This window comes from Haliotis rufescens, unplaced genomic scaffold, assembly GCF_023055435.1.
Source record: "Haliotis rufescens isolate VD_foot unplaced genomic scaffold, xgHalRufe1.0.p SCAF_19, whole genome shotgun sequence".
Lineage (NCBI taxonomy): Eukaryota > Metazoa > Mollusca > Gastropoda > Lepetellida > Haliotidae > Haliotis > Haliotis rufescens.
Genome location: NW_025963879.1, coordinates 5,162,356 through 5,306,534, shown reverse-complemented (window position 1 = coordinate 5,306,534; position 144,179 = coordinate 5,162,356). Strand labels below are relative to the sequence as shown.

General features: G+C 40.7%; 3 protein-coding genes across 5 annotated transcripts in view; 1 reads left to right on the top strand and 2 right to left on the bottom strand.

The window, feature by feature from the left end:
* LOC124148425 (enhancer of filamentation 1-like) overlaps positions 1-36,269 on the top strand; it is a 38,554-nt gene extending 2,285 nt beyond the window's left edge. Inside the window, exons 2-3 of the mRNA XM_046519510.2 lie at positions 4,429-4,701; positions 31,099-36,269. Of these exons, the coding sequence (XP_046375466.1) occupies positions 4,429-4,701; positions 31,099-33,546 (2,721 nt within the window). The 3' untranslated portion in view covers positions 33,547-36,269. The remainder of the gene's footprint in view (positions 1-4,428; positions 4,702-31,098) is intronic.
* A 19,397-nt stretch (positions 36,270-55,666) lies between these two features.
* On the bottom strand, positions 55,667-63,113 carry LOC124148426. The gene is made up of 4 exons (XM_046519511.2): positions 62,558-63,113; positions 57,781-57,876; positions 57,094-57,284; positions 55,667-56,175 (listed from the first exon to the last, which is right to left on the bottom strand). Exons 1-4 carry the CDS (start codon positions 62,904-62,906, stop codon positions 56,095-56,097), a joined length of 717 nt encoding a protein of 238 aa, XP_046375467.1. The 5' UTR covers positions 62,907-63,113; the 3' UTR covers positions 55,667-56,094.
* Positions 63,114-77,926: 14,813 nt separating this feature from the next.
* Positions 77,927-143,956, bottom strand: LOC124148428 (zinc finger protein 341-like). Of its 3 annotated transcripts, none has more exons than XM_046519512.2 (12): positions 143,815-143,956; positions 122,657-122,749; positions 121,183-121,397; positions 119,300-119,437; positions 118,031-118,247; positions 103,410-103,699; positions 97,848-97,967; positions 95,811-95,975; positions 95,375-95,574; positions 85,342-85,502; positions 79,716-79,916; positions 77,927-79,314 (listed from the first exon to the last, which is right to left on the bottom strand). In XM_046519512.2, exons 1-12 carry the CDS (start codon positions 143,843-143,845, stop codon positions 78,368-78,370), a joined length of 2,778 nt encoding a protein of 925 aa, XP_046375468.1. In that variant the 5' UTR covers positions 143,846-143,956; the 3' UTR covers positions 77,927-78,367. The 3 variants fall into 3 exon arrangements, with proteins under 3 accessions (XP_046375468.1, XP_046375469.1, XP_046375470.1); XM_046519513.2 differs by having other exon boundaries at positions 121,183-121,385; XM_046519514.2 differs by having other exon boundaries at positions 121,183-121,382; positions 143,815-143,955.
* Between the last annotated feature and the right edge of the window lie 223 nt (positions 143,957-144,179).

Here is a 144,179-nt window from a genome sequence, read left to right as displayed (position 1 = left end):
CAAATCCTGCAATCGACCGAAATCTGCAAGAGAGTTTACGAACCAGATTTCAATTTTGGTTGCGCGATTTTGATTGGACTATGCATAGACTTGTTAGTCCAGCCAAACTGTAACTCCATAATACCAGTCTAGTTCGGCAAGGGTGGAAACTGGACTTTTATAGTCAGTTAACACTCTTGCCGAGGGAAGATGGCTACGCAGGGTGTTCAAAAAGTTCTAAGTCTGACTTACTTTCAACTATGGGCCATAACAATGGGCGTCATCAGTTTTTGCTCGGATAAGACACACATGCTCATAAAATACAAACAAATATTAGAACAGTTATAATATGGTATGTACCTGTTCATATGGTCAATGTTATTGCATACAAATGTTTAATGTGAAAGTCTATGAAGTGAAAGTCCGTATCGATTGCTTCTGAAGTTCCGAGTGTGGTCATTATACTCTGGGATGATGTCATATGTTTTCACTGGCCTCATTGGCTTACTATTTATGTCCACTTTGCCTCACACAAGGTTGTCACATGCACAGTGGGGGAAGCCCCATCACAAAATGACGTCAATAAAGTTAACTACAGGTGAAAAAAGTGCACAAAATATTTACGCAATTGTAATGTACATCACTAAAACTCTGCATATCGTCTCACACACCTGATAGGTGTGCAATAGATCAGATGAGTCCAATGTGAATATGCAGGGTGTGTGCATTGTGCCCATTTCACAAGTATGTACATTGCTGTACTTCTTTTGGCTGCCACTTTTTGCACTTGCAGCAAAGTTCACCTCATCATTCTGTTATTCTTCCGTAACTGTCGAGTCCTCATCAAGGACTGCCACGCTACTGACACCAGAAGTACCCAGAGTTGGTGAAGTGGATGGGGTATTCCTTCAAACAGTAGAATTTGTAGACTTTATTGGCTTATATGTACAGGCTTTCTTTGTGTGCCACTAGTTTGGCCAAGATATTGTCCTCCATTATTGCTTTTTCTCCAACAACTGAACTCATGACTTTTCTTTTTGGGTTTGGGATCTGCTGTTAGAAAGTGTTCAGCGTTTCTAAAGAAACTGGTACACCTGGTGGTACTTACGACATTGTCACCTGAGGAAATTGTTGTTGTGGAAGATATAGTAGATGTCTCAGCACTTGTTGTGAAAACAGTTGATGGAAGAAATGTGCCTTGTTTAACTACATTCCGCATCGGGTGTATGCTACATTTCTTGAACGGAGACTGCAGATTCATTGGTGTGAGTGCAACACAGTAGGCTTTGCATGCAACTTCGCATACCGAATATCTGCCAATCCAAGACCTTACATGTTCCCTGATGAATTTGTGTCTGAGGCCGTTGTAAAATTCTCTTGAACATGTTGAAAGGACCAAAACATCCAACGTCCATAGGCTGGAGGAGATGCGATGTATGTGCTTTTCCCGTGCCCACTCGATAAGTGACAGAGATTCATGTGACTTGTGGCCCTCATAAAGAACCAGGATTGGATTATCTGCTGTAGCCTCAACACAGTACTTGCTGAAGTTGACCGCCTCCATGGTCTAGTGGTAGAGTGTCCGCCCAGAGAGCTGAAGGTCCAGTGATCGATCCCTGGTTGCGTCATACCAAAAGACGTTAAAAGATGGTACTTGTTGTTACCCTGTCTGGCGCTCGGCATTAAGTGGCTGAAACAAGGACTGGTAGGATTGGAGTCTGTATACTGTGTCTTAGTGGGGTATTCATTTTAGACTGCGGCTTGGTATCTCAGTGTGCTAGCACTATAACTTGCCATCTGTCCGGACTAGTAGAAGCAGTCATACACGTGCATGCACATTGCTATATAAGTGCAATAATCTTGGATGCGGCGTTAAACCCCATTTCACCTCACTTGCTGAAGTTATTTTCAAGATATTTCCGAAAGATCTTCTTGTTGGACAAACTTTTTTCACTGACCATGCTGACGCTGCCTAAGTACTGGGAGTACATCCTGTCAAAAGTTCATCCCTCATTTGCTGACCCTTAAACCCTGTAAAAACGAAGTAGGGGGATACTGTCATTCCAATTACGCTTCCACAGCCTAATACATTCATTGTGTTGGCCCTAGGCGTTGTGACAGCAACCGTTATGTTGGATTGCATGGAAACTACATTTTGTGTGTGGGGGGGCTTGTTATAAATTGACTGAGGTCTGTCTCTTCGGTTGTACTTATCCAGGATCTTCGCCAATTCATCAAATTAGGCGCTGGTCGTCTTTTCCGATGTGGCTTTTCTGTCTTGATCTCCAAAGAGCGGAGCTTCTGTACTCTCAGTTCTGAAAACTGTAAAACATCTGAAGTAAAAGAGGCTTGTCATCATGTGGTTTCTTCCCTAAGCAGACGGCAAGATTGGTAGCTAAAGCTGTAACTTCTGTCTGAGAATAACCATCATCTCTACATGAGACACAAGTCTTTGTTCTCCTCTTGGGACAATAACGCATAGGGTCCCGATTACACACATTCATCAGACACTTTTCCACAAAGTTGATCGTGAAGAGACGAAAAGGGCACGGAAGACTGTCTTGCTGCACTTTTGAGCTCTTGACTTTAAGCTTTTTCCATAATTTCTGGTGGATATTACCAATAATTGCCCTTCCCTGATGTGATGAAGTCCTAAAATCATAATAAAAACTATCATGACATTAACATAAAACATCATGAAAATATCCTCAGAAAGTATGCATGATATAAAAGATGGCCCCATTGCCTTTCCGAACATTTTATTTTTGCGAGAGTATCACTTGATTGTCATCTGATTTTCTGATAGTTGATATGAACACCAAGCAGACAATCCATCACTTAGGCTTTTGACAGAACTAAAACTTATATGATATAAGTTTTTCATAGTGGTGAGTAATGTCTTAGTGATTTTGATCAATGACTGTTTTGTAGCTGGATTCTGAGCATTTTGTCACTGGAGCAGTAGTGTGACAGTGCTTGTTGACAAACAATCTGCCGGTGACATCACATCTAAAAAAATACCAGAAAAAAACGTGATTCAAAAATAAATGTTAAGTGAAAAAGTTTTGTTTGTTATTTATTTAACGCTGCACTCGGCAATATTCCAGCTATATGAAGGTGGTCTGTGTAAATAATCAAGTCTGGACCAGGCAATCCAGTGATTAATATCATGAGCATCAATCCGCGCAATTGGTATCGATGACATGCATCAACCAAGTCAGCGAGTCTGACCATCCGATCCCGTTAGTTGCTGAAGACCTATTCTACCCCGGATCTTCAGCGAAAATGTGATGCTACGATACATTGTTTGAGAAGTTCATTGCAAGTGTATTTGGTGTGTTGAGGCCATTTGTATATTATTGACAGACAGTTGAACGTGATAGGGGTCAAAATGAACACAGAAATGGAAAAGAACGAGTACCGAGCACCTATCAAGTTTTTGACTGAAGAGAAAAGTACTCCCCAAGAAATTCATGACCCACGTGTCACAAGTGTAATGGAGATAATGCCCTAGCTATTCCACTGTCAAATATTGGGCTATTGTTAAGGCTGGCACCATTACAATTCTCCGGCACCAATGAAAATCAAGTCTTCAAGATCAGTGAAGAAAGTTATGGCCACTGATGCAAAGGGTGTGATCCTTGTTGATTACTTAGAAATCAAAAGATGATTACAGATGCCAACTATGCTGATCAAAGAAAAGCGGCAAGGAATGCTGACTGCTGGAGCTCTACTACTTCATGACATGCCTCTTCTCAACCAATTGATTTCCACCTGTTTCCCAAACTGAAAGAACACCTTCGTCAAAGGTGCTATGACGACAAGGATTACCTCAAAGCTGCCGTGAATGGGTATTTCAAGGTGGCTTTGGAAAACTTCTTCCTGACTGGAATTTAAAAGCTTCACTGTTGAAGTGTATTGAAAAGCAGGGGTATTTTGTTGAAAAATTAAATTAAAAACACTTTCACAATTGTTGGTTTTGTTTGTTAGGCTCAGAACTTTTTGACTAACCCTTGTAAGTGTGCAAGGTATGACCAGTATATTGGTAGGTTGAGGTTCATTCTTTCCACATGGTGGATAATTTTCTAATGCTCAGTGATTCAAATAGCGATTATTATCATGTGTTTAATGTTATGCACTTGCCAAATACCAGAAGCGTGCATCAGTTTGTATTTGTTGAATTAGTACCATATTTGTTTAAAAACTCTGGGAAAATGTTTATTGTCAGTTCCACAATGCAGTGTACACAGAAATGTGTTGTTAAACTTGATGTTACTTGTAGGGCTTTAGGATAGATTCAGATGTACATTTGTTTACATTCAGGAAATGGCTGATTTGCCTTTTTGTGTATCTTTGTTTTTACTTAGTGCATAGTGGCTGCATTTGGGACAAGTTTTCTCAGAAACTACTAAAGTTACACAAATAAAACTTTGCATGCATATCTTTCAGATGTTCCTGGCCAAAGCATTGTATGACAACATTGCTGAAAGTCCTGATGAGTTAGCCTTTAGGCGTGGAGATGTTCTCACCGTTACAGAATTAAACACAGGGGGATTGGATGGATGGTGCCTGTGTTCACTTAGGGGCAAACAGGGAATAGCCCCGCGCAACAGGCTGAAGATTCTGTCTGGCATGTCTGACTATTCCACTGGAGATGAAAGTCTGACTTCCAGCAGTAACAACTTAACGAGTAGCCACAGCTGGGAATCTTCACTCCAGAAGGTTTGTGATTGTCTGCTGGGTCATTCAAATAACATATTTTCTTGAGTATAGTGTGCAACAAACCAATATATGAACAGGTATAACAATAGTGTCAAGAGTGTTCAATAAAAATGTGAATGTGAGATAAAACTTCACTTGACATGGTGGGTTTACCTTATGAATTGTATTTCCTGTTCTTGTAGGCATTCTTTGATATGCAGAGATTATGATTACTATGTGTATTTTCTTGTAAACTAAGCATAAGTTAACAATCAGCCGTACACAAATTTTCTCCAAATGTACCCAGAGCTACAGATAAGCAGCGTATTTGCGTAAAAATACCCCCCCCCACCAAAAATAAAATAAAAAACATATTCCAAACCCAATTACTCTCAATTAACTTGCGTACAGAAACACATGCATTAAATAAAATGCTGAAATGTGTAAAAACAGTATGCGTAAATACCCAATGAAGTTTTTTCAGCATGTGCACAGCAGAGCTAATTTCCACAATTATGAGCTTATTTACTTTCCGAGTCAAGTCTATATATTTAGAACAGTTTTATACACCTAAGACATTATTTCATTTTTATCCCCCCGGCATATAATGCAGGGGGATATAGCGATCAGCCTGTCTGTCCTTCTGTCTGTCCGTAATCATTTCCTTTTGCGGGGCAGAACTCGAAAACAATTCAGTGAATGAAACTTATATCTATCAGTCACATACTGAAGTTGTGCCTTTTGCCTATTAAGGAATTTTAGAAATTTTTATTTTATACATTTCCATGGTAACAAGTTGGACTTAGGTTCTATAAGGGTGGTGTTCGTTTCCGGAGCGTAACTCCAAAAACGTTAAATACTTTCTTACAAAACTTTGCATGTCTTCTAGGCACATACTGAACTGGTGCCGTTTGCTATTTAGGAATGTTTTTTTTGTTTTTTTTACGTTTCCATGGCAACAAGTTGGATTTAAGTTTTCATATAGGGTGGGTTCACTTATCATGCTTATGGAGTATAACAAATAAACTGTTAAATATTTCCTTGCCAAATATTGCATGTCTATATATAAAGTACATACTGAACTGGTGCCATTTGATATTAAGGAGTTTTAGAAATGTTTATTTTAGAATTTCAATTGCAGCTATTTTGACATGTGCTAAGAGAAATGTTGGGTCAGTTACCTGGTTTGGGACCATAACGTGTTAAAATGGGCGGGGGATATAGACATGATCAACAGATGACTTTGTTGACTATACGCTTGTTTAGTTATTGTTTCTTGTAATTTGTCTTTTGTTTGCATAACAAAAACCCACAGAAACACGCATGGTTTTTTTTCCATTTCATATGGATGTGACTATGGTGGATCTTTTGTTGGTAATCAATGTATGCTTCTTAAAGAACATTTAACTCTTGACTCATTACATACAGAATTGCACATTTACTTGTAGTTACTTTACAGACAGCTGCCGGGGGGATATGTCATCTTTCTGACTTGTTTTTAAATCTTAAAATGTTCACTAATTTTGGGAAAAACCCAATAGAGTGATGAATAGATGAGTGAAAAAATATTGGTTAACCAATGAAAAATGTAATAACCCAATTGAAATAGAAACCCCAGAGTAAAAACTCAATTGCTCAAAAAGTTATCCGGAGCTCTGGTACCATTCAGTTAAAATATACCAAAAACTTCAACATGTTCAAAGAATTTGGATGCAGTGATTGGAAGAAATTGTGTCTGAAACTATTATTTTATCAGGAATAATATCTTCCAATAACTTGTTATTTGAATTGCAGCTTTTACCAGTTTACTATATAAATATATTTAAAATAGTATCAACCATAAGCTTATCACTTTGGTACAGCCGATGCTACTGCTGGATATTTTTTAATTATGTAACAGTTTGTCCAGTCACTGTTGAGGCTCCCGCAGTTTTAGATTTATGTCTTTTAACGAGTCAAAGAATGGCATTTATGATATATGTATCAATGCTGACAGCAATGTCTTTGCTTTTGGGAAAAAAACATCAAGCATCATTGTGGCATGTATTATGCGCATCCCCCTCTATACAGCTGTGGTTATTTTGAGGGGGTAAAAATGTGTACTATACTCATGAAAATATGGTATATGCAGGTCCAAATACCTATTGCATGAAAAAAACATTTAATCAGTCATGTGGGAGCTTATTACGCCGAATATGGTAAGTGTCATTAACTCTTTAGGACCAGTCCCTTTGGCATTTGTGATGATGGGCTTGAGTCTTGCACTTAATAGAACATTTTTTGCAGGGAATATGTGTATTTCAATATGTGTATTTCAATATGTGTTTAATCAACCAATTCAACGATTAGACACTTGGGTCCGAGTGGTCTAACATACCTCAACCATGTCCTACATTTATGGCACCTAAAATGCTTCAAAAACGTTGTTTTGTTAAAGGTATTTTGATAGATATTCAGGAGCTCTATGCTCAACTGTTAGAACACTGTGTGAGTCAGCCCTGCGTGAAGCACGTGAAATGTGTTCCCCGAGCCTTTCTCACGTGCACCTCGCACTTTGTCGATTTGGGCTATGAAATTCATGTCCCAGGGCAAGTATACCATTCATTTGAATGACTAACTCGAGCATATTTTTCAATCAACTCAATATTGGGCGGTCGGGTAGCCTAGTGGTTAAAACATTCGCTCGTCACGCTGAAGACCTGAGTTCGATTCCCGACATGGGTTTGTTTGTTATTTTTTTAACGCCTCACTCAGCAATATTCCAACTACATGAAGGTGGTCTGTGTAAATAATTGTGTCTGGACCAGACAGTCCAGTGATTGACAGCATGAGCATCGCTCCATGCAATTGGGATACAATGACATGCATCAACCAAGTCAGCGAGCCTGACCACACGATCCCGTTAGTCGCCTCTTACGACAAGCACAGACACCTCTTATGGCAAGCATGGGTTGCTGAAGACCTATTCTATCCCGGATCTTCACGGGTACCCGACATGGGTACAATGTGTGAAGCCCATTTCTGGTGTCCCCCGCCGTGATATTGCTGGAAGATTGCTAAAAGCGGCGTAAAACCATACTCACTCACTCAACTAAATATTACTTGCCCATGTTGATGGGCCTTTTATGAGCAATTGTAAACCTATAGAAAGTGTGTTCTGTGTTGTGATTGGCTAATTTGGGTCACATGACCAAATGTCAAAGGGTGAAAATATGATTTGCATTCCCTGAAGCAAGCGAACGAATCACTGTGTAGGAAATAGAGATTACTACATGAGTGTCTGTCAGATACCATTGATCTTACAACGAGTTGTTTCAAAACGTATCTAACGAGTGAAAGCGAGTTAGATACGCTTTGGAACAACTTTTTGTAAGATCAATGGTATCTGACAGGCACAAGTGCAGTAATCTGTTTCTTACACACCCAAAAATCGCACCTTTATAGCAACGAACCGATGAATTTGTCTATTCTCATGACTGCAGTAGCGCATTAATACATAACACCACTGTCATAAGTGAAGTCATCCTATGTGCTGCTTACTACTCATAAATAATGTGACCCTACACAACAAGGTTTCCGTTTTATATCTTGATTATCAAGGCGATGATGAAAATGCAAACTAGACAAAAACAAAGAACAGCTGGGTGCCAAGTTGAAAGTTTACACCTCAAAGAAATTACCAAATGTGTACAACAATGTTTACTTCTGTATGACATCACTACTGGTGACTGACTTTTACAAAATGGCATGTTCACTTACAACATTATGCGGGATTTCCAGAGGAGGATTTTCGTTGATTGAGGGATCGTATACACATAAATGGTTCACGTAAGTAATCAGAAGCATTCTGACAATCTGCGTACTGTTATTTGTTATCCCCCCGGCATATAATGCGGGGGGATATAGCGATCAGCCAGTCTGTCTGTCCGTCTGTCCGTCTGTCCGTCCGTAATCATTTTCTTTTCCGGGGCAGAATTCCAAAACCATTCAGTGTATTTGATCGAAACTTGGCAAATCTATCAGGCACATACTGAAGTGGTCCCTTTTGATATTTTGGGATTTTTCTAATTTTTATTTTTTACAATTTTTATGGAATGAAGTTGGACATAGACTCAATTGGGGATGGGGTTCGTTTCCGGGGCAGAATTCCAAAACCATTAAGTGTATTTGATCCAAACTTGGCAAAGCTATCAGGCACATACTGAAGCGGTGCCTTTTGATATTTTGGGATTTTTCTAATTTCTATTTTTCACAATTTTTATGGAATGAAGTTGGACATAGACTCAATTGGTGATGGGGTTCGTTTCAGGGGCAGAATTTGAAAACCATTCAGTGTATTTGATCGAAACTTGGCAAATCTATCAGGCACATACTGAAGTGGTCCCTTTTGATATTTTGGGATTTTTCTAATTTTTATTTTTTACAATTTTTATGGAATGAAGTTGGACATAGACTCAATTGGGGATGGGGTTCGTTTCCGGGGCAGAATTCCAAAACCATTAAGTGTATTTGATCCAAACTTGGCAAAGCTATCAGGCACATACTGAAGCGGTGCCTTTTGATATTTTGGGATTTTTCTAATTTCTATTTTTCACAATTTTTATGGAATGAAGTTGGACATAGACTCAATTGGTGATGGGGTTCGTTTCAGGGGCAGAATTTGAAAACCATTCAGTGTATTTGATTGAAACTTGGCAAATCTATCAGGCACATACTGAAGTGGTGCCTTTTGATATTTTGGGATTTTTCTAATTTTTATTTTTTACAATTTTTATGGAATGAAGTTGGACATAGACTCAATTGGTGATGGGGTTCGTTTCCGGGGCAGAATTCGAAAACCATTCAGTGTATTTGATCGATATTTGGCAAATCTATCAGGCACATACTGAAGTGGTGCCTTTTGATGAAATTTTATTTACGAATTTCTATTTTTTACAATTTTTATGGAAAGAAGTTAGACCTAGACTCCATTGGGGAACGGGTTCGTTTCCGGGCCAGAATTCGAAAACCATTCAGTGGGTAAACAATGTATGCTTCTTAAAGAACATTCAACTGTTGACTCATTACATAGAGAATTGCACATTTACTAGTGGTTACTTTACAGACAGCTGCCGGGGGGATATGTCAACTTTCTGATGACTCTTGTTTACCATGTTTTCCAATGTAACAAAGAGAATTAGTCAGAAATGCAGATAACTACCGTCATCGTTGTGCATGATTTAGCTTCAGTCATGGCGCCACACAGGACGGAAACTTTTGTAAATGGCTTCTGTTGAATTTACCACATCATTGTAATGTACCGTATATCGCTGTGTATAAGGCGACCCCACGTATAAGACGACCCCCCTGTACACGCTTTAAAAATCAACCCAAAATCCTATACTCCGTGTATAAGGCGACCGGGAATGAAACACATCACAAGTCTGACTGATATAGAAGATTTATATGTGTATTTCCATAATTAGTGCAACGATACTCTTTCCATGAATATTCCCAAACACGGGATCGAGCCAATGTATGCAACAGTTAGACGAAAGTACCTCTAAAAGGGTACACAATTTTGCTTTGTTTACGTTTCAGCAAGTACAGTTTTCCGAGCACAGTTTTCGTTTCCATAACTAATTTATTTCGCATGATTTCATCTAGATCATTTGCATTGGCGACAAAGACCATTTTTCCATTGTTTCGAAAATGTATGAGGAATTAAGGGATGCATGTATAGCAGCTGAGTTTGAAATGTACCTGATCGAATAGGCGTCGAACGGGCATTTTGTAAACACAATCCAATATGGCGGAACGTACACTTCGGCGTTCGTGTATGCATATTTTCCAAAACATTCTAAACGATTCTAGGCTTATCAGCGACGTTTCAGAATTATCAGTAGTGATTTGATACCCGTGATCGCTAATATGCTATTTTTCTACTTTAATTATTCGAGTAAATATCCGATATTTAGATTTCTAAACACACAGTAAATATTTATATAACGCCGTGAATTGTGATTTGGCGAGATTTACAATGAACCTAATTTCTAGAAGTCACTTTCAGTAATTTTGAATTGCCTAAAATGACAGTAAATGATAAACAGAAAGGGGAATTCAAAACTGTGAAGTGTATTAATCTGCGTGATGTATTTTGAATTTTATTCGATTACGAAGTGAGGGTTGAAGAGGAGGGACATATGTGTCGCTGTGGCATCCAGGGGGTTTACACTCTGAAAAAACAATTATATTGACATAACAACAGATAATGGAACTGATAATAATAACAAACAAACTCGCAGACGATTTTGAGTTTGTTTATTTTAATTATTAATTATACGGTCCTGTTGTTCAATACAGACGTAGGTGAACATTCGACTGAAGCACAAGCAACTTATGAATGACTTACACTCAGGAAAGTAGTCCCTCATCATCTGACTCCAGGTCATTACCAACATCAAAATCACCATAGCAACAACAGAACGTTCGATGTTGACGCCTCACAACCGAGTAAGTTCGAGGTGTTAAAGAGTGAGCATGTTTTTTTCTAAATAAACCAATAGGTTTACAATATCGATAAATACTATGTGTGTGTCTATTTCCGTGATTTTATCGAGTATTTGCATCTTGGAAATTTTCATTCGAGCCCCTCAAGCTAATGCTTTCGTGTCTCGAGATGAATTTCCAAGATGCAAATACTCGATAAAATCACGGAAATAGACACACACATAGTATTTATCTTCTAAATATAGCCCTGATCAAGATAATAGTTGATTTTTTTCTATCTGTTCGTTTCGTTGAATGAAAAGCTACAAAATCACAAGTACTGTTCAAGTACTAGTATGCATAGCATAACATACTGTATAAAAAATGCATAAAACACATTTCGCAGTTCAAAAAGGGATAAGCAATTGGTACTGATGTAAGTAAATAATTAATGGTTAATTTCGTACCCTTTCTCCCATTCGTTAGCCTTCAGTGCGGACTTCGCGGGTTCAAATCCTGCTGGCGACAAACATTTTTCATGAAATTATTCTCTCATCAAGACAAATGATAGGAGGAAAAAGAAGTTCTTCATTGCCAAGTGGTGTTTAGCTACCTATTCAGTTAGTTAGACCACGGTCAAAGACAAAGGGGCCATGGTTTAAAACCAGATAATGATTGTAATGATCCTGGGTTAGCATGGTTAGCAGTCTGTTCTCTTCAATGATAAGATTAGACAACGGGGCCTTACTGGTGTAGCTTGGTTTCAAAATATCATGGTCACATACATACATGTATAAATATATCAGCTGTACCCTGGTCAGTTTTTTTTATTATTATAGGGGTTGTCCTTTCTCCAATACATATCACTTAGGTAGTGATTTTGCAAGTTGAAATGGGGGATTGGGCTATATCTGACGTCAGACAATACGCATTATTATACCATAGGCCCCCAACAACCTATGCTGACCATTAGTGGTGACAGTTGGATCATGTGATCATTAAAATGCATTCATCGCATCCTGATGGTTAGATCTTTGCATGTGATGTGAATCACTGGGTTGTCTGATTCACGCTAGGTGATATACAGACTGCCTTCACACAGCTGGATTATGTGTCGTACATATAGAGTTAGAGCCTAAACTCTAACTCGAAGCACTAAAATATACACAAATACACAGGGTTTTATCTGGATCTAGTTTTGAATACAGTAGTAGTAGGTTATGAGAATCCAAGGCATTAACATGGGGATCCCTTAATTTTCAAAAACAAATCTGATTTCATATCTTTGCACATGTTCAGAAACCTTGAGCCTATGATAGATAGGAATATCTATATTAGACTGAAGAAAATCAATCATTGACACCCTCAACCAGAATAAAAATGTCAGTTATATCCTGTATATGTTATATGCACTTTCCATTTTATACATAAACAGACAATACTTTTGTGTCCCACAGGACTTGTAATGTAAATTATATGCATCCATTCTCAATCTATATGCATATTTTAGGACATAATATTTTGCATCCAGTAAAACCCTGAATACATTCAAATGAAGAACAAACTAGAATAAGTACCCTGATTAATTACAATTATCCGTTATGCTTTTATTCTTGGGTATTTATCAGTCATTATTTAAAACAAAATATCAACCTACTTGTAATGTGTTTGTAATGGTATCGTTGCATCCCTCATTCGTGGAAAGATCTGTTGATTGTGGTTTCCAAACCTGGTCATGGTCCTAGGTTTGTTAATAACATAGCAAAGCATGAAATGTCTAGGACTTGTGTTTCCCAACTGGGAAAGAATGTTTCGTGCTGCTCTTGACATACAAATGACTGGTTTACCCTCTTAGTCTTACCCTGGTTACTGTGATTCAGATGGTTTTTGGTCCTCGACATGGGATTTTCTAAATAACCAACGACTTTGCTACGTACCAGCACTATCAGGAAATGTTAACGAGTAGCATTGACATCAACCTAAATTAGATATATATATATTTCCTTCAACTAAATCTGTAAACACTAATAACAGTCCATCCATTATGCCTAGGATCAAGGGTCATGTATCTTGTTAATAAGTGGGGCGGTCGGGTAGCCTAGTGGTTAAAGTGTTCGCTCGTCACTTCGAAGACCCGGGTTCGATTCCCGACATGGGTACAATGTGTGAAGCCCATTTCTGGTGTCCCCCGCCGTGATATTGCTGGAATATTGCTAAAAGCGGCGTAAAACCATACTCACTCACTCACTCTTGTTAATAAGTATTGTATTAAAATGTTTACTGAATTTAAAGTAACAAAACAGGACAAACTTATCTGTACATGCTATGTATTCATGCTACCTGGATGGTGTGTTTTGAGGATGGACAACAACTTGACAATTCCTAAATTACCTCCCTTTTTGAATGCAAGGCAGGTTTCTTTCAAATTTTGACAATAATATAGATATAAATATAGCTGCAAAGCAGCAATGCCAGGCTCCAAGTAACACTGTGCACAAACTTCCATGGTCGGATCCTTAAAGGGTTTCCTTGTACCAAATCTGTAGGCACCACTTGCAGGGTATCGCCGCTACGAAATTAGCGTGTGTCGAGTGTCCAGGTCTGTTCTAAACCCATTTCCGACCTTGAACATGTTTGAATCCTCAAAGGGTTTGCTTGTACCAACTCCGTCAAAAGATAGGCACAGTCTGCAGGACATCGCCGCTACAAACTTGGCGTGTTCCAGGGGTGTCCCAAAGATTAATCAAATATCACCATCAAACGGTGTTACTTTTAGCATGCAACCAAGTACAAAAAATGAGATGCATATGGCACACTAACTTCTTGTAAACTTGCAATAGTTTCTGTCTACAACCTTGCAAGATATGATCTTCGCAGTAAAACTTTGGTGAAAAAAAAAGGTCCAAATCAAAATTCAATACAGCCGCAACTAAAAACGATATCCAAAAGCGGCTATTAGAGTTTGTTCTGTTTCATTTGGAGACCATTCTCAGAAAGTTTGAAATCATTTCATGCAGTTGACTCAGAGTTGTTTGTGTTTGAAGACAGGTACCCAAAAGACACTGTGAAAACCTTGAATCCAATATGGCTGCCAAACCATGTGACCAATGACCAAAGTCAAAGAACAAATAATGTCAAGCACCCAAAGCAGCAGACACTTGCAAAGTTTGAAAGTAATCGGACAAGTGGTTGCGGAGCAATAGTGCGAAATACATCTTAAAAAAATACTTGTTTTTCAGTTATGTTCCCTTGGCCATTGGGCCTATGGCCTTGGAATTTTTGTGGTATCTAGAACACAACTGTCTACATACACGTACAAATTAAAAAAATAAAGAGCTAGTGGTTACTTTGCTAGCTCTGGAACAAAAAACGGCGGAATAATAATGATAAATCAAATGATTACAATAGGGCTCTACGGCCTTTCAGGTTGGAATCCTAAATACAACAAAATTTATTGCCTGTCTCTGTTAAGGGTGCGTAGTATTACTGGTATATTGAGGTTCTTTCTTTCCATTTTACATATCACAATATCATGTTTAATGCTTAGTATATCGGGTGATTTCAAATAGTGATTTTTATTATGTTTAATGTACATGTACCTTCGAAATGTTTCTGTAATTCCAAAATGCTAGTTCTCACTCTGGAGTTCTTTAGTGGCAGTGGTGTAACACCAAGTCATCTGTGTCCTTGAGCGTGCATCCTTGGGTATTTATTGAATGAGTAAACATTATGCTGTTCCAGCATCTTGTTTTGTTCCATTTATGAACTTAAATTCCTGCATTCAAATTGCTTCTGAAATCAAAATTTTGAATTATACAATATATTGCAATACAGTTTTCATTCTAGCTGAAAAAGTGTAGGTCTCTCTGGACTGACTGGTTCATAAACATGGGGTCATTTTATAAATAAGGCAGGCACAACCTTGTTTACAAATTTTAATTCAGTTATAATACATCTATTTGACAGAACGTTTTCTAATGATTAAACCTTAACCGGGCATAACTAGTCCGTCTTGAAACAGATGTTCACTTCGTGTTGAACTGTCAGTTGTTGGGGGTTTAGAGTGTTGGGTTCGATGATGTGTCATTTTCGTCACTGACAACTTGTGTTGCATGAAATATGTTATGAAATGATTTAAAATACCACAGCATATGAAATATTAATATTATACATAGACACACAGATGTCATGCTCTTCTTTCAGGTTTTGGTATGTCATCTGAAGGTTATACACGCTTATCAGGGGAGATACTTTAGAAGCAAGCCCTTCGAGACATTAGTTAAACAAATATTCTCAATTGTGAGGTATCGAGGTTGTTTCTTTTTACATGATTCAAGTTTGAAAAAACAATTCACCTGAAGTATAATACGACAGGCATACTTTGCGGCATATTTCCATGTTAAACAAGATTTCTTGCCTGTACAGTTACTGCTGGTACAACCAGAGTTGTAGCATGACCTAAGGTCATGCAGCAAGCATGATTGACGCACATTATGTCATTGTTGTGAGACACTAAGTCATCTCTTCTAACCCTCGACTACAAGACCATGTTAATGATCACAAATTACAAATTGATAACAAAATATTTTTATTCGGACATGAAATATCACAAAACAAGTATTTCTAGTTAGGTCAATGATTATAATTTGTTAATAACCGACTTTCGTTGCGTGATTTTGTGTTCAATAGAAAATAAATAATTGTCAAAAACCAGGTGCCAATATGATGGTTGATGAACTAGAGTATATAAATGACACTAGCAGCACATCGGCCCACGTTTCATCTTTGATAAAGTTATGGGACCAGGGTGCAGCTAGGTTTTAAACTTAGTCTTAGTCACATACCACAATATAATGAAAGTAGGATAATTTTTTATCTTATTATGCATTACTGCCTTAATGCTTCTACTGCTGTTCTTTAATGGGGGGGGGCACAGGTGGCCCAGTCGTCTAAGCCGCAGTTCGCTGTGCAGAGTTGCATCCCTTGTGCACGCCAGAAACCTATGATTGTGGGTTCGAATCCTGGTTGGCCCAAATCTGTTTCTAGGTTTGTCAGCACCACACCCATGCTCGTGGGTTTCCCCGAAGTGGTTAACGTCCAGACCTGCATCACTTTGGGCTTTCCTCCCACCTTAAGCTCACATGCTATGATATAACTGGAATACTGATAAAAGCGGCGTTAAACATGTTAAACACAACTCACTCACCCTTTGACTAGGAGCTGGAGCTGTGGGAGGTTTTGGCAACATAAATTGTTGTACCAACCAGGAGGCTTACTTCCTCCCATAGCTACCACATGACAGGAAGTGGTGACGTCACGTATAATCACATCACTGCTAGTCATCGGCTGTACAGCTGTTTCAGAATAAAGCTCCCCAGTTTGAAGAACCAGATAGTATCCTTTTGCTATCCTTTGATAACCAATACATTCTCAATTGTATGTATTATAATCCCGTGTACTAAGTTGGTCTTTTCAGGCCTTCTTTAGCGTAATTGTTGCCTGACTTGGGCACTTTCACATGCTTACTTCCCACGTGTGTTGTACCATCCGCCATCTTGTTTTGCCACGTTGTCATGTTTACATCTCTTGTGCTTTGATAATTCAATAAGTCTATCTTAGCTCTTGTTCATGTGCTACATACTTTTCTATTCTGGGCTTTTAAGTGTATAATTATCCCCCGCCGCGCGAAAGCGCGAAGCGGGGGATATAGTATTCACGACCGTCCGTACGTCTGTCCGTACGTCCCACCTGTTTGTTGCCGCGATATCTCAAGAACTAAACACTGGATTGTCTTCATATTTGGAACTATGGTGTATATACAGACTCCGCAGACACCAGTCAGTTTTGGTGACCTTGACCCCATTTTAAAGGTCACAGCAGGCATATCTGCTTTTGGAGTTGGAAAACAGTGTTGCCGCGATATCTCAAGAACTAAACACTGGATTGTCTTCATATTTGGAACTATGGTGTATATACAGACTCCGCAGACACCAGTTGGTTTTGGTGACCTTGATCCCATTTTCAAGGTCACAGCAAACAAATCTGCTTTTAGAGTTGGAAAACGGTGTTGCCGCGATATCTCAAGAACTAAACACTGGATTGTCTTCATATTTGGAACTATAGTGTATATACAGACACCGCAGACACCAGTCGGTTTTGGTGACCTTGATCCCATTTTCAAGGTCACAGCAGGCAAATCTGCTTTTAGAGTTGGAAAACGGTGTTGCCGCGATATCTCAAGAACTAAACCTCTCGATTGTCTTCATATTTGGAACTATGGTGTATATACAGACACCAGTCGGTTTTGGTGACCTTGACCCCATTTTCAAGGTCACAGCAGGCAAATCTGCTTTTGGAGTTTGAAAACGGTGTACCGCGATATCTCAAGAACTAATCGCTGGATTGTCTTCATATTTGGTACTATGGTGTATATGGCGGGGGATATTTCGTCACTCTGTGACAAATACTTGTTATGATAGTGTATGATATCGTAATTTTCTCCCGGGAACTTTCTCAAAGTTTAAGTTATAATTACATGCCCGTCTTTCTTTGTTGACATGTGTGCCTAATAGGGCCATGAATCAGCCAGAGATCCACACCCCTGACGCACCTATTGTAAGGTTCCTTCTTCCTCATCGTTGCGGCGCAAGTTTTTAGTGCTCTCTCCCCTAGTGATGACACTGTATACCTCAGTTTTGAGAAAACAACACACCCAATGTGCTCACGGACATTCCCAGATGGCCAACCATAGGGACAGTTCTCCGACTTAGGTTGCCGATCACTTTGACACTGAAGTGTTATTATCCTCAACCACTCCGCATTCGTCACTAATAGGGCAGTGCCTAAGAGCTACATATAAGCTTTGTATTTGCGTAAAAATACCACCCAAAAATATTCAAACCCCAATTACTTTCAATTAACTTGCGTACAGAAATGCATGCATTAAATGAAAAACTCAAATGTATATTAACAGCACGCGCAAACACCTATGAAGCTTTTTCAGCATGCGTACAACAGAGCTAATTTCCAAAACACTATTACGAGCTTATTTTCTTTCCAAGTCAAGCCTATAGTTAGGACCCTTATATACATCTGAAACATTACTCTATTTTTTTTTAAATCCTAAAATGTTTACTCATTTTGCGAAAAAACCAATAGAGTGATGAATAGATGAGTGAAAAATTAATGGTTACCTAACGGAAATTTTAATAACCCAATTAAAATAGAAACCTTCGAGTAAAAACTCAATTGCTCAAAAAGTCATCCGGAGCTCTGGTGCCTCTCCTCCCCATCATCGTCTACTGTGTTCACGCCAACCGTGTCAGCACCCCTTATCACCTCTGTCATTGGCGCCAGCTCACCCATTGGTGCCGCCTCTTGTTCCCCACACAGTGACTGCAACTTCTGTTCCCGCTCCTGTGCTAATAGCCCCCCTTATGCAGCATATGAATATGCCTCTATTGCTAATAACCATGAGTACCTCACGTCAGTCCTTGGATCCTTTGAAGGAAGCAACTCCACCTCATTTTTCTTATACATGTGGCTGTATCTCTCCCCGGTCTTCCCGTCATATTTCCAGATGCCCTCATTCCAGATGTCTGTCCCATAGTCATTCCCCGCTTTGTTGACAATAAGACTATCATTCAGACTCTTCGACAAGCTCAGTTGGCTTATCTTTTGAGTTGACGGCATTGGAGTGCACCTGGGACTTAACCAAGTGCCAGATTGGATGGTGGAATGGTTGGCCTCGGTTGCTCCCTCTCCGGATCAGAATGTTGATAAGAGGGAAACAATTTGGTCTTTCCCTACTTCCATTCCACCGGATCCCGGCGTTGGATGATTTCTCCAAACTATCCCTCACTCCGGCTTTTAAGGTGCCTCATAACAGGAAGCTAGATTTTCCCGTCACTGCTTTCGAAGCTGCAGATAATGCGCATACTCTGGACAATGATTTACATCGCATGACTTCTAGGCCGACCACTCTGCATATGCCCGATACTCGGCTTGCCTTCACTGAAACTGAAATTCGGCGGTCACTCAAGCCTTTATCTGTCTTTGCCTTGTCTGCAATATCCATTGATCAGGATCTTAATGAGGACAATCCTAATTAGCTGGATCATTTACGTACTATGATGTCATTTCAACAACATTAAATCAAACGTCTATGTAATCATCTCTATGCGGCTTTTGCGGAGAATACCAGCACCAGGCGCCTTGGTTATCTCGCCTTAATGGATTGGGATTCCAAGTTCAAGAGGCAACTCCTACACCAGCCCTGGAGTGCATCCTCGTTTTTCAATGGTGCTATCTCTGAAAACCACACACGTGTCTCCAGCTTTGCCCCTGATGAAACGGCACCTAAAGCTTTGGAGCACGTCTGCAATCAATCCAAATTTTAACCAACTAAAACAGGCAGTTATCAGCCTGACTCACCTCTCCGAAAAAAAATATATTAAACAAACTTGATATGATGACACCCATGGTTGCACTCTTTCCTGAACTGTTTTGGTGTTGTGTGTTTCCAGGTGTGCTGTTGGTGCTTTCACCATGTTCACCAGGCACTTGACACAAGCGATAAACATGCAATATCCAATCCCTATAGTGTTTTTGATCACAACATTTCTTATCGTTTAGAGATGGGTTTTTTCACATGGCTCTTGTACAAAGAAAAGTATCAAAGACTAACATTTATTTGAAATTATTTTCACTTTGAATCAGATTAAACATACTTCAGAATGATGTTGTAAGTGTGACTGTATCATGAAAGTTGCGTTGGCATGCTTAGCATTTTACCATGTTTACAGTGGATGCTGACTGGACATATATGTATTTTTCTTTCATGAAGAGGTTGGTGTGTATGGCTGTCCTTTGATTTGAATGAGTTGACTCTATTATGGCCCAATAGGATACAGTCAACACATTTTCTGTTTGCCGCAAATCAGTTGAATTGAAGAAAAGGTCATGGTAGGATAAGGGCTCTTTTGGCCCACAGGATCTGCAGTTTCTGCATAAATTAAGAATTGAGCAAAACTTCCAGAAATTTGTATGAAACTTATAAGATGTGTTCATAATGAATAAGAACTGGGATTCATGACAACCCAATTGCATAGATAAGGATCAAATGTCTCCTGAAGGATGATTTAAGTAGAATTTCAGCATGTTCAGGAAGCATTTTCTTATAATTTGACATCAGCAAGTATATGTCCCAAGCGGATTTTCATAGGAGATATAGATAATAGCAGTACATGAGAATGAAATCATGTTGTATCAACTACTCATGATGCTTTGCAGAAATGACATGTTTTACCCTACCTTACGCTACACAGTGCTTTAGCTTCCCTACCTTATACAAACAGACGGTACTGGAACGAAGTAACAGTTTAAACAGACTACAGACTACAGACCTCGGCATCCATGGGTTATCCCCCTTGGCCCCTACTCCTGATATTCTTCTCTGCCCTATGGAACAGATTCAACTTACCCCGTTAATTATCTTCAAATTTTGTCTTCCGGTGGTTCTACCTCCATATGACCTTTCCATGCTTGATATATATGCTTGTTTGCGGTTTATAGCTTGTAAATTCGATTTTTATTCTCTGTGCCTTGGCCGCCATTTTAACTTTTGTGCATCGCTTGTTTACGAGGTTGCGCGTTTACATGATTAATTTACTTTTTGCTATAGTTTTCTTAAACTATTGGTGAATCTCATTTATTTTGTTGATTATGGCTTTCTATTGACATGATTCCTATTAATTTGGCATATTATTTTTTTTAATTGCTTCCAGTCAGGCCTCACACTGTGTTGTAAGGTTTGTGCGTTTGTGCGCTTAGTTCACATATTGCCCAGTAACAATGTTTTGCTTCATATGTGATTCTGCTCGTTACGCTTATTCGCTGTTTACAATTTTTTGCAGAATGTATTCTATGCGTTGTGCTTTATGTAAAAGGCCTAAGTCGGGGAAAGATCCACATCAACGTTGCCCCTACTACAAGCCTGAGTGCTCGTTTGGTCAGCGCTGCTCTTTTTGCACTCCCTTGTCAATTACTGACTTTAATCAAATATAAAAGGCTCTTCTTAGTCGCCGGAAACAACTTGTGTATAGGAGGAAGATGTCTGATACTTTGCTGCCACCAACCTCTCCCTCTCCGTTGAATCCGGCTCCTCCGCCTTCAGATCCGACTACGCCGACGACGGTTTCTTTGGGTGGTCCTCCACAATCGACGCCATCTGCGCCATCTGCGCCACTTGATTTTATAAATCCTATGGCCATTCATGCCATTTCATCGAACCGTCGCCAGAGCTCGCCAGATCGCCAGCTACCGCCAGACTGTTGCCAGCATTCGCAGGATTGTCGCCACCTTTTGCTGAACCATCGCCAGCTCCATAGGTTGCCGTACAGTCGCCAGGGTGCTTTTTGTCTCGCTGACCATCGCCTACTCAGCGTGCTTCGTCATCTCAACTCGGCCATACAGAATCCATATGAGCAAATGACCAGCCCCTTTCTGTCATGGATTGGTAACAGCATCAACTTGTCCACTTACCTACAATACTGCCTTGGATCCATCACCATCGCGAGACCTCTCTGCCCTGCTCAAACTGTCCTCCTTGGATATGTCGTTCAAAATGCAATAGATGCACCAATCTTGGTCTAGGTCAACTCTCTTCAACGGCAAGATCCCTACTGATGCCAAGGATACTAATCAACAACAGTTTTGTCTCCTTAGTAACATGGAACGTCACCTTTCTTCTCAGCTCTCCCAGTAGCGAAAATCATAAGTATGGAAGAGAGCTAGTTTGAAGCGGAAGTCCTCTTCTTTTTGGGCCTAACTACAGTCCCCCAGAAAAGAAAGAACCTTCAAAGCCCCCAACTGTGGACACTTTTCCGGCGGGGACCGGCCACGGAAGTGACTTTCTTCGGACGCCTGACAACTGGCAATTACCGTTCGTTACCTGAATCCTCCGCCACAGTTACAGCCTGCAGTTCCGTGCTGTTCGTCCTCAAACTACAACTCCATGGGAAACTCAATATCAGCCTCGCATTGTGCTAGATCTTCAGGCCAATATAGATCTTCTTTGATAGGCATATAGAAGTTGAGTACTAAGTAAGGATAAGAATTTATGGATGAACAACTTATTTATTACAATTAAGAGCGACGTTTCAGTGTAGGTTCTAACACCGTTATCAAGCAAGTGATATACAGAGTGTGGTTGGCAAGTATATATTCAAGTAGGAGGCAACGTTTATACAGTAGAGTTGATATTGTTATAATGGAGTAGATAAGCCTGTTATGTACACACAAGGGTAGTGATGACAATCATCTGTGAAGTCAGTGACATAAACAAAGGATGAAGCCAGTAATATAAACAAAGGGATTATGGCTGATTGATCTACTGATCGCCAAGAATGCAGTAGATCTCCTGGACGCTGATTCCATCTCTCCAGGGTTTTATTCTTCAGTCTTCCTGGTGCCCAAACTACGAATGATCCACAATCTGGCGGTTTTCAAGCTCCATTATCTCGCGCCTCCGCCACATTTCCAGATGATCTCCATCCAGCCACATCCTTCAACCAATTAACTACCTCATCAGTCTTGATCTCCAGGATGCCTACCTAAGCGTTCCCATTCATGCAGCACATCGTCGTTTCCTCCACTCCGTGGTTGTTCACAGGTTTAACCTGTCCCATCGTTGCATTCCTTCACCTCGATGATTGCATCCTCGGTCACAGCGTCCATCAGACCCTGACTCTTCAGTGTGATTTCACCCATGGCCTTCTCCATCAGTTGGGTTGAATGATCAACATGGAGAAATCGGATGCGACTCCTCGCCATTTCACTTTCATAGGCGGTCTCTTTCTGACAGACCTCTCCTTGATACAGGTTCCTCCGGATCAGTTTGTGGCTATCCAATCCGAGGTCAGGAGAGCCCTCTGTAGACTTCTCGATCTCAGCCAGTCGAGCACATTCTCAGGCTGTTGACCTCAGCTCAGGATCTGACGTCCCGGGGTCGTCTTCAACTGCCTACCCTTCAGAGGTTCCTCCTGCCATTTCTGCGCTCAGACCTATCAGGCCCCCTTACATCCATTCCTGGAGTGGTGGCTAGTCCCATCGAACGTCTTGAGTGGTTCTTCTATGCCAAGCTTCGATGCCACTCACCATCTCTTCGTGGATAAATCTCTACAAGGATGGGGCGCCCACCTGCACCTGGAGGGAGACGGCCTCGCTCTAACCTGGGTCGGCCTAAGCGTGTATGCTTTTCCACCCCCAGTTCTTCTCCCTCAGGTCATTCAGAAGGCAGCCCAGACCTGTCCTTTGGATCTGCTTATGGTCGCACCTTACTGGCCGTCCTGGATTTGGTTTCCCAGGCTCCTACAGCTCAAAGGGGAACCTGTCTTATGTCTTCCCCGGGATTTTCAGCTCATGGTGCGGCGTCTGTTTCCCAAGCTCATTGTATCTCCACTCGATCACTATATAATGACAAGTGTCAGTCATTCCAGGCCTTCTGCTTGTCCAGGCACATAGTTCCAGTGGAGGCCACTGTTCCACAGGTGGCTGACTTTTTGGATTTTCTTCGTCAATCCCGTCACCTGGCTGGTTCTACGATTGCAACATACCTTGCTGCGTTCAATTCTGTCCTGAAGATCGCTAGGGGTTCCCAGTTATCATCAGTCATGCTCTGAGGTTTAATCACCCACCCTACAGCGCAGACTTAGCCCTCAGTGACTATTTCCTGGTCCGGCAATTGAAATCTGCCCTACATGGAAGACGCTTCTAGGATGACGAGGACATAAGGCTGCAACAGAGGCGAGGTTTGAGGGCCAATCTGAGAATGTCTTTAAAAGTGGTATTAAAAGCTTAAAGGACAAATGGAATAAGTGTATTGAGGTGAATGGAGATGATATTGAAAAATAAAAGTGCAAGAGATATTCTGCGACTTGGTCTTATATGGAAGTTGCAAAACTTATTGAACGCCCCTCGTACTTCAGTCCCTTTTGCGGTATCCTGATCACAACTTGCTGATATGTCCAACTCTGAGAGTGAAATTAGTTTTCGAGTTATCAGGAAATGTGAATGTTTCTTAGAAGATGAACTGGTGATTTCGGGAAGAAATACACGTTCCCTCTAAACTGACAATAATGAAGAAAATAATCAGGAATATTCCCATCTTGGAAGCATGGATTACAAGTGTTTGCAAAATACAGATTGGTTCGTTTGTACAGTTTATTATCTTGAAATTGCACTACAAAGATGAAACGACATGTCTTAGACTCGGTGATGCCGTGTCACTTGCTAACGTGTTCCATTACACTATACACATGGCTGAGTGTACTGGCATACATTATGCAATAATCTACTGCAATTCAGTGTTTGAAATATAACAAATTGACTTGCTGCCAATTTGACCGATGTACTGTAGATGCTGCAGGCCTCTGCCTCGTCTAACTCCGCTTGCCTAATCGAAAGTTTGAGGTGGGCCCACATTCAAAACTAAACGCACTTGTAGAGAATATGTACTTGGTTAAAAATCTGTATCATGAACAACTATTTTGTCTATTTAAAATGAGTATAGTGACTTTTAATTGGATAAGAATATACAAATGCGTAGAAACTACAGCAGAAGTCACTTGTACAAACATCGCAAAACTAGGTCGTGGGGTTATTCCTTTTATGGAACAAGTTCCCGGAATTTTTTAAGGTCATATAGGCTTGTATCATAACCGAGTTCAACTCAAGTATAGACATAATTTTCAGGTTTATATCGGCACCGACATTTGTGATCAGATTGATGTGTTAAATGTACTGGAAAATGTGGATTGTATGGTATTGTTTCTCAAATTTAGTTTGAAGTACGTGGGGGAAGAGTGGGCCCACATTTTATACTCAACAACAAAAGTTCCTGTGACACCAATATTTTAGTGTATTTTTCAAACAAGTAAAGTTTGGTTTTCAATATTGTAGTACATCTATGGAATCAAGTCGCAAAAATGCAACTGCTACAGAAAAGCATGCATTGCATGCGAAAGTTGACTTTTATGCAAGCCCCATGCATTTTACTACCCAAGAATGGGTATAAAAACATGTGCATTAACGGGGTTCCATATGCATTGTTTATCATCGTGCTGACAAGAACCACTCAGAAAAACAACAAAATTACGCAATTATTCAACATCACGAAATGAGCGCCGAAAATGAGCGTCTGCGAGCCATTGGTATGCTTTAAGCAGGATCGAGTCAACATGATGTTGCAAAACATTTAACGTCTACAGAAACACCATTTGGTGTTTATGGCAATGTTGACAACAGACGAATGCAGTCAGAGACCATCCTCAGAGTGGCAGGCCACTCGTAAGCAATATTCAACAAGACAACTGGACAAACAACACCTACGAAATTGATTCCAGCCAGCAACAGTGACTGCAAGAAGCATCCCTGGCATACAAACGTACGTCGTCGCCTCAGATGAGCGGGGATTGGTCGCCAGAAGACCTGCCAGACATCCCATTTTACAGGGAAACCATCGTCAAGCACGTCTACAGAGGTCCAGACAGCGTCTACGATGGACGGCCATGCAGTGGGGACAAGTTCTATTCACTGACGAGTCTTGTTCCCATCTCAGAAACAGCGATGGACGGAGTTCGAGTGTACCGATGTCAAGATGAACGTTACGTCAATCATTGTGTCATGAAAGAAGATCGGTTAGGGGGCAGCAGCGTTATGGTATGCCGTGGGATTACAGCAAGATAGAGGACCCGTTTGATAGTGGTAGAGGGAAAGCTCAATAGACAGCGCTACCGTGACGAGATCATCGGCCCTGTTCTTCTACCGTTTTTGTGTCGTCATGGCCTAGGCATTACCTTTCAACATGACAACGCCCGGCCTCATATTGCTCGACTTGTTCAGGATTTTCTTGAACAAAACAACGTGATTGTCATCCCCTGGCCGGCTTGCTCCCCTGATCTCTTACCAATCGAGCACATGTGGGATGAGATGGATCGGCGCCTTCGACGTCAACCACGTGTTCCACAGACACTCCAGGAACTTCGAAACATGCTCCAGCAGATATGGACAGACCTCCCTTTCCCTTTCCAAATATGAACCCTGTTCTTCTACCGTTTTTGTGTCGTCATGGCCTAGGCATTACCTTTCAACATGACAACGCCCGGCCTCATATTGCTCGACTTGTTCAGGATTTTCTTGAACAAAACAACGTGATTGTCATCCCCTGGCCGGCTTGCTCCCCTGATCTCTTACCAATCGAGCACATGTGGGATGAGATGGATCGGCGCCTTCGACGTCAACCACGTGTTCCACAGACACTCCAGGAACTTCGAAACATGCTCCAGCAGATATGGACAGATATGGACAGACCTCCCTTTCCCTTTCCAAATATGAACCCTGTTCTTCTACCGTTTTTGTGTCGTCATGGCCTAGGCATTACCTTTCAACATGACAACGCCCAGCCTCATATTGCTCGACTTGTTCAGGATTTTCTTGAACAAAACAACGTGATTGTCATCCCCTGGCCGGCTTGCTCCCCTGATCTCTTACCAATCGAGCACATGTGGGATGAGATGGATCGGCGCCTTCGACGTCAACCACGTGTTCCACAGACACTCCAGGAACTTCGAAACATGCTCCAGCAGATATGGACAGACCTCCCTTTCCCTTTCCAAATATGAACCCTGTTCTTCTACCGTTTTTGTGTCGTCATGGCCTAGGCATTACCTTTCAACATGACAACGCCCGGCCTCATATTGCTCGACTTGTTCAGGATTTTCTTGAACAAAACAACGTGATTGTCATCCCCTGGCCGGCTTGCTCCCCTGATCTCTTACCAATCGAGCACATGTGGGATGAGATGGATCGGCGCCTTCGACGTCAACCACGTGTTCCACAGACACTCCAGGAACTTCGAAACATGCTCCAGCAGATATGGACAGATATGGACAGACCTCCCTTTCCCTTTCCAAATATGAACCCTGTTCTTCTACCGTTTTTGTGTCGTCATGGCCTAGGCATTACCTTTCAACATGACAACGGGACTGCGACGCCTGGTCCATTCCATGAGACGAAGATGTGTTGCTTGCATCGCAACCAGAGGTGGACACACATGCTATTTATTTGTAAATTGACATTTTGGCATGTTCATGTTTTTTATGAAATCACACATTTTCTGAAGTCAGTATGGCAAATTGAACCATTTGCACACTTACAGGAGTCTTTTATCTGTTGCAAACCGAAAAAGGTTTTTACTTTTGGTAAAAAATATAACTTTGCATTAAATCTTATTCAGTGTCACAGGAACATCTGTTGTTCAGTATAGCATATTGCTACCATCACTAAACCAACCAAAGGTGATGAACATTTTACACTCAACATGTGACAACTATTGACTTTCTAAAATGTGGGCCCACCTGCAGTCATCTCTAAATAAAGTGGGCCCACATTTGTTGAAAACAAATATTTACAAGTTATTAATTCACATTGCCAAAGACCGTTTTCTGTAAGTTAGGATGGGAAGAAAAATATATGTTGTCTCCAAACATTTGATTAAGAATATGGTTTACCTTTGGGATTTGATGGCCAATTAATAATTGGACCAACGCCAACGTTCAGCCTGACTATAATAAATACGAAAACAACGGAAATAGCTCCTGATTGAAATTAGAGTGACCTCCCTTTCCAAATATGAACCACTGATAATGCGGTTTCACCCCTACGGACAGGTACTTATTTCGAACACTGCTGCAGTTGCATGTTATTGTGAGGTGAGTGACAGTAGGTAAGACAAATACCGTTCTGGTGAATTAGCACAAACTGGCTACATGGAATCTATACCGGTATTACATTAACAACACAGGTCTACCAACAACTCACCAGTGAAGATCCGGGTTAGAATAGGTCTTCAGCAACCCATGCTTGCTGTAACAGCAACTGATAGGATGAGGTGGTCAGGCTCATTGACTTAGTTGATGCATGTCATCGTATCCCAATTACGTGGATCGATACTCATGACATCATCACAACATTATTTATCCGTGTTCTGTCATATAGCTGGAATATTGCTGAGTATGGCATTAAACAACAAACAAACCTACAACTGATGAAACGATCAAATATATTCTGAACCCGGCTAGTGGTAATGACCTGTCAGCTTGCAGGACTAGCCGGCCATGCTATTTAAGACAAGCCTCCCTGTTAGTGCTTTTAAGATTCATTTGGGTTGTTGTAAATACATACCTCAAAATATGTACTTTTAATTTAGCGCAACAGCGCTAAGTTTACGTTTTCCCACTTTTTTCTTGGCTATCATATTGTACATTATACTGGCTACATAATGATGTAAGAAAAATCTATTACTATTATTTGTGATCCTTGCATTTTAACCTTGAACAATTTTAGTTTACCCTAAGCTCAAGTTTTACTATTGCTCAATGTGCCAGACATGTCAACTCTTTCAATTATGAGAAAATGAAACCATTAATGATGGGCAAATGGGGATAATATAGGGTTCTGACTGTATTGTTGTATGTTTAACGTGGTCTGTAAATAATCCAGTGATTGACATCAATCTACGCAATTGGATTCAATGACATACAATAACCAAGTCAGCGAACCTGACAAGCACATCTCGTAAGTCACCTCTTACAACAAGCAGAATCGCTTTTAGGCAAGCATAGGTTGCTGAAGACCATTCTCATTGCTATACCTGCACAATTTGTAGAGGACCGCAATTCCTTTGGCTGTAAGTCTAAATAAAACAAAGTGAAAACATGAAGAGAAACATCCAAGTTATCTGCAAACACTTGATGCTGAGGATTGTTGATGATAAGAACAGATATATGGATAAAGTCATGATGTAATGATACTAATTGCCAATGAAATTCTTGTGGAATAAATAAACCAACTGAAATGTGTTTGTCGAGTTTGATATGATAATAAATTCATTCCTATTGTCATTCAGAACTAAATATATTAAATATTGATGTTCTACCAATGCACAATAACTGAGGTTTTTGTTTGCAATCTACTGACTCTATTAAATTCAACATTCTATGGTTCTCTTTAGTATCATTTGAATTATTATAAGGGTAATGCTATTTTTCAGGGCATTATCATTTGCAGAAGCCTGAGGTCTTCCATTAACTGCCTGACGAGGGAGGGCAGTTGAAAAGACCGAGGGCTTCTGCAAATGATAATGACCTGAAAAATGGTGTTACCGTTATGATAGCTAAAACATTGATGGAATTTCTTATCAAATAAAAAGAAACAACAATATTGGTTTTGAAACATTTACTGCAATCAACACGTATGTCACTGACCCACCTTTACAAAATATGGAAATGTCATAGAACAAACCAGATGACGGCATTATTGAACATGACGTCACCTATCCCTATCCCTATGACGTCGCCTAACAATGGCCTGTCGTAAAGCAATATGAGGGCATTATCAAGTTACAGTGGCCCGCTCATTTCTGATAACATGCAGGCTGTTTAATAATAATTCTTTCCATTTTAGCTATAATTCATAATAACAGAAAAAAGAATAAATTGAATATATATTTGTTGAAAATATCCTTCTGTGTGAATATACATGACATGACATCATAGATTACCTTTCAACAGAAGAAAGCTTGACAACCATTTAAGTGACATGGAAGAATGTTATTGAATTTTTTAAAATAATTAAAACAAACTTTGTGTGCTGGTGATTAGTTAGGTGCCTCAACCCCAAAAAGTACCAGAATCTGTACATTATTAAGAAAGTGTTATCCCAAATATAACATTTGTTATGAAACGAATATTTTACTACCTACCGACATACCGTCTTGGTTCTGTTACCTGAAACAACTTTTGTAGTGGGTGGCCTAACTGGAGTTAAGTTATCTGGCTCTTGAGGTCAAAAGATTTTGTATTCAGCTGAAGTTTCTTGTTTTACAGAATAAGTTCTGATTCATCTATCTGTATGTATAAACATGGTAAGAGTACCATGCTGTGTACCTCTCCTGGTTATGAAGTTCATCATTAACGGGCCTGGAGGGCTGATATAAACCCACAGACTGTCCAGTTGGTTTCCGACCAATACTGTCTGTATATAATAGGAGTATAGTATAGTGGTTTGTTGATTGTCTCTCAACAATATTACTGACATTATACTGGTCAAATTTCTTTGCCTTGATCTGACGTTTTGGTGGAGTTGAGTCAGATATTGATGTGTTTGGATAGCTGGGATATGAGAAACAGATCTTTAATTTCATTTGTATATACACTGAATTTAAGTGATTTGTTGTAAAAAATGTTATGTGCTGTATTAATATTCATTGTCAATCTTTATTCCCTGCAGTAATAACATTTGGAACCTGAATGTATATCTATTCATGGTTATAACATCATGTACATGAACCATGCTTGGCATTAACACATAAATGTAGTGACCCACTGCTTCTGAAAATGACCTATTAACATGATTAATGTGTTTTTTTACCATTACAAATGTCCTGCATGTATTACACAATATCAATGTGTTCATGATGTTATGACCTTTTGTTGTCACTGAATTGTCAATTCAGCCTACTGGTAGGATTTGCCCATATATTCTACATCTTCACTGAAACTTGACATGCAATATGAATTAACCTGACATTGAGTATGGAATACGTGGAGTAAGTTCAAATATTTTTCGTCAATATAGTTTTGAAATAGGAATATATCCCAACAATGGTGGCTGGTGATCATGACAAATTATATTGTAATATTATTTTCTAATTATTCATAAGATGATGATATTACATGATATGACATGATTTATTTTTCAGTAACACTAAGTACAGGCGATCGACAGAAACATTTGACTTTATATGGTTGAGTTTGTTTTACATGTTATATGTGTCAATACATTTCAAGCAATGGATATACTTTGATTTGGACTTCTGTTTTGTAATTTCAGCCTGTCAGCAGTATGGAAAAAACATCAACATCCTTGGATTTGTATGATGAACCTAACAGAAGTCTACAAGATTATGATGTACCACCTTCAAGACACTTCCCAAAGGAACAGCTTAAGATGTCTGAAATGCAGCTACCAAATACAAACCCATCATCATTAAAGCGGCTATCAAATGATAGTAATCAAAATATGCAGCACAACAATCTTGAATCATCATTCTATGATACTCCACAGTCAATGCATCAAGTAGCTGGCAATGAAGACAACATGTATGATGTTCCACAATTCCTTATTAAGACCAGTACTGACAATCATTCTAACCGCTCAAGCATCCTTTCAAATGCATCCAATGATTCCTCACTTACAGCAGCTAGCAGTACATCAAATGTAAGCTCACACAGATCTTCCACTGCTCCTAGCATATGTGACTCAGCCCGCTCAAGTTTGGATGTTTCTTCTCAGGAGCTGTATGACACTCCACCAAGATCCACACATAATGCAAAGCAGTTGTCTACTGATTCAGGCCTGGATGTTTATGATACACCACCAAAAGCCAAACTAGCTTCACCAGCTTCTGTTATTGAAGATTATGATTTCCCCAAAGGAAAGAAAATAGACTTTGGGGTACCCAAGGTAACTTCATTACATCAACACCATACTGAGAAAAACAAAAGCAAGGAGCATGCCATTGATGATGTTTATGATATTCCTAAAAACAATGCCCCTCGAGTTCAAATGAAAACTTGTGGTGGGAAGGTCTCGTTTATTTCATCCATGGATTCACCAGTGATGCCAAATGAACCTGTTTGTGTTTATGATATTCCTCCGCAAGTTACTAGGGATTCAGTTATTTCAGCTCGTTCTGATTCATCAGAAGAGGGTCAGAGATTGTCCACTTGTAGCATTGATTCAAGGGGATCTTTTACAGAGATTCCCACTTATGATGAATTGCCACTTGAAATGGATGCAGCACTAGAATTCTTGACAAGGTTACAGCAGGATATACAGAAAACTGCAAGCAAGTTTTTAGGATTTGTAAGCAGCACATGGCGAAAGAAGGAAAGTTTACAGACTAAACTGTATGAAATCAAAATTGCTGTAACTGGGGTCAAGAGCTCTCTTGCTGAATATATTAAGTTTTCACAAGGTACATTAGCTAATGCCAGTAAGCTACCAGACAGGAAATTGGTGAACAAACTGTACAAGCAACTGAATCCTTTGCAAAATAGTTATCAGCTCATTTCAAGTGCACTTAAAAATCTGGATGAAGTAAAGTGGCAGACTGACATTTTAGCTGAGCCTTTGGATTCATCTAAGTCTGATGATTTAGGACAGATTGCAACTTTATGCAAAGATTTAAGTAGCAATGCAAGAAAACTTGCCTCTCTAATACAAGGCAACTCAACATTATTGTTCCCAAGAACTCAAGATCTTAATAGGACCGCAGAGGTAATCATCTCATCTGAGGACTCAGCTGCTGCCAAACCTCCAATTGGACCAAAATCAGAAGCAGGAAGTAAACAGAGGGCTAAGATGGTTCAACAACGCCCATTGCCACCCCCACCCACATTGGAAAGACCCCTTCCACCAACTCCGATTGAAGATCAAATGAACTCTTTGCGTCTGAGATTTCAGGAAAAGGGAGATAACTTTGTAAATGAAGATGCTGAGAAAGAGGACATTTATGCCAATGATTCAAATGAATGGGTTAGAGAATATGACTATGTTCACTTAGAATCAAGAGATATTGCTGCTCAATTGAAAGCAAAGGAGGAAAGGGTTCAGAATTTTGAAAAGGATGGATCACCTTCTGAATCAGAACATGAACATAGTAAAGACAGCAGTGAGGATCCATACGAGTTGAAACTTGAAGCCGATTTGGAGGAACTTGACAACTCAAAGCAAGATGTCATTGATAATGCTTCATTTGACATTGACAATTTACTTGAACAGGATGTTAAAACCCCTGTGAATGTGAACACAGACAGTGATATGTTTCTATTAGATAAAGAGGAAGCAGTCAATATGGAAACTGAGCAACTGGATCCAAATGACAAACAAGTGTTAGTTTTCTATTCTGGACAGATGGAAACGCATTCCACCCTTCTATCAAATGCCTTAGATGCCTTTTTTTGCTGTGTTGAAAGCAATGAACCTCCCAAAGTATTTATTTCCCACAGCAAATTTGTGATAGTGTCTGCTCATAAACTTGTTTACATTGGTGACACACTCCATAGAAACATTATGCATACCATTGTGAAAAACAAAATTATGAAATGTGCTAATCAACTGTGTGACTGTTTAAAACAATCTGTTAGTGCTACAAAGCTAGCAGCCCTTCAGTATCCTTCAGTGCCTGCAGTTCAGGAAATGGTTGACCGTGTAGTTGAAGTGTCAAAGGCAGCTCATAACCTGAAAGTTGTCATTTCACAAGCTTCTTCCTTGTAGCTGTGTTGAGTACTGAACCATTTAGCTTCAATTATTGTCTTCCATTGCAGAAAGATTTTTTTTGTACAACAACACTGGTCAGAAACCAAGGACATGTAGGGAATCCATCCAAAATGTATTTATGTATTGTATGCTTTCTAGCAGTGACAATTATGTCTATGTCTTCTTTTTTCATATTTAGGCTTCATTGATGCCTAATTATCTTAGGTAAGATATGTTCAATGGCTGACAGTCTAAAATGCCTTTCAAAGTTCAGAAATAGCAAGTATTGTTTCAAACTTTGCCAACCTTTTTTGTGGTGAATCACAAGTCTCCCTACTTTGGGCAGCGGAAAAAATAAGAGAAAAGGAATAAGATTCTTTTTTAATCCTAATACTTCACGTTTGAAGAGTTCTCATTCAATGTTAGGGCCAGATTTATTTCCCATTTTGGGCAAAAAGTATTAACATGGTAATGGTTTGACAAAATGAAGTTAAGTCTGTCTGAAGGAAAACTGGGTGTGTTTCTAGTATTTCTTTGTCTGTAAATATGACAACTATTAATCTAACTGTTGCTTTGGCAACTGATGTATTTATTTATTTCATCCTCAAGCTGCATGCTCACAACTGAGTTTTATGTGTGATCCGTGTGAACAAGGGTTTGACTGAGGAATCAAGTTGATAATACAATTATGACACTTGTACACAGGACAGCAAAAATATTTTAGGAGTGTGTCATCTTGAAAGCTGAATTAACACAAGATAAAAAAAAATATAAACATTCACATTTTTGTTACGAAGCTGTTGAGGAGCTTAATGAAATTGCTTTGTTCTCAGGAGGGTTTTCACACCTTGGTACAGTTTGTCAAGCCAGTTCTTGATAAGATTGAAACCTGCATATATTTTTAATGTGAAACAAATCACAATGTTGCATCATGAGGAAAGTTAATGTAGGCAAGAACTGAGTAGCTTCCATACTGACTTTTAGTTAGCATGTTACTAATGGGTTGAAGCTGAAATGTTGTAGTAAGAAGTTTCTCTTCAATAGAATCCTGCTCAATTTTACATCCCAGGAAGGAATGTTTGTGTGAGCTTTTGTTAACAGGCTGTTGCCCTTCATTAATGTAACAGTAGTAGTATGGCTGTAGAATTTATTCTTGGCTGTACCAGAAAGGTCATCCAATTCTGTTCCCTCAAATTTCTGAGGTGTCATCTTCTCCAAGTCAAGCAGTAGTTTTGTTTCAGATTGTTAGATGTTCAAATAGTCTCTCTATCAGACGTCTATCAGATCGTAATGGTCCAAAAATGGAAAGTTGAGCCATTATAAGTCAGAGAAAAGTGTATCGAAACTGTCAGGTTATGTTTATTTTGCACTAATGTCAATCAAAGATTCCAAGATTAGGATGTTTTATGTGATTTGCATATGTTGGCTGTAGAGTCCTAATGTTGATATAGATGTATAAGGTTATCTGAATCATTTTGATTACAAGTTTGCCTATAACCTGTCTGTAGAACAGTATCTGCATGAAGGGTAGTGAAACCATGTCAGCTGCAAATGAAAATGTGAAATTTCAGATAAAACATTGGGGTGGTCGGGTAGCCTAGTGGTTAAAGCGTTCGCTCGTCACGCCGAAGACCCGGGTTCGATTCCCGACATGGGTACAATGTGTGAACCCCAATTCTGGTGTCCCCCCACCGCGATATTGCTGGAATATTGCTAAAAGCGGCGTAAAACCATACTCACTCACTCACTCAGATAAAACATCACTAGACATGAGGATTTACCATTTCAATTGTATTTCCTTTCTTTTAGGCACTGCTTTATATGCAGAGATTAAGATTACCATGTGTAAACTAATCCAGAAATAGCTATTGGCTGTACACACACTTTCTCCCAGATCTACCGGTAGCACTTTGGTCTATTGACGGATACATTTTATGTATAGAACAGTAGGACGAGTCACCCTTTGAGGCTTTCCACGGTCTTGCTATTTCGATCACGAAAACAATATGTTGATGTAATAGTCAAACTATAACAAATATGATAAACTGTGTAGTTCAGTACAAATTTGTTCGCGTGGTATTTCCAGTGTTACATGCTCAGGGTAGGCTAATGTCTTTGCGTTAGGGATAAAAACGTATTATGCGCCTCTCTGTATTATCATTATTTTTTACCAAAGTACGCATTATACACAAGAATTGATGGTCTTCTTCGATTAAGATTGTTGCGGTTGTTTCTTTTATATGAACTGATGCCATTACCATGATCATATGACACAAAATTGTACAAGAAAATCTAAGCAATAGTGCTTGTGAAGGAAAGACAGGAACCTGTCATTGAAGAATCACACTCATAGGTGCACACACTTTGTGCAAAGACTTTATGGGAATAATTTATTTGACACTCATTATGTGTAAAATGTCTGGATGTCTACAAAGAGACAAAGAAATATGTTCATATTTTGTGATATTCTGAATGGACATGGTTATTTTGTAAATACCAATGATGACAAAGTTTTACTTTGGTCTATTAATGTTATGCAGAGAGTTAATGTGAATAGTCAGTCTACAAATTCTGGTGCTACTTACTTTTTCAGGGAAGATCCCAGAGAGTACAAATACATGTATAATCAAGATCATCAGGTTGCATGTTACTGATATCGCATCAACATAATGTTACTACCAAAAGCTGCTTCTGCTTTGCATACAATAATATATGAATGAATAAATGAATAAAATCATGAATTTGCTTTTGTTCAGTATTTTATGCACTCTTTGAAGGCAGGTAGTATAACACAATGTCATGGCTTCAGTTCGCAATGAGGTGAAGCAATGCTTGACTACCCTGGGTGTGATAATTATCTCAGCTGTGCTGCAGTTATATTTTGTAAGTATCCACTGACAGTAGGGAAATAGTTTTCTTGATTAGGCATTTGTTATCTTCATGTATTTGGAGATAAAGAATCTATTTTCTATTATTTGATAATGTTGTAGGCCTTGTTTATTCTCTAAAATATACTCACACGCAAAAGAAATGCAAGTGGTTTTAAGCAAATAGGTAACACACACGGAACCATAATTTGATACGAGTTTTAGCATGTAGTGAAGCCTGATGGTGCTATCACTATTTTTAGTTGCAATTTGGAAGTCCGAGTAAAAACGCAACATAAAAAACGAATTGCCATAACGCACCATTTCAATGAATATGTGGGTAACATGCACCAATTTCTCGCTAAATCGAAAATGCACGAACTGTAGTGGGTATAAAACTGTGGCCGATTCTTGGACCTACAACCCCTTGGTCAACAATGCCACGCCTAACTCAAATTCAGAGAAACCAGGCTATCGGACGTTTGGAAGCTAGAGTGTCTGTCCAAGATGTTGCCCGTCATTTCAACGTTAACATAACCACAATTTAGCGTATCCTGCATCGATACAATGCTACACAGACCACAGATCACCTTCCTCGGAGCGGTCGTCCTAGGGTCACCACACCTCAACAAGATCGGCAGATTACCCGTCAACACCAGCGACATCCGTTCCTAACTGCAAGTGAAAGTGATCGACAGACCATAGGAACACATAATCGACACATGAGCCCGGACTCTGTGATCCGACGTCTCCGTTCCAACAACCTCGGATGTCGCCGACCAGCACGTCGTCCTGTTCTCCAACCACGGCATCGACAAGCACGACTTCAGTGGGCACATTGTCATCGCAATTGGCGTCATCGTGAGTGGAGGCGTGTCATCTTCTCTGATGAAAGTCGCTTTTGTGTCTCCCATGCAGACGGAAGAGTCATAATTTGGCGGCGTCGAGGTGATCGATTCGCTGACAGACACGTTGTGGAAAGGGATCCATGGGGTGGACCTAGCGTCATGATATGGGCAGGGATTGGACTTGATGCGAGACTTGGAACCTTGTGCTTTCTGAATGTTGGTCAAAGTCGGGGACACGGCGTCACTGCTCAGCGGTACATCGACCAAGTGATCAGACCCCACGTTGTTGCATTTTTTGCACAACGTCAACAACACATTTTCCAGCAGGACAACGCTCATCCCCATGTTGCCAGAGCTACCATGGCCTTTCTGCAATGACACAACATCCGTGTTCTACCGTGGCCAGCCCTCAGCCCTGATCTCAACCCCATCGAACACTTGTGGGATGAGGTTCAAAGGCGTCTGCACAATGTGGGCCCAGTCCCCACAACTGCCGATGAACTACGAACAGCTGCTCTGGGTGTGTGCAGGAGGATCCCTAGGGCCTTCACAAATCGTGTGATCCACTCAATGTACAGGAGATGTGTGGCAGTGATCAATGCTAGTGGGGGTCACACCAGGTATTGACTGACATTTTGGGTATTGACCCGAAACTGTGTAAGCCCTTAACATTTGAAAAAAACAATTATGTCATCTGCCTTTTAATCCATTAAACTGTCTTCAGTCAATTTTTTGTCAATCTTGCCCTATTAGTATTTCTTGTCTTTACTGTTGAAAATAAATAACATGTATACTGCATACTCGACTTGGGTTTCTTTTGTGTGTGAGTATAGATGGTTACTGAAGAACGGACACTTATTTTTCTTCTCTGTCCTGCCATGAAATGAATATGATAAATCTATTCAGTCAATCTGTTCAGTGTTTTATTGATTACTTATTACCACAGATGATCAGCAGTAATTATCCCCTGTGTAATAGTTTAATGAAGCCATCCCTGAAAAAGAACCTACTTTCACTGATAATGTATAGTGTGCCAGCAGTGAGAAACTTCTTCAGCTAAAGTCCCAGGCATGTATCCCATGTGTGACCCCTTCTGATCAGAGGGTCATTCTCTTCTGTCATAATGTTGCATTCGGTAAATCAAATTTTGGAAACAATTCTTTGTGAATACTCAACCCCAATTACACCACTGCCTAATACCTGTAATGTGGCTTGTCATCACAACAACAGAATATTCAGATTTTCAACAGATGTCCTCATTATAGAAGTCGGATAGAAGTCAGCTATCCATAATTAGTTTTGCAAGTAGTAATATATACTGAACTGCAAAAGAAACGTCACAATGGATAGATATATACTCAACAACAAAAGTTCCTGTGACACCAATATTTTTTTTAGCGTATTTTTCAAACAAGTAAAGTTTGTTTTTCAATATTGTAGTACATCTATTGTTTGGCATTGTGCTGACAACAACCACTAAAAAACAACAAAATTACGCAATCATTCAACATTACGATTATGTTTCAAGGTTTTGTCAGCACTATACCCGTGCTCGTGGGTCTCACCGAAGTGGTATACGTCTGAGACCTGTATCACTTCGGGCTTTCCTCCCACATTAAGCTGACACGCCGCGATATAACTGGAATACTGTTAAAAGCGGTGTTAAACCCAACTCACTCACTCACTCAACATTACGAAATGCCACGCCTGTACGAAAATGAGCGTCTGCGAGCCATTGGTATGCTTGAAGCAGGATCGAGTCAACGTGATGTTGCAAGACAATTTAACGTCCACAGAAACACCATTTGGTGTTTATGGCAACGTTGGCAACAGACGAATGCAGTCAGAGACCATGCTCAGAGTGGCAGGCCACTCGTAAGCAATAATCGACAAGACAACTGGTTTCGAACAACACGCCTACGAAATCGATTCCAGCCAGCAACAGTGACTGCAAGAAGCATCCTGGCCTTCGACGAATATCTTCACAAACTGTACGTTATTGCCTCAGATGTGCAGGGATTGTCGTCAGAAGACCCGCCAGACGTCCCATTTTGACAGGAAACCACCGTCAAGCACGTCTACAGTGGTGCAGACAGCGTCTACGATGGACGGCCATGCAGTGGGGACAAGTTCTATTCACTGACGAGTCTCGTTTTCACCTCAGCAACAGCGATGGACAGATTCGAGTGTACCGGCGACGAGGTGAACGTTACGTCAATCATTGTGTCATGGAAGAAGATCGGTTAGGGGGCAGCAGCGTTATGGTATGCCGTGGGATTACAGCAAGACAGAGGATCCGTTTGATAGTGGTAGAGGGAAATCTCAATGGACAGCGCTACCGTGACGAGATTATCGGCCCTGTTCTTCTACCGTTTTTGCGTCGGCATGGCCCAGGCATTACCTTTCAACATGACAACGCCCGGCCTCATATTGCTCGACTTGTTCAGGATTCTCTTCAACAAAACAACGTGATTGTCATCCCCTGGCCAGCTTGCTCCCCTGATCTCTCACCAATCGAGCACATGTGGTATGAGATGGATCGGCGCCTTCGACGTCAACCACGTGTTCCACAGACACTCCAGGAACTTCGAAACATGCTCCAGCAGATATGGACAGATATCCCACAGGACTTTGTGCGGCGCCTGCTCCATTCCATGAGACGAAGATGTGTTGCTTGCATCGCAACCAGAGGTGGATACACACGCTATTGATTTGTTATACATAAATAAATAAATAAATAAATATTAAATCACGCATTTTCTGAAGTCAGTATGGCACATTAAACCATATGAACACTTACAGGAGTCTCTGAAATTGTTTCAGATTTGGTAAAAAACATAACTTTGCATTAAATCTTTTTCAATGTCAAAGGAACATGAGAAACCTCATTTGTCCGAACACTGTACACATACTTTGAGACATACTCAAATGATGAAACTTGGCAAAACTGATTATCAAGGTTGAAATTTAAGTGTCAAATGTTCTTAAAGTGAAACAAAACACTTGTCAGTTTCTCATGTGTCCGCCATGTGCATTGATGACTGCCGTGCAACGTCGATACATGGAATGGATGAGGCGACTGATGAAGGCTATAGGCACTTGATCCCACACTCTGAGGAACGCCTGACGCAGTTCAGCTGCAGTTGTCGACCTTGGTCGGACGTCATTCAGCCGTCTTTGAATCTCGTCCCACAGGTGCCCAATGGGATTTAAAATTGGGACTGAGGGCAGGCCACTGCATGGCTCTGATGCCGTTCTACTGGTGGAAGTCTCTTGTTGCTCTCGCGGTGGTTGCGGCGACGTGCCAAATGAGGTATGGCGTGTGGTCTCAAGACTTGATCAATGTACCTAACTTCTGTGACACCCTTGCCTCTCCCAGGACCGATGTTCTGGAAGACCACAGGGCCAGCCCTCTATGCAAGACCAATTCCACCCCACACCATGATGTTTGGACCACCCCACGAGTCTCTCTCAACAACACAAGCATCCGAAAAACGTTCTCCACGGCGTCGCCAGACTCTTTCTCTGCCATCTGCTGTTGAGATACAGGAACGGCTTTCGTCTGAGAAGAGGACTCTTCTCCACTGCTGGAGGCGCCAATTCTTATGCTGTGTTGCCCACTGAAGACGGTCCCGGTGATGACGTGTCAGAATGGGTCCTCGGTGAGGCCTGTGACAGTGGAGGTGTCTGCTCGTCAATCGTCGACGCACGGTGTCCGCACTAATGTGTCGCTGGTGTGTCCCCATGGTCTGTCGAGCAGTTTCTGCAGCATTAAAACACATCTGTGACGTCATTCTATTGTTTGAACGCTCCATTATTATTCAGGAATGGAGAGTAATGTCAACTGTACATTATCTTGAAGCAGCATTTGAATTTTTTAAATATTTTCAACTACAGAATATTTTGTCAAAGTGTAAAAGTAGGGATGAGTTTTAAGTAGGGGAATATCCTCGTAACTCTCCATTCCTTAAAAATAATTGGCCTCGGCCCCTGCGGGGCCTCTGCTCCATTATTTATAAGGAATGGAGAGTTACTCGGACATTCCCCTCTACGTAACAAAGCGATCTTGAAGATGCTGTCGCACAATCTAACAATCATGACGTCGGATGGTGACCTTTGGTCTTCCACTACGTGGTCGGTCGTCTGAAGTGTTGGTGGTCTGGTACCGTTGCTTGAGCCTGTATATGGTCCTTACGTGGCATTGGCTACTTGTAATGTAAAGGTAATGTTAAATTTTTAATTAGAAACTTTAACAAAAATTACCCAGATATTTAAATGACAACTTTTCATGCAATGTTACTTGGGGTGACGTTTCTATTGCGGGTGAGTATATATCTTGCCCCCCTTTCCTTTTGTGCATATGCAAGACGTGAAAACGACTTCTTTCCGGTGTGTGGTCGTGTAAACATTGAAAATATTTCTGAGATATCACGCTAATTATTATATTCAGTGGTTTTAAAGACTAAAATTATTAATTATCCAGCAGAAGATTATATACTAACGGAAAAAAGTAAGTGCTTGATATAAAGTAGTGTTAAATTTATGAAACTGAAAATAACATAATATTTGATCATTTGTCTAATCAATGTTTTATCATTACTTCTTTGACAATACTCGTCGCTATATGGCTGAAATAATGCCGATGCGACGTTAAATTTTAACTCACTCACTCACTCTTTGGACCCATACCTGGTAACAGGAGACTGAGCAACAGGCCCTAAAAGTGTGGCGGTGTTACAACTCATTTAACAATGCCAGTGTCGGGTGTGGTCATCATTATATCTGTTACGACACGTACAACACGTGGGCGGGCATTATCCTGCTGCAACGTGACATTACACGTCCCTACACTTGTACAAAAGGTAGAACATTCAAATTCCCATGAACATTGATGAGTTGCTGTTCTTATATGAGTTGGGATGCCACCTCATGCAATTACACTCCCATTCCAAACTGACGACGTTTAGTAACGAGAGCGTCGCTAAAACATTCTCCTGGAAGCCTGTAGACCCTTACACGACCATCAGAGTTGTCCGGAGGAAACCTAGACTATTCTGTGAACAGCACACTGTCCCAGTCGGGCCTTCTGAATCTCAGGTGCTATCTACACCAAGCTAAGCGTACCTGGTGGTTACGTGGAAGTAAAATGCACGTGCGGCCTTGAGTGTTTTAAAATCATACATGAAATCATTTCCGAGTGTGACTTCACACTTTCGTGTCTCAAACCAGAAAATAGAACTCCGAACAGCGAAGACGACAACACAAACGCTGCGCAGAATAACGGGCTTCGGTCATGTTTATATTTGAGGCAAATTGAAGAGATGTTCATGTTATTTTCTTACGGATTAGTTACAAAATATTAATTGCCAGCTTAATTGGATGTAAAGCCACTGTTCATCAAAGCCTAGATTACAATATTATAAATGCCTTGCTTATGGCCTTGCAAAACACCCCATGCGGGCCAGCGAAGTGCCTCTGCCATATCGTCACATCTTACACAGTTTATTGAAAATATTGCATATGTTTTTCATCTGTTTAACTTTAATTGAGATAAAATCCTTAAACGTGAAAAACTCTTTCCATTTGCATATTAATCCTTTGTTTACATTGGTTGCACGGCATGTGTTGTCATCGAAGTCCAACGGAGAGCTAGCGAAACGGCAATTGTGATGTGTAAAAGTTACATTGGCATTTACCTCTTGTTGTCAATGAAATTGACTGGGTTTAAAATAACATAAACTGCTTGATCGCATTTGTATTTCTGTAGTTCGTAGTCTTGTCACAGGTACGTAACTACTGCGTCACATAAGCAACAAGCAACACAGCTTGAAACCCGTATAACATAGTATGCAACGCTTTGTTTATATTAACTCAGTTGTGTATTTTTCCATGAGAAAGCTTATACGTGTATTTACATTCAGTACTTCCGCTTATGCGCACTACATGCTACTTCCGTTTGAGAAGCAAGCCTCATTTTAGGGACATGTGTTTACATTCAGTATTTCCGTCCATGCGCAGTATTATTGTTGTCGTTCGCCATGCCGTATGCTTGTTTTGCCGAAAAAAATCCCACGTCCTCCCTCAACACCACCTCTTGTCCATGTTCACAGTCTCAGCGCTTACAGTGTCATGTTGTGCTTTAGAAGTTTAATACGGTTAAAGTCCGGGGGAATTTGTCGTATACCCCATCATCGTTGTTTGTACAACTCATTGTCTTTCCCAAACATTATGTACATGTCGTAACTGTCAGTAGGGACAGGGATTCTCATGTGGATCCATAAAAGGTAGTTAAAACATATCCGTAAATGTTTTATATTTTTCCTCAACCATTCTTTGTTGTTCATGTTTAAATATCCAGTTTTAAATGGCAGTTAAATATCCATAGGCAGTTAAATATCCATAATGTTTCTGGGGATATTTTCCCCCATCACTCATTGGTGTACATGTTTATGTGTTAATGGCATGCTGCCAAATACTGTTTCTGGTGCTCAGAAGCGTAGGTCATATACTCGAATGCACCCCATGCTTGGGTCAGTAATGACTGATGGTCAGTCAAGCAGCTTCTCATTCCTGTGATGCTCACTCACTGTACATGCGGCACTATATGCGGGTAGTTGCTCCAATGCTTGGGCATGTAATTTGTACTGGTTAAGGCTGATGCTCAACCACAGGTTTCATTGTTATAGTTATAGTTAGTATTAACATGAGAATCGATAATGCCAAAGAAACTAGTCTTTTATGCATGTGCTATGGCATAATGTTATTATAATAAATAGTTTGTCAGTTATAATGTGTTTGTTAAATTTATTATAAATCATGCAAAACAACATGTAACGCGCATCAAAAGGCTTACATTAGTATCATATTTCATGTTTTCATGAATATGTATTGAAAGATGAATTATTTCATTTCAAAATGCATTAATTTATATTGAAGTTTTAATGAAACGGGGCGGTCGGATAGCCTAGTGGTTAAAGCGTTCGCTCATCACACCGAAAACCCTGGTTCGATTCCTGACATGGGTACAATGTGTGAAGCCGATTTCTGGTGTCCCCCGGCGTGATATTGCTGGAATATTGCTAAATTGCTATGTATGTAATAATGCGTTTGTGCATGATACCAATAGCTATCACTTGTTATTGAAACCCATGCTTGCCGTAAAAGGTGACTATGCTTGTCGTAAGAGGCGACTAACGGGATCGGGTGGCCAGGATCGCTGACTTGGTTGATGCATGTCATCGTATCCCAATTGCGTGGATCGATCCTCGTGATGTCAATCACTGGATTGTCTGGTCCAGACTTGTTTATTTACAGACCGCCGTCATACGGCTGGAATATTGCTGAGTGCGGCGTTAAACTGGTGACCAGTCTTGACGGCGTGCTTAACACAATGGTCGGGTATGCGAAAATGTGCAAGCTGTTGGTGCGCGTTTGTGCTGGTTAGTGCAGTGCACTAAACCTAACGGGATACATACATTTCCGTCATCGGTCGAGGCAGCGTCCCACTTGCCGAGAGACCCTTTCACATGCATGGAAAGGAAGGCACAGGGAGCGACGTGATGAACGTGAGAAATTGCGTGAGAATTCTTCTTCTGGGGTGCATCTCAGGGGTCTGTCCCCTGTGCCTTGAATCCTGACTACCACTTGTTCCGCGTCCTGGAAAACATGAAATAATATCCTATATTTGACAACTGACCTTCACTTCTTGTACAGCTCAGTTCGAGGGGGAGAAAACGATTTTCTTGTGAATCGTGCGAAGAACTTAAAGAACCCACATTATTGCATGTACACGTTGAGGGAAAATTGTTATTTTGTATAATGTGTGTAGTGTCGTTTCAGGTGAAACTTGGTCAACTAGTGAACAGGCGGAGGAACATACTTGGTCAATAAAATATGATGATTTACAATTTCGGTCGTATTTCCTGTTATGCTGTTGTTTATAGTGCAGTGATTAAATGTTTGCTGTATTTAATTGTCTCGTAAAATAAGCCGGAAATTGCCATACACTCATAATTCCTGCGAATACAAAACCCTCATTACATCATTGCCACAAATCCTGTATTTTGGGAGTCCTCACCCCGCGAAAGTCTTCAGAATATCAACAGAAGTCCTCTTCACTATTCATAATCAGTTGTTCAGGTAATAATATCTTTCTGTCTCACTGTTTTCCTTTCTGCGCTAGCAATAACACATGATTTATTGTCTAGCACATTTTTGGTAGTTTCACACTTTAGGTAATCTGTATCTTCAGTTAAGGTTAACTAGTGGATGTTGTAGTGTCTATTGTATTTCTGAGTAGGTTCTTGTTGTCCTTCTCAAGGAAGTAGTTGGGAGGTGGCGTATTATGGGACAGTGGTGTAGACGAGGGGGGTACGATGACACCCCACCCTGGACAAGGTCAAGCCCCTGAACGTGCTTAAATTGGGTCTATAGTTTTAGTTATATTATTCAAGAATTATTCAAAAATCTTTAAATAGTCTGGTGGGAATGATGTGATAGTGTACATCAACCTTATTAGATGTATATTATAGGGCAAAAATCTCTTAGTGAATGAGATGTTCATTACAACTTGGATACTAACACTTTGAAGGCTTGAAAATTTGGTTGGTAATCCATGGAGTATATAATTACAATGTGCAATGGTGTCGTTCATGTTTTTTAAACCATTTAAGATTCAGGCCCTCTAATAAAGCTAGGAATTTTCTGGAACATCCCCAAGCAAGACTTCAATATAAAGTGTAGAGCCAATAGGTATAGCCTTCAAGTTATTTTATACATCATTGAATTCGGTGACTAAATTTAAGCTAATATCTTTTAATGCTGGGCGACTCATTCACATATGGCCCGGTTTATCGACCACACTCAACGAACACACACTGTCATTTTGAAGTAAGTCCCAAGTACCAGTGTAATCCCAGTATTCATTATCTCAGTTAAATGATGAACCTTACCCCTCGTCACCACATATGGTGGACCAATGATGAAATTTATTAGCCAGTCGATTTTTGTTTTGATCATAATCCATTTATCATTATCAATGAGGGCAAGATTGTACAGGACGTTTTTAATGGGTTCTTTAACCATGACACCATTTAAATCTCCTAGATTAGGTACTGTTACAGCAGGTGCTGTAGATATAACTTCTTTCCATTTGTATACATTATCTTGTAAGTGTAAAGCATATAACTTGCCTTCAGGGTTCATCAAGTCCTTCTGTGTCTCCAAGATCAGAAAGCGAAATTGTATTATATTGTCTAAGGTGATGCGTTCCAGGACCTGAAGAATCAACCATTATATAACTTAACTTAACTTAACTTCTCATACTGTATTGATGAGAACGACTCTGTTCTACCACTATTGTATTTTCATCTTTGAATGGAATAGTCCTTAGAAGAGTTGAGAGATTTCACGTTGAATATTATCCGTGGTACTAATCTGACCAAGAAGGATGTGCAGCTCTTGATGGGGAACTATATCAGGTAATTTAACTCCAGGCACTATTGTGCTGGGTATCACTTCATTTCTTGTAAATCCAAGTGTATTTGCTAAGTCCCCAACAAGTTTTGTATGTTTTATTTTCCACTGTTTAATGTCACTATTTCATTTGATTCCTTTAGTGTGATACTAGCCCCGTAGGGCCTAAACATGCCATCATTGAGCGTGCATACACCATGATAGCCATCAGATATAGCGCGATGTTCTTTATTTATTAATATCTTACTATTACCATGCGCAGTACTTATACTGGTCCACTGTTCACTGAAAGAATTTATGATTTAATCAGAACTTATGTGTGGGCTCTTGTTGAAGTTCAGTCACAAACACGTACAAACATAATTTGTGTAGGCACAGCATTTGATACACAAAAGCAGTTTGCTGCTAACGTAGAGGATGCTATTTCATCACCTGTTGATCCACTCTCGGCTATCAAGCAATATCAAGATGTACTACAGTATAATGGTTCTAAAGTAGACTATGTGTTTGGAATAGGTCTGTATATATCGTCGAGTAACATGGAACATAAGATTGGTCAAGTGATAGGTTATAACAATAAAATTGTGGTTGTTGCTACCAATAAACAAATGATGGCATTGATAACAACCAAAAACAAGCGAAACGTGAATAGTTAAGCCACAGTCGTTGAAACAGATGATTAACTTTATGAGGTAACACAACTCCACCATTTCATATATTGTAACTCAAAATCAAAAGCATATCAATGAAAAAACAGCACTTATAGTGGGTGGAGTCAAAGCGGGTTTACTCATGATTTGGTTTCTTATACGAGAGGTAGTCTTTGGCAGCTACATACAACAGCCCTGCAATTGCTACAATCACTACCCACAAGTTCTGACTAAGCCAAGTGGCGGTCTTAGCTAATAAATTCAAGAGCCAGGATACAATACTCCCTAATATACCAGGAAGTGCAGACGCGGCAGTTATCTCTAAGTCCATCTGAAGCCTCCTTGGCATGTTGTGGTATGTCTTCCAAATTATCTTTATCAATGGCAGCCCCCTGATGCACCAAGTTCAGTCCGCACTGTTTGAAGAACCTTAGTGGTCTTTGCAGAATGTTTTACTTTCGAGCTGTCATAGTCTACAACACATAATTCTTTACGAATAAGGTTGATACCACCAGGCCCCCAGCTATTGTAGACAATGCTAGGGGTTTCCCAGTACAAGAATACATCAGTTCAATATCTGGAGAGCCACGCAGTCGCAGTATATAATTGTAAACTTAGAACAGTCACAACCAATAGGCGTTACATATTTTTTCTTCTTTCAAGGCATCATAATAATCATTCAACAGTTAATTGTAAAAGTTCCTCATTAAAATTTATTCCATGTCCCATAAAGCTGATTTCATCACTCGTTCACCTTTAGTAGCATTTTAGGATATCGAGATTAATATCATCCATTTTTATATTAAACATAAGAAAACATCATTTCAATATAACAATGTCTTCACAATACGGACGCAAGTTAAATCCACAACGTTGACTTTGGGATCCATTAAGAGTCAAAGCAATTCGTCAGTCTGTAACTATAACTAATAGCCCAAGTATCATTAATCAGAATCAGACTCGCTGGTACGCTTTCCTACTCTCGGTGTTTATGATGTGATAGTTCGATAAATTGCCTGACTAGCTTTTACAATTAGTTTGGCTTCTACTATTGATAACAGAATAAATGTTCAGAACATAGGTCGTGCAATTGTAAAGCAATTACGATTAAAATTAAAGCTGCAAGCAGCAATGGCGGGCTCCAAGTAACACTGTGCACAAACGTCCATGATCGAATCCTCAAAGGGTTTCCTTGTACCAAATCCGTCAAATGTAGGCACCACTTGCAGGGTATCGCCGCTATGAAATTGTTGTGTGCCGGGGTGTCCAAGTCTGTTGTAAACCCATTTAAGACCTTGAACATGTTCGAATCCTCAAAGGGATTGCTTGTACCCACTCCGTCAAAAGAAAGTCACCATTTGCAGGACATCGCCGCTACAAAATTGGCGTGTTCCAGGGGTGTCCCAAATATTAATTTAAAATTACCACCGAGCGGTGTTACATTTAGCATGACACCAAGAACAAAAAATGAGATGCATATGGCACACTAACTTCATGTAAACTTGCAATAGTTTCTGTGGAGAACCTTACAAGACATGATCTTTAAAGTGAAATTTGGGTGGTTTTTTTTGGTTTTTTTTATCAAAACGGCTATTAGAATTTGTTGTGTTTGTGTGTGGAGACAATTCTCAGAAAGTTTTGAAGGATTTCATGCAGTGGATTGAGAGAAGTATGCATTTGAAGACAGGTACCCTAAAGACTAAAAAAAGATATCCAAAAACGGCTATTAGAGTTTGATGTGTTATGTATGTAGACAATTCTCAGAAAGTTTGGAAGCATTTCATACAGTAGATTCAGAGGAGTGTGTATTTGAAGACATGTACCAAATCACACTGTGAAAACATTGAATCCAATATGGCTGCCAAACCACCAAACCAATGACGAAAGTAAAAGAATATAAAATGTCAATCACCTAAAGCAGAAGACACATGCAAAGTTTGAAAGTAATCGGACAAGCGGTTGTGGAGCAATAGGGCAGAATATAAATTCAAAACTTTAGTTATCTCCCCTTGGTCATTGGGCCTGCGGCCTTGGAATTTGTTTTGTTTCTAGAACTCAACTGTAATCATACACATGCAAAATTTCGTCGGAATGATAATAATAAATAAATCGGCCGATTACAATAGGGCTTCAAGCCTTCGGGCTCGGAGCCCTAATTAGCGGTAATGAGGTCTTGCGTATTGACGACAGTGATGTATGCTACTGTTATGTGGATCTCTGGAGAACAACAAAAGAAAGGGAAAACTTACATATTGACACAAGCACTAATCGGAATCCAACGAGACTGGTGTAGGTTCTGCCAGTGGTGATAATACCATCGCAGAAGATAAGGCTATAGCTGATGCATTAGGTAACCAATTCTATATTCCACTTGACTTTGAATTACTAGGTAGTCACTTGCCCTTCTACCAAGCATCGCTAGGTTAGAATATGAACTCACTTTTAATGACAATAGTGTAATCAAAGCCGTTGGTGACACAGAAGCTAGCTATTTCATTGAAAATATCTCACTGGATATGATACGGTAACAGATCCTGAATTAGCGAGATAAATTCGTAACCAGTATACAGGAAGATTGGCCATTTTGTATGATCGTGTGCTACGTCATCGCAAGATCACCAAGGACAAAAGTGATACGCTGTGGAACATCAATCTGAATGTGCCTGCTCGATCCTTGAGGGGTATTTTAATGTTGTGCGAGGATCCCGAAGTGCCATATCACAGAGATACTGAGGCATTCTATTCCCTAAGATTACAAAAGTAGAAGTGACTATCGAGAGTGTGCCTAATCAGCTGTTACCTAATTGTTACTGGATAACAATAAACCAGCTGATGATAATCAACCAGCTATTAAAAATTATGAACCAGTCGAGTTAAGATTTGTACCAATGGATCATGCCATTGGTAAATATCTGAGAAGTTCGAAGATGAATATTAATTCCAACTTGGATGTTAATGATGTTAAACCAATCATATTGGGCAAAATTAATGAGGGCCTAGATGATTTAAATAGTATAAAATACCAGCTGACAGTTAAAATATCATTAAGTAAAAACAACACAGATGACAGTGTTGAATATACTGAACCTTATTTCAAGGGCAACCAAGAAGTTATAACTAAATCGAGTTCTATAAATTCATCTTTAGATACATCATTTCAACAGATACAAGAAACTTTAGAGCATGGCATAATAGAGGTTCAGGTTTGGGTGTGGACAGAATTGATTCTTTATATTTAAATATAACAAGTTATATGTCTTTAAAAGGTGGGTCTTATATAGTTTAACGCCCATATTATAAGCAAAAAAAACCAAGTCATAATTAACATTAAAAATAATGATGATAACTGTTTAAGATGGGCATTGAGATCTGCCTTATTTCCTGCAAATTCTAAAAAAAACGCCCTGATAGGCCTTCGAGCTATACCCAAAATGATGGAATCAACTTTGAAGGTATAGATGCACCTACACCAACCTCACAAATTAATAAGTTAGTAAAGCATAATAATTTAACTATAAATGTTTTGGGCATTCTAAGGGCACTGTTGTACACAGGTTGAGCTCTGCCCCGGAAAATATTTCACGAATCAGTTTATTTCTGGTTAAAAAAAGATAGTAAATATCATTACAGCTTATTTGAGAGGCTTTTAGAAACTGGAGTACTAAGTAAGGAAACAATTTATGGATGAACAACTTCTTTATTACAATTAGGAGTGACGTTTCAGTGTAGTGTAGTGATCACTTGCTTGATAACGATGTTAGAACCTACACCGAAACGACTTTGAAGCTCTTAAAACACAGATTGAAAATACAGAACGCTGTACTGGATACAGTTTTCCATACAAAACTCAAGAACATAAGGCTTGTGCCTCTACAAAATGAACAGAGAATAAGAATCAGGGAAAATGTATCACATACTGAGCTCATGTGCATGACAAAGGATGATTGGAGCCTATAAGAAGGCAATGACAGAGGAGCTATAAAATCATCAAACTATACCAATCCCCGTTGTATTTCATAATGTTAGAGGATATGATTCTCATCTCATCATGCAAGCTACCTCAAAGACTTGCGCATGTATTCCTAGTTCTATGGAAAGTTATACATCATTCTCTTTGACTACACCTACACATTATACAGACAAGGAAGGGAAAGCGAAAACAAAACAAAGTAATTGACTTAGATTCATAGATAGTTTCTGTTATCTTCTCTGGACCGTTCAGCTAATGCAAACAATCCTGATGACTTTGCTATAACAAGTCAATACACTGATAAGTTAACTCGACATTTGTTGTAGAGAAAGGGTGTATATCCTTGCGAATATATGGATGATTGGTCTAGGTTTAATGAAACTAAATTACCACCCATTGAATCATTATAAAGTAACTTAACAGAATCTAAAATAACTGATGCTGATTACAAACATGTTCTTAATGTGTGGGATAAATTAGGTTGTAAGAACTTAGGCGATTATCATGATCTATACTTAAAAATTGATGTACTATTACTCGCCAATGTTGCTGAGATATTTATAAAGACCTGTTTAAAACAATATGGTATGGATCCAGCATGGTACTATGCAAGTCCCGGACTCTCGTGGGATGCATTATTGAAGAAGACCGGTATAGAACTAAATCTACTTCCTGGTTATGATATGCACTTGTTTGTTGAGAAAGGGTTCAGAGGTGGTAAGGATTCTGATAAAGGGTACATACTAAGTTGACTTAGAATACCCCACAAATTTGCATAAAAACCCTAATAGTTATCTGCTAGCTCCTGAAAGATTAATGTTTAATAGAGATTGGATGTCTGAATTTCAACATAACTTGATGGGAAATAGCAAGGTAGCTAACGTAGAAAAAATCGTACCCAATGTGATGGATAAGACAAAATATATAGCACGTCCACTATAGAAATCTCCAGCTACATCTACCATTACGTATGAAGCTAAAGAAAATACATTGAAATCTTAAGTTTGATCAAAGCTTTTGGATGGAGCCCTGTATAAGGCTGAACACAGATTTAAGAAAGATGGCTACTGGTGATTTTGAAAAGAACCTATGTATGCTCATGAATAACTCAGTATTTGGTAAAACTATGGAGAATATAAAGAAGCGTGTTGATGTCAAATTGGTCAGATCTAATGAGGAAGAAAAACTAAGGAAACTAATAGCTAGTCCTGCTTTAAAAAGAAGTATGATATTGGATAATGATAGTGGCATTACATATGAGGAAGAGTAATATAACGTTCAGCAGACCAGTATACGTTGGTCTGTCAAAACACTTAATGTAAACGATTTTTATTACAATGAACTTCAGAAGCAATACCGTGAAAGATGCGAGGTGTTATATACTGATACAGATTCTTTGTTAATGGAAATACAAACCGATGATGTGTATAATGATATGGCAGAAAAAAATGGATGTGTATGATTCAAGCGATTACCCAAAAGATAATCCATTGCACAGCACAGTAAATAAAAAGGTATTAGGTGAAATGAAGGATGAGTGTGCTGGATTAAGACCGAAGATGTATTTATTCTATAAAGAAGTATGTTAGTGGAGAGATACGAAAAGCTAGAGGCGTTAAGAAGTATGTGGTAAAAAAGCATATCAAACAATACAAAGTGGCATTATACAACAGTAGTACATTCAAACTTTCAGAAGTGACAAGCACAGAATATATGGATTAAGAATGAACAAGACATCATTATCCCCCTTAGACACAAAGAGATGGATTGAGAAGGATGGTGTAACTACCTAGGCATATGGCAACTTAGGGGGGTAATACTGTATCGCTTGGAACTATAAGCAATTCTTCTTGTACAAATCCCCTGTCTGGCCCATGTTTAAGATAATATGAAAAAGGCTCATCTTCTTTCATAACCAATCGTCTAATGTTATATATCTCAAGAAACCAAATCAGATCAGTTGCACGGCGCTCTCCTCCTTCGACTCTCAACGGCCTGGTATAAATATTTAAGACTTATTCCATCTGGAAGGTTTTTTTTCTTTTTACCTTTCCTCAGCGCTGAAGATTCAGAAGTCACATATTTTATTATAATGGCATCGGGTGGTTTCTTACCAATTAATCTCGTTACTTCATTATTTAGCGCTGATACAACAGCTGATAATGTGTCCCCCATTCCGTTAAGAGACAGTGACACTTCACCTTCAACTCTAAGAGCTGGGATGGAAACTGCACGGTGGTTTGCGTGGCCACTGCTCACTGTTGTCATTCAAGTTGCTTGAAGGTATTCGCGCTAGACAACTATTCCTGCATCGCCGCCTCCGACTCGTGTTTTATGCTTCGCCGTTCGGAGGGTAGACGTCGTGTTTACAGGCGTCGCGGTAAACGTTATGCACGAAACTGCATACAGGAAGTGGACAGATTTAGTGGTGGTAGTGTGATGATGTGGGAAGCCATCTCCTTCTCTGTTAGAACAGATTTGATGCAAGTTCCAGGGTATTTAACGGCAGAACGTTACACGGATGAGATTCTTCGGCCACACGTGCTTCCCATAATGCAACAAGCGAACGGCAGAGTGGTTGCTACCATGGGGCGACGATGCAAGTCAGTCTTGGACTCTAATGGTGACCATACAAGATAATGAGAACAGATGACCTTCACCTTGAAAACCTTCTGTTCCATGTGTGCCATATGGAACCTTGGTCAATGACAATAATGTGTGTCAATCTTGAACAATCGATTACCATCTGTTGAGTTATGAAATTTGTGAATCATTTGAATCAAACTGACCAGTGTTGTCGACCTTTTGCACAGCAGATTTTGTACAAAATCCTCAAATTTAACAGGCGTTATCTGCAGCCATTTTTGGTGTTGTGTATACATGTCGAACATACCAGTCATATAGATGGACAGTGGGCTTTAAACAACAAACATGAATCTGAGGTCCACAGGATGTCTTACCGAAACAAATAATATTTGATTAATGACGATGATGTCATTTTAAACATGAACATGGACGTTAAGAACAGAAAGCTGTATTAAATGTCCAAAGGCGTACATTTCGGCCTTCGAATGGTAGCCGAGGTTGGAGACGGACGACAAAACTCAGGGGTGAAGTTTAAGACGACAGCAGCCATGTTTATTGATGATGAGTGGAATAGGTCGAAAAGGTACATGTTGATAATAACATGACAGAACGCTCACCGGACCGAGTGGCCAATGTTCCCGGGTGGGGAGACCCTCTCTGTCACTTACACAAATCGATCTCTGCCGCGTCTCCCTGACTGACCATGTATGTGGGGTTTTGTTGAGGTATTACATAACGTGGGGCAAGGCCGTTGTCCCACGTCTATGTCTATACGTAAGATCCGGCGACGTAAGGAGGTGTTAATTGACATTTATAGATAGGTTGGAGATTAAGGGTCCTGCCCGGAGGGGGCTTATGATAAGAGGGAATGCGCCGAATGTTTTCTGTAGGTATTAAACAAAGGGCATATAATTTCGGTGCACTTGGAAACATATTGAACCAATTTTAGATAAATGAATAAAAGTATTGAAATCGTTTGCACTATAACATAAATAACGGTTTTAGCATTTCATTTTCCTAAATCAGCTTTCAAACTTTTATTTTTTTAAGAATGAAAAATGACAAGGAGGGAATAAAGGGTTCCTTTGGCCAAACAAAGCTGTTTCCATCTAATGGAAACTGATTGCAATTTAGGAAGTCAAACACTCTGACACCCACTCTAGGGGTTAGGGTTTGTCCCGGCAGACAAAGTTCGTGTCCACATATACTACCAACATTCATGTACGTGATATGATAGAGGGTATGACATGAGGGATGTTGTTTGCCAGGCCCTGATATATGTTACATTCAAGGTAGTTTAGTCAATCTACAAGGTATGTTTGTATCATGTGTGAAGATACGTCATGTGAGGGATTCACATGTATCACGCGTGCTTTTACTCGTGACAATTGTAGTAGACTGTTCCTATGCATCTACAACTATCCCATCGCCCTCGCAGCATTATATAGGAGCAGGATGCACATTTCCTCTTTGGGAAGGACCGCATACAGCCTGATTTCCTGGATGGGTTCTCACAGTGTACTTCCGTGCCTCCTGTCCCCACTGTGTCACTCCGGTCTTCCCTCTCACGCCGTGATTAAACTGAAATACTGTTCACAGCGGCGTTAAACCCAACTCACTGTGTGTAGATGGACGATACAATGTTGGCCATGTATTTGGGAAGAATGTTAAAGTCAGATGATACATCCGTTGCACGTCGTGTGCCTGTACGCTGGTCCTAAACAAACCAAATCCACCATACCAAATAGTTTAAACTGTTTTATAATTCTAAAATGTGTACAAACGTCTTATAATCCCCCTTCTGCCAAAACGTTTTAAGTCTGGCAGTCACGGGGAACTTTGACAGATTGATCACAGCAGAGTTGATACACAGAAGTATACACTGAGGTATATCGTCATTGTATAAATAGCGTGATACTAATTGTTTTACAACGGTATACTAGTATCAGAATAAAGGTTACGAACCACTCTCTCCAACAAAAAGCCATTGTTGCAGTCATACACAAAACAGCTCTTACAATAACTTGAACATATTTAACGAGATTAGTCTTATGAAACAATGCAACAAAAAACCCATCAAGTGACTGCACACCGCGACCGACAGATAAACAATATGGTCGTTGAATGTCTTCACACCGTGCACTGGTGACATGCATTCTGCCCACAATGTATTATAACACAAAGTCCGAGTAGCCGCACACAATTGTAACTCCCTTCTCATTGGTGATCCAGGAGCGGGTGTAGTACTCGCCCTGAAACAGGAAGTCAGTACATACTACGTGAGTAGGGTATAAATACATTGACAATAGGTTATAATACACAACATATGAGTAGGGTATTAACACATACTATGTGAGTCAGGCATAACTACACTCTATATGAGTCAGGTATAAATACACTATGTGAGTAGGGTATTAATACATAGTATGTGAATAGGGTATTAATACACACTATGTGAGTCGAGTATTAATACACACTATGTAAGTAGGGTATTAATACACACTATGTGAGTCAGGTATTAATACACACTATGTGAGTCAAGTACTAATACACACTGTGTGGATAGGGTATTAAAACACACTATGTGCGTCAGGTATTAATACACACTATGCGAATAGGGTATAAACACACACTATGTGAATCAGGTATTAATACACACTGTGTGAGTCAGGTATTATTACACACTATGTGAGTCAGGTATTAATACACACCATGTGAGTCAGGTATAAAAGCATAGTATGTGAACAGGGTATTAATACACACTGTGAATGAGGTATTAATACACATTATGTGAATAGGGTATTACTACACCATGGGAGTTGGGAATTACTACAAAGTACGTGAGTAGAGTATTACTGGGTGGGATATTAATGCACACTGGGTGAGTAGGGTATTAATACACACTGCGTGAGTAGGGTATTTATATACACTGCGTGAGTGGGGTATTAATACACATTACATGAGTAGGTTATTAATAGAAACTGTGAGTGGGGTTTTAATACGCACTATGTGAATAGGGTATTAATACACACTATAAGGTAGGGTATTAATACACACTATATTAACAGGGTAGTATGAGTTTGGTTTAACGCCAAATTACACATTTGTTCAGTTATATCACAGCGTATCACCATATTCAACTTCACGACTCAACTATTGTCTAAACGTACTTTGGGCAGATAAGAGGGAATCTCGCGGTCCTTTATTTCGCTCTTGAATCCACTCTTTATTGGGCAAACGATTGTCCTTTTGTCTTGGTCGGTTTCGTCTTCTAGCGTACACAGGTCCCAGTGGTTGTCAAATAGGTTATTGTTGTTATACTTCACATCCAGGTAAAACTCGCCTTCCTCCACATCTTCATCTGCAGTAAAGGTGATGGTACAACTAGAAACTAGCATGAACATTCTCCACACAATAACACAACATTGGTTAAAACCCATTCAGGGCGTCGATGTGTTGTTGGTTGGATGGTTAAACAAACAGTGTAACGAAGCCACTGTCTATTTAAGCACGAACGCTTTCCAAATTTTTAGATATAGACGCCCATGAACACTTTGGGTTGAAAAGATGCACAACATTGAAGCTCATTTTCATATTTGATTCTTGAAGTGATTCCGTCCTTCTCGCAAAGCTCGAGAGGTGGCGTTCTGGGATTTTTGTGACAGGACGTTTGACTTTCACTGCTTCAAAACACCTCCGTTAATTTCTGTGAAAGGAGTAGGACAATGTACTTAGTTCAGGACATAACGGCATCTCCAGCCAACCACCCCTAGGAAGTACAAGACATTCCGAACACGTAAGTCTATAGTTATCGTGTCGCTGTGAGCGATGCATGAAAGTAAAGGTAAGTTACTCACGTAATGTGTAGTTGACGAAGGTCCTGGTTTTCAACTCCCCTGTTTCTTTGTCAGGCATCATGACGACGGTCCCAATTGTCTTGCGTCCTTTCTCGTCTGGTAACAGATACATACGCGTAGCTATTCGTTATTGCATTACAATATGAATCACTATTATCGAAAGAAGCAAGTTTGTTACGTGGATTGATGTCCGTGCCATTCAACATATTGAAAGTCCAGATGTGGAGTAGTACTCCAGGAACTGGGTTGTCTTCGGTTCCTGGGGCTGCTGGTCTGATTCTGGCCAAGTGTGTCATGGAGAAATGAGAGGATTAAAAACATAAACAATTGACAGTATATGTATGATCGCCTCAAACTGACATGGTCGGCAGAGCACTGGTTGTTGACAGCGACGTTGTTATCAGCATCGTATTACGTTCATGTGAATAAAACTTGGTTCCTTTCAACACCTGCAAGTTATGGACTATTAACAACACCAAATGTGTCAAGAGAGTTCAGTTTATAGGTTGCACTAAGTGTTTGACCAAAACCTATTTTCTTACACAACACAGACAAATGAGACAAATCCATCTTGGGTCACAGACTTACTCATTGTTTCATTTTCGTTTAATGATAGAAACATATCCTTTTCCGCTCATTACAGAAATACGTCTCATCTTGATGTGATTATATTTAACCTCCCTGGTGGGATACATAGTATTTTATCACGTGGACCAATCAGACTTCATCATTCTGATATGGAGGTATGAAAAATATCATTGTGTATTATCTTAATAATCGAAACATGTTTAAATAAAGTGCATATCACTTGGGATTAAGTCAAATATGGATGCAATGAATAATGTATAATGAAATTAGATGTGCACATCAGATTCACGGGCACTTGCATAACACATATATCATTACGTACCATTACGTACCTTACAACGAACTTGGTACAATATTATGTGTTTGTCTGTTGTTTAACACCGCACTCAACAATATTCCAGCTATATGACGTCGGTCTGTAAATAATCGACTCTGGACCAGACAATCAAGTGATTGACCACCCGATCCCGTTTGTCACCTCTTACGGCAAGCATTGGTTGCTGGAGACCCTATTCTACTCCGTATCTTCACGGGTCTGGTACAATATTAACATGATAATATTGGTGATGACAAAAAATTACAGTTTCGTTTTTCGCCAAGGTTATACAAGTGCTGTGTTAATAAATGTGTTGTTGCTGTGTAACTAATAGTATTGCTATCATACAGGAATCAGAAGCTGACTGAAAATATGTCTGATTACTACGATAGACCCCCACCGTTTTTAAGTAATCCCCGATACTTCTATATCCCAATCTAACTAAAAAACATAACCTACAGTGAGGGGGGGGGGGGGGGGGGCATACGGGTCTTTCTAACATTTAGACCCTGAACATGTTTAGCTGTTAAACACAATCCTACACACATTTAGACCCTGAACATGTTTAGCTGTTAAACACAATCCTACACACATTTAGACCCTGAACATGTTGAGCTGTTAAACACAATCCTAAACACATTTAGACCCTGAACACGTTCAGCTGTTAAACACAATCCTAAACACATTTAGACCCTGAACATGTTGAGCTGTTAAACACAATCCTAAACACATTTAGACCCTGAACATGTTCAGCTGTTAAACACAATCCTACACACATTTAGACCCTGAACATGTATAGCTGTTAAACACAATCCTAAACACATTTAGACCCTGAACAAGTTCAGCTGTTAAACACAATCCTAAACACATTTAGACCCTGAACATGTTTAGCTGTTAAACACAATCCTACACACATTTAGACCCTGAACATGTTTAGCTGTTAAACACAATCCTACACACATTTAGACCCTGAACATGTTGAGCTGTTAAACACAATCCTAAACACATTTAGACCCTGAACACATTTAACTGTTAAACACAATCCTAAACACATTTAGACCCTGAACACGTTCAGCTGTTAAACACAATCCTAAACACATTTAGACCCTGAACACGTTTAGCTGTTAAACACAATCCTAAACACATTTAGACCCTGAACACGTTTAGCTGTTAAACACAATCCTAAACACATTTAGACCCTGAACATGTATAGCTGTTAAACACAATCCTACACACATTTAGACCCTGAACACGTTCAGCTGTTAAACACAATCCTAAACTCATTAAGACCCTGAACACGTTTAGCTGTTAAACACAATCCTAAACACATTTAGACCCTGAACACGTTTAGCTGTTAAACACACTCCTACACACATTTAGACCCTGAACACGTTTAGACCCTGAACACGTTCAGCTGTTAAACACAATCCTACACACATTTAGACCCTGATCATGTTGAGTTGTTAAACACACTTTTACACACATTTAGACCCTGAACACATTTAGCTGTTAAACACAATCCTAAACACATTTAGACCCTGAACATGTATAGCTGTTAAACACAATCCTGAACACATTTAGACCCTGAACACGTTCAGCTGTTAAACACAATCCTAAACACATTAAGACCCTGAACACGTGCAGCTGTTACACACAATCCTAAACACATTTAGACTCTGAACACATTTAACTGTTAAACACAATCCTAAACACATTTAGACCCTGAACACGTTCAGCTGTTAAACACAATCCTAAACACATTTAGACCCTGAACATGTTGAGCTGTTTAACACACTTTTACACACATTTAGACCCTGAACATGTTTAGCTGTTAAACACAATCCTACACACATTTAGACCCTGAACATGTATAGCTGTTAAACACAATCCTAAACACATTTAGACCCTGAACACGTTCAGCTGTTAAACACAATCCTAAACACATTAAGACCCTGAACACGTTCAGCTGTTAAACACAATCCTAAACACATTTAGACCCTGAACACGTTTAGCTGTTAAACACAATCCTAAACACATTTAGACCCTGAACACGTTCAGCTGTTAAACACAATCCTAAACACATTTAGACCCTGAACATGTTAAGCTGTTAAACACAATCCTACACACATTTAGACCCTGAACACGTTCAGCTGTTAAACACAATCCTAAACTCATTAAGACCCTGAACACGTTTAGCTGTTAAACACAATCCTAAACACATTTAGACCCTGAACACGTTTAGCTGTTAAACACACTCCTACATACATTAAGACCCTGAACACGTTTATCTGTTAAACACAATCCTAAACACATTTAGACCCTGAACACGTTTAGCTGTTAAACACACTCCTAAACATATTAAGACCCTGAACACGTTCAGCTGTTAAACACAATCCTAAACACATTAAGACCCTGAACACGTTCAGCTGTTAAACACAATCCTAAACACATTTAGACCCTGAACACGTTTAGCTGTTAAAAACAACCTAAACACATTAAGACCCTGAACACGTTCAGCTGTTAAACACACTCCCACACACATTAAGACCCTGAACACGTTCAGCTGTTAAACACAATCCTAAACACATTTAGACCCTGAACATGTTCAGCTGTTAAACACACTCTTACACACATTTAGACCCTGAACACATTTAGCTGTTAAACACAATCCTAAACACATTTAGACCCTGAACATGTATAGCTGTTAAACACAATCCTACACACATTTAGACCCTGAACATGTATAGCTGTTAAACACACTCTTACACACATTTAGACCCTGAACACATTTAGCTGTTAAACACAATCCTACACACATTTAGACCCTGAACATGTATAGCTGTTAAACACAATCCTAAACACATTTAGACCCTGAACACGTTCAGCTGTTAAACACAATCCTAAACACATTTAGACCCTGAACATGTTGAGCTGTGAAACACAATCCTAAACACATTAAGACCCTGAACACGTTTAGCTGTTAAAAACAATCCTACACACATTTAGAACCATAATGCTTCAAACTTTTGGGACAAGGTTTGTGTCCAGGATCTTAACAAATTTTACAGTTTATCCTTGCCGTTCATTGTACCTTTCTTAGCGTGACATGTATCGGTCTGTCAGACAAGAGGTGAAGAAAGTGTTTTTATAATCATGGGCCCCGTTTCACAAAGACTAATGGCATTCGTGATGTTTTGTAAAAAGGGCCCTGATCTAAACTGTTTGGGCAGTTTGTGGTAACGTTCAAATGACAACAGTTATTGATGTATTTGCCCTGATTGTGTTCCATCGCCCGAGTTGCGTATGCGTATGACAGACACCGTATGCGTTAGTGATTATCGTTTTACGCCTCTTTCAGCAATATTCCAGCAATATCACGGCGGGGGACACCAGGAATGGGCTTCATTGTTCCCATATGGGGAATCGAACCCGTGACGAGCGAACGCTTAAACCAGTAGGCTACCCCACCGCCCTAGGACTTGTGGAGTCGCTATGTGCATATAATATATAGTACATCGTAACACTGGTTAGTTTGGTATATACTTTAATAACAATGGCCGCAAAGACCATCAACTGGAAACCCGCTACACCCAGTGCTCTCAGTTATCCGGCTAGCAGCTACATAGCTCTTGTTGTCAATGAACACTAATATCTTCGCAATATGTCAGACCTAAAAATGATCCTCATGTCGATCCGTTATGTGAGAGGTCTGTGTCATTATTTCAAATCATGTGTTTATATGGGGTTGAAATGTAATTGTAAAATATCGTTAATTACCTACAAAACTATCGAAATATATTGACATCGAGAACAAAACTACATCTTGTGTGAGATACAGGTGTATTTGAAACCATAATTTGTATAAAGACTTACCGCAGCCGCGGTCCCACACTTCTCCCACCGATATAAAGCTATTCCTGCGAACAAAACTCCCCCAGTGTTCCGCACTGGCGTCAACTTTCCCGTCCGTCAAGCCATCTTCATCCATATTGGCTACTGTGTCATTTGTGTCGCTTCGTGCTCTGGTCGAAAATGTTCTTTTGCTGTTCATACGCATGAGTTCATCGAGCGGTGGTCTTTTGAAGTATGTGTAATAGATACCGAGGAAGCAGGTTACAAAGAGAATGGCACTAAAATAACATACAAACCGTCTCCCGACCATCCTGTTCGATGTTGAGCAGGTTTGTCCTGTGCTGTCAGATGACCGGATACCTCTATCCATACAGAATTAGCTACTTCAAATATCACTTTTCAACCAAGAGTTCCGATGTGCGACACAGATTATGCCGAGTGATGGTAGGCCCCTCGCGTATCAGTGTCTGCAGAGACCGTATGGTGAAGCTGTCACCAGGTTAGATGTGACAAGCACACGTCACCAGTGATAAACACGGCTCATTTTGCTATCTATGTAGCCCACAATCTGATGTGAACTTTGCGTCACTCACATTGTCATCACTTGTCGCGATAACGCTGATGCTGAATGTACAAAATAAGACGAATTATGTCGATACCGCATACCTAGCTATTGTCACGCTGTATCTATACAGTGGCGATTACCTGAAAGTGTGGCGATAGTAGAATGGGGGACGGCAGCACGGGGCACACACTTAACCATACTTTGAAGTAGCTTCACTTCAGTGTGACGTAGTTTCCAGATAAGACATAATTCTCAATACTTTTGTTCGGAAGATGAGCTGGATGGGTTTCTTCTTTGTATACGATAGGTTGACTCGAATAGTGTTTGTATATGGTAGGTGTATTCGACGGTATTCTGTATATTATCGTGTATCTGAAGGGTGTTTATATATTACAAGTGTATTCGAAGACAATCTGATTACGACAGGTGAATTCGAAGGGTTTCTGTATATGACATGTGTATTCGAAGGATACCTCTTAACACGTTAAGTCAAAGAAAAGTCTTTATATGAGAGGTGTATTCGAATATATATATGTGTGTATATACGGATATTTTCTTCGTATCTTCGTAAAACAGGTGTATTCCAAGGGTTTCTGTGCATGCCAGGTGTATTCCAAGGGTTTCTGTGCATGACTGGTGTATTCCAAGGGTTTCTGTGCATGACAGGTGTATTCCAAGAGTTTCTGTATATGGCAGGTGTATTCCAAGGGTTTCTGTGCATGACTGGTGTATTCCAAGGGTTTCTGTGCATGACAGGTGTATTCCAAGAGTTTCTGTATATGGCAGGCGTAATCCAAGGGTTTCTGTGCATGACAGGTGTATTCCAAGGGTTTCTGTGCATGACAGGTGTATTCAAAGGGTTTTATATTTGACAGCTGTATTCCAAGGGTTTCTGTATGTGACAGGTGTATTCCAAGGGTTTCTGTGTGTGGCAGGTGAATTCCAATGGTTTCTGTGTATGACAGATGTATTCCAAGGGTTTTTGTGCATGACAGGTGTATTCCAAGGGGTTCTGTATATGGCAGGTGTATTCCAAGGGTTTTATATTTGACAGATGTATTCCAAGGGTTTCTGTATGTGACAGGTGTATTCCAAGGGTTTGTGTGTATGACAGGTGTAAGCCAAGGGTTTCTGTGTATGGCAGGTGTATTCCAAGGGATTCTGTGTATGACAGGTGTATTCCAAGGGATTCTGTGTATGACAGGTGTATTCCAAGGGTTTCTGTACGTGGCAGGTGAATTCCAAGGGTTTCTGTGTATGACAGACGTATTCCAAGGGTTTCTGTGCATGGCAGGTGTATTCAAAGGGTTTCTGTGTATTGCAGGTGTATTCCATTGGTTTCTGTATATAACAGGCGTATGCCAAAGGTCTCTGTATATAACAGGTGTATTCCAAGGGTTCCTGTATATGACAGACGTATTCCAAGGGTTTCTGTGTATGGCAGGTGAATTCCAAGGGTTTCTGTATATGGCAGGTGTATTCCAAGGGTTTCTGTGCATGACAGGTGTATTCCAAGGGTTTCTGTGCATGACAGGTGTATTCCAAGGGTTTCTGTATATGGCAGGTGTAATCCAAGAGTTTCTGTGCATGACAGGTGTATTCCAAGGGTTTCTGTGCATGACAGTTGTATCCCAAGGGTTTCTGTATATAACAGGTGTATTCCAAGGGTTTCTGTATATGGCAGATGTATTCCATTGGTTTCTGTATATAACAGGTGTATGCCAAGGGTCTCTGTTTATAACAGGTGTATTCAAAGGGTTTCTGTAAATGGCAGGTGTATTCCAAGGGTTTTTGTATGACAGGCGTATTCCAAGGGTTTCTATATGTGACAGATGTATTCCAAGGGTTTCTGTATGTGACAGGCGTATTCCAAGGGTTTCTATATGTGACAGATGTATTCCAAGGGTTTCTGTGCATGACAGGTGTATTCCAAGGGTTTCTGTGCACGACAGGTGTATTCCAAGGGTTTCTGTATATGACTGGTGTATTCCAAGGGTTTTTGTGTATAACAGGTGTATTCCAAGGGTTTTGTGTATGGCACGTGTATTCCAAGAGTTTCTGTGTATGACAGGTGTATTCCAAAGGTTTTTGTGCACGACAGGTGTATTCCAAAGGTTCCCGTGTATGACAGGTGTATTCTAAGGGTTTCTGTGTATGACAGGTTTATTCCAAGGGCTTCTATATAAGTAAGATATGCGGCAGATGTACACAAAGCATTTCAATATACTAGTATGACATGCCGTCAACTTTCTACTCCCTGAAGCATTAGTATGACATCTTCATAAATGCTTTTATATCAATTATAACTCGCAGAAGCTTTGTGTGTGCAATGGAATCTCGTAACCATGACAACATTTATCTGGAAATAGCTTGGAGTGTTGACCGCAATAATGCCTGACCATCTGCAGGGTCATCTTCCATGCATGAAAGAGCAATGTTTGGTACCCTGGTGTCCTGCTGGGACAATGCAAGTGTTATAGCCTGGTGTACAACCCAGTACATCAATGAGGATGAGGAGAGACGGACTCGTCGAGTTACGACTTCCTTCCTTCAGGAAATTGAACCACTTTATGGCTGCATATATGAAACATGTCACAGAGTGTCATCTCTGATCTTCGGGTCAAGAACTCTAAGAATTTCCTGTTGTTTACAGACTTTGCTCGTTTAATGCACGACTATAACAATAGGATCGTGACATGGCAATGGGAAGGTTAGAGTGGGTGAGTAACTATGGCTTTAGTACAATTTTAGCAATATCTCAGGCTGACTGGAGACACCAGAAAATGGTCGAATAGTGAAATACACGGCTTGTTTACAAAATTGTAAGTGAATGTATTGGACCGACCATTTGATCTTTTTTTTGTTTTTGTTGAGTGGGGGTGGACGGTGGGTGGATGAATGCTTGAAAAATAAACTCCAAAAGAAACTTTACCAGAGTTTGAAATCACTCTTGCTCAAAAACAACAAAACATACATGCATGAAGTAAAGTGTATTGAGAAGATCAATATATCAACATAATCAATACTGAAAATGACAATCATACCGCGACCGAGAATGACGTCAGAGCCCCCCAAAGTTGGGTGTGGTACAAAACTCGAGCTTTCAGAATCATGCACAATAGGCAGTAACATAAACAATCGCTCACGTTCAATAACAATTCATTAGTAGCGTGTGTGACCACCAAATGCCTCAATACACGCAAAAACGCTTCGACGTACAGAAAATGGGGGACATGTCGGGAGAGCGTGCAGGCCACGGCAGGACGTTGACGTTGTTGGCTGCGAGGAAGTTAGTGACAATTCTGGCTGTATGGACTCTAGCGTTATCATGCTGATAAATGACACCACGTGGATGCTGTTGGAGAAATGGTAGGACAACTGGACGAAGAATGTTATCCATGTAACGCTGAGTTGTCAAGTTTCCGTCAACGATGACCAGCGGTGTCCTCTCCTGCCCACAGATCCCTCCCCACACCGTGACACTCCCTCCACCATATGGTACGACCTCCTGCACGCAACACGCCGCCGTTCGTTCACCCCTTCGGCGGTAAACACGTTGTCTTCCATCAGCCCTAAACATACAGAATCGACTTACGTCAGTGAAGACAACCCTCTGCCAGTCACGTTGTTGTCAACGTCGTACAGTCCGGGCCCAGCTCAATCGCAGACGACGATGTTGCGCTGTCAATAGCTGTCCTCTGTATGGTCTAAAAGCCCTGATTCCATGAGCCCTGAGTCTCCTGGCCACTGTCTGTCGACTAACCCTGTGACCTAAGGCATTTGTCGCCGATGACGTCACTGTCAGGAAGCGATTTCGGAGGTGCAAGGTACGCAAGTACCGCGGTCATCATGGGGCGTGGTCACCCTGGGTCTGCCTGTTCTTGGCCTGTCAGGGGTCCGCCCTGTCTGTCTGTCTGTAACGTTGCATCAAGTTGGTAACGGCAACAAGGGAGCAACCGAAGGTTCGTGCAATATGGGCGTGGGTGGCTCCCATCTGTACCATACCCAAGGCTCGTTCACGTTGTTCGACTGTGAGTCGTGGCATTTCTTTTGTGTGTTTTTTTTATCACTGTGGATGTCTGACTTGCCGTTGCAATCGTTTTATACCCTTACCCGCACGTGCATTTGCAGTTGTACGTGAAAGTGAATACAAACACATTTCAGATTCCATACAGATTCTACAAAGAGTGTCTGCAGTGTACAGAAAGAGCTTCCACACACTGGGTCTGCACAGAAAAGAGCTTCCACACACTGGGTCTGCACAGAAAAGAGCTTCCACACACTGGGTCTGCACAGAAAAGAGCTTCAACACACTAGGTCTGAACAGAAAAGAGCTTCCACACACTGGGTCTGCACAGAAAAGAGCTTCCACACACTGGGTCTGCACAGAAAAGAGCTTCCACACACTGGGTCTGCACAGAAAAGAGCTTCCACACACTGGGTCTGAACAGAAAAGAGCTTCCACACACTGGGTCTGCACAGAAAAGAGCTTCCACACACTGGGTCTGCACTGAAAAGAGCTTCCACACACTGGGTCTGCACAGAAAAGAGCTTCCACACACTGGGTCTGCACAGAAAAGAGCCTCCACACACTGGGTCTGCACTGAAAAGAGCTTCCACACACTGGGTCTGCACAGAAAAGAGCTTCCACACACTGGGTCTGCACAGAAAAGAGCTTCCACACACTGGGCCTGCACTGAAAAGAGCTTCCACACACTGGGTCTGCACAGAAAAGAGCTTCCACACACTAGGTCTGCACAGAAAAGAGCTTCCACACACTAGGTCTGCACAGAAAAGAGCTTCCACACAAAACTTCTGGACAGAAAAGAGCTTTTACACAAATCGTCTGCACAAAAAGAACGTCTACACAGAGCATCTGCACAAAAAAGAGCTTCCACAAAGAAGTGAATGAGTGAGTGAGTATTGAGTGTGGTTTGACGTCGCTTTTAGCAATATTCCATCAATATCATGGCGGGGGACACCAGAAATGGACACAGCGAAGAGCTACCACACAGAGCGTCTGCACAAAGAGCTTCTACACAGAGCGTCTGCACAGAGAAGAGCTTCCACAAAGATCATTTGCACAGAGAAGAGCTTCCACAAAGATCGTCTGCTCAGAGAAGATCTTCCACAAAGGACATCTGCACAAAGAAGAGCTCCTATAAAGATCGTCTGCTCAGTGAAGAGCTTCCTAAAGATCGTCTGTACAGAGAAGAGCTTCCACACAGATCGTCTGCACAGAGAAGAGATTCTACAAAGAGTGGCTGCATAGAGAAGATATTCCACACAGAGCGTCTGCACAGAGAAGAGATTCCACAAAGAGTGGCTGCATAGAGAAGAGCTTCTATAAAGATCGTCTTCTCAGTGAAGAGCTTCCTAAAGATCGTCTGCACCAAGAACAGCTTCTGCAAAGATCGTCTGCACAGAGAAGAGCTTCCACAAAGATCGTCTGCTCAGAGAAAAGATTCCACAAAGATCGTCTTCTCAGAGAAGAGCTTCCACAAAGATCGTCTGCTAAGAGAAGAGCTTTCACAAAGATCGTGTGCACAAGGAAGAGCTTCTGCTAAGATCGTCTGCACAGAGAAGAGCTTCCACAAAGATCGTGTGCACAAGGAAGAGCTTCTGCTAAGATCGTCTGCACAGAGAAGAGCTTCGACAAAGATTGTCTGCACAGAGAAGGGCTTCCGCAAAGATCGTCTGCACAGAGAAGAGCTTCCACAAAGATCGTGTGCACAAGGAAGAGCTTCTGCTAAGATCGTCTGCACAGAGAAGAGCTTCGACAAAGATTGTCTGCACAGAGAAGAGCTTCTGCTAAGATCGTCTGCACAGAGAAGAGCTTCCACAAAGATCGTGTGCACAAGGAAGAGCTTCTGCTAAGATCGTCTTAATAGAGAAGAGCTTCGACAAAGATTGTCTGCACAGAGAAGGGCTTCCGCAAAGAACAGTTTCTAGAAGGCTAGCTGTAGCTATATATAAGAGCGAGAAATGGGCGATTCGAGGCCTTCTACGATTTCACTTGCCCAGTGCTGACAGAAAAGCTGAAAGCGCCCACGGGTAGTTTTCTGCCTGCTTCCAATAGTTTCCTGGAATCAAGAACGGTACCCATGCCTCATTCAAGAAATTTAGGAGTGATACATTCTGAACATTCGCGAGCGCACTGTCTTGTCTTGTTTGTTGTTTATCGCCGCACTGAGCAATATTCCAGCTATATGACGGCGGTCTGTTAATAATCGAGTCTGGACCAGACAATCCAGTAATTGATATCATGAGCATCGATCCAGCCACATGGGATACGATGATATGCACCAACCAATTCAGCGAGCCTGACCACCCGATCCCGTTAGTCGCCTCTTACGACACGCATAGTCGCATTTTTCGGCAAGCATGGTTGCTGAAGACCTATTCTACCTCGGATATTTAGGGGTCATTGTGATGTATTGCTGCTGCCACATACTTGAAGGAGTGTATTGACTTTTATGATCAAATTGTGGACCTAATCCTGTGCTTCAAAATATTTTGTTGATTTTCATTGAATGTGTGTGGTTATTTACTGATTTCACAATTAATTTTAAATGTGTCAATACAAATAATTCAGCGTTAAAGATTTACAAAAAAGAATTCCAGAGAGAGGGAGAGAGAGAGAGAGAGAGAGAGAGAGAGAGAGAGAGAGAGAGAGAGAGGAATCAGAAAAAGTTACAATTCTTCCCAACATAATCAAACTTACTTTGATGTAACAAGAAATGTCAGATCGACACCGCATTTGGAAGAACAGTGGCTCAATGGCCAATTAAAGTTGAATTTACTATGTTTCTATTTTGTGTACTACACTTCTGGAGGCTATTGAAGTTGCCTGGGAAATAGGAAGTAATCGCAGGACGAAATGAAAGCTCACTATGATAAAACAGCTAAAGACAGAAATTCCAGTCCATGGTGATAGGGTTGTGGTGTTATTATCCATCCTCGGTCAACCTTTGAGGGTTAGACACCTGAAAGAATATCATGACGGGTATGAAAATATACCATAAGCAGTTAATATCAAGTATGTACCAGCTATCTTTCAGCGACGTCACCTCAAGCCCTTTACATCGAGCAGAGACTTACATCGACGACATTATCAGCCATTCGACGATTGTTTGAAGAAGACCCTTGCCTTCTTAGAGCGACTCACCCGTGATGATCGCCGACTTGGTTGATGCATGTCATCGTATCTCAATTGCTTAAGTCAATGCTCATGATGTCAGTCACTGGATTGTCTGGTCCATAATCGATTCACCACCGTCATATAGCTGAATGCGGCGTTAAACAAACGAAACGAAAACTCTTTGTGGGACTATCACAGGCAAAGTGACTGTAAATCTCGCTAAGTGTGACTGGTAAAGGTGGATGCCATTGCAAATTTGTTAAATGGATTGGATCACTTTTCAGTCACGCGGTTGTGCTAATCATGGACGTATTGTGGAAACATATCTTTTTATGTTCATATAACATGAACAATAGGATTTGTTACGTAAACACTTCTATTATTGTAGTTTCCATTCCAAAGAAAGTTTTACTAGGTTCAAACTTCCTTCTCTTAAAAGGGACAGTGTAATGTGGCAGTATCGTATTTTGATTGTACTTGTGATGAATGTAACTGACAGCAATTTATTGAGGCGCTCATAAAATAACAAGTGTTCTGTTTGCCCATGTTGATAGGAATTTTGGCCGGATAAAGAAATTTTCATTTCACTGTTGCCAACGCTTCATAAGTTATTTTGTTGTTTAACGCCGAACTCAGCAATATTCCAGCTATATGACAGCGGTCTGTAAAGGCAACCCAGTGATTGACCACCCGATCCCGTTAACAAGTAGCCTCTTACGGAAAGCATAGGTAGCTGAAAACCTATCTGACCCGGATCCTCACGGATGGCTTCATAAGTCTATAAGCAAACGTCAATACAGGACAACCCGTAGCTCTGTGCAGCTACAAGCATATATCAAAAACGTTTATGGGGGGAGCAGCACAGATACGGTTACTGCAGCTACACCGTACAAGTAGTTGTATAGAATCTTGAGTACTTGATTCAGATTATTGGAGAAGGTGGGAGTGATTATTCCTGATGCCACAGAGGTGGTAGTATTGTTTGAATGATACTCAGCGTCCTTATTCGAGGGTCACCTGAGTATGTTGGGTGTCAACCATGAACATATGCCATCAAGCGTCAATAGGTCTGAGTATGTTGAAAATGTTATTTACAGTGGAAGAACATGTAGTCTATGCCTATGTTACTCTGATTGGGTGCTTTCATGAAACTGGAAAAATGGACGACTATTAAAAATAGGAAAGTTCAAGAGTGAAGGTGATAGAGAGAGTGAGTTTGGTTTTACAACGCTTTTAGCAAAATTCCATCACTATCATTGGGGGACACCAGAAATGGGGTTCACATATTGTACCCATGTCGGTAATCGAACCCGGGTCTTCGGCGCGACAAGCTAAAGCTTTAACCACTCGGCTATCCGATCGCCCTAAAGGTGATAGATGAACCTACCCAAAACACTCGCATCAACGCCACAGTGAATCAGCCTATGCAATACGTGACCAGTAACACGTCAATGTGGGCACAAAATGGTTGCATCCCACATTTGTATCTGCTATTATCTGCATGGTCCCTCAATAATGATGCTGAGTATATTAACAATAACTATTGTGTAATAATTATGCATATATCCTATTTCTATCACACATTGCCAGAATATACCAGAGGGATTGGTGGGTTTTGACATGTAGTAAAAACTGTTGACAGACTTCTGAACGTTTTGAGTGTAAACGTCCCAATTATGGGCATTTTCTCAGTTACAGCTATCGGGGATATTTGATGGTTCCTAAAACAACTCAATTCTTATTGTTTTATTTTTGGTACAAAACAAATTTAACAATAAAATCGAGACACCTTAGAACGTTTGAATAGGAAATAATGTCAAGATCATGATCAAGCATGAAGTAAACTTGCATAGAACCAACATTATATTTGCGACCTAAATGCCATCTTCTGACATCATTCGTTGAACCTTGCTCGATGGTCTTTCTTGCGAACGAAGTTTTATTACGTCATTCGGTTTTGATCACATCATTTCCGGTTGTGGTGACATCACTTTCGGTGACTGACATTTCCGTGATTTTCAAGCATGATTTCACTGTCCTACCCAGAGTTCCATGCGGCCGGCAGCCAGCGAGCATAGCACCTCTGCCATTCACAGTCCATTCAAGATATTGCATATGCTTTTCATCCGTTTCATGTTTGACAAGTCTACACATTTTCGTAAACAAATGTCAAAGAATGTCTACGGTTCATTAAGAAAGTATCCTAATACGTAAAAATCTACTTGTTTTTGCGTAGTTATCCTTTGTTTACATTGGTTCGTACAACCAATGTAAACAAAGGATAACTTCGCTCCACGTGCTGTCATCGAAGCCCAACGGAGAGCTAGCGATACGATCACTTTGATGTAATATATTGTCATGCAACTCACTGTCGCTGAGTCACCACTGCGCCGGAGTGTGGCATGATTCTTGTATCTTACATCAAAAGACAATTACGTACGAAAGGTTAACGTACTACGTGCAACAGTAAGTCTAGTTGTATATCACGTAGGTAAAAACTGGTTTTCCACTGATATTGTGTTCCAAGATGCCAACCTAGTAGACAATGTTCTCTGGAGATGTGAATGGTCCGAAAACGGGTGTTTGCTTTGCTTGATGAAAACTTCCTGAAATCGTAGTCTTGAGAAATACTCACAGGTAGGTACAACTGTGCAGAATTGATTGATCGTAACATCGAAAGTGGCAGCGTTAAAAAGGTTAATTTGCAATTTAGACATGGCATTTGGACCTGTCTATCAATTTCAAAGACTGAAACGAAAATACAGCTGAGGTGGCGACTTTATATAGGTTATACTTATTCACGTGAAGATCAAAGGTGTGTGATCATAGTGTGTCATTTCACACACTCAACAATGTATGCAATGCTATTTTTGTAGGAGTAACAGAAAGCGAAACAAATTTAGACTTGCTCTTGATTAACCGCATCCTGACATATCCTCATATCCACTGCGACCAGGTCCACACATCAGCCAATGAAAACATTTCTCATGCAGCGATGCAGTTGCTCCGGTAGGTTCTGACCATGCCTGGTCTATCGTGACTTCCATGAGGTACCGCACCCAAGACTGGAGAGACAAAGGGTTGTAGTAAGCTTCATTGTTCTCTGTCATCCACCTTCCCGAGGCAAGAGAGTAAACTGATTTTAAAAGTCCAGTTTCCACCCTTGCCGAACTAGGCTGGAATTGCTGGGCTCGATCGTAGCGCCACCAGTGGCTATTACCAGTTATGTCTCCTCTAAGCCGCTCCTATGGACCAATCAGATTCCACCTCTCATATCACTTGCGTTTGCTTCACACAAAATGGGGGCGCTCAGTCAGGACGATCTGATCGATAATCAAGATCTATATTGTGATAAAACGGGTATCACATCGCGAAATGCATTAAATCACGTGAGCACCTTGATTAAAAACATGACAAGATTTGGAAAATATCTGCTGACAACCAGTTGGCGATGCACATGCTTTGCAAATCCTGCAATCAGACAAAAATCTGCACGACAGTTTCCAAACCGGATTTCGATTTCGTTGCACGATTTTGATTGGACTATGCATAGATTCGTTAGTCCAGCCAAAATGTAACTCCATAATACCAGCCTAGTTCGGCAAGGGTGGAAACTGGACTTTTATAGTCATTTAACTCTCTTGCCTCGGGACGATGTCTGTCATCCGACCCCATCAAGTCTAGGAACACACATAGCCTCTTGGCTGTGAGATTTTTCTAGGGGAGCAGTGTTGACTGTTTCTTCTCAGACTCGTTAACCTCAGACATGTCTCAAATGCGGAGGAAGGCTGTGTCTTTGGTACACACTTCAGGTGTTTTGTCGGTGACCCTCCTGACCTCTTGGCCAGGGGGCGCCTGGTCACTAATTTCAGACATAGGTGTCAGCACATCCATTCTATTCTTCGCCTTCTTCTTCTTCGACTTCTACCATGTCTCATGCACCATGGGGAATACACCATAGGAGAGAGACGAATCACTGTGAACATCTTTGTCTTGTAATGCCAACATAACTTATCATGAAGTGATCAGACTTCTTGCAGGAGGGGTTGTGCCATATATCGATGTTGGTTCCAAACTCTTACCTGGCAATGATCATTACAAGTAGCTAAGTAAAACAACAAAAGAAATATACAAACCTTCTGCTGGATTTTTTGACAAAAAAATAATCTAAATCTTTGTTAAACTGAAGATTTACAATTAGCCAGACAACTACCAACATATTGTGCCTTGCGAAACCGCATTATCAGTGGTTCATATTGGGAAAGGGAGGTCACTCTAATTTCAAACGGGAGCTATCTCCGTTGTTTTCGTATTTGCGAGAAATGGCGTCACCCACGCTGCACGTTGTTGGTCCAGCTATTAAATGCCCAGCTTATCCCTAAGGTAAAACGTAAGGTAATTAAATGTTTGAATGCATTATATATCTATGTTTCAATCAGTACATCTTCTAAGATTGGTTTAGTGGTGATAATCATTTTCTCAAATGTGGGCCCACATTGTTCCCGTCATATATGGTGATCGAAACAAGTGGGCCCACATATGTATATCGCCTAGTGGGTAGACGTTCTTCCGTCATAGTGATTGCAAAAGGAGGGACCACATTAAAAAATCGCTAGCTTCATTAGCTTTGCTTACTTATAACCATTTTCTAAAATGTGGGCCCACATTGTTCCCGTCTTATAGTGATCGAAACAGGTGGGCCCACATTTTTAAATCGCTGGGTTTCATAAGGTTTAGGCTATTGGACTCACGTTTGTCATTATGTGACATTTTATATTATTCATATTTTGTAATATTGATGAGAAATATCTTTATTAATCATTTCGTGTGACATTAATTCCATAAAAGGCACAAAAGTCTTTGAAGTTTGAATAACTGCGTCATAGCTGACCACACTAGTTTTACAAAAATAGCTACCAAGCAAGAAACTTAAATCTACTTCAAATTAAAATTACAGAGGCAATACCACTCATTCTACTTTTTCCAATATAACACATCAATCTAATCATAAGTGTTGGTGGCGATATAAGCCTGAACATATGTCTACACTTGAATTGATCTCGGACATGATACAAGCCTCAGACGTTTCCGAGAACTTGTTCCAAAAAAGGAATATAACTCATGAATATTAATGACCCCACGACCTAGTTTGGCGATGTTCGTGAGTTCTGCTGTATTGCCATCTTATTTGTAAATTTTAATCCAATTATAAGTCATAATACTTATTTTAAATAGACAAATTATGAGTTCGTTATGCGGGTTTGTTTACGTAGTATATATTCTCAACAACAAGTGCGTTTAGTTTCGAATGTGGGCCCACCTCGAACTTTCGATTAGGCAAACGGAGTTAGCTCCCTTCTCGAACCACCGATAATGCGGTTTCGTCCTGTTTTCAATGTTTAAAAAAGCACATTTAGAAAAGAAATGAGGTTTTCCCAAGGCAAGAAAAGCCAAATACTATTACTTTCACAACTACTAGTGGACTGTCGACTGTGAAAAGGACGTCTGTTAAAAATCTGAAGATTTTTAGTGTGATTTTCTAGTGGCAATGATGTAAATCAAAAATAGAGGTAGGGTATCTGTAAGAATTACTGTAATTCCCAAGAGTATTACAGAACACTAATTACAATCTGTCAAGCAACCCTTATGGATGATAGGTACATCAGGCATGTGTGAAGTGACAAACGTGCAGTGAGGACATTGTTGAGAAACCAATTGTGGCGGTTGATGTGAAGTTTTGGCAATGGCATTATCCAGGCCCCCTTTGAGGACTAGGGTCAGAATAATTATTTTGGATGTTCACAATAACCTGGCTACTTAGATCATGTTGGTGTCCATAATATGAATTGTCATACTTTAATCCTAATATTCTTTCGAAATGCTGGATCATGACCTACACTTTCCCTGGAAGGACCAAATGCACATAAATATTTACATGAAGATGTCATACTGCCATACCTGCTTTACCTCAGATATTCCATTCAGTGAGTGAGTGAGTGAGTGAGTGAGTATGGTTTTACGCCGCTTTTAGCAATATTCCAGCAATATCATGGCGGGGGACACCAGAAGTGGGCTTCACACATTGTACCCATGTCGGGAATCGAACCCGGGTCTTCTGCGTGACGAGCAAACGCTTTAACCACTAGGCTACCCGACCGCCCCTATTCCATTCAGAATGTAGTATGTTATGGGCTAAAAGTTCTTAACTGATTATGGATACAATTATGTTTTGGAATGAATGCTTTGAAATAAAACAAACTCTTGATAGTCGATCATCATTGTTATAAAACATACACACAGACAAATATTTACTGACTGGCTGCTAGAACCAGTCAAAAAACAATGTCTAACTAGAACGTCTGTTTAGTCAAAAACATAAGTCTCCTCCCTCCATTCTTTTTTATACATTAGTTCCAAGTTGTTACTGTAATGTGTTTGCAAATCCGAAAAACAATAATGGCAAAGTATAGACTGGAAAGAATGGTTTCATGCAGAAATATTTTTTGGTTTGGTTTGGTTTGGTTTGTTGTTTTACGCCGCACTCAGCAATATTCCAGCTATATGACGGCGGTCTGTAAAAATGATCAAGTCTGGACCAGACAATCCAGTGATTGATATCATGAGCATCGATCCACGCAATTGGGATCGATGACCTGCATCAACCAAGTCAGCGAGCCTGACCACCCGATCACGTTAGTCGCCTTTTACGACAAGCATAGTCGCCTTTTATGGCAAGCAGAAATATTTAATACCTGTAGAGATTTGGCGGGAAACAAATGCTACTTGTTTGAGTCCAAATTGTTTCCATGGAAACACAAGAAATTAAATATAATTGACAAATATGAAAAGGCAATGGTTGAGCATGTGGTCATAGCACATGTATATTTTCATGCAAAAATATTCAATAGTTTGTGAGTGATAGCTTGGAAACAAAGCGTTGAGTACTTTGAGAACAAATTGTGTCCATTAAACAAAATAAAATTTAGAAAGATTTCAAAATAGCAAAAGGCACCAGTTAAACTGATGAGCAATGCGTATGCCAAGTTTTGTTGAAGTATGTTGAACGGTTTTCAAGTCACGGCCAGGAAAGTCAAAATTGTTTCCATGGAAATGTAAAAAGTAAAATTTGGAATTTTTTTTAAAATAGCAAGAGGCACCAGTTCAGCTGACAAGTATATGCATATGCCAGGTTATGGCTCTGCGGAATAGGATGGGAACACCAATGCTGACACCAACGGGAATGAGCCAAAAACAATATGTCTCCCCCACCTTTGGGGGCTAGGGGAAAAAAACTAATCATTCTAGTTTCACCAATTTCTTTGTAACACCACCAATGTCTAATGTGATCATAGAACAACTTTGAAGTGTAACTAAATGCTTTTGCATCCTCCTGCAGTAGACAAGAGGGAACATTTAGTCATTGTTTTGTTCATCGTATCCAAGGCATGTTTATGAAATCAGTCCACCCGGTTGCTCCTGCATGTCCACTCTACTACCAAAATGATGGATGTCAGAAACATTAATACCACAGAGAATCTCACATTTCGTCTGCAGACTTCTATGTAGCTTGAGGTTACATGTGTTTGTGGCATATGCAATGTACGTTTCACATATATACCAAACATTTATTCATTGAAACTTATCTTTCACGAATAAAATGAATAATAACATGAAGGGTGTAAAATGAGTTTGAAGAGAACAATTGTAACAATGAAAAATATGCCAAATATATATGTATTTTCAACATGTTACAACAATAACAACAGGACAGATGCACACATATACCTGGGTAAGGCTTTCAAGAACATAGTATTGCATTTACCTGTCAGAACTCCATTTGAACGGTGTCCCGTGTGTCATCAGTGTGTATACCATGTATACCGGAACCTGGAGCTTGGTAGGTTTTGTAGATGAGAGTGTATTCAGTGTTTCAATACAATTTCACTGGACGCATAATAAAAGTGTGTGACAACCAGATGATGATAAATACATTGACCTTAAAACCAGCTCATACGCTCATATATAATGAAGTAATGTATGTAGTTTAAACATAAATACTGTATGGTATGTACACATGTGAATAACATTAGAATGACAGTATGAAGGAATATGTTTCACCCCTCTGCTACACAGATTCCGTCAGAGTGTGTCCATAGTCAACTAACTGAGCAGGGCATGTGACAAAGGTATGTTCACCACTGTTTGCATCTGTTACAACAACTTGAGTAGCCACAACAGCATCTCCCTCACCCCTGCTCACAGTCATCATGGGCAGCCCAGCAGCATCCTGCAGCTGGTTTGGATCTGCACTGGTGACGGTCATGTGAACTGGCTGAGCTTCAATGATAGTGATGGGCTGGAGGTTGCCAGATGCACTCTCTGTAGTATGCAGCACCTGACCTCCAGACACAGTAGGGATAAATGTTTGAATTGTTGGTCCATTTTCATGCACAGTTTCAGTCAAATGTACAACATAATGATCCAACATGGCCTCATTTGCTGAGTCTGTTGACTTTAAGGTTAAATGCTTATCACTTGTCATTGTTATCTGCTGCTTGTTGTCTGCAAAACTAACAACTTCATCTCCACCAGTAACAGCAACAGCGTGAACCTTGTCTAGGACAGCAATGGGTGTTGATGTCTTCTGTGTGTGAAGACTTACTTCAGTTATCAAAGATTCACCAACAGACTGGGAAGATGGCCTTCTCTCCTTTCCTCTCATACGACTGTTGCCCATTCTAGACTCACGCACACGTTCAGCAGTTACAGTTATCATACGCTTTTTAGGCCGGCCAATTTTTCTGCGATTTCTTGGTCGGAAAACTTGAGGCTCTATACCATCTTTTTGTGGAAGACATTTGTGATCATGAAATAATTTTGGCCGGAAAAAACCTCTCCCACATCTTTCACATCTGAACTTATAGTCTGCTTTGTGTCCACGTTCATGTTCAAGGAGATGAGGCTTACGGCTAAACCCCTTGCCACATTCCTTGCACTTAAAAGGTTTTATACCACTGTGTGTGACTATGTGTGCTTTAAGCTTATCTGGTCTGTTAAATTCTTTCTGGCAACCTGGAAAATAAAAGAGCAATGGCCTTCAAATTTCCTTAACCTTTTACAAACATGCTACTGACATCTGATATGACAAGAATTGTTTGGATATACACAAATATCAAGGTGCATGCCTGGTGGCCATTTTGAAAATCAGAGTGAACCTTTTGGACAAATCCATGTCTCATCATTGATGTGAAGAAATATCTGAAGTTTCATTGGTGTAGTGCTTTTCTGAGGAGATATAATTACAGATAACGCAGCAGCAGCTTGCAGACTTTGAGGTGAATGTCAGGGGCACCAAAAATCCCTCATGATTTGCTTGAGTTATCTTTATAAATGTTAACGTGACGGCAGACTACACATTTCTTGTGGTAGTAGGTAACATAACTGGTTTAAGAGGACTGATATGACATACTGACCTGTGAGTGATCTGAATGGACATCTGTATTTCTTGATAGAATTGTGTATAAGGACATGGCGCTTGAGTTTGTCCTTCCGGTTGAAACATGCAGAGCATGTATCACACCTATATGGTTTTTCTCCTGTATGAATCAGTGTGTGCGTCTTTAAGTAGTTTTCCGTCTTGAATCTCTTTTTGCAAGTTGAACATTCAAACTGACCTAGAAAAGAAAAGTAATTTAGTAAAAGGGAAGTTTATCTGTAATCCATTCATATTTAAGAAAACCGTCAAGTGGAATGTGTGCTTGCAGGTCCATTTAAAACGAGAAAGTTGTTTGCAAGTACTTGCAAAAACAGAAGCAGGTCCTTCGCTGAAAGAACCGGAAGGTTTGTGACAAACAAACGACTGTTATGTTGTCTGTGGATATGGCGTGCACTTGACGCTGAAGCCGGTGCTTCCAGTGGGAGACGGCCAGGATGAGTGCTTCTAACCCCAAAATGCATCAACAAACAGGTGGAGAGAGGGTTTGAGCGCTGTCAAGGAGATGCCGTCGCAAACATTAGATTTCATTGTCCACCAATGAAGGTACGGGCAGAGGTGAGTCGGGTGTGACATGGAAATCTGGGTTTTCTGCCGACGAATAAACGGGGATAGAAACTGTTGAAGCAGATGTGGTTAGAGTCGACCTCTGGCTGTGAGATCCTGAGCTGAGGTGAGAAGGCCCAACAACACCTGGCACTGCCTTTGAGTGCAAGCTTGGCGAAGGGCCAGTAGTAGATTGGAGTTGAATTTTGTGCCACCTGTTATCCGGTACTAGGAGGAGATCCTGGTCCATGCAAAACAGGATACCTATGAACTGGAACTCGTAAGACAGGGTGAGATCTGACTTGGGCTCGTTGATGATCCATCCTAGCTGTGTGAGTAGACGACACATGAAATCCCCGTGAAGTAGAAGGGTTTCCGTGTTTTGGTGATTCAGTATGCAATCGTAGTGAGTGAGTGAATATGGTTTTACGCCGCTTTTAGCAATATTCCAGCAATATCACGGCGGGGGACACCAGAAATGGGCTTCACATATTGTACCCATGTCGGGAATCGAACCCGGGTCTTCGGCGTGACGAGCGAAGGCTTTATGCAGTCGTAGATGTAAGACTGAACGTTTGTCAGGTGTAGGTAAGCGGTAATTGGCATGATGATCCGGGTAAATAACCAGGGGACCTCAGAAATGCCAAATGTGAGGACTGCTCACTGATAATGGACACCCTGGAAGTAGAACTTGAGGAACTTCCTGCTGCTAGGGTGGATGGGCACATGTAGATAAGTGTCCGGGAGCTCGAAACTGATCAGGGATTCTGGTCCTGAGCAGTCTCAACATAGTTAGGATGTTCTAGCTAAAGCTTGTTGAAAATGGCGAGATTGTGAATCATCCGGAACTTGGATGAACTTTCCTTGGGTACCAGGAACACTGAGGAGTAGAAACCTGGATGCCCCTGTGGGTCGTGTACAATCTCGATCGGTTGCTTGAGCACCAGCTACTGAATGTTCTGGAGCAAGAGCTGAGTCTGACGAGAGGGATGGGTGTCCGCTATGGGGTGGGATGTTAATGGCAGTTCCACTATGTGGGGGAACCAGTACACCCTCACGGAGTACGCTTGTGATTAATGGGTCTTGAAGTATGACTTAGTTGGCCTAAAACTCCTAGCAACAAGTGTGTCTACGACCGTGACGACTGGGGATGTCAGTACTTTCCTATGCAGTCCCCACCTTGAACTTGTGTTGGTGATGGCGGGGTTGATAGTTGCCTTGTGGCTTGGAGCGATCTTGACCTTTGCCACGAAAAGAGGAGGAAGTAGTCTGAGGGGAAATCTTAGCAAGCAATGCCTGATAATTCCCAGTTTTAGCCGGTTAAAACTTGGATTGGTTGTAGACATGCTCCAAGGTTTTCAGAGCCATCTCATCGAGGGCAAAGCTCGAGACGTGCATGAGTTCCTGTTATAGTACCACTGAACAGTGAGGATGCGCTCCAGGGTTGATGTAGAAGTTGCCTTTAGAGTTCCAGTCCGTCCGGGCAAGGTAACCTAGATGCCTGGTGGTGGTGATCTCTGCCAAGTCCGCCTGTAGATGATTACGTAAATGGTTCATCTGTCGCGGCTGAAACGACATCATGGTCCTCAAATGATCAATTCTGAAGGGATTACCCTCTGAGAGATCTTGGTCAATGGCTCTGGTTGAGGAGGCCAAAACGGATCAAGTTTCCTATAACAAGCTTTAAATGCCGGAGTGAGTGGTAACATCATCCATGGTCCGGTGACCAAATACTCTCCCTATTATTGACATTTGAACCAGGAGATGGAGGGATGGAGATCAGCCGCTCCACCATCCAGTCTGGTTAAGACCCAAGTGGGAATTAAGTCCAAAGCCCACTTAATCAGTTGATAAGTCAGCTGAGCCTGCTGAGGAGTCTGAGCGATAGTCATATGGTTGACGTATTGGAGAGCGACTATGGGATCAGCGTCTAGAATGGAGTCGAGGAGTATAGCCGCAAGAGTGAGACCGACGAGATGAGGCTGCGTCCTCTAAGGGAGCCAATGACGGACGAGTAGTGGTCATCATGATTGGTGATGATAGAGTGTGCATGTGTTGAGTAAGTGGAGCAATTAACACAGGAACAGAGGATGACTAATTGTGTCCGTGGTATAATCGGAGGTGCCACATGCGTTGATGGTGCCGGAGTGTACAAAAGATTAGTGGGTGCTGAGGGCGCCGGTATTATGTAGGTGGGGGTCACTGTAGGAGCTGTCTGAGTTATGAATGATGGGTACATGCATTGCATTCATTGAACCCAGGCGGGAATCGCCGATGACACCGAGGTAAATGTAGATGTAGTCATGGCGACATGAAAACATTAAACAACGGTGGTGAGGAGAGGCACTGTTCTATCAGTGAAGACTGTGGCATCGTTGGAGCAAATTCACATACGTCTGTACAGTCCAGTGACTAGCAGTGATGAGATATTACTTGATGTCACTCCCGGTCACGTGGGGTCAGCTGTGAGGGTACACCTAGTTGGTCCAACTTGTATGCAATTAGATGTATAAACTGAAGCTCACCAGATACTTGACAAAACACATCTATAGTCTTATATCTAATAAACATCATGACAGATATATTAGATGTTTTATCTTATCCTGCATTACTACTTAATGTTTCTACTGCTATTTTCTTGACCTTGTAGATGGAGCTGTGAGAGGTCGTGGCTACAGTGAGTGAGTGAGTGAGTGAGTGAGTTGGGTTTAACACCGCTTTTAACAGTATTCCAGTTATATCGCGGCGTGTCAGCTTAATGTGGGAGGAAAACCCGAAGTGATGCAGGTCTCAGACGTTTACCACTTCGGTGAAACCCACGGGCACAGGTATGGTGCTCACAAAGCTAGAAACATAATCAGGGTGAACCGGGATTCGAACCAACAATCATAGGTCTCGTGGCTACAGAAAAAGTGTGGTGACATGCAGTGATGAGATATTACTTGACGTCACTCCTCGGTCATGTGGGATCAGCTGTGAGGGTACAAGCCACACAACTTGGTAGGTACAAATTTTTCCGTAGCCAGGACCTCACAACTTTACATTGTGTTTCACAAGTACTTTAAATCATGAAATTAATGAGAGTGTTGAGCAGGGGTCCAGAAACCGTCATATGCGCCAGGACATGTCCGATTGGGAATCTCAAATGTCCGGTGTAAAATATTGCTTACCGGACATTTAAATTATTCTGTCCGGACATTTTAAAAAGTATTGTCCGGACATTCTTAAATTTTGACCGGACATGATCAACAGTTAGGACTGAGCAGTTTCTGTCTGCAGTTGTAACACAATGAAGATTATCTACACTGACAAGCTTTGTTTGTTTTGATTGCTGTAAATACATCGTACCTACATGATAGTCCAATCGGTCAATCACTGTAATAGGCAATAAAGTTGAATAAACTGAGTTGACACTGATTAATCGAGGATTAATTACTGAGAACATCTTGTTAATTTGAGTGAAAGGTGTTTACAACTGTACATAAATACCTTGCATCATCGATGTACATCATTATCCTAACAATGCTAGATCTACGATACGTAACCTCAGACAAGAAGCGAAATCATGATGACAGCCAGTCGACCGATGCAGATCAGTCGAGCGGATCTGCCAAACCCTCAAAGTCTGGACGATCATTTTGTAAGTCGTGGCTAACAATGAGGATTTGCAGATTTTATTGTTTTCAGTAGCTAGTCGTATATTGAATCTTGATTGACCGCCATTTTGCTTTCTGTGACGATCGATAACAAATTTTTTTATGGTCAATAATTAAGCACAGATGAAAAAAGTATTAAAATAACTACCGTATTTTCTTGAGTATAGTGCGCACTTTTTTTCGAAAAAACACAGCTGTGTAGAAGGGGGTGCGCATTATACACGAATTATGAGTTTGAATGTTTTTTTTCCCCCATGAAAAGACATTACCGTGAGCACGAAACACCGGGAATACCATGTCAACAAATCCATACTGAAGTACGCAAAATAATCATGTAATTACACTGTCTGGCTATAAAAAAGTGTTCTTTGTATATCTGGATTTATGTTTGTAACTTATTTCATTGATTTTATTCAAAATTCCTCATAATCTGATAATATTGTTTTTATTAATTTCGGCGAAATCGTGTGTGAAGCGATCGGAAGATATATCAACGATATTTTAGTATTTGTGATTATATTATCTGTCTTCTTTTTAAATAATCTTTAGTTTAAAAAAAGACTTTTCCCGTGAGGTCACGTGATAACCAAATATGGGATAATAGTCTCGATCCAAATGTTACAACGTGTACACTTGAGCAGACTCATGAATATAACTCATGAATATTAATTCGACCGTTCACTACGTTAACAGATCGTTTTTATAACAGAAACAAACGTAAGTTTCCATGTATATCTAAAATGATGTTATTTGTTATTAATTGTCCGGTGAATTAAACAATTTAAATTGAAACAATTCATAATTCATCATATTATGAATACGTAACAACTTGTAATGTGTGTGAAAAGTTGTACTAAATTACGCTATTTGAAGGTGGCGTGGCCTAAATGTAAATGTCCGATTGGGATTTTAAATTTTCCGGACCCCTGGTGTCGAGCCCTGCCCAAAATGCATCATTAAATTAATGCAAGTAGTTATGCCTTTTGCTCCTATTAAAAAAATCAAAAATCTTTTGATTGTTATGTCAAGAACAAATCTGAACCCTACTTTAGTGTTACTAGACATCCTCCTTATGTTTCAGGAACAATGCTTCACACCTTTTGGGAAAGGACAAATGTGAACAGATGGATGGACAGATGACTAACACATAAGCTCACTTGGACCTTTGGTCCTTGTGAGCTATAACAAGAAGAAAAAAGACGAAATATTTGATATTTGTCTGTTTTTCTTCAAATAGCCACCTATAATGAAGATGTTGTTACCTGTGTAAAATGTTCTTTAAGACAAATTCTTGAGTTTTGCATAATAACATACCGTATCCACAATTTGGAATCCAGTTTAGAAGAAAGTACATGTATAGCCAAATGTCTGACAGGCACTCATGAATCTCGGAAGATGACTTACCCTCAGTTCCATGTGTGGGGAGGTGGCGTCGTAGATATCTCTCACACGCGAACACCTTGTCACAGTGAGGACATCCATAGCTGTGTGTGGTCGAGGCCATGTGGTGCTCCAGTGCTTCAGGCGTAGAGTACTTGTTCATACACTTTGTGCACTGGAAATGCCTGAAAAACATGTTACAAACAACTGCAAACTTTGTATAGTAGGATCAGAAGAGCATCATATGATTATAATCAGAAGTAGTGAGAGTGTGGGTATGCAGATTGACCATTTATGCAATCACAAAGATGAATTTACTGCTGTTTTTTTTACAGTAAGATGAAGTTGTGAGAAGTCCAGCTGCAGAAGAAGTTGTTCAAACTAGTTGTGTGGCAAATACCCTGAAACAGCTGCCATGTGACCCAGAAGTGGAGACGTCTTGTATGAGCACATTATTGTGTGAACATAATAACATCTTAGGACTTTGTGGGGAGGTAGAACTGCGATGGGAAGGCACTTAGAGTGAGTGAGTGAGTATGGTTTTACGCCGCTTTTAGCAATATTCCAGCAACATCACGACAGGGGACTAAGGCACTTAGAGGAAGTAATGCAGGATAAGTATAGAAATGTAAAAAATAATTAGATTTTACTAAAACCTTTTACTTATCCTGCATTACTCCTGGTTCCTCTATCTGGTCGATTAGCTGGGCCTATGCTATTTGGTCCAGCACATACCCAGACGTAGGAACGTTCTGGCAGACACTCTATCTAGGTCAGGAAGGGAAGCTCCTTCCCAAGGTGTCAACACCTAGGTCATCCCAACATCAACCTCTTCCCCACTTGCCAGAACTAGCAGATCTCAACTTATGTCTCTCCAATCCCAGACCCACAGGTATGGAGGTGGATGCAGTCAGCATCCCTTGAGAAGGACTAAGAGCGTATACGTTTTGGCCACCAGTACTTCTTGACAATCAGGGCAACCATCAGCCTGCTCTGACTTTGATCGTACCTTGGTAGCCAGCCAGGGTTTGGGTCGTAGATTTCAAATACATGTCCACAGATGATCCCCTCAAACTACCAGCTTGGCCAAACAGACAGGTTTTCATCTGCAAAGGGCCTTAGGCGCCAAACGGTTATCGGGCCAGAACAGCGACAGCTATAAATTTGGCTCCCAGACCTTCTACAAGGAAAAACATCAGGATCCCACTACTGCATCTCCCTCATTATTGGCAGAATTTCTTCTGTTCCTGCACAACAAAAGACACTGCAAGGTCAGTACCATTACTACTTACCTGGGGGCCCTTAACTCGGTATTGGCAGTTCCGGAAGTTTACATAATGACAAATATTCTGGAACTTGAAGCTTTTCTGCGCTCTTTAACGTTAGAGGATCAGAAGGCTAAGTTCAGACCCCCAGCTTGGGATTTGAAGATGGATCTCAAGTTGATGCGTGATGCCCCATTTGAGCCACTTCACTCAGCTTCATTTTACAACCTCACCAAGAAGTTGGCTCTGGCTACTACGGCAAGGGTGAACGAGCTACATGCATCGGACATCACCCTTGTCCGATTTGAGTGCAGGGCTCACAGTGCCGTTCATCTTAGGGCGTGATGGGATTTCATACCCAAGAATCAACTCCCAGGGCAGCCAGACCGAACCTTCACCATCCCACCTCCCACTTCAATAGTGGGGGCTGCAGATGAGCAGGAACTACTATGCCCAGTTTGTGCACTGAGGTGTTTTCGCCGCTGCTCCAAGGTTCCACGTAGTGCCAGGAGACAACTATTCATCATGGTTTTCCACATCCTTAGACATTAGCCGTTAACACGAGATCTCTTCGTGGTTACAAGCTCGCTTTCTACAGGCTTGCGAGACCGCTGGTTTGTATCCCCCCCAGGGCCAATAACCCTCACAAGATCAGAGGGTTTGCCTCCACCATGGCTCTCCCAGCAACTGCTCCGTCCGATCCATCATGTAAGCTTTCTTCTGGCATTCTCTAGCCTTAGAGGACTTGGAGGCTTTGGACAGCTTTGGCCCCTTTGTCGTTGCCCAACAAGTCTCCAACCCCAAGCGACATTGACTCTTACCATTCCTCAGAGCTGACCTTTTGACCTCTCTGGTTCTTGTAACCCCAGACTAGAGGGTTTATACGCTACTGGTATTAGCTCAGCACATCAGTTCTAGACCTTCGCTCACACTTTTTCTACTACTGTACTGTCACATCGACATCCTGCAGACTTCACACTCTTGTGTGGCGCTCATGCCAGTGTCATATCACCAATATGAGCGCCTCCAAATCAAGGTTGTTGATGTGCCAAGTGAACAGTGCGCCGGACCACAGCCCTGAGGTCAGCTCTGGGTCATGAGGTCATCTGGTCACAACCCTGTAGAGAAGCTTCTACAAACAGGAGGGATGTTGGGGATAACTCTGTTAAGAAAACACCTCCTAAGATGTTCGACTCTTCCGTCTACCAGCTGAGATGAGGAGGTAGTGCACGGATAGGCAAGGGCCCCAACGTCTTATGTAAGGCGCCAGGAACTGTTGGATCACACCCAGCTGTAGGCGACCCCTGAATGTCAAATCCTGGGCTGACGTGAGCAGTCACATAAGCACTTGTCACTGATCATTGTCAAAGTGTAAGTGGCTGTTGAAGAGCGTGTGGCTGACTTAGATTAGGCTGTCAACAAGACTGTAAAGTTGAAAAGTCAACTTCAGGAGGGTTTCTGATTGTGTTGGGCTTTGACGATACGTGGAAAGTTGAGTTCGTCTGCAAACCAATGTCACATCACATAAAGACTAAATAAATGAGCTCTCCTACTGAGGCATTGACGTAATGGTCAAAGCTGTATCGAGTAGACAAATCTAGATATAAACATAACTATTTGTTCTGGAAGATCATAATGTTCAAAGTTAGGTGATCATTTCCATCCCTTGGGCATCGTATAAGCGCTCCCATTCATATATCAAGGTGATGATGAAGGGAGTTGCCTCGTTACTCCAGGTGTTTTCATCGGAGTAATAAAATTGACGCTGTTTCTATTAGAGAAGGCTGAATATATAAATCTTTGCTCTGAAAGATTGTACTGTACAAATTAGGTGATCGTTTCAATGCCCTTGGCACCATAAGTAAAATTATAATGATAGGTAATTATTACTTCAAAATTCAATAGTAAGAAGAACCACTTCCAACTTGGTCAGTCATTGGACTGTAAGACAAGTAAGAGAACTTTTTCCACAAAAGCCATCCTCACTTTATATACACTGTTGTTTGTTTGCAGTTGAGTAACAGGCTGAGGACAAAAGGTACATGTTCAATATGATTGCCATGACAGACATATATGTACATAGTGTATAATAACATGTTTTTAAATATGATATTCCACATACCACATATACGTGGAAAGCCAATGTCAGAATGAAGTGAGTGAAGTGCTTGGTTCAGTGCTACGTTCAGGTCAGCTAACATTGCAAACCTTCTTTTCAGCAACTGTTGATGTGTACTGTTCTATCTTTTATGCAGCTTAATGCAATCTAACACTTGAACTTCATACCAGAAATTGTGTGCCAATGTTTGTCAGATGATGCTTAGCAAGAAGTGTTCTTAATTCATCAACTTAATGATCCTATAACCAGCAACAAAAACTTGTTGGTTTTCCTGACAATCATAAGCTGGCAAAAATCAAACAAGAGTTATCATTGTTAATAATTCTAAGAAAACTACCTCTATTACATCTTTGCCATAAATCCTGTATTTTGGCTTCAGTCACACTAACTAAATTTTTTTCGTTCCCAATATAGCACTATAGCAACCCCAGCTATGACATGCGTAATGGTGGGAACCTCGCTTCTTTCCCACATCTAACCACTAGAGGTAGATGAATTGGGGAGGTGGATGGGAGTACTTCTGATGTAGAGGTAGTATTCTTAGAATTATTAACCATGATAACTATTGTTAGATAATTCTTGCAAATGCTCTACCTCTATTACATCTTTGCAAGAATATACCAGAGGGACCCGAAGGGATCCAGAGGGATCTGCCTCTAAGTAACTCCCTGTGTAATTGACAGAAATCTTCTTCTGGAAACCATTATTCACTGATTCTAATCCTGACTCCTGAGGACAGGAAAATCAGAATCCATCAGGAATCAGTCAAATATGCGATACCTTCACTAGAATTATCATTATATTTGCTGATCTTGATAGTAATAATGATGTCATTTCTGGTCTATTTCTTCCCTATGACGTCATTTCTTGTTAAATTTGGATCTGTGACACTATTACCGGTGCTGATGTCACTTCTGGTTCTGACGTCACTTCCAGTTTGTCACTTCCCTTTTATTGGATAATGACGTCTCTTATGGTCTATTTCTACCAAAAGACGTCATTTTCTGATTAGATGGACCTTGTACTGCTGTTTCCGACGCTGACGTCACTTCAGGTTATGATCTCAATTCCGGTGATGACGTCACTTGCTGTTCTATCTCTTCTGGTTCTGTCGTCACTTCCGGTCACTGGATGCAGTTGATACTCAAGGTGATCCTAATCCATCCTACACCTTATAGACAGGATAATCAAGGGTGTACTCGCCCTCTGATGCTGTTGGTGTCGGATCCTCGCTCCCCACCCTTTTTCGATAGATAGGGGAAACTATTGTTGGATGATAGTTTGCACCGCAACAATGGCTCCAAGGGAATATGCCCTCTAGGTCCGGTTGCATGCCATGCAAGTAAACACTAGTGAAGTGTTTTTTGAGGCCTATTGACAGCTAGACACAAATTGTTTTACTGAGACTGATGTCCACGAAGCGAGACTCATGGCTAGGTCTCAAATTTCATGAGCCGAGCAGGATCCAAAGACGTGGGGTGGAATTCTATGCCTGCGTATAATTTGCTGCAACGGTAGCCTTAAGCCAGCACGCTATTGTAGCCTTGGTGATGTCCCTGTTGGAATTAGACTTCCAGGATATAAAGAGTCTCCTTCAATGGCATCTATGAGGGTCTGTAGCCGAGAGATAGAACTTGAGAGTTCTGATGGGACATAAAAGTCTATCTGGGTGATCCAGTGTCGGTCCCAATGCAGAAATTGTATAGTGTCTATGGCCCAACAGCCCCATGGTGGTAGATTGATTTTTGGCTACAAAATCTGGGAGAGATCTTAGAGTGATTGAGGTCCAATGTTGATCATAGGTGGGACTAGAATAGTCCAAGGCATGGAGTTCTGAAATTCAAGTTGCTGTCGCCATGGCTAGGTGGAAGGATGCTTTCCTGGATTTTTGGAGTAAGGTGGCCTTAGTAAGGTTCTGTTAAAAGTGCTGACAACACAACTGATCGATTCCACTTGGGGAAGATACTAGGTGTGGAAACATCTTCTAGTAGAAAGGATCTCATTAGTCTAGAATGGGATGGATTCCAATTGAGAGTTTGTCGTGTTAAAGTACAGAGTGAAGAGCAGATCTGTAACCTTCTATCATCTGGTGTCGGAACCCATTGTCCTGACGTAGATGTAGTTGAAAGTCCATTACCAGGGATGGATATAGTATTAATTATAATCCCTTGTCGTCTTCTCCACTGGACAAACTTATCCCATCTGTTGTCATATATAAGGGAGAATGAAGGTCTCCATGATCTTGCCACATCTTCAGAGGCAAGGTCTGAGTACCCGAATGTCTGCATCATTTGCGTGATAACTTCCAGGCAGTTAGATGTAGGCTGGGCAGATTGTCGTGGAAAAATTGTTGTGGAAAATGTTGAACTTGAGTTGTCATAACAGATCCCGATGGAGAGGTAACTGTAGAGGTACTTCCATTAGTAGAGTTAATAATCTGGGGAACCACGCTCTGCTGGACAAGATTGGTGCTATCAGGATTATTATGCAATCCGTTTCTTCCAACTTGTGGATGACCTTGTCTAGGTGTGACCATAGTGGGAATGCATATGCAAATAGACCCGTCCAATCCATCGATAGCGCATCGATCTGGTGATCCCTTGGGTCGGAAACTGGACTGACATAAACCGGAAGTTGATGGTTCTGGCAAGTGGCAAAAAGATCTAGATGTGGTGTGTCCCATAACGTGGTTATCCAAGCAAAGATGTGGGGATGTAGGGTCCCTTCTGTTGCCACTATTCTCCCCTGGTGGGAAAGGCTGTGAGCAAGGATGTTCAGTTTCCCAGGAATATTTCTCGCTTTCATATGGCAACTGATGGAGTCCTCCAAGGAAAACAATCGTGTAGTCTCCATCATCAAAAGAACTGCATCCCCCTTGTTTCTGGATGTAAACCACTACTGTGGTGTTGTTCGTGCCTATGAGGATGGATGATTTGGAGAGACGTTTCTTCCATGCCAGGATGGCGTAATAGATGGCCTTCATTTCCTTGCTAGTTGATATGATGGATCCTCTCTCCAGTGCAACTGATGGAGTCAGCTTGTCCACTTCAGTCGAGTCTCCGCTTGTGTTGGGACATGACGAAACATGGGAAAACTGTGTTGTCAGCGAACCAATGCCAAATCCCTGGTAGACTTATAGGCGCACCTGTTCTTTATCGAGGAGCGGTCGTGGGAAGAGTTCAACAATGAATCACGTAGGACAGGCTGAATATATAAAAGGTTCCTTGGTCTGAAAGTTCCTACTGTACGAATCCCTTGGGCGTTGCATAAGCATTCCAGTTGTTATACCTGGGGACGATGGGGCGTGGATTCTCGTTCACTGCGCGTTCAGGCATCGTATGTCCACTGTAGTTTGTGAATAGGCCACATTGATGTACAGCGACAGGCGTCTGGTCGAGTTGTTGCAGTGTTACGCATAAGCAATCATGCAAGCCAGTTTGTACAAATACACTGCACGGATCCCATTAGGTCAGTTGAAATGATTACTGTCGAAGATGTTTACAGTCAGAGTTCTTGACATGTGACATTTAATTCATCCTGCGCAGTAAACTGTAACCCTGTATGCTGAGTCGACTATGTTCAAGCTCAAAACATGGCCAATCCCCTGTGAACCCTGTGGTTGATAGACAAGTGGTGTAGGAAGTAGGAGTAGGAACTGCGACGTGGCCGGTGTAGGTGCAAGTTGATACATGAAAAGAGTGACGACTGGTCCGGTGTTGTGAAAGATGACCCAGTTGAGGGTCTCTAGGTCAATTATCATCCTCATGTCGGTCGTATTCTTTTTCAGAACTAGCAATACTGGAGAATAAAAACCTTTGGTCTTGTTGGTCTCCGCTAGTCTCCGAATGGCTCGCTTCTTTAGTAGCTTCCTGATGGCCAGATATGCTGCCCCTACCTTGGCTCCAACTAGATGAAATCTGCATCCGACTTCTTGAGATTTCAATATAGGATGTATTTTTAGATACAGTTTGTATCTGTGAGCCACGGCGTCTAGAATCCAGCGGTTAGGTGTAATCTATTTTCAATTTTCAGCGTATGACAGAAGATGCCCTCCCACTGGTCCCGGAATCAGTATTATGTTGAAAGATGGAAGGTGTAAATCACAGTCCATAGGCATAACCAGGTGAAAGGGTCTATAACGTCGGAGTGGGTGGCAAGTAAGTCAGAATCAGCATTCACCTCTGCCACCTGATTTGCCCTGCCGAAAGGATCCTGGTTTCTTGTAGTCGGACTGACGAAAAGATTCCTGAGAAGACTGATGCCTGTCGTACCCCGACTCAGTTTGAAGAAATCCTTCCTGGAGGGGATGAACTTCTTCTTAGGAGGCTGTTCATATAACGAGTCCTTCTGATCCCAGGAACGCCTCTGGGGATGGGAAGATCCAAATAGGTTGATAGTTGATACTTGAAAACGTTCCATTGTATCCTGTCTGACCTCATCTATGATATGTCCCAATTTGCCGTTGAATGTCTTGGAAGCAGATATTGGTTGTGACATTATCAACCGCTTGGTATGGCTGGAAACAGCTCTTGAACGAATCTGTGCTAGTAGTTGTTGACACTGAACCCATAGTAACTGTGAAGACATCCAGACTTGGGTGGAGAGTAAGTCTTCCTGCATTCTGACTATGGTGTCTAGCTTTGGATGAGACCGACTTGATCTGTCCTAATAGTCAAAGGAGTCTCTCCGGGTATGCCTTCATATGATGTCTGTAATGGCAGAATGATGTGTCTGATTCCGGCGACAAACCAGTTGATATAAGTGCCAATGTTCATTGAATTTCTGGATGCCATGGACAGGTCCTTAATCCGTGAAGCAGGTAGCATGACATTAGTATTAGGGTTGCGTACTAGCTTCGTAAAGCCTTTGTCCAAAACATGATGATCCGGAAGGGGAGAGTCACAGCTTCAAATGTAGGTAAGGGCAGTCGTTCATCATGTCTGAGCTTGAGTAGATTTTCCGACGCCTGGTCTACCACCTTGCCTGCATAACTCGGCCAAGGCAATGTCTGTTGGATGTGTTGAGATGATGTAGGGGCATGACATCCCCTGTATTCTTAGGTGGCAAATTTTCTTACATAGGAGGTTGGAGTACAGGCATAAGGTGATATAACTCCTCAATGAGTTCCACAAAGGTACATCCCTCTGTATAATCCAGCTGGTGTGAAACGTCTTTCTGAGTCTTTCCCTCATATAACTCTGATTCTGCCTCAGAATGACCGTGGGTAGCTCTCGTTGGTGGGGGATGATCATAATAGTCCATACACTCCATGTGTTCCTCGTGCAGTTCATCAGCTGCTGGTGTCCAGGATTCCGGTATGATTAAGGCCCGTGTGGCTTGTGATGGCTGCCTGTGTGTAATGGAGCCTGTACAGTAATCTTTGTCTCGGTCGGCTGGCCAGTCGTCAAGATGTGGTCCGTGTGGATGGCTTGGGTACCGTCGGTTGATGGCGACCATACGTTAAGCCGGTCGGTCGGCACGGTCGGCTGGGGTAGGCTGAACAGGCGTGGCTGTGGCATAGACAGATGGCTGTCCTCCATGCCGCCACTTGGCCAGAGTACTCTTCTTAGCCAATACTGTCTGCCTTTTCTTCATAATCTCCATATCTTGGTTTAAGGCTGAGAACCGTGTCTCAAACATTGCCTTCATCATCTCCTGCTTTTGCTTCAATAGTTGTTGTATCAGACTCATGGAGAGAGCAGGAGATGATACTTCTGCTGGAGTAGGTGTAGGAAGCTCTTGGGTAGAGTCAGAGGCCTGATCAGTGTCGACGGCCATAATGACTTCAACTTTCTTCTTGGCCGCTTCACGCCTTTGAGCCTTAGTTACAGCCTCAGCTAACTTTAAGAAGGCTTTCTTAGATGTTTTGGTGCACTGCTTGCATCTTGCCTCCTCTTTACATACCACCTCTTTGCACTTCCAGCAGCTACTATGAGGATCTCCCGTGATCATGACACGACCATACTTCTTGCAACCAGGAGTAGAGGGGGACTCCATTACAACCTCACAAACACACATCATACCAACATATACTTACGTGAATACGATTGTCACTACAGTTAGCAGCTCTTAATATAACTTTATATATCTATTTTATAAAACCATAGATTAGATGTGACTAAACCAAATGCAAGTCTTGACTCTAGCACTCACAGGAAAGAAGTTAGATTCCCGTCATTACACATGTCACACCTTCGGCTGCTATCGTGATATATTGGGAACAACTAATTGTGTATGATTGACAATGAAGAGGACGTCTGTTGAAAATCTGAAAATTTTAGTTAGTTTGACTGAAGCCAAAATACAGGATGTATGGCAAAGGTAATGTAATAGAGGTACAGGATTCGCAAAAATTATGTAAGTTGTAGCAGTATCACGAGGGTACATGTGGTTTTATGCATCCTGTGCTAGGAGGCGAGTGGTATAAAACGTAACCAGGGACACATAAACCCACATATACCCCGAGTGATACTGCTACAACGAATTAATATCTGTTGAGCTGAGGTTGAGTCATGTGACTTTCATTGACTCGTAAAGCAACATGCAGCGTTTTGCTTCAAAGCAGGGTATAAGGGATTTTGTTCTCAGATATATATTTCCCTCAAATGCGGGACCCATAGCATTTTATCCAGTCTGAACCTTGTGACATGGAGGTGTAGACTGTTATAACTACCTTGGTCCAGGCTTAGGCCCTTGGTTTGGATACAGGCTGTGACTGTACTGGTGAACACCCAGTTCATATAATGAAGAAAAGTATTTGTTGCACATATGACATCGATATGACATTTCATCTTCATGGGTCTTTGTATGCTCCAAAAATGAATCCAAATCCAGAAATGTACATCCACAGTTTTTCATCACACACTTGTAAACCTGCAAACAGAATTCAGTAGGTCACTAATCTTGTCAATACTGTAAAAATAGTGAAACTGGTCTGACGCTGAAGATGTGTAAACGACGACTTAAAATGTCAACATCGACAGCCACTCGATAAAATTTGGTTCAAGCTCATTTTATCTGCTTATTTTGACCAGCACCATGCCCTTGCGGGTTCAGCAATCTCTCAGCAATGATCAACAGCATTGACAAGCTTTGCTTCAGCAGAGTACCTGTTGTTGTTTGTGCTGCACCATGTGTGTCTTGAGCTGGAAGTATGTTTTGAACTTGGAGGGACAGTACTGACACAGGTAAGAGCTGTCCACAACGACCTTCACCTTCCCTTCAGTGTCTGCACCTGATCCTACTGCATCTTCATCACCACTCACACCTCCACCCTGCAACATCGTGGGAACATATACATCATCATATTGTGAGTCAAAATGTGGAAATGAGCAAATGTTTTATTCACTGTCCTTAATAAACAGAGTGCTCTTTAGCTCCTCTTGACATGTAGACAGGTCAAAATGTCATCAAAACAGCCATTTTATATGCGTTACTGCCTGCAGTGATAATAAAATGTTCACAACCAATAAATAACGTTTCAACAATAATTCTAAATCTGCTACAATAAATTCAAGGTGTAAACTAACATCACAGCAATACACAATGGGTGGACTGCCTTGACGCCAAGTTTAAACTCTCAGACTTATGTGTCATCTCAGGAGAGGAACATCTTTTTCGCTGATGTAGTTTTGACACAAGCTATAATTTCAGTCTTAATTTTTAATCTGTCAGTCACCTGAAGCATGAAGAAATAATCTTATGACACTTCAGCCTGAGTATGGTGACAGGTCCACAGTGAGTTAAATCAAACTTGGTGCAATAGAATCATGAAACCTGATTGCCAAGGAATTGTATGTCACATGGATATGTAGTTGACAGCTTAAACTATCAACAAAGACAAACATTTAACAAAAGTTGCTGTCGGCATTTATATTCAATATTTTCTTCATAATTATTGATGATTAAATACTAACACAATCATCAAATACAAACTATGATGTAATCATAAGGAGAAACATACATGCCAAAGTTCATCTCAGGTCACAACCTCAGAACAAGTGTGTAACGGTAGTCCCTGGTTGATTTTTTTTAGCCTCAGCTGCACATGTCTTTGCAGCATAAAGCAAATCATTTTGCAGATAGCAAAGTGCTACTCAATGTTATGACATGGGCCAGGGGCACCATTGTGTGAAGAAAAGGTGTGGCTCATAATGTGACTCTTACTACAACGATCTGTGCTTGGGGAAGAGAATGTGGTCTGATGGATCGGCAAGTCACGTGTCAGGCGACAAAGCCTGTTGTCACAAATAGGAGATAGACAACAATCCATGAAAGTAGTGAAGAAATTGGTCACCGACGACGTTATGGGGGCATGCATGAAGTCAACCATGGACGACCTGAGAGTCTTAATCATGTGGATAGGGATGGGAGGGTCTGAATGGGAACTGTTCCGGGCATGCTCGACAACCCTGTCACCGTGTCACCAAGTGCTTCTGCAATGAATGCTTCTTGGAGGAGGTCTCTGTAGATGCCTATCCCAAAGATCTCGCCTTTCTTGGCTTCTTTGAAGATGCCGACGATATAGTTGCAATGCTTTCCAATGCAGTACACAGAATGATGATGCAGCATCAGAGACATAAGTGCATTCTGTACATCAAGTGCAGAGCTCTGTTCAACAGAGGTTCCTGACTGTCAGGGCATTGCCGTACCCCAGGCAGGGTGGCAGTACGGTTGAGTCCATGTTTTAAAATATGTTTACAAAAATCTACCTGTGTGTAATAACACAGATTAGAAACATGTGGATGGATGTCAAATTGAAACCCTTCAGAATGAACTTAGTACTGATGTCAACACAAGAAATGTGTGAAAATATAAACTATAAAAATGTCTAAGGTGTTGTAGCTTACACACACAGGAAGTGGCAAGTTTTTGCTTCATCAGTGCAGTGGTTTCAGAGAAGAGGACAGTTTTATGCACTACAGACCACATGATTGACGACAAACAGGCCACAAAATAAGCTGACTTGACTTTCAGCCAGTTGAGCTAAAAAGTGACAGTGTAATGGCCATAATTGGTTCATAAATATGGCTGCCATGTTGGCAATTTGGAAAATCGGATTACAAACGGGAACAAATTTAGGTGTCATCAATGGAGGGAACGAGCATGCTAAGCTTCAGCATCATTGGACGAAACAGAAAACATACCTTATAGTGAAGTTGTTGACTTGTGTCCACTGGCGTTGGATCTGGCGTGTTATCACTATCCACAACAGCAGCAGGAGGAGGTTGCTTAGGCAGGGTTGCAACTGTCCCAGAAGGCCACACCTAGACAGGGAAAATCACACACTAATGAGGTTCTATCACCTTGCAGATTTTATTTGGGCAGAGTCCTAGTGTAATCTTCGAATTTGTTATTATTACTAATATTAGGGTTCCAAGTCTAAAAACACACAAGCCCTATTTTTATTGTTCTGTTTATTATTATTATTTTTATGTACCAGAAATAACTCAACAATCAGTTGCGAGAATCTTTCCAAATATTTCAGCAGGATCAGCACCAATGTGTAGGTAGATACCACAAAAATCCCAAGGCCTTAGGCTCAATGACTTATGACAGGTAATAAAAATCATTTAAAGATTTAAATTTTAGCAGCAATTATCTCAGAACTTATCGTCCAATGACTTCCAAATTTGGCATGCAGAATCAGATGAACATCAGTTTCAATATCAATGATTTCCAATATCATTAAATGGTAGGGTTTAGCAGCCATATTGGATTGATGGTTTTGGCCTTGCATTTTAGCACTTTTCTCAGTACTTGTCTGCTAAAATCTTCTCCTCTGAAACTATCAGAGCAAAAGCCTTGAGGCGAAATACTAACCCTTACGGTAAGTCCAGCATTTCAGTCGGGGGAATGTAACTCTTCGTCAATCCTAAATTTCTTGACGCTGTTAGCCTAGTTAATGATGTGTTATCGGTAACTGGGCAATGATAGAGTACAGGGCTTATCAGTTACCGCTGTATTCCATGGCAAAAACAAAATAAAAATTCTGCAATCAATTTTCGTGATAACTGCAACCAACTTTTGTTAAGTCAATTCTGCACACAATTCTACAACCGTTTGAGCTAAGTTTTCATGAATTTCCCAGTTCTGCACCTGTTTGTCTTGTTGGCATATTTCCATATGAACTTATCCACAGCCAAATAGATTATGAAATGAATCTGGCGATCACTAGTATAAACTTACAAACATACACTTTAGTAAGTAATAATGAAAAAGTCAACTTCAATTCAAACGAAATCAGGATATTGAGTTCATCTAACCCTTACTCAAAATGTAAAATGTTTAAAAGATTGTTAGAATCAAACACCTATAATAATCATTTGGAACGATTTAATTAATACAATGCGCAATTCAAATAATCCAAATATCTTAGAACAAAACTCAGTAAAATCTAAATATTTTTTACATTTGTATACTAATCCTGAATTACTCCTTAATGCATTTATTGCTTTGTATTGACAGAAAACAAGCTGTGTGAGGTCCAGCTGAAGAAGAGGTAGTTCCAAGGCAGACCTCATCACACAGAGCCCACAGAAGTGTTGACGTCATGTATCTTCACATTACTGCTAAAATAGTAACATCTGAAGACATCGTTGGGAGGCAACTCTGCGATGGGTTAGCCCTTTAGACTTAGTAATGCAGGATAAGTATATAAACATATTTAGATTTTACTAATTATTTTCAACTTATCCTGCATTACTCTTTAATGCAACTGAATCGGACGGTACGGTGGTGGGCATACCTTCAGATATGGTTCTCAGAAATACCCTTGAGAATGTCTAGGCAGCTGTCCAGTGCATCACTTGCGAAGATCGGCAACCAGTCGACCAATCCTGTCCGCGGAAAGAATGAGAGTATGAGGCTGTCCAGGTAAAATGTAGCAATAGAAAATAGTGTGCGCTAGAGTTTCAAAACTGACTTACGAGCCAATGCTGGCAGCATAGAGATCCCCCCTATCCTGTGTGCGAACACTGAGCGAGTTGGATAAGTTCAGCTCCGGACAGCTGGAGATGTTATTGGCATCTGGGACTAGTGACCTGCTGGGTAACGATCAGAGGGCCAAAACTGTGTACACCTGCGACGTCCTCCAAGGCCACTACCCACAGGTAGTGGCTTGCAAAGACCATGTTAGATCTCCAAAAGCATCCTTCCATGATGGCTCTGATGGAGCAATTACTGTGGAGAGCCATTGTAGAGGCAACTGTCTCATGCGGATTGTTGGCTCCAGGAGGATCAAGGTCAGAGGCCTCATACGCCTGAAAAAAAGGGGGCGCGTAATTACAGAGATATGGTATTGTCTTGGAGAGTGGAATGAAAAGTCGTATCCAAGCACCATTTGTAGCGGCGGATGAAAACTCCTAGTGCCTGCACCGGGCACAGAAGGAGTTCCTCATCATGTTCAACGCTCACAATTGAGGAGAGAGGTGGGATGGCTATGAAGTGTGAACAGCTCTGCACACAGGTAATCCTCAAGGCGGAAGCACAGGAGGGCTTGCAGTTCCGGAACTTTGGTCATTTTTCGATCCTCTGGAACTGCCAACACCATGTAGGTTGTGATGGCGTGCAGATGGATTAGAAGGTTCAGCCACCCTGGTAGTTCTAGTGGATCATTTTCCTCAAGATTTTGAAGTTCCACGACCCACGCTCTCGCCAGCCATTAAGGCACAATCAAAATCAGAACAAGGCTCTTGGTTGCCCTGATCTTCTGCATCCCCTTTGGAAGAAGTACAGCTGGCGAAAAAGCTTACGCTCTTAGTCCTTCCTAAGGCTTGCTGAGAGCGTCGAACACCCATGCCTGTGGATCCAGAACCAGAGAGACATATGTCCAGATCTGAAAGTTCTGGTTGGTGGCAAAGAGGTAGATGTTTGGATGACTGAGACGCTGACTTATGAGACTGAAGGCCTGGGGATGAAGCTGCCGCTCTGTGTGAGCCAGCTTGTCTGGCCTGGACAGAGTGTTATGTTCTGACATCATAGGAACTGTTGGACGTGAGACAGGAGTAGGTGTTCTCTGATTGTCGACATAAGCAGCCCCAAAAGCACTAGCCACTGGCAAAGTGTGAGGGGTTGCTGAATGGCAGGTATCAGATGGCGCAGTATCTTGAGCCACCTGTTCTGTGTAACTGTTAAGAGGTCTAGGTCTATCTGAAACAGGCCTCCTATGAATTGAAGCCAGTATGATGGGATGAGTTCCGACTTCCCCTCATTGACCATCAATCCCAGTTGATGGTAAAGTCCCAGTGAAGGAGCAGGGTTGCTGTGTCCAGATGGTTCAGAGGATAATCATCTATGTAGTATTCGAACGTGAGGATTCGGCGGTCGCTGGGATGGATGGGCACAGACAGCTTGGACAACTGGGGTTATTTCCCCTTCATGTCTCCACCCCTGCCGGATTGATAAGAGCCTTGGGACTTCCCTTTTCCCATGTCCCTTCCCTCAACAAGGAGACCGGTCTGGAGCCTGGTCTTTCATGGAGAAACCCCAAGCACGGTAGTTGCCAGTCCTAAAACAGTGTTGAGCTAAGTTCCGGGAGAAATGTTCTTGTGCCTTAAGGGTTGTCTCATCTCACATTACTGGAGACTCAGAAAGGTGTGTCCGATATCTGGCCAATAAAGTCGCAGACCAGGGATGACGAAGGAGTCTGCGCTTGAATTCAGAATCATGTCGGTAAGGGCCAGGTATCCCAGACGGCGAGTGGTGGTAATCTAGGCCAATGCAGCCTTAAGAGGATTCTGCATGGAGTCGATCAGCCTCTGTTGATAATAGAAAACCATCTGGAGATGAACCTCTCAGTTGATGTTAGTCTCAGTCAGATCCTGGCCTTTGGACCAAGATGAGGAAGCCAGATCAGACAATGGTTTCAATGAGCGTCTATTCTGTCTCAGTGGAAGCCATGTAGGTATCAGGGATCTTGAGAATGGTAGGTTACAAAGACCCCGTCATCTGATGAAGATCCTCGTCCAAGACTAAAGCACTGTCAGCCACCTCAAAGGCATGGATGGGGAAGTCCTTCCTCTTGAACCTGGGCACCTTAAAGGCTGGAGAGAGTGAGAGCCAAGCAAAGTCTTCATCCAGTGGTTTGCCTCGCAACTGGTTGGAACAATATCTTCAACTGGACCTCAGACAGCTTCATTTTTCTGTTGAAAGAAAGCAGTAAATGCTAAAAAATTTAAAATAATCATTTTAGTAAACCTACGCAACTTTTACATGTTTAAGACTGTTTTCCACTAGCAAGTAAAATTATGCAGTGTATTTGATGAATTCTGCGGCAAAAATATTTCCAGCAAAATATTCCCCAACTGTAGAATTTCGAAATACAGCGGGACTGGCTTATGTGGTCAGATGGAGGGCCATGACAACCTGTGTATTACAGCATCTATGACAATACTTCTTCCTCCATATTTGGCTTGAGACCCAGCATAAGATGGTAGATTTCTTCATCCCTATGGTCTGCGTCCAAGTCTAGGTTAGTATGTCTGCTACACAAGCCATGCCTGGGTGTGAGTGATGATCTGGGTCCCATTGGAGACCAGTTCTGGACCAAGACCTTAAATGACCATGGTGTCCATGAAGAACAACTCCATTTCCTGTTCCATAGCTCTAGCAACCCCACACAAGCTACCTTTCAGTGCCCATGATCATCATGTGGCTGCCGTGACTGTGGAGTTAGTGGTGTTCATGGTTCTAAATCCTGGTTCCAAAGATCAAGGGTTATCGGGCTGTGCCCATGATAGGCATGTAGCAGCCTCTATGTTGTTAGCATGAAGGCTTTCTTCAACTATTTTCCATTGTCACATGGCCACAGTTTATGCTCTCCCCTGGTGACCTCTTGTACAGGGTAGCTTTCTCAGCCTGTTGGGATACTACTTGCTCTTTCTTGAAGGTATCCATCTCTGCAGAAAACGCCATCAGCCACTGATTCATCATAGCCTGCATGGCCTCTTGCTGTCTCTTCATGAAGTCATCAAATAAACTCATGGACAGCGTAAATGTAGCATCTGTCTGGGCTGGACTCTGGTGCTGGGGAAGGTCTAGGGTTGTCTATCTGTGGCATGGGATGACGCTCTTCACCAACTACTGTGAGCATGTTCAGTGCCTCTGTTTTCTTCTTAGCCACTTCCTTCCTTTTCGCCTTTTGCCATGAATCCGCCACCTTGGCATTACCACCTAGCAACTTCATGTTTCAGGTAAACAAATAATTTTCCTTTTCAGCTGTATTGCAAGATATTAAACATTTACTAGGATATGTTAAACTGAAGACACAATTAAATACAGTGAGACAACTATGAATAACTGTTGACAGTGAAGAGGACTTCTGTTGAAAATCTCAAGATGGTTTCATTGTGATGACAGCCCAAATAGAGGATTTCCAGCAAGGATGTAATAGAAGTGTAAAATCAGATGATATGATTACAGATGAACTGACAACCAGAAGGACAACATGTTGCAAGTGTAGCCATACAATCAAACAGTTCCTGAAAAAAAAACTATTTTCAGATATATCCACAATGCTCAGATTACCTGTTGTCTCTACAGTCAGCGTGACTTTGCTTCAGGCTAATAACAATTTTCACTTTTTTACTTTATTATATATTTTGAAACAAAATCTTTCTAAAACCTGCTAATTGACTACCAGAACTGAGTACTTGCAATGCCTGTCCTTGATAGCAGCCTCACCTGTGACCTGACATATGACATATTACCTTGTGAGTTGCCATGTGTTTCTTGACGTTAGACTTCTGAGCAAATGCCCTCCCACAGACAATACATTGGAAAGGCTTCTCCCCTGTATGGGCCCGCACATGCTGCTGTAGGTCAAAATTCTTAGCAAACATCTTATCACAATACTGGCAGCGGAGTCTCTTCTTAGAGGAGCAGCTGTCCTCGGCTTGTTGAGCTGCAAGTTTTGTTTGTTTCCGTGCCTTATTTACTGCCTGGCCGTCTGTCCCATTCATAACGGTCTGCTGAACACTAGATTGTGCACTTCTTCTACCTGAACAGACCAAAAAGGAGTTTCAAAATAAACACGAAGACATTTCTACCCTTCCTTTTTAAACATGTTTCTAAACTCACAAAATAAAGTAAATATATGTCATGTATCTGATTATAGCACTCAAACCTATGGCTAGTCCTAAAGCTTGTGAGTACAAGTGACTATATGATAGACCCTGGCAGAATCAAATGTTCATGATAACACAACACCAAACGATTCCTTCTATTCTTTAAATACTTTCTGTACCTTCCAGCGATTTGAATTTGTAATGATACTTTTCAGTAGCTTTACCTTTTCATTTAATAGCAATGTTACAAAACTAGTAAAGTCTAGATATTTTTTTTATATTTGTATACTTATCCTGCATTACTCCTTAATACATTTACGGTGTAAGCTTGCTTTTTACAGAAATGAAGCTTTTATTGAAAAGAGAAAAAAAATTGTTCCCTTACATGAGCAGGACCCCATATCACTTGCTGCCACGTCTTCCCGGAAGCGGTGATGTCACAGATATTACCTTTGGTTACAGGTAAATTGTCGTGGGGAGGCAAGTCTGTGATTGGTGGGCCCTTAGACGTAGTAATGCAGGGTAAGTATACAAATATAAAAAAATATCCGGATTTTACCAGATTTTTTAACTTATCCTGCATTACTCCTGAATTCATCTGTATCCGACTGTATAGAGGTGGGGACATCTTCCGATGTGTACTCAATAAACACTCTCACAACTAGCAGTGTGTTAGCCATACAGTGCAATTCTTCTGCGCATATCGGTAACTAATCAACCAATCCTGTCCACGAAAAGGTAACAAGGGTATATCTGGGTGGACAAACAGTAAGAGACGAAAGCATGCGCTAGCCATGAGTGCGTATAAGCAGGGAAGCCCCCCCTTAACAAGCGAGTCATGAAACTACGCGAGTCGTGCAAGGCTGGCCCAGGATATGATTAATTGTTTTTAAAGCATTGCATATTGGTCACCTGCTGGGCTACAACCAGAGGTCCAAAACTGCAAATGCCCTCAACGTCTTCTAAAACAATTTCCCTCAGGTAGTGGCTAGCGAAGACCGAGTCTGATCTCCGAAAACAACCTTGGTCTTCTGATCCTCAAGCCTAAAGGAGCGTAATAGAGCTTGCAGTTCTGGTATCTTGGTAATTTTACAATCTTCCAGAACTGCAAACACTGAATTTAAAGCTACTAAATACTTGGTAATGGTGCTGCCCTTCAAGTGTCGTTTGGAACGCAGGTGTAGAACATTCTTGGCCAAGAACTGAGGCCAGGTCTTGAGCCTTTTCTTTACAATAGGTCTCAAATGATAGGAACTTATCATCATAAAGGTCTTGAGTCAAAGGCTACTTGCCACAGCAATGGCCTTAGCTGCTCATGCCGAATAGCCTTTCTTGTCTAGGGCTCCTTGTAAATGAACCAGCCGTGTAGATTAAACCTGCCTATATAAACCTGTAGAGGTAATGTACCGCTTACTGAAAGGTTTCTCAGGTCCATGAAGCACCCTCTTGCCGGGCCACCAAGATCAAAATCAGAGCGAGGCTTGCACCATCTTGGGAAGAAGTACTGGGGTGGAAAAGCGTATGCTCCCCTCCCAAGGGATGCTTAGCACATCACCCGTTATGTACCTGCAAATCAGTAAAGGAGGGTTTCTGTTCATGTCCTGCCTTGACAATACGTGGAAAATTGTATTCGTCAGCAAAACAATGCCAGATCCCATGTAGACTACATTAATGCACTCCCTAACCGATCCCTGAAGCCCAACGTAATTGACGCTGGAAGAAGAATAAATTTGGAGCTGTATCCAGTAGATAAAGCTGAATATACAAATCTTTGGTCTGAAAGATCATACCATCGAAGTAAGGACTTCATTTCCAACCCCTGGACATCATATAAGCACTCCTGTAATCATATCGAGGTGACAATAAAGGGAAGTGCCTTGTTACTCTGTGTGTTGTCATTGGAAGCCTACAGAAATTAGTGCCTCAAGTCACATTGATGCACAGCGACAAACATCTAATCAGGTGGTTGCAGTATTACACACAAGGAAGCCTGCTGACTAATCTGTGCAAATACACCACACGGCTAAGTCCGGTAAAGTCAGGTATGTTGTCAGTCAGCGAGTCCTTGACACGTGACATTTAAATCACCCTGTGCAGTAACCTCAAACCCTGCCTTCTACCGGAAACGAGGTCCAAGCTCCACACACTGTGAGTTCTGTGTAGAAAGTGTGACGTGGCCGGTGTATGATGCCTGGTCATGTCCTGTAAACTATTATCCTGAGAGATCATATGACGATTACGTTGATCATGAATTTGTGATGATTCTCACATTTTGGTCATGTCAACAGATCATGTCAACCAGCAGGCACGTGAAACAATTCTTGAGAGTACTCTCGCCTTCTTCGTAAAATAATTTAGCCAAAATTGAATGTTCCTGGATTAGATAGGGAGAATTGACGGGACATTTCACAGAATCCTCACCAGGCCAGGAGCTGCCTTGACATGAGGGAACATTGGAACTCCCTTGTATTAAAGCCAATCGTGTGTCCAGTATCTGGATGGTCCATGGTTTAGACAACCCTGTCATACCATTGAGATCCTCATGCCTCTTAAACTTGGACACCTTGAACATTGAAGTGAGGGTCAAGTGGGAGAAGTCCTCGTCCAGCGCCCTGCCGATGTCATTAAGCATGGTATCTGGTTGGATGGAAGTAGGGTTAGACCATATGGTGTCCCTCTTGGCCAATCTGGCATCTGGGCAAGGATGAGTATCTTACTTCAAGGGGTAGTAAATGGACTCAACTAACGTCCCCTCCAAAGGAGTCTAATAGGTAGTGCTCTGAGCGGCAGCCTGGAGAGCGGCTCCTGGACCATCGCTTGGACCGTGGCACCTTGGAGGAACATGAAAGACTGTGACTGTGTCATCTGTCCCATGACCATGAGTAACATGAAAGTTTTGTGACGTCACCACTTCTGGTATGGCATGTCAGCTGGTGATTTGGGGCCCTGCTCATGGAATGGAACAACCTTTTTTCTCTCTTTAGCAGGACCAATCACAGCTTTATTTCTGTCAAAAGCAAGCAATAAGGATTAATGCAGGATAAGTTAAAAATATATCTTATGGCAGTGCCCAAAATAATTGTAACTCCAAACAAGTCAGGCAGGCAGATGACTCATCAATGTAAGCCCATCTTGAAAGTTGCAGGCCCACAATTGTAACCACATGTTAGTGAAGATAATCAATTTCATGTTTTGCGACTTGCTTTACTGTGTGCCTCTAATATTTTACAGCTCTCTAATCACAGAGGTAGCTCTTGCTCTCAGGTAAGTGAGTAACACATCAATGTCTCATTCAAAAATCGCCAGTGTAGCAAATAAAATTTTCTACTAACCAGTCAGTCCTGCTGTGTTTATAAATTATCATGAAGAAATATTGAACTGTTTAAGAGTAATGCTCCAAAAGCGATCACTACCCTCATCAGAAGCAAAGTCAAGCTTTTTGCATTGAAAATGCAAAAAAACATTGTTGAAAAATATTGAACAGTTCATGAGTTATTGTCCCAGAAATAATGAGTGATATACGAATGACGGACGAATGGTTTCTATAAAGGACTTGTAGAAATTATCAATGGCAGCACATGACTGAACTACTGGTAAAGATACCAAGTGCTGTGTGAGTGCACTGACATTAATTATTATTATCGGTACCTCTTTGACTGTAAACCTAAAACCGTGTGTTTCAGTATCATTTATTGATTATTCATTGACCTGTAATTTACTGATTTCACAATTTAGTTCTGCATGTACAGATTTCTGGGTAACCATTGTGTTTCAATTTGAAAATCACCTTGCAACAACATTAAATAAATTATATCGGGCTCTAGATAATGTTTTGTACCATTGAGTATCCACTCATATGTTATCCACTTTGAGTGCTTGTTGTCTTTGGGTATTCAAAACATATTTATTTTAATAGGTCCAGCCCACTGGGGACTATGAAACCAATGAGTAGGCTATTCTTGAGTTATTATGCTGAACATGCTGTTCCAGGTGACTTCTAGTATGCACCTGTTTATGTGCTGCCCCAAGTGTGTCACATGTCACATGTCACATGAGCTCATATAAGCTCTGATATGCTCATAAGCCAAAAAGCAATATATAGGCAATGTCTTACAAGCATACTCATATCCGCTGCCATGGACAAGTTCTCGTGAGTACAAGACTCAAGCCTCTCACCACAAATGCAGTCTGGGAATTTGCCATCTCAGTAGGTAGTGATCATTGGATAAAATTGGAAATGTTAGTATAAATTGTATATTTATATACTTATCCTATCTCACACTTTGCATTTCTCCCTTCTTCTTCGATCCTATGTGGGAACGTGCTTGAATCATGTTTCCAGCTTCTAAAACTAAAAATAGCCCCCCAAGCCCCCCTGCATCTCTATGGTTATGTCCAAAAGCTAGGTCAATTACGTGCCTCTCGTGCATGCAGTGCCAATTCATTCTCTTTCACAGAGCTTATTAGGCTAGAGTTAATGAGATGCGGGGATGGTCGGGTGGGCTTATCGCGTGTGACAGTGTAATTTTGAATTTGTTCTAGAATTTTGAAAAAACTGTCTAGCGTCTAAAGACATGAACTTGTGAGCGGGAAAAAAATACACACGATCAATCGGTGTTAATGATCCAATACATAACTCAAACGAAACAGCATGAGATCAGGTATACATGCCGAACGTTTTTTCCCGAATGTCATCGTACATATAGAACGACCGCGTAGCTATAAACGCATAAGTGAAAAATAAGAGGTTATGTTCTGCGTGAACTTGGGTGAGACAGTTGTTGTGCCAACAACAACGAACCAAACTTGTTGAGCCCTTGTACCATTGTGACTGAATGCATACGATCGGCTGCACCGATTGGTCACTTCATAAATTAGATGAATAAGTCTCTACAGACGAGCTAATCCACCCTCCGAAAGGGACTCGATCTGGGAAAAATCAAACATGTAATACCAAGTAAATGTTCAATGATTTATTCTGTATATACACTTGTAACCCCGTAGTATAAGTGTTTATTATCTGCGTGAACTGGGGCGAGACAGCTGTTGAGCCAAAACCAACGGACCGAACTTATGGAGCCCTTGTACGTCTGTGACTGAAATGTCGCAAAGGTATTGGGACGCAATAGCACCCTTCCATGATGGTTGAGAGGGTGCAGTCACTGTGGAGGGCCATGGTGGAAGCAACCGCACGAGTCTCATGAGGTGAGGTGAAATTGGGTTTAACGTCGCGTCCAAGATTATTGCACTTATATAGCAACGTGCATGCACGTGTATGTGTGTGTGTGGCTGCTTGTACTAGTCCGGACTGATGCCGATTTATAGTGCTAGCTCATTGAGACACCATGCCGCAGTTTAACATGAATACCTCACTCAGACAAAACCCTGGACCTTCCGCTCTCCGGGCGGACGCTCTACCACAAGACCACGGAGGCGGTCATGAGTCTCATGAGGATTTGACGTTGTAGGTGGAGGCAGCACTGCAAAAGTATATGCTCGCAGAATGATGGAGCGGAGCCAGAAGGATAGTGTCGTCTGAGAAATTTCCGATGTAGATACAGTTGACAATGGGATGAAAAGTCTCTTCCGGGAACGTCTGTGGAGGCGTGACACATCAAGTTATATTCGAAGCGCTCGAACCGGGCACAAAGAGAGGTCTTCATGGTCGTTTGATCCCAAAATAGCCGAGAGTGGGGGAATCGTAAATAGCCGGTCCGGTTGTCCGGGCAGTTGTTTCTTTGCCACGAAATCCCAACGAAGCCCCAGGAACGCTTTGCCACTTCCGGATCTGTCAAACTGGACTGTGGTGACATCCAAAGCATGAATTTCACTAAACCGTGCTGCAGTGGCCAAAGCCAACAAAAAAAGGGTCTTCAGCGTAACTCTCTCGAAATCCTTCTCTGTCAGTGGTTCTTAATCACCGGAAACCAGGTGTTGAAGAATAACGTTTAGGTCCCACAAAGGAGGCCGAAATAGAGCAGCTTGGTCGGCTAATTTGTAGGTATGGATGAGCGATTGTAGTTCCGTAACCATGGAAACCTCACGCACCAGAAGTGGTAGTGATGAGTTAATAGCAGCGAAGTAGGTTGCCAACGTGGACCCCCAAAATATCACAAGCGTGACTATAAGTTTCAAAAGCCGTCCACTTGTGGTCATAAAGGCGCCTGGTGGGCAGCAGAGATGGTTTTTGCTACCCGCTCAGAGTAACCTTTTGCTACTAGGGACTTCTGCAGATGCGCCAAACGCAAAGATGGAGCGTTGTCAGAGACTGATGGCGCCACCGAGAGTGCGGTTGAATGAGGAGGTCATCGCGGAGGGGAAGAGGATTAAATCGTTGTCGGCGAGCCTTAGCAGCGTGGGGAACCAGCTGCACGTTGGCCAATAGGGCGCGACCAAAATCAGAGACAAGTGATCGGTGGCTGCTACCTTCTGTAAGATCTGGGGAAGGAGCCCTGTCAGGGGGAAAAGTGTAGGCATTGAGACCTTCCCAAGAGATCGCCAATGCGTTATGCTCCCAAGCCCGAGGGTCGGGGATGGGAGATACAATAAAAGGCGCGAGAAAACATTGGAGAGGTCGTAAATGAAGTCGACCCCGTACAGTGAGTGCCTGCGCTGATGTTAAGAGGCCCAGGAGTTGTTGCCATTGGCGCAGTTGAAGCGGCTGTTTGAGTGGTAACGGTACGAGACGTTGAATCTTCACCCATCGGTCGTGGGGAACAAACATCCGACCTTGCCGAGTGTCGAACAGGACTCCTATGAATTGGAGACGTTGAGTGGGAATGAGTTCCGACTTTTGTTCGTTGATTAGCCAGCCGAGTTGTCTGAGAAGACACATTGTGAAGGCGAGTTGTAGACGGAGGAAAACGGAACTTGAATGCAGTCGTCTAGATAAGAATCGAACACGATCCCGCGAAGATCTAGGAACTTCGTGATGGGTCAGGTCAGGCAGGTAAAAAGCCACTTTAAGGCAGTCGTCTAGATAAGAATTGAGCACGATCCCGCAAAGATGTAGGAACTTTGTGAAATTAAAAGGCCACGGAGGAATAACTCCCAACAGAGGAAGGCATTGACAGGGGATCGTCAAGAACGCCTGACTGGCGTGAACTGTCAGTTGGTTGAGCCTGGATATTGGGATCGCCCGAAGTAGAGGCTGAACCACCTGAGCCGGGAGGGGTTGAACGGGAGACAACTGGAACTGGAACTGGATCAGTAGGTTGAGGAGTTGATGAAGGATCCGAACGGTGAAGGAGGAGAGTGGATATTGCTTTCATAAGAAAATTAAACGATGGTTCCGAAGACTGTTGTTGATCCCTGTGATCCCAACTCGTGGGTAGGATAGGTGGACAAAGGTGGATTACGCCCCGGCGATCTGTGCGCCGAATGAGAACGGCTACGAGAATGACTTCGATGATCACGTTCTTTATACGGCAACGAACACCGATCCTGTGAACTGTGAGGTGGGTAGGCGTAGCCTACAGAAGAGCGGTAGTCAGGGAAAAGTGAGTTGGGGTATTCGGGACGCTGGTAATAAGAGTCATGGTAGATTTGGTAGGTATCCCATCCTCTATGACGGGCCGCGTAGGTATCCACCGCCGACAAGTCCCGTGAGGGTAGCCGCTATGGTGGTAGTCAATGATGAATGACCGGTCTCTACCGTTAGTCGAAGACGATCGGGAGCAGGAACGATGACGCTCACCGAAACACGATCGAGAATGCCGATCCTGTGAGCGAGATCTCAGATCCTGCGAGCGTGAACGCTGAACCCGTGAGCGAGAACGCCGAACCCGTGAGCGAGAGCGCCGATCCTGTGAGTGAGAGCACCGCTTCTGGGGGGCGGGAATGCCAATCCTTGGAACAAGAGCGCCGATTGTGGGAGCGGGAATGCCAATCTGTCGCCAAAGTGTGACGATCTAAAACTACCCGAGATGAAGTCGTATCGACGACCGTATCTCTAACACCCATGGGGGGTGTAGAGCTAGCCGAAGCCAAGAGCAGGACTTTGACAGGACTGGAGCAATCTGTCGCTGGTATAACGAAAGTAGGATCCGGGGTGGTAAGACGGACCGAGCGCACATCGACCTGCATATTCTTGTGGAGATGTAGACAGGTCGCGAGAGGACAAGTCGTCTGTAAGGAAGCTGTCTGAGAGGGTGTTGTCTGTGATAGAAATTACAGGTTTGACAGGATTGTCTTTAAGGCGTGATGAGCTGGTAGTAGCTTTGGAATCCCTTGCTTTGGAACTGCGATCAGCAATACGACGACGACGACAACGTTGCAGGTAAACTTTAAAATCTGAGTTAGTTAGGCACATTGGGAACCCAGGGTGCACTGTCCCCGACAGTCACAACATAATGAGTGGGGATCTGACGTGGAATAGGTACGTCTGCATTCTTTACAAGCAGGACGTTGATTGTCCTTCTTTCCCATATTTATTTAGGAACTTGAATAACCTGGCAAAGGACACTGATTCTATGATGTTTTCAAACACGCCGCCACATGGTGGCGATGAGAAATAGAATGAATTGGTAGAGGCACACACATGGTTAGTGCAAGCAGGCACTGCGTGCACAAGAAGCACGTAATTGACCTAGCTTTTGGACATAACCATGGAGATGCAGGGGGACATGGATGGCTATTTTTAGTTTTAGAAGCTGGAAACATGATTCAAGCATGTTACCACATAGGATCGAAGAAGAAGGGAGAAATGCAAAGTGTGAGATAGGATAAGTTTAAAAATTGAGATTTTCGATTTGTTTTGATGAATTTGAAAAATAAATAGAAGATAAAAAATTCCCAAATTGAAAAGGACGGGGCAAGGGCCATAACTCTGGAAAAAACGAATTTACAACATCAACTTCTGAACTCATTTGACATCATTTTCCCAGTTATATCAGTGTATTAAATTTCATTTCTCTAACCTAAATAGTTTTTTGAGAAAATTTGAAAAGAGGACAGATGGGCACAGACTCTGTTTCTATATCCCCTGCCCCACTCCGTGGCAGGGGATAATAATGGCATACTTTGTGTTCTTGACTAAGCAATATGCGCATCTCCCTTCTAGTGGATACAGTATTTTGGGGACAAGAATATTTTAGAGTAGTATGGGCAGAAGAAAACATAATTAAATCTAGTCTTTGATAGAAGTGATACACATATGGAAGAGAATTTATGGATGTCAAATTCTTTATTATGAAGAACACAACATTTCGGAGTATATACTTACTCCTTCATCAGGTGAATGAATGCTATGAAGCAGAGAACATATATATGTACCTGCGAGATTAACATCAAATCTCTTAAGGTGAACCAACATGTGATAACAATAAAGAGGATGATGAACCATTTCAATTGTATTTCTTGTCTGATAGGCATTAACAGAGACTAATATTGTGATGTGTATTTCTCGTAAACAAAGTCGGAAATGGCAATCCAATGTAAACGTGTTTGCTCCCAATCTACCGTGATTCAGTAGCAAAATACCCAATAATACAACTTCAAAGAGTATCTATACAATGATCAGAAGAAACTGTATCTGAAACTATTATTTTACCAGGACAAGTATATTCCAATAGTGTTATTTTAGTAGCAGATTTTACTACATACATTTAAAATAATAAGAAGAATAAGTGTTGCGATTTGGAAAAACTGATTGCTATTGCCGAATACTTTTAACACTTTGACCAGTCACCACTGAGGACTCCTGCGGTCTTGCTATTTCAACATTAATTTGACATATAATTGTCAATCTACAACAAATATTACTTTCAATGAGTCTAAGTATGGACATTTATGATATTAGGCTATATGACTGCATTTTGGCTTCAGTCACACCAACTAAAATTTTCAGATTTTCAACAGACGTCCTCTTCACTGTCAATTACACACAAAACTATTTGTCGCCAAGTAGCCTTGTAACTATCTAAGCCATGAAGTCATAATAGTGGCAACATCTCTTTTTTCCCTCATCTACGACTAGAGGTAGATGAATTCGGGAGACGGGGGGGAAGTACTTCTTAGAATTATTAACAATGATAACTACTGTTCGATAATTCTTACGAAACGTCTACCTCTATTACATCTCTGCCAGAATATACGAGAGGGACCCCGTGGGATCTGCCACTAGTAACTTTCTGGGTAATTGTCAGCAATCCTCTTCTCGAAACCATTATTTACTGATTCTAATCCTACTTGAGATAATTTCCTCTGAAATTCCCCGAGGACTTGAAATTCAGAAATGTGTCAAGAATCAGTCAAATATGTGATATTTTCACTAGAATTACAGCTATATTTGCTGATCATGAACATAATAATGATGTTATTTCTGCTTAATGACGTCATGTCTTAAATTAGGATTTGTGACCTTAAACACCGGTGATGACGTCACTTTCGGTCTAATGGGGACAGTTGATATTCAAGGTGCTTCTAATCCATCCTTCACCAAATAGACAGAATAATCATGTTTTCACCCTCTGATGCTGCTGGTGTCCGATCCTTGCCCCCACCCTTTTTCGATAGATAGGGGAAACTATTGTTAGATGATAGTTTGCACCGCAACAATGGCTCCAAGGGAATATGCCCTCTAGATCCGGTTGCACACCATGCAAGTAAACACTAGTGATGTGTTTTGTGAGGCCTATTGACAGCTAGACACTAATTGTTTTACGGAGATTGATGTCCATGAAGTGAGACTCATGTCTAGAGCTCAAATTTCATGAGCCGAGCAGGATCCAAAGACGTGGGGTGGAATTCTATGCCTGCGTATAATTTGCTGCAATGGTAGCCTTAAGCCAGCCCGCTATAGTAGGAAATTAGGCTTCCAGGATATAAGGAGTCTCCTTCAATGGCATTTATAAGGGTCTGTAGCCGGGAGATAGAACATGAGAGTTCTGATGGGACATAAAAGTCTATCTGGGTGATCCACTGTTAGTCCCAAGGCAGGAATGGTATAGTGTCTATGGCCCAACAGCTCCATGGTGGTAGATTAATTTTTGGCTACAAAATCTGGGAGCGATCTTAGAGTGATTGAGGTCCAATGTTGATCATGTGTGTCTTGGCATGGGTGGGACTAGAATAGTCCAAGGCATGGCGTTCTGAAACACTTGCTGCTGTCGCCATGGCGAGGAGGAAGGATGCTTTCCTGGATTTTTGGAGTAGGGTGGCCTTAGCCATGGGCTAGTAAGGTTCCGTTATAAGTGCTGACAACACAACGGATAGATTCCACTTGGGGAAGATATGACATGTGTGAACTTCTTCTAGTAGAAAGAATCTCATTTGTCTGTTTAGAATGGGATGGATTCCAATTGAGAGTCCATCATGTTGAAGTACAGGGTGAAGAGCCGATCTATAACCTTCTATCATCTGGTGTCGGAACTTATTGTCCTGACGTAGATGTAGTTGAAAATCCATTACCATAGCGAAGGATATAGTATTAGTTATAATCCCTTGTCGTCTTCTCCACTGGACAAACTTATCCCATCTGTTGTCATATATAAGGGAGGATGAAGGTCTCCATGATCTTGCCACATCTTCAGAGGCAAGGTCTGAGTACCCGAATGTCTGCATCATTTGCGTGATAACTTCTGGGCAGTTAAATGTAAGCTTGGCAGATTGTCGTGGAAAAATTGTCGTGGAAAATGTTTGACTTGAGTTGTCATAACAGATCCCAATGGAGAGGTAACTGTAGAGGTACTTCCATTAGTAGAGTTAATAATCTGGGGAACCACACTCTGCTGGACCAGATTGGTGCTATCAGGATTATTATGCAATCCGTTTCTTCCACCTTGTGGATGACCTTGTCTAGGAGAGACCATAGTGGGAATGCGTATGCAAATAGACCCGTCCAATCCATCGATAGCGCATCGATCTGGTGATCCCTTGGGTCGGAAACTGGACTGACATAAACCGGAAGTTGATGGTTCTGGCAAGTGGCAAATAGATCTAGGTGTGGTGGTGTCCCATAACGTGGTTAACCAAGCAAAGATGTGGGGATGTAGGGTCCATTCTGTTGCCACTATTCTCCCCTGGCGGGAAAGGCTGTGAGCAAAGATGTTCAGTTTCCCAGGAATAAGGCAACTGATGGAGTCTGCCAAGGAAAACAATCGTGTAATCTCTATCATCTATTGGTGCGCGATAGTTTGCGCAGTGACAACCGGACCAAGGGAATATATGCCATGTAAGTCTGACTGCACGTCACACAAGTAAAAAGCTGGTGAAGGTGTTTTGTTACACCCATTGACAGCTAGAAACTACTTGTTCTACTGAGACTGATGTCCATGAAGCGAGAGTCTTGGCTTGGTCTCTGATTTCGTGAGCTGAGCAGGATCTGAGATGTGGTGTGCAATTCTGAGCCTGTATATAACTTGATGCAACTGTAACTTTTAGCTATCCCTCTGTTGAAGCCTTGGTGATGTCCTTTTTGGAATTAGTCTTACAAGATGAGAAGAGTCTCCTTCAATGTCATCTATGTGTGTCTGTAGCCGCGAGATAGAACTTGAGAGCTCTGATGGGACATAGAGTCTGTCTAGGTGATTTACTGTTGGTCTTAATGCAGGAATTGTAAAGTGTCTATTGCCCAATGGCCCAATCATGGTAGATTGATTCTTGGCTACAAAGTTTGGGAGCGATCTTAGAGTTATTGAGGTCCAATGTTGATCATGGGTGAGACTAGAATAGTCAAATGGCATGTAATTCTGAAACTCTTGCTGCTGTTGCCATGGCTAGGAGGAAAGACGCTGTCCTGGCTTTTTGGAGTAGGGTAGCTTTAGCCATGGGCTAGTAAGGTTCCATAAACAATGCCGACAGTACCACAGATAGATTCCACTTGGGGAATATACGAGGTGTTCGAACATCTTCTATTAGAAAGGATCTCATTAGTCTGTTTACAATGGGATGGTTACTGATTGATAATCTGTTATGTTAAAGTACAAAATGAAGGGCTGATCTATAACCTTCTATCCTCCCGTGTCGGAATTTGTTGTCTTGACGTAGATATAGTAGAAAAGTCCGCTACCATAGGGATACATATAGCATTAGTTATAATCTTCTCCACTGAAAAAACTTGTCCCATCTGTTGTCATATATAAGGGAGGATGAAGGTGTCCATGATCTTGCAAAAGCTTCTGAGGCAAGCTCAGAGTATCCGGATGTCTGCATATATAACTTCCAGGCGGTTTGATGTAGGCTTGGGAGATTGTCGTGGAAAATGCTGGACTTGGGTCATGTGGGTTGTCGCAGTAGATCTGGAATTTTGACAAAGGTACCAGATATCACTTGTTGAGGGTCTTTAGGTCCATAATCATCCTTATTTCGGATGTATTCTTCTTCGGGACGAAGAACGGAGAATATTGCTGGCAAAAGATTCCTGAGAAGATTGTCGCTTGTCGTATCCCCGACTCGGTTGGAATGAATCCTTCCCGGAGGGGACAAACTTCTTCTTAGGAGGCCTTTGGGTGAGGAAGATTTGTAGTCCCAGGGACGCTTCTATGGATGGGATGATCCGTGGACTTTAGCAGCTAAGTTGATAGTTGAAGTTTGGAATCATTATGCACCAGTGCCACGTGTCCCAATTTTCCGTTGAATGTTGTAGTCTCCTGTCTCTTGGCCTTAGTTGTCGCCTTGGCCATCTTGGTAAATATCTTATCATCTGTGTTGACACTTCTCAATCTCTTCTCTTGTTACATGAAGTGCCTCTGCATTTCATGCAGTTATCATGAGGATCTCCCGTGACCATGAAACAGCCACACTTCTTGCACCCAGGGCTAGAGGGAGACTGCATGTTGACCTCACAAAGAGCACCAAGCACCAGCTATACTTACGTGCGTGCTCTTATTGGATACCTATATGTCTGTTTATTTTTATTAGAACTATTAGAATAATCTTAGATTAATGTGACTTACTTCCAAGTGCTAGATTGTTACTACTATTACAACAGGTGTTGACTCTAGCACACACAGGAAAAAAGTGATTTTGCCGCCAACTAGTTGTGTGTGTAATTGACAGTGAAGAGGATGTCTGTTGAAAATCTGAAAATTTTAGTTAGTGTGACTGAAGCGAAAATACAGGATTTATGGCAGAGATGTAATAGAGGTATAAGTTTTGTAAGAATTAGTGGTATTTATTCATGCTAACCTAATCTTGCTGATCTGTGCTGGGATGTTTCAGCACCATGGACCTGGTAGTTTGAATACAAGATAATGTCTATCACTGAATCCAAAAGAGGTATAACCGAAAGAAAAACAAGTATGACATAATGGAAAGTAACAAACCTGCTTTTGTTGGACTTGGTTTAGCAACATTGACCAGTGTTTTTTCTGTGTGAACTGGGGTAATGGTGATCTGTGGTGTTGGCTGTATGTGCACTTGGTTAGAAGTAATTGTGTTGGTGAAGGCCGAGCCACTGGAGGAGAATGAAGGCACTGTATTCACAGGACTAAGTATGGAGACATTCCCAGAACCAGCACGGCTAGTCAGGGGAGTTGTTACCTGCAGAAAAGAATGCATATATTATCATTTACAGCAAAATCACTTGATGCAAGATGTAGTTGATTCGGTAACTAGAAAAGTGTTTGCATGCACAAGCTGAAGCTGCCCCTTACCCTACTTTTCCTGAATGCCCCAGAGCTTTCCCACCAGAACATGAACTATTTTGACTAGACCAAAATCAGTCCTACGCGTTTACCTACCACAAAAAATTTCAAATTTCAAATTTCAAATTGATATGATATGAAAGTGTACTACCTAGCATGCTTTCTGTGTTTGTTGTTTAATGCCGCACTTAGCAGTATTCCAGCTGTATGACGGCGGTTTGTAAATAATCCAGCGTCAGATTAGACAACTGCGATAAATTGACATGCATCAAACAAGTCAGCCAGCCTGACCACCCAATACTGTTAGTCGCCTCTTAAGACAAGCATGGGTTGCTGAGGACCAATTCCAACCTGGATCTTCACAGGTACCACGAGATGACATCCACACACTAAAGATGTAAACAAAAATACTATGGCGATGAGATACAACACCAAAGTATCAAAGACAAAACATTTCCCATTGAAGCTTTTAAAACTTGGTAAGAGGAAAAAGGCTGGACCAAGGATTTAAGTGTCATATTTATGAAAAACACTTCAGAAAATTGACAGGAGACTCCAAAGTGACATGGGTAAGCCAGAAAATGTGTCTGTTATAGCCCTTGATTCATACAATGATACAATGGCTCAATAATAGGCCAAATTACATTTACAACATAAGTTGGTGTTCTGTTTAAAATTTGTTTAGAATGTTGGAAGCATATCTTAGAGATGTGTATGACGTATGATGAAAGTTCAGGACACAAACTATGCTGTGACATCAGCTCATGGTATGGAGAGCAATAATAACCAGTATGATCATAAAAATCTTAGATGATTTTATCGATATAAGCAATTAGCTGCAGTCATTTTCAAATTCTGAATGACATTATCTCATCACATCCTGTAAAGTAAGAAAGTAGTTGAAGAAAGAGGCTATTATATCCAATAACTATTTTGAACATTGTTTACCATCTGCAGAGTCTGTGATTGAAGATTGTGGTCCAGGCTTGCAAAGGTCATCAGGTCATCATTGAGAACCATCCCTTGTGCCAATGGTTGTGGAACTGGTGAGGAGGGCACAGATGTTGTGCTGTACCCTCCCAGCGACTGGAATGGAAGACAACACAACTTGAATATCTAAACTGCAATTACATCATGTCAGTTAGGACTGAATATTTCATAACACGCAGATATGAGAAACCAAAAGATGCATTTCCATTCTGGTGAAAACGAAAAAATGTTTATACAATTCTAAACCAGAGAGTCTTATGTTGCTATCTACCTTAAAAAAAAACTTATACCCAGGTCCAATTTAATGATATCACTTCTGCTTGCAGTAAATACATGTCATATGCAGTGACAATATAAAAGAGAGAGTACCATCTCCAGATACCTTAAACAAAATGTAATACACAAATGTCATAAGCAACTTCTGGTTGAATGAAACCATATTGCTATATTTAAAGGAGAAAGTCCCATGCCTCTAGCAGCCTTGATATGAAAGTAACATGAACTCAATGCAATATATCTTCAAAGGAGAAAGTCCCATGCCTCCAGCAGCCTTGATATGAAAGTAACATGAACTCAATGCAATATATCTTCAAAGGAGAAAGTCCCATGCCTCTAGCAGCCTTGATATGAAAGTAACATGAACTCAATGCAATATATCTTCAAAGGAGAGAGTCCCATGCCTCTAGCAGCCTTGATATGAAAGTAACATGAACTCAATGCAATATATCTTCAAAGGAGAGAGTCCCATGCCTCCAGCAGCCTTGATATGAAAGTAACATGAACTCAATGCAATATATCTTCAAAGGAGAGAGTCCCATGCCTCCAGCAGCCTTGATATGAAAGTAACATGAACTTCTAGCTCAATGATTTCACACTTTTGCTGATCTTATGCTTGATTATTTTTACATTGAAACATTGGTGTTCTTACAAATGTGTCATAACAACACAGCGGGTAGGATCAATATAGAAAGAAACAGAACTATCTCACGAATGATCATAGTTACCTTGACATTGAAGGTCACACAAACTCTTACCACTTCAAGTCCCAATTCATATCCTACTACAGTGATGACTTCTTGTGTTATCATAGACGTGATATATATCTGGCCTTGTTTGACCTTGAGAGTGAATTGGATGTTCAATATGAGAGTTTCAATAGATAACCAAGCTAAAACCTTCAGGCTATGACCTTGAGGATGACCTTGACTCTCGATATGTCTCAAAGGAATGTTCACCTGTGCTAAAAGCATGATAAACATGGTATCCTTCACATGTTTCAAAACTTCAACGGCCGTGCTGAACAGAGAGTAATTCATGAAATAAGCCTGGGGATTCAAAAAATGAAAAGGGTATCATCAATCTCAGTAAAAAAGGAAGGGAGAAACTTTTCTAAGTTACAAATGCTTATCACCTAGGTCAGGATGAAATAAGATAAATCAAGTTGGAAGGTATATTACAAGTTCACTACTTTTTTCATATTTAAATATTTCAAGACACATCTAAACATAATTATGAGTGCCCTATGGGGAAAAAAAAATACATTTCTAAATTTACATTTCTACTGGAATACATCTGATTATGATGAACATGATTATTTTGCTTTTTGATCGATTAATATAAAGTGTTAGCCAGTGTTGTGTCATTAGCAAGCAAGACGGTAGAAGTGTTCATCTGATACACACAAATACCAAACTGAATGGTGTAGTAAATTCCATACAACATATCACTTCTTGTCCCTAATCAGTACAGACAATGAACACTTTCTTCACCCATTCACTAGGCTGCACAGAGGGCCAGGAAGGCCATGATGCAAAAGCTAGCACTATCGTGCCGGATGTTACCTGAGGAATTGCTGCTACAGGCATTGTTGAAGTGAATGAAGTGACAACAGTCTGTGGGATCCCTCCATCCACACTGACACGCACACTGGAAGGGGATGATGTAACAATGGCAGTACATCGTGTCTGCTTGTGAGTTACAAAGGCTGGCAGCAATGTAAATTGTTTCTTGCATTTCCCACATTGGAACAAATCCTCCTCTTCTGCTGAAAGACAGTCTGATATCTAAACTATTATAGACTTATATCATGAAAATCAAAATAGTTTTGCAACAGAACCACCCTTCCCTGTCAACAATCCCTGGTATTTAACTCATAAAAGAAAAGAACTAAAGTTTGCAAATAGTGACAAATGTCTTCATTACAATTAATCCTGACTTCACCATTTATACGCCAAAGAGAGGCAGGTCACAAGAAGTAAATGTGTCACATATAATAAAATTAAGAGTTGGCAGCAATGTAATTGGTTGAAAAACACCTGCATCAAATCACAGAAATCTTCTTGACGTTTTACTGTGTATGAATACTTTTCCTGATAATTGTCAGTGTTTACTTAGTGGTAATGTTATCAGGTCAAACTATATCCAATGGGCTGGGACGAGTCCAAATTTACTACCTGAGTACCTATACCCCTATTACCCGATCCTATCCGGGTACCCACTGTAGGTCTCAAGAGATAGGAACAAATTTATGTGCGATTGGGAATTTCTTTTACCATAGCACTGGCAAAACGTATTTAGATACATGTATTAAACAATCTGGTCATATCAGGTTATATCTTTATTCAACCATATAAAAAATCAGAAGGAATGGGTGCATAGTTAGAAAGAAATACGGACATTAGTGACTCTTAGTGTAACCATAGAGTTCTAGATATTTTTTGTCATTAAACAATACATCACGTGACTAACCACGGGTCAGGGTAGTCCTGTGGGTACCCGGGTCCTACTCAGTACCCACCTGACCCGGGTACCCAAGTTACCCATCCCAGCCCTAATCCACTGCACCACTCACAGGAACTCAGTGAGCACAAGACATAACACATGACAAAACCAGGCGATGGCAGCCAGGAACCTTAAAAAATGGTTCAAATTGTTTGATTGCTTTTCTCGTCGAAATCAAACTGTACCCTAACTTCCTTATTTCTTTACTACATACAACATGTACAATAACTCCCTCACCACAAATAGCTGCTTGATCTCTGATACATCATTAAGCAATAATCATTACTCATAACCATCGTAAAAAAAGCCACCAAGTTATTCAAACTTTATGCGTTGGGATGTGGCGGTTTAAGGAGTAGTGTGCAATTATGTCAAATTACTAATCTGTTACCACCTGAGGTATCAAGTAGGTATCGCAATTAGCCAGTGAGGTCTGCAAGGCCAGTCTGACATTCTGCTTTGGACCAGAAGTTTGTGGTAAAAGGTGAGAGAATTCTGAATGGTAAAATGAGATGTTTCCCCTGCATGCATTACCTTGTGTGTCAGCACCTGATGGTATGCTCTGAGAGTCAAGGAGAGACTGAACAGCAACGGCTGTCTGATTGTCCACTGTGCAGGTGACACCACCTGAAACACAATCACATTTAGGAGGATGCCAACATTCAAAAAGTTGCAACCGGACTATAAACAGCAGAGTATTTTGCGAGACTTGACTGTTTGACAGATGCTGGGATAATTCGTCAGCGAGTTATCGATGACAGAAAATCTTAAATAAATAAAGAAAGAGACAACTTTCACATCTTAACTGATTACACAGATTTGCCCTAAACCAGTCAATGTATCAAAAGTCAAATGATGTTTAAAATCATTACATTTGATCTGATATTTTGTTGTCTGGGAAACAACATCGGTCATCTGACATCTACTGCACGACCATATCTAATTATAGTAAACCATGTGGCCAACTTGCACATGGCACAACCTCTCCATGTGGTGGTTTATTTGCAATGAATCTACCAAATGTTATTACAAAGATGTTACGTTTCAATACGCGAATACCGCATGTATTTTAGATTGAAACGTGTGTGGTACTACAAATAGTAGGCTCATTTTCCCTAATAATTATGTAATTCCCAGCGTAAAGTGAATTCTAACATGATTTTGAATCCTGCATTCAGTTGGGTCAACCAGCCCTATGAAATTTACATTACATAATTTTACTGAGGATCATCATTGTAAAAGAACATATTCTCTTGAAATCACTTCTTTCGCAAAACCAACCAGTAGGTATATTCAAATACAGATGTTGTGAAATACTGTGACATACATGTACTGCGATGCCATGAAATACAGCACTTGTGTATACACAATAGTGGTGTGTACTAGATGCAGAAGTGTTGCTTCATGTTTCCTCGGCAGGGAATAATAAATAATGCCTACGGAGTATTTATCCTTGATTTTACTGTCGCATATATATTATTTAAGTATCATGTCTAAAATTATGGCTGAGTAGATAAGAGTTACAATTATGGCTGAGCACATAAGTGTTAAAATTATGGCTGAGCACATAAGTGTTAAAATTATGGCTGAGCACATAAGTGTTAAAATTATGGCTGAGCACATAAGAGTTAAAATTATGACTGAGCACATAAGAGTTAAAATTATGGCTGAGTAGATAAGAGTTAAAATTATGGCTGAGCACATAAGAGTTAAAATTATGACTGAGTAGATAAGAGTTAAAATTATGGCTGAGCACATAAGAGTTAAAATTATGACTGAGTAGATAAGAGTTAAAATTATGGCTGAGCACATAAGTGTTAAAATTATGGCTGAGCACATAAGAGTTAAAATTATGGCTGAGCACATAAGAGTTAAAATTATGGCTGAGCACATAAGAGTTAAAATTATGGCTGAGCACATAAGAGTTAAAATTATGGCTGAGCACATAAGAGTTAAAATTATGGCTGAGCACATAAGAGTTAAAATTATGACTGAGCACATAAGAGTTAAAATTATGACTGAGTACATAAAAGCAAGCACAAGCTGATCAAAACTGATGAGTCATTGCTCCCTCAATCATGTCAATACAACAATTTCCAACTGAAAATATTAGACTCTACCAGTGTCACATCATTCAACCTTTTTTTCATGCTAGAATGGAAATAAGCCAACTGAGTTCTAACTTAAACTTGTATATGTTAAAAAATGACTAAACAAGGACATCAAACTTGTAAGTCCTGCTTCTAGCTAACTTAATAGGAGCTTTTAGGCATCAATTATCCAGGGTTTTTTACATCTCAGTTTGTCATCTTTGCTTTATTCTTTTTTAGAAGATCTGCAACACTCTGAAGTAGAAATGATTTTTGTTCTATAATAACTGAAATAAGGCGATTAAAGCTTGTATGAAAATGTGAAAAACTTCAAGAACAAAACCTTTGATACCTAAAAAGATGCATAAATATTTCATTTTGATCATATAGGCCAGAGCCAAGAATGCAGGATGTTAAAATCAATGGCATATATAATGCCACGGCACTGAAGCTCACCTGGCTGGATATGTAGTCAACAGCATAAAATGTCAACACAGACAGTCACTTAACAAAAGTTGCTGTCTTCATTGATATTCAGATATTTTCTGCCAAAATACTGAGCACAAAAAAACTTACATTACAATTCTAATGATTTAAACAAAATAACATGTTATCATAAAAAGGAACATACAAACAATGCTTGTGAATTTTCAGCTTTAATGGTCCTGTGGAAAAAGATTTATAGTGCCAAGAAAACCCATTTGAGACAAGAATACAGTCCAATCACAAAGGCCAAAATTAATCACAAACACAATTTAAAATATCTCTGTCAAAACATATATTTTGAGTCTCACTCCTAACTGAACATTAGGACTGGGACAAGTCCATATTTACTACCCGAGTACCCGACACCCTATAACCCGGCCATACCCGCATACAGGTCTCAAGAGTCCGGTACAAAATGTCCGAATGGGAATTGTTTTACCGCAATAACTATTTAGATACACATATAAAACTATCTGGTCATGTATACACTACAGTTGATAGACGCTTTATCCTTACTCGAACAAATAAAAGTCAGAACGAATGCTTGCACAGTGAGAAAGAAATGTGAACATCAGCTATGCCTTTAGTGTAACCATTGAGTTTTATTGTTAATGTCAATAAACAGTATGTCAGATGACTAACCACGGGTCCGGGAAGTTATGTGGGTACCCAGGTCCTACTCAGGATCAACCCGAACCAAGTACCCGAGTTACCTGTCCCAGCCCTCCTGGACATATACTAATTTGGGAAACTTATTTACATTTGAACAAAAATGGCAGAATAATTGGCAGGCAAATTGGGAAAAAATATCATTTTGTCCAAGATTGGGAATTTTTGTAAAGTACCACTTTCTTATTATTTCAGCATTGCCTTCTAACAAAGCAAGAATTCAATACTAAATCTGGAAGCGTCTTTTTCTCTTTAGTGGTCCACACGAACCAAGTCATCAGTGAAATTCAAGTCTTGAAAAAACCGATTCAGGGTTAGAAACCACAAGCCCGATAGCCCAGTGGGTAAGTACAAATTTCTGCTGGCTAGTACAAATTTCCGGTTTCAACATTACAAGAGCATTTTATCTTTACCAGGGCTGGTATTGCTCCTGAGTTTAGTTCCAACCCATTGTTACGTCAAGCACTTCTTTCCTATTTGAAAACTAACACTGTAAGCAATACATCACCTCTTGATGCTGATGTTTACTTTTAACGAATATAGAGAGGTTATCACATGAGTGTGTTTGGGGATGGTAAATATCCTGTACATGGGCGGATACAGAGGGGGGGATGCGGGGGTGCGCAACACCCCTTTTTATTTCGAAAAAAATCTTTGTTTCTGTATAAATTACCACCAAAGACAATAAATAGATCTTAATTGTGCACCCCCCCTTTTAAAAAAAGCTGTATCCGCCCATGCTGTATTAGGAATAAACATTGTATTTAGCTAGCCTTGGCAAGCTGAATAGTGAATACATATTCTTTATTCCTAATACAGGATATTTACCACCCCAAACACACAAGCATCATAACTTCTTTATCATACAAGAGTCATCAGAAAGATGACATATCCCCCTGGCAGCTGTCTGTAAAGTAACCACAAGTAAATGTGCAATTCCGTATGCAATGAATCCCGAGTTGAATGTTCTTGAAGAAGCATACATTGTTTACCCACAAAAGATCGACCATGGTCGCATCCATATGAAATGGAAAGTAAAACAAGTGTGTTTCTGTGGGTTTTTTTATGCAAACAAATGACAAATTACAAGAAACAATAACTAAACAAGCGTATAGTTAACAAAGTCATCTAAACCGCCCGCCAATTTTAACATGTTATGGTCCCAAACCAGGTAACTGACCCAACATTTCTCTTAGCCCATGTAAAAAAAGCTGCAATTGAAATTCTATAATAAACATTTCTAAAACTCCTGAATATCAAATGGTACCAGTTCAGTATGTGCTTTATATATAGACATGCAATGTTTGGCAAGGAAATATCTAACAGTTTATTTGTTATACTCCATATGTGAACCCACCCTATATTAAAACTTAAATCCAAATTGTTACCATGGAAACGTAAAAAATTAAAAATTTGTAAAATTCCTAAATAGCAAAGGGCACAACTTCACCCCTTGAGTGATATAATGCAAAGTTTGATAATAAATTTTTAACAGTTTCGGAGTTGTGCTCCGGAAACAAACATCACTCACAAAGTTAGCCTATGTCCAGCATGCTTTCATGAAAATTGGAAAATAAAAAAATTGGAAAAATTCCCAAATAGCAAAAGGGACAACTTCACCACCTAAGTGATATAAATGCAAAGTTTGATGAAGAAATATTTAACACTTTTCCTGTTCTGCTCTGGATACGATTCAGACAGACGGACAGACATGCCCATAGCTATATCCCACCGCATTATATGCCGGGGGGATAATAATGTCATTCTTCAATTCTGTGCTCGAAAAAGCTATTTCTATTTCTCCCAAACATTACCTAAACATTGCAAGTTTTCTTGGATTGTGTGCATTAATATATAAATTACATCCTCTTCCCCAGGCAAGAGAGTTTACTGTCATACAGATTTCGGTCGATTGCAGGATTTGCAAAGCATGTGCACCGCCAACTGGTTGTCAGCAGATATTTTCCAAATCTTTTCATGTTTTTAATCAAGGTGCTCACGTTATTTGATGCATTTTGCAATGTAAGACCCGTTTTATCACAATATAGATCTTGATTATCGATCAGCTCGTCCTGACTCGGCGCCACCATTTTGTGTGAAGCAAACCCAAGTGATACGAGAGGTGGAATCTTATTGGTCCATAGGAGAGGCTTAGAAGGGACATAACTGGTAATAGCCACGATGGTGGTGCTACGATCGAGCCCAGTTATTCCAGCCTAGTTTGGCAAGGGGGGAAACTGGACTTTTAAAGTCAGTTAACTCTCTTGCCTCGGGAAGATGATATTACATCAGAAGGTAAGTGATGTGACAGTCGGACAGTGACAACAGTCAATATTGATCCAACTGAAACCCTTTTTATTACAGTAGTGTAACTCCATATAAGCAAAACAACAATTTCCTACACAAACTGTTTCTACTTGCCTTTCATGGCAATCCACCAGTCTGTCCGCTAGAGTAAATGTCCTATTTCAAAGGAAAACTACTCTAACCCTAGTCTATGAGACGCCACGTTTGTTGACAGTCTGCTTGTCCTGTTATAATGTTACGAAGTGCAGTCAAATGTACACACAACAACAAAACAAAACAATTTGGACATATTTCAGCCAAATCCATCAGTTTTAATTTGGGGAAAAGGTTCCAAGCTGCAGACGCCTACAAACACAGGTACAAGCACAAGAGATCCCACAAGGCTAGTGGGGGTCCTTTCTCCGAATTTGCCCAAACTTGTAAAATGCCTTATATTCATCACAGCTAACCACTGATTTTTCTGTGATAATAATAATAATAATTATCCCAGTAATTTCTCCAGATTCCCAATGGTTAATTATGACTCGATCACCGAATGACAAGGGCAACTCAGTAATTGCTCAAAAAGTTATCTGGAGCTCTGGATTTTCCATGGAACTGATTTCCAGTGGCCAATGTCGTCTAGGGTTCTACTTAGAGTCCATCCTGATGCCAAAGGACCCCCTCTTCTCCCAATACTATCAAACCAAGTTGTTTAACAGACCACATCAGATGAGAGAGGCAAGTTGAGCAACATATCCAGCGTTAGAAATTGGCACTTGTCCTGTAGTCCTTGCCAATATCATGGGATAACATTTATACTAAGTTATCTTATAATAATTAGATCTACATCAAGTGCTTTTATAAGTTATCATGATGTAATATTTATACATCATTTCATATAATTATAGTTTAGCAAGTAATAATTATCATTAGGTAAAATGCATATATAAAATATCAGTAGTTTCAGTTAAAGCTTTTTTAGATGGTTGCTAGCCTAAGGTAATGGGAGCACGTCTTCTAGACATGCTATTCAATAAGACAAGAGTTACATCTACATAGTTTAATTGATTTGAAGCTTTTAGATAAATGCTAGCCTAAGGTATCAAGATCCCATCTCCCAGACAAAGGATATTTATTTAAGTATATCTGTCATCACCTACCGGGGTATATTAGAATAACATTACTTCAATTAAGACTCATTAAGGATTAGCCCCCATACAAGCTCATCTATAGGGCATTAAGGATTAGCCCCCATACAAGCTCATCTATAGGGCATTAAGGATTAGCCCCCACACAAGCTCATCTATAGTGACACCCTAATCTCTTTCAAAGCATCCAGTAAATATGTCAACAAGATTAGTGCCAGTCCAACAGGATAAACAGGATTTAGTATTCCCCTCTGTCTAGCCATCCATTTAGCTTGGGACACAACCAATCGTGTATCAACCAATCACATTCCATTTTATTGTTTAAATTTTTGTTAAATACATACTGTAGGCAGGTTTTAAGCAGAGAAGGGGTTTGACTCTCTTACCAAGCAGACCTCTCTCCCACAGCCCAGAGTGGCACCCTAAGTTATTTTCTAAGATATTGTAAATTGTTAATTGTTCTTGTAAATAAAATTGTGATTAGTCTCCTGTGACTCTGGCTCTTTGCTGACTAATCCCCCAAGAAAACCAGCACGTCATTTGGAAGGTATTGTTCACCCAGAACAGTTCCATGATAATTTGGCGAAGAATCATCGTTTTCGGAACCACAGAGTCCAGGAACTAACTACAACCAGCTACAAGTTCCCATTGGAGGACATGTCCAACTGTGATCATCTGATGGAATAACAAGCAAGCTGCATCAACCTCTGACCTCAACACTGGATTAAAGACAACCAACTCCTCCAAAGACACCAACAAAGGAAGAAAAAGTCTTCAAATATTGTAAGTACTACATTGTTGATTACTTGTCATCCTTTAATTTAGTACGGTACATACTAATAGGTGTCATGGCAAATATGGAGTCTGGTATGGAAAGTAACTTTGAAAGTGAAATTCCAACAGTGTCTTTAGTTACGCCCCTTGCCAAAAGTGTAATTCAGGCAAAATTTGGCACTACAACAACAAATTGTTTAGTAGACACAGGGGCATCCATTTGTTGTATTTCGTCTGCTTTTCTGAGCACAACTTTTGAAAACCTTACTCTTGGAAACTCACCCTTTTCACAGGTTAAAGGTGTTGGCGGCGAATTGCATAAAGTGTTCGGTTCAGTTGTGTTAGATTTTGTCATTGAGGATCAGGAATTTTCTCAAAGATTCTATGTACTGCCTACACTGCCGAAGGCAGTGATACTAGGTGAGAACTCCCTTGATGACAATGATGCAGTCTTAGATTATAGCTGTCATTCCTTGATACTCAACAACAGCACCTCAGATAGGCAATATATCAATTTCATAGCCAATTCAGTGCATGAGATTAGTGGATTAGCAAAAACAATAGATCAGATTTACATCCCCCCTCAGAGTGAAATTCATTTCAAGGTCAGACTATCAGAGACCAAAGAGGATTCCCTCATCCTCATTGAACCCATTGCTTCCCTCACTTCTCATTCTGAAGTAGCAGGCGGTAGAACTCTTTCTAAATCAAAAAGCAAGACTGCTACATTTAGGCTTATGAATCCCTCCCAAGAAGAAAAGGTTCTTGATAAGGGTACAGTTGTAGGCAAATTTAGTTACATTGACAAAGACTCTGTTTTTGAAATCAGCTCTGACCAACCATTCATCATTACTGATAACACCGACAATGAGAAGAGAGACAATGACACCAGGGATTATGATAAAATTGCACAGGAGTTAGGATTTGATTTGACCAATACACAACTGGCTCCAGACCAACGACACAGACTACTTAGATTTTTGGGACAAAATAGAAACATGTTTTCAACAAGTCTTGCAGATTTAGGTAAGACTGACCTGCACCAACATATCATTGACACTGGCAACCACCCACCCGTTAAGAGTAGACCATATCGCCATATCTCCTCATCTCCAAAAAGTCACTGAAGAACTTATAGACGATTTTCTGAAGTATGATTTGATCGAGGAGTCAACTTCTATGTATTCAGCTCCCATTATCCTAGTTAAGAAACGTGATGGCTCATATAGATTTGTTTGTGACTACAGAAAGTTGAATTCTGTCACTTTACCAATGTCATGGCCTCTTCCTGTTTTTGATGATGTTGTTGATAACATCGCCAATGCACAAGCTAAGATCTTCTCAACTTTAGACCTTGCTAATGGCTTCTTCCAAGTGCCATTACATGAAGATTCAAAGCATAAAACTGCTTTCGTCACCCATCAAGGCCTTTATCAATTCAAACGATTGCCCCAAGGTTTGACAAATTCTCCACTTTGTTTTCAACAGCTCATGAGCAAATTGCTTTTTAAGGTTGCGCTGATCTACATTGATGATTTGATAATTTACAGCAAAAACTTTGAAGAGCATCTCCAACATTTGGAGCAAGTATTCTACTATCTCAAACAGGCAAAATTAACCCAAATCATCCAAATGCAATTTTGCCACAGACAAAGTTTCTTTTCTGGGTCATGTTTTATCATGTGGAGGTGTTCAAGTTGATGACAAAAAGATTGAAGAAATTAGAACCTTTCCAGTGCCCAAATCACAAAAGCAGATCCGCTCCTTCTTAGGTCTCACAAACTTCTACAGGAGGTATGTGAAAAATTACGCTCACATAGCGCTTCCCCTGAATGCCTTGCTAAAGAAGCATTCAGAGGCAGAAGTAGGAAAGAAACCAAAGTTCCAATGGTCACTTGAGTGTGATCAGGCATTCAACACACTCAAACATGCTATGAGTAATACACCTGTTCTGGCGTATCCAAATTTTGACAAAGAATTTCTTCTTGCAACTGATGCCAGTGATATGAGCATAGGTTTTGTTTTGAGTCAAAAAGATGAGAAAAATAATGAACATCCAATAGCTTTTGGTGGTAGAACTCTTCATGGCAGCGAAAAGAACTGGAGCATTACAGAAAAGGAAGGCTTAGCCCTAGTTGAAGCAATTAGATCCTTTCGTCCATACCTTGCAAATTCCAAATTCACAGTCTACACTGATCATATAGCATTGAAGTGGCTGAAATCCATCAAGGATGCCACAGGTAGGTTAGGACGATGGTCTTTGGAACTTTCTACCTACACTTTTGACATTGTTCACCGCAGCGGCAAAGCCAATGGGAATGCCGATGCTCTCTCACGTAGGGAATATGAGGAAAATATTAACTGTAATGATCAGACAGAAGAAGATGCTGAGAAAACAGTCTTCTCAGTAACTTCAACTCAGCAAAGCAAATCAACTAGCAGTACCACAATCTTGCCAAACACCCAGGTCTGACAACTCAGACTGAGGATATTTGCACACCTATTGTCAATCACTTAGAATCAGACACACAGACAACACATTGGTCAGTCACCTTTGAATATGAAGATGATTATCAGTCAGTACCAGTTAATGTTGTTGCAGCCTTACATGCTACAAATGCTGATGTTACCCAAGACACATTGGTTGAAGTAAGTATAAAAGAACATCCAAATTTACGTCACCTACAAAGGATTTGTCTAGATTTCATCCAAATCTTTGACTACAAAGAGGATGATGTCCTTCCACAAAATGAAAAGGCCAATACTTTTGAAATTGATGAAGGCATCCTATACAGATTCGTTCCACAAAGACAGAAAGGCCACGCAGACAAGTTCATTAAACAGCTGGCAGTCCCAAGAACCCTCAGAAATCAAGTCCTGCAATCCTATCATGACTCAGAGTTTGGCGGTTGCCACCATGGGAAAGAAAGGATGCACAACACCATGAGACCTAAGTACTACTGGCCCAAAATGTACAGCGATATTGCTACTTATGTCCAGACATGTGAGGTATGTCAACAGACCAAGAGGCACTACCATGGCAAGAAGGCACCACTTCGTCCACTACCTGTAGAAGAGGTCTTCACCCGATGGCACGTTGAGATTCTCGGTCCCTTGCCAACAACACCAGATAAGTACAAATACATTTTGGTCATCACAGATGTATCATCTAGATGGTGTGAATCCTTTCCACTTCGGACCCAAGAAGCCAAAGAAGTAGCAGATGTTCTCGTCAGAGAAATATTTTGTCGGTATGGCGCTCCAAGGACCTTAATTTCAGACAGAGGTCAGAACTTCATGTCCAAACTTATCAAAGCAATTTGTGAACTTTTGGCAATTAAATTTACCCATACCAGCCCATACCATCCTCAAACAAACAGCTGTGTAGAAAGGCTCAACTCTTACATCAATCAATCACTAAGAGCCTATTGTAACAAGTCTCAAATGATTGGCCCCGTTTTATTCCTGGCATCATGATGGCCTATCGGATGGCTCCAAATTCATCAACTCAAAAATCCCTATATGTTATGCTTTTCGGCCGAGAAATGAGAGCTCCACAAGATGTAGCATTAATTCCAAAAGAAAATTTAGGCCACAATAACAAAAGTTATCTTTCCAATTTGCTTGAGGAGCTTGAAATCACTAGAACAATCGCAGCTGAAAACACTGCTCGGGCTAAGGAGGTGTATTCAGAACAATATAATAGAAAGGCTAAAGAACCAGAATTTGCCCCAGGTCAAAGAGTTTGGCTTTACTGTCAAAAAATTGAAAAAGGCCTTTCCAACAAATTAACCAAAAAGTGGTATGGTAGCTATTATATCATCCATACAGGTCCAAATTATACCTACAAACTACGCCGAAGTTCTGACGACAAAATACACAAACCACTGGTCCATGCCAACCGCCTGAAGCCATATTTTGATCCTGCTGATCGTCCACAGTATCCTCCAGAACCATACCTCAATGACTCCAGTAACATAGATTCAGGAGTAATGGATGACAACGAGGAACCAGTCAATGATACTCATCTTGACAGCAACAATTCCCCACCAACAAGTTCAACTTACCAGGCTACTGATCAACCACCTCCACAACAGAAAGGTAAGAAGGTCAATTCCAAAACAATGGCAGGTACTTCCAGCAACAAGAGACCGAAGCAAAAGACCCCAACAAAGAAGAAAAACCCTGCTTCAAGTACAACAGAAAAACCTACCAGTCCCACGGCAACAATGAAGGAAAATCATGCCACACCAGGTCCTAGTGCTCCAACCAAGGTAAATGAAAAGGTAAACAAAGGGAAAAGGGGAGTGAATAGTAAGCATCACCAGCCCAAATCCAGAAAACAACCCGACGACAGCCAGGTACAACCTCCAAGTCCAACATCAAGTAATCAAACCAAGGATATCCCTCTGGTTTTCAATCCAGAGGACATCCACTCAATTGTTAGTTCCAAGAGAGCAAATGGCAAAATCTACTACAGAGTAAAATGGAAGGATCCAGAAAGAGGAAACACATGGGAGTATGGCAGCAGCATTCCAGACTCCATTCGGAGAGAATTTCACCTCAAAAGAAGTATGTCAGGAAAACGACGAAGAATCATAAGTTTTTCGACCAAAAGGAATCAGACAATAAATCAGTCAATGTTCTGTCAGGGAATACAATGTCAGGAAATGTCGAGCAAAACAACACCAAACCATGCATAGAATTAGACGTCAAACCATGCATAGAATTAGACGTCAAACCATATCCGTTTTTTCCAAAACACCTACGAAAAGTAGATCATGAAATAGAAAGAGTTATGGGCATTGAAATTATTCAAGGAGACTGCTATGTCAAGGTCTCATTTAAAGATCTTGATGATTACCACACACGCTATTTTGAAAGTGTTCCTCCCCACCTCATACAGCGCTACCTTGATGATAGCTGGCAGGATCTCCGTAATTGGTCCTGTCTAGAAGATAATCCTTGATATGATCCAGAGGAAGAACCAATTTATAAATCCAAAAGGGTTATTTTTCCACATAAAGACTTTGGAAACATCAACACCTTTTACTACCGTATTTCACTCACCGACATTAGTCCCCATGGACAATACCAGGATCAACTCGCCATATATACCGACAGCTGCCAATTGAACATATTCTTGATCAAAATACAAAATCTCCTGAATAAACGGTGCAAATCACGAAACAGCTATTAGCTGTATCTTGTTATGTTTTCTTGTGTCCAGTCTTTTCACTATGGGTCGCCAGTTGAGTTATTTGTATCACAACAAATTTTGAGCATTGACCTGATCAACCAATCTCAAAAGCGAAGTGAAATGACACAAAGCAAACCCTACTCCGAATCGAACCCAAACCGTACCGAAGCGAAGCAAACCCTACTGCGAATCGAACCCAAACCGTACCGAAGCGAAGCGAAGCAAACAGTATCGAAGCAAAGCAAACCTTACCGAAGCAAAATAAACCAAACCCTATCGCATTGAACTGAACGAAAATCAAAGCGAAACAAACCAAATTCAAATAAAGCAAACTTAACAACCGAAATGAACCAAAACAAAGAAAAAGGCAAACCAAATAGTTACGAAAACTAACAATGAATTCTGAAAAGGATATACACCTTTTGTATACCGTATTAATGTAATAAATCAATGCACTTGTTATATGCACATGCACATATATGTATATATAATGCGTCTAATGATTGTATCCAAAAGTAGAAGGATATTACTATTTTTTTCATGATATACTTTTGTAATTTGCCACCAATACATTCTTCCTGGTCATGACACCGTTTAGTAATAATTATGTACTGATCTTTTACATCATTATTATCATATTTGTTTTATTTTCCAGTTATTACAGACAAACTGAGGAAGTATTTATATATGACATATTATTTGAACATGCTAACTCTCTTTTCTTTGTTTCCATGTAAAACCTCCATGGACACAGCCTACTATCTTACAACCCCAATCCAGGATGTGGAACTCAAGGCCTCCTACATCACCCATAAAACTACCAGTACAGAGTGCCCAGACAAGCCAGCTCCACATCCAGAATCCCTGATGACAGCATTTTTATATTATGTTTCCTTATATCATAGAGACTCTATAATAATCATTATTCACTACTACCAGTTTAACTTTATACATTGTCCATCTAAGCCTTAATTATTTTTATTTTACACGTTTGGGGTCCAAACTTTTTCAGACGGAGGGGAAGTTATCATCGGATAACATTTATACTAAGTTATCTTATAATAATTAGATCTACATCAAGTGCTTTTATAAGTTATCATGGTGTAATATTTATACATCATTTCATATAATTATAGTTTAGCAAGTAATAATTATCATTAGGTAAAATGCATATATAAAATATCAGTAGTTTCAGTTAAAGCTTTTTTAGATGGTTGCTAGCCTAAGGTAATGGGAGCGCCTCTTCTAGACATGCTATTCAATAAGACAAGAGTTACATCTACATAGTTTAATTGATTTGAAGCTTTTAGATAAATGCTAGCCTAAGGTATCAAGATCCCATCTCCCAGACTGACTGACTGATATAGAAGATTTAACGTGCGCTTTCCGACTGCAGCGTATTTCGCACACGGGCCTGGCCAGACCATTTAGTGTATTCCGAGAAGGGTGAAAGTGGTGTGTGCAACACAAGAGGGGGCTTTTAGGGGTTGCTTATATCGATTTTTTGAAATTTTAAAATTTGGAATAAATTCCGAGGTGGGTGGAGGAGGGAACTAAGGGAGCCGGGTGAGGTGGGTGTTTGTATGTTTATTGGATTTTGGATTGGTAGATTAATTAGTTTTTAGATGCGCTTAATTAGGCCTGTTTTGATTAGGAATACGCCTAGGGCCTTGAAGTTTTCTAGTTTAATTTGAGGGTTTAGTATTTCATCTAGAGTAGGAACCTTATTTAGATTGAGGTTGGTTTGTAGTGTGGTTCTGTGTGTTTGGTAGTGGGTGCAGTGGATGAGTGCGTGTTCTGTGGTTTCGGGTTGTTTGCAGGGGGGGCAGTTGCCTGTGGTGTGTCTTTTAAGTTGTTTTAGGTGGTTATTTAGGTTCGTGTGTCCTGTTTGGAGTTTTGTAATTAATCTGTCAATTTTTTTAGAGGGGTGTAGGATTTTAGGTTTGGCTAGTGGTTTTCTGAGCACTTTTTGGATTTGGCTATTTGAGTTTTGATATTGATTATGCCATTTTTTGGTTATTTTTTGTTTGTTTACACTTTTAATTTCTGATTTTGAGATGGGTAGGTTTAGGCTTATTTCTGGTATTTTGAGAGATAATTTAGCTGCTTTATCGGCGCTTTCGTTGCCGTAAATTCCTACGTGGGCGGGGATCCACAAGAAGGTTATTTGTTTGCCTGCTTTTGTTAGGTTGTTGGAGCTTTTAAGTATTTGGTTTATTAATTTAGGTCGTTTTTTTGGTATTTTTGTTTTGGAGGGCTTGTAGCCCACTAAGCGAGTCAGTGAGAATTAGGATTTTTTTGTTGTTTTTTGATTGTTGGTTATGCAGGGCTGAGGCCATGCCCATAAGTTCGGCCGTGAATATAGATTGGTTGTTAGGGAGTCGGTAAGATTGTGTGGATATAACTGGTTGTGTGGTATGGACTCCGAAACCTGTGTGGTTGGAGATCGGGTCTGAAGATCCGTCAGTGTATATGTGACACCAATTTGGCCAATTTTCGTGTATGTATGAAAGTGTGGTGGTTTTAGCTATGTTTGGGTCGGTTTGTTTATTTATTTGGTTAGTTAGCGTTGTGTCTATTTGGGGTATTTTGAGTTTAGGGGTGAAGATATTTGATTTTTTGCAGTTTTGTTTAAGATTTTGAGTTTGGTGTTCATTGAGGTAGTTAGTTATTCTTTGGGATATTGGGGTGAGTAAGGGGTGTTTGCGAGCTAGACAAAGGATATTTATTTAAGTATATCTGTCATCACCTACCGGGGTATATTAGAATAACATTACTTCAATTAAGACTCATTAAGGATTAGCCCCCATACAAGCTCATCTATAGGGCATTAAGGATTAGCCCCCACACAAGCTCATCTATAGGGCATTAAGGATTAGCCCCCACACAAGCTCCTCTATAGTGACACCCTAATCTCTTTCAAAGCATCCAGTAAATATGTCAACAAGATTAGTGCCAGTCCAACAGGATTTAGTATTCCCCTCTGTCTAGCCATCCATTTAGCTTAGGACACAACCAATCGTGTATCAACCAATCACATTCCATTTTATTGTTTAAATTTTTGTTAAATACATACTGTAGGCAGGTTTTAAGCAGAGAAGGGGTTTGACTCTCTCACCAAGCAGACCTCTCTCCCACAGCCCAGAGTGTGTACCGACTCTCTGTGGCACCCTAAGTTATTTTCTAAGATATTGTAAATTGTTAATTGTTCTTGTAAATAAAATTGTGATTAGTCTCCTGTGACTCTGGTTCTTTGCTGACTAATTCCCCAAGAAAACCAGCACGTCATTTGGAAGGTATTGTTCACCCAGAACAGTTCCATGATACCAAACTGCCCAATAGTTTAGGTATCATAAGGACTAGTAGAAATTTAGAAATTTGCCATTATAAAGGATTTGCTACATGTTATCATTATAAGGACTAGTGGACTAAAACAGTTAGTTTCTGTCGTTGATATCGTCTGTTGTTAGCATCATAAATGGACAGACAGTCTGATCCAAACTTCTTTAGATTATAGTGCACAGTAAAGACAGGGATGGATGGCAGTCATGCTATGCAACTCGCTCATAGTTTTGTACCCATGTGTGTTGATAACAGAGACAAATGCTTTTATCAATTTCTGACATACTGGCAGATCTGAGAATCGAGTGTCTGCTCGTGTGTCATCATGTGACTAGACGTATTAACAAGGGAGATGACTCTGGAGATGACAACATGGAGCCACACTAAAAAAAGTGTCATACCAGAATTTCAATCTCTTAAAAGTATACTATTTCTGATTTTTTGGGAAAAAAACTTTGTAAAAATCGGTATACTGAAAACACCCAGTTAATTTTCTAACTCTAAAGTTAAACTTTGGAATAATAGATTAAATGATGCTTGTAACACATGCAGCCTGAATTACAGGGGATTGAAAATGGGTTAATGGTGCTGGCAATGAAAAGGTTTTCAATGATTTTGATTGAACTATATGTACTTTTTCTTAGGTGACAGTATCTTTCATGATTGTTTGGATTATTTAGTCTCTGTTTACTTTTTGTCCCTTGAAAATATCCAATTCCAACAACCCTGAAGGTGTTCTTATCCATTAAAGAAAGAACTCAGGCACAAAAACTTATTAGGACTTAACCAGAATTTTATAAGGATATAAAATTCAAACTGTTGTTCTTATTGCATCAAAACTTTTGAAACAATCTGCTATAAGCGATCTTGACCACTTCCATCCATCGTGTTTGATGTAAAAACACTAACAATTTCATGGTTTGTTTATGAAACAAAGACAATTTCGCAATTAATTCATACTTTGATATAAATGCCATATGTCTTTCACCTTTAGGATATGTACTTTCCAATGAAATGAATTATTAGACATACAGATTTCAAATTTAACTTCTATATGATGAAAAACATAGAAAAGGAGCAAACTTAGAATACCCCCACTTTCACCGATGGCGAGGCAGTTCATAGCTGTTTTTAATTCAATGAGATAAGATACTGTTGGATAGACCCAAGTTGAACACTGTACAATTTGGTTACACCGTAAAGACAAAAGAACATTGCAACTCTTTTATACAACATGTACAATGACATTGCAACTCTTTTATACAACATGTACAATGACATTGCAACTCTTTTATACAACATGTGCAATGACATTGCAACTCTTTTATACAACATGTACAATGACATTGCAACTCTTTTATACAACATGTACAATGGGTACATCTTTTTAAATCGCCATGTCAGCACAGTGTGGCACTGAGATGGATGAGGGCGAAAGCACCCCAATGCACGGTATGCATTTGTCGAAAAATACCTCAAATAGGTTATATAATTGTATTTTGGGAAAGAAATGGCAGACATAGTAAACCATGACAGAACTCCAAATGCATCATCATGTTGTTGGATTTTTGTTTCCGCGTGAATTAGTCATGGGACACCGCCCGTATGTCTTTTCTAAAGTTGTATTTGAGCAAAGTGTGCAAGGTGAGCAAGGTGTGTTTTTAATATTATGATAGCATCGTGATAACATCAGAAGGAAATCAAATATTGATTTATTATGTATCTACCACTTCCGGGATGTGACATAAAGAGTGCTGGAAAAGGTCAGGCATGACAGTTTGGTGTAAAACGGCATGCTGAGAGGGCAAAACCATACAGCTAGTGTAAGCAACTTTTCATGGAAGCAGAGCGTAGCTGTCAACGGATAAACCTAATTTTACTGAGGATGGCAGTGAACCACAAACTTTCCCAGTTTTGGGTGCAGACACAATATATGAGACGTGGAAAAATGAACTGGATGTGTGGAGTCTGATGACTGATATTGCAGCTGATAAACACAGGCACTAGCAGTAATGTTTACTGACAGGGCAAGCAGGGTCAAAGACACTTGAGATTGATGTGAAAGATCTAAACAAAGAAGACGGTTTGGGAAAAAGTAATCAAAGTACTTGACAGTTTGTTTCAACAAGATTCAGTGGATTAAGGTCCTCGAGATACACGTAATTTGACGCCTACAAGAAGATGGATGGCATTTCAATGAATCATTTCATCATCGGGTACAAGAGAAGGAATAACATGTGCAAAGATATTATTTGTAATTTCCCGATTCTATTCTTGCATTTAAACTGCTTGATAGTAACAGTTAAGGTCAGAAAGAGAGACAGTTGATATTGACTACTGTGTCAGATAGGAAACATGTTTCAGTAAAATCTGCCTTGAAGAGAATTTTTGGAGACAATTTAGCCACAAATGATGGTCAAGAATGTGGAATTTCTATTAATCAAGAGACAATTATCAATTTATGATATTCTAATGCCACTTGGTCTAGATATCAACCAAATAATTCAAGAGGGTCCAATCTATTAGATTGGAATGGTAGAAGAACAAAATGTGCAATATGCCAGTCAGTGTCACAATTTAAACTGATAATGACACTGTGAAAATGACAAATACCACAGACAGAGAACAAAAACTTGAAGACAAATGTTATCTCAACTTGTTGGTCAAGACAGGACAGAACACAGAGAATGAAATTCTTGTGACAGAGGCAAATGATTGTGCAGTAATTCAGAATGGTTGGTGGTAAGAACTGGTTTCCTCCTGTTTATGGAAAGGTTGGATGAAGACAAGAAGAATGAAGTGATTACATCGTCAAGTGACAAAGTTTTCAAATTTGGAAACGTCATTCAAGTTAAATCCTTCATGAATGACAGAACCCCATTCTATGGACATCAAGACCCATTTTTCGCAAGGACAACTCATAGAGAGAGACCTCTTCATACAACCACTAAGAGGAACCAAGTGTCAGGGCAAGGTGTGGCACCTAAAGAAATGTGTCTATGGTCTAGGAGATGTCTCATGTCAGTGACTCAGTGATATGTTAAAGTGAAAGATGGTATGACTACTCTTTCAGGAAATATTTCCAGTTTGGATCCCGCTATGTCTTGATGGTATGACTCCAATGGATCATTAAGTGGAGGTGTGAGGTGAAATTGGGGGTAACGTCAAATCTAAGATTATTGCACTTATAAAGGACAGTCATGCACCTGTGTGTCTGCTTCTACTAGTCCGAACTGATGGCGATTGATAGTGCTATCCCACTGAGATACCATGCCCCAGTTTATGTAACATGAATACCTCACTCAGACACAGCATGCTGACTCCGAGCTGACCAGTCCTTGTTTAAGCCATTTAATGTTGTAACAACAAGTACCATCTATTAATGTCTTTTGGTATGACGTGACATGGGATCGAACCCCAACCTACCGCTCTCCAGGCGGACACTCTACCTCTAGACCATGGGGGTGGTTTATTGAGTGGAATACTTGCCAGTCATGTAGATGACTTCATATGGAGTGGGCTGGAAGAATTTGAATCAAGCATAAGATCAATATGATCTCAATTCAATATTGGAAAAGAAGACCTTCCCTTCCAATATTTGGGACTGGAACTGTTATTCACAGACAAGCAAATTCACTTGCATCAAAAAATATATGCTGAAAACCCTGAAGTGTGTACAGATTGATGAAGTGTGGGCTGCAGTAATGAATGAGACATCTTGGATCAAGTCATGTGACTTCATCATGTTACTTCATGATACATAACATAAAGAAAAACTGTTTCCGTGATTTTGCTTTGAACATTCGTTAAAAGATGGATTTCCTCACTCTAGTCATCGCATTTCATACACAGAATATCTCCACTTCAAAGGCTACAGCCTAATCATTGTGTTACTATCGTTAAGTGAGTAAGTAATTTGAGGACAAGGTGTCAGTACTTAAGAGTAAATCAATTGTTTATTGCCGCTTGGAACAACCGCACTTGGCCGAGGATGACTTGATAAGCAGATTGGCGACACGTGAGGAGCTCAGCTCAGGGATTAACAGTTTGTAAATCACTTAAACATTATCGTTGACATAGTACACACAGGACCACAAGGTGAGTTTGCTACATCTGTTATTTTTTTTATAAAATAGCATGTTCGTTATATCCATCAGTTTTATATGATAAAATATACAGCAAATGTCTGGAACCAAACAAACAGTTCATTATAACCATCAGTTTGTTATAAACGTGTTCATTATAAACATAGTTTACTGTATTTGGGTCCAAAATAAGACAGATCTTTTGCATCGCTTAACAAAGTCATCCTGATGTGATGTATGAAGCATAGAGACTGTCAGGGTGATACAAGAATGCCAAAGTAGAAGATCTTTCAGAATCAAACAGATCAAAGCAGATAAAGTGACATTAAAGTTTCAAGACTTGGGTGACGAGGATTTATCCTTAATGGTGTACAATGATGCAAGTTTTGGCGGCAGTCAAGGAGTTAACATTAAATTTCTCGTTAGCACCAGCAACGGTGTGGTTTCACCAAAATGCTGGAATTCCAAAAGGGTGAGAAGAATTGTGAGAAGTATAATAACAGCAGAAACATTAGCAATGCCTGATAGCATCGACAAATGTGTCTACCTGGCATCTTTGTACACAGAAATCTTATCTGGGCAAACCAAGCAAATCCTGCTTCCTCTCATCTGTGTGACAGATTGTAGATCGCTGTAAAACTATGACAACCTGAAATCTACTAAAATGGTGACAGGAAAGTGACTGAGAATGGAAATTAGTGCCATAAAGGAAGTTGAAATAATGGGAAAGGTGAAATAAGTGAAGTAGGTTTGCACATGATAACAACTGGCTGATTGCCTTACAAAGAAAGGAGCCACACCTTTAAAGCTGCTTCAAGTGCTTGAGACATGTGAGAAGGGATATCTGAAACTGTGAAATATTGACAAACATGTTTTAAGACATCCAACTTTATACTTCTCTTCTAATGAAAACCAGCAACAGTAAAACGAGATGTGATCATATGCTCGTTACTAGCTACTACGGGGAGTTGTTGATAATTGGTCTGCAGCCATAACTGGTCACATGCCAATACCTATTTTCGAGAAAATGGTCAAGTTTTTATCATGTTGAATTGTTGATGACTACTTAAAAACAAATATAAAAACAATGTTAGTTTTTATTATAACGTTATATTATTATTATTATTATTATTATGATGATGATGATGATGATGATGACCATACAGACAAGGAAGACATGTAAAGATATGTTCGTATGTTGAACGACCCACCCCCTTCCTACCCTCATCACTTTCCTTCTACTGCTATTCCATCAATTATTGTTTACACCCCGTCAACTACTGAAGCGTTTCGCCGTCTTGACATATATCTAGTTTGTAAATAGTGTTGATTCATTCACCAAGAACGTAACATGAGCCTTCTTGTCAGTGCATTGCCGACATGCATCATATAAGACAAGTAGAAAAGTGACGTTTCACATTGTTTTGTTCGTGACGGACCTGTACGCAATATCATTGTAACAGCGACAAATATGGCGGAACATCCGTGCAGGAAAGTCGTCGCTCTGAAATGATTGAACTTTTGCGAGAAATTTGAACTAATACTATACCATTATATACATGCAACGACCAATACACATAAACTATAGTGATCTGGGTTCATATATTACCAGCAAGTGCTTCGAATAGAGCTTGGGCCATGTTTTTACTCAAACATTGAATGTCACATCTGCAGCGCCACTAAAGGGTAAATTACAGTCAAAGGGCCAGAACTCTCAGTAATATTTGGCAAGCTCTATCCCAGCGCGTGACATCTTCGTAACACACTCGGTTGAGAAGCGCTGGGAACAGACATTCGCTGTAAGGAGCTTGGTTATTTGGGGGTCTCGCTCATGTGTTCAGTAAATAAGACGCGGTTATTAGAACGCCTTGCATCTTGTTTTTACCAGGTTTTTACCCTGAACATTATCTAACCAACAGAAGACCGGCCTGTATGTGATTTGCGAGACATCTGTACTTTTGATGGATGTCCATA

Excerpts from the sequence above, each read along its gene's own strand:
- LOC124148428 (XM_046519512.2), bottom strand. The coding sequence starts at position 143,845 with ATGGCCCAAGCTCTATTCGAAGCACTTGCTG. Across the intron at positions 119,438-121,182 it reads CTGTAGCAGCAATTCCTCAG|TCGCTGGGAGGGTACAGCAC; the intron begins GTAACATCCGGC and ends CTTCCATTCCAG. Across the intron at positions 79,315-79,715 it reads TCCATTCAGATCACTCACAG|GTTGCCAGAAAGAATTTAAC; the intron begins GTCAGTATGTCA and ends TTTATTTTCCAG.
- LOC124148426 (XM_046519511.2), bottom strand. The coding sequence starts at position 62,906 with ATGGATAGAGGTATCCGGTCATCTGACAGCACAGGACAAACCTGCTCA. Across the intron at positions 57,877-62,557 it reads AGTGTGGGACCGCGGCTGCG|ACGAGAAAGGACGCAAGACA; the intron begins GTAAGTCTTTAT and ends ATCTGTTACCAG. Across the intron at positions 57,285-57,780 it reads CTTCGTCAACTACACATTAC|ATGAAGATGTGGAGGAAGGC; the intron begins GTGAGTAACTTA and ends CCTTTACTGCAG.